Source organism: Chlorocebus sabaeus, chromosome 7, assembly GCF_047675955.1.
Source record: "Chlorocebus sabaeus isolate Y175 chromosome 7, mChlSab1.0.hap1, whole genome shotgun sequence".
NCBI classification, from domain to species: Eukaryota; Metazoa; Chordata; class Mammalia; order Primates; family Cercopithecidae; genus Chlorocebus; species Chlorocebus sabaeus.
Genome location: NC_132910.1, coordinates 38,882,754 through 39,026,932, shown reverse-complemented (window position 1 = coordinate 39,026,932; position 144,179 = coordinate 38,882,754). Strand labels below are relative to the sequence as shown.

The following is a 144,179-nucleotide window of genomic DNA, read 5'->3' as shown; positions in this document are numbered from 1 at the left end:
GATAGAATTTTTAAAAGTGTGGTACATACACGCCATGGAATACTATAGTGTTCAGTATGGAATACGATGCAGGCTTAAAAAAGAATGAGATCACGTCTTTTGTGGGAACGTGAATGGATCTGGAGGCCATTATCCTTAGCAAACTAATACTGTATGTTCTCACTTATAAGTGGAAGCTAAAGCCGGGCGTGGTGGCTCATGCCTGTAATCCCAGCACTTTGGGAGGCCGAGACAGGCGGGTCACGAGGTCGGGAGATCAAGACCATCCTTGCTAACATGATGAAATCCCATCTCTATTAAAAAACACAAAAAATTAGCCGTGCCTGGTGGCGGGTGCCTGTAGTCCCAGCTACTCGGGAGGCTGAGGCAGGAGAATGACGTGAACCCGGGAGGCGGAGCTTGCAGTGAGCTGTGATCGCGCCACTGTACTCCAGCCTGAGCGACAGAGTGAGACTCCGTCTCAAAAAATAATAATAATAATAAGTGGGAGCTAAATGATGAGAACTCATGGACACAAAGTGGGGAACAACAGACACTGGGGCCTACTTGAGAGTGGAGGGTGGGAGGAGGGAGAGGATCAGGAAAAATAACTACTGGGTAGTAGGTTTAGCATCTGGGTGACAAAATAATCTGTACACCAAACCGTCATGACACAAGTTTACCTATATAACAAACCTGCACATGGACTCCCGAACCTAAAAAAGAAGTTTAAAAAAAAAAAAAAAAAAAAAAAAAAAAGATTAGCAAGCAGAAACGCATACACGGGGCACCAAAACTTCACTCCCCACTTAAACCTTGCTCCACACCTTCCGCATCCACATAAAGTGCACTTTGGCTCCCTGGAATTCTTCCAGTTGCCAGAATGCACCGTCTTCTCCCCAGCAGGTAGTTCCTCTTCAGGTCAGGAATGCCAGCACCCTACCTCCTTTCCCTTAGGATACGTTCACACATCCTCGGGCCCAAAGGGGACTTCTTCAAATGAAGTCCCGTCTTGCTGTGCTCTTATAGTGAGGGCCCTTCCCTTCATAGCACTTTTCAGTTTGTGCATCTATCTGAGTAATAAATAAATATCTGTCTCTTCCTCTAAACTGGAAGCTTCCTGAGGACAGAAATCCTTCTCCTTTTGCTCCCCATCATATCTCCAGCAGCCAGCTGTCACACACAGGCACATATGGGCACTTCCTACATACTGGTTGAATAAATGAAGCCTCCCAGCAGTCAAAGGAAAGAGAAAAGCCTAATAAGTTAAAATATTTACAAAGTCAATATATCAAGACAAACAGCTTTTCCTGCATTCTGAGTTTTAAGCAAAATTTCTCCCATGGGTCCTTAAAAATGGAACATTGTATGAATTTGTAGACAACATTTTTATGTTGATATAATAATGCATTTTATTTTTTTAATTTTTTTATTTTTATTTTTATTTTTTGAGAGAGAGTTTCACTCTTTCACCTAGGTTGAAATGCAGTGGCACGATCTCGGCTCACTGCAACCTCCGTCCTCCAGGTTCAAGTGATTCTTCTGCCTCAGCCTCCCAAGTAGCTAGAATTACAGGGGCCTGCCACCACACCCAGCTAATTTTCGTATTTTTAGTGGAGACAGGGTTTCACCATGTTGGCCAGGCTAGTCTCGAACTCCTGACCTCAGGTGATCCACTCTCCTTGGCCTCCTAAAGTGCTAGGATCACAGGCATGAGCCACCACGCCTGGCCTAATAACACATTTTAAAGAGTTGCTTCTTAAAGCTTCACTCAGTACAAAGATTTTGAGGGAGGCCAAATCACAATTCAGTAGAAATAATTCTACAGGACCCAAAGCAACGTGATCCAGGAACACAGTTCTCTCAGGGTTCTGGTTTTATGCAAAGGTAAAAATAATGTGAGAGAAATTGAGCGAGAGGGACTGCACATCCTTCAGGCCCTCCTCCATGAGTATTTCTTCCAGTCAGGATTATGGTCTGATTGGATAGCTGAGAGGTGAAGGTTACAGTCTCTGTGAACACAGAAAGGGCAGATCCACATTCAGTCTTTGATCGTCAGCTGGAAAGAGAATGATAATTCAATTGACCATTGTTCAGGATGGAACTTTCTTCATTCAGCTGGAGAAAGAATGAGTCCTTGGTCTCATTCATTTAGGGATGACTGTGGTTCATACTCCCCTCTTGTGGCCACTTCCAAGTATACTGGCCTGTACCCAGGAGCCCAGTAAGGCAAAAGAGATATCAAATTCTTTTATGTAAGTTATTTAACCTAGGAATCGCTCATTCTTTTTTCCTTCTAGAAGTCAGACCAGTGTTTAAAAATTAGCAGATGTTGAACAGCATGTTAAAACGAGGGTCAAACATATTAAATCTTCATTGGTCAATATTTTAAAATATTTAAAAGGCTCAATATTTGGGCCAAAGAAGGTAGACAAATGATGCAAATGCACGAGAAGCCTGATGGTTCCTTATACATTACCCTTCCTGAAGTGTGTTTGCACTCTCTTAATTTGGTTCCCTTCAAATCTAACACATCCATAGATTTGGAACTTTTGGGGCATTTGGGAAGGAATGATCTGGTGAATGAAGCAATCAATAGAGTTGCAAATGCTCATTTTACAAATATTTAAGTACTTGCCACTGTGGGGAATCAAGGTTATATAAGAAATGATTCCCGACAGGGCACAATGGCTCATGTCTGTAATCCCAGCACTTTGGGAGGCTCAGGTGGGAAGATCACTTGAGCTCAGGAGTTTGAGACCAGCCTGACCAACATAGGAAGACCCCCATCCCTGGAAAAAAGAAATTTTTTTTTAATTAGCTGGATCTGGTGGCTTAAGCCTGTAGACCCAGCTACTTGGAAGGCTGAGGTAGGAGGATTGCTTGAGCCTGGGAGGTCAAGGCTGCAGTGAGCCATAATTGGCCATGGCACCCCAGCCTGGGTGACAGACAGGACAGAGCAAGACCCTGAGGAAGGAAGGAAGGAAGGAAGGAAGGAAGGAAGGAAGGAAGGAAGGAAGGAAGGAAGGAAGGAAGGAAGGAAGGAAGGAAGGAAGGAAGGAAGGAGAGAGAAAGAGAGAGAGAGAAAGAAAGAGAAAGAAAGAGAAAGAGAGAGAGAGAAAGAAAGAAAGAGAAAGAAAGAAAGAAAAGAAACAGGAGTGAAAGAAAGGAAAGAAAAGGAAGGAAGGAAGGAAGGAAAATAGATAAATAGATAGATAGATCACTGCTTGAAAATATTACCTAGTAAGGGATAGGGGACCTCTATACAAATAACTGTATTACACAATGAAAAGTGAAAAACGCCAGAGAAAAAATTAAATGAATATGCTATTCCCCTATGACACAGGACAGAGCCAGAGATGGGAAGTGAGGGACAAAGGGTGATGAGCCACTCCTTCCGAGCCAACTCATCCTATCGCGCTTACTCTGAGCAGAGTGTTCCAAGCACTTTATCAAGAATAATACGTTACTGAAGTTTAGAGAAAGAATAATCTCTTATCAGACAGAGCACAGAAGGCTTCTTGGAAAAGAGACATCTAAAGTTCGACCTTGAAAGATTGGTAAGATTTAATTATGAAAGTTTCCGGCAGAAGAAGCTACCTTAGTCAAAGGATTGAGGCAGAAAATTACAAAGCAAGGAAAGGAGAAAAAGTTAATGTTCACGTAAGTGAAGGGAAGATATTACATAAAGTGGCAGATGGCTTTAACATGCCTGGCTCACGAGTTTAGAATTGACTTGGTAGGCAGTGGGAAGCTATTGAAAACTTTTAAGCAGGAGAGAGGAACATGATGTGAGTTACACTTTGAGAGGGTGAAAATGTTTTAAATAGTGTTTAAGATAGATTGGGTTGGAAAGAGAAGGAAGTCTCTGGAACTCTGCTCAAAACTTAGTGTTCAGTGGCCCAGTCCAGCTCACAGACCTGTTTTATTTGGCACAAGGATTGTTGGTCAATATTTAGTAATCTCATAAAATGTTAGATCTCTGGTTTCTCTCTAAAACAGTAAAATGATCAGACAATGTTGGGCTGCCATTTCCCGGTTATAATAAAGCTACAAGAATTGAGTAGCGGCTGCCACCTTCAGATGGACTACATATTTTCCATTTCCCAAGTCCCAGGCACCCCGTCTTGTCTTCCTAACACAAAGGCCAGCTGCCAGTCATCCCTGCCTGTGTTGGGAGCGTGTCATTTTCTTGCTTCTGGCCCCCTTCATTAATTTCTGTGGTCTCCCTGGCCCTTGAGGGCAATTTGCATTTGTGGATGTGAGTTCAGAAGTAGGGAAAATAGTCAGATGTGAAGTGACTGGGGCTTTCATCAGGGATTTGAGCATAGGAATGAAAAAGGGCATGTGCAGGAGATATTCGTCCTGTGCTTTTACAGATCTCAACCCACTTTAGCACACAACATGAGAAGCGCTAACAACATGGACAAAAAGCTTATCATTATAAAGAGTTTGACTGCATTTCCTCAGAAAAGTAACTGCAAGGTTTTCAAAAAGTTATTCTTCTGTGTTCTTTTATAGATGTTTGTAATGAATGCTGTTATAAATATTATATCGAGTTCTTAGAAAATCATTCATGACTGAGTTTCTCCAGCTATAAATTGTAATTGCCAATCAATTACCCCACAGTAAATTGTGTTTTTTTCAGGCATGAGATGTGTTTCAGTCAGTTGGTGAGGATCATTAGTAAAAGGGCAAAATTGGTTCAGGAGTAGCTAGAATTCTATTCTTTTACATATAAAATATAGATATAGATAATAGTATATAAATAGATATACAGTGTATCTGGAGTATTAAAATTTCATGGTGGGAGGAGACATTTAGGAAAAAGTTCAAAAAGCTCCTTGGGAGAGTGATAATGAAAATAAATTTTTGAGAAATACTGAGCTAGCGAGGACAGGCATTGTGCAAATCATTCATTTTTGTCTCATTTCAAGTTGCCAGCCAGTTAATGCCGATGTAGACTCTAAACAGTCCAAAATTGGCTCTCCTAACATTTGCTAGAGACCAAGCCTCAGCTATATCCCTGACGTTGTACCATCAGACCACGCAAAATCTAACAAACCCATTGCTCCTTCACAAGGGAAATATCAACAAAAATAAAAATACCTTTGCTCAAAACCAACAAGAAAACACAACCACTGGAACAAATTTCCAGAATAGGTTTGCATCATTGCACAAGCAGTACTTCTTAGTCTAAAACATCTTGCTCTGGGAACTGAACACTACAGCCAAGAAACCATCAGACATTTGGAGAAGGGCGGCATTTGGCTAATAACAGCAAAGTGACCTCACCCATGAGAAGGCCCAAGTATAAACTTCTGCCCTGGTGAATAAGACACAGCCTGCAAGTCAAATGCACAGAAATATAAAGTCCAGCTGCACTTCACTTGGACAGGAGATCTGTACACCAGGCGATTTGATACATTGGGCTCTGTGTCTATCCCAAGGTGAGGTCAGAATGAAAAAGTTGCTACATAGCTCCCGCTGCTATTACCCAGCCAACCCAAATTCCCACAAATTCAATGAGGGCTCTGTCTGAGAAAAGACAACGGCATAAAACTCAACGGACTTATGTGAGCAGCTGCTGTGTTTGCATAGCTTGACTAAAGGGATATACTTCACCCGCCTGCCTGAAAATCATCATTCTTCACAGAGAGTATTAGCAGTTCATGTGAAAAGGAGAGGCGGTCTATATCCTATTACAGAGGTTCCATGACACAGTCTTCAACAATATTCAACTTTCTTATTGGCCTTCATCATCATTGTCATTATTATCATATATTGAACCCCAGCACTATGCAAACATCATCTCTTTTCCTCGCAGGTACTCTATTAGACAGGTTTTATTATCATCCTCATTGTACATGAGGATAATGAGTCACACAGAGAGAGGTTAAGTAACTTGTCCAACATCGCACAGCTAGGAAGCATCAGAGCTGGAACTTGAATTCAGGTCTTTCTGACTTATCAATTTTCTGCTATACTTCCTCCAGGGAGAGCAAGGATTTTGAACACACTCTCCTTCCTCACAGGACTTGATTGGTGTAATGTAGCTTGAGGAATAGAAATTATTTCTGGTAGTATTCAGTGGCATCAGTGATTAGCAAAACCCCCCAGGCCTTTTTTTATATGTCTTATGATAGTCCAGCACCTGAGAGGGAGGTAGCATGAAGGATTAAAGGGTTAAGAAAACAACAGGCAGTGAACTTCAACTCCAAATGCCCTTCATTTTAGAACGTACCAATTCTGAATCAAAGCACTGGATACACGTAACTCTTTGGGCTGGAACTCACGCACATGTCTAGCACTCTGGCAATAAATCTGACAGTCCATGTTCACAGCAGATACCATCAGGCTAGATTCTTTTGGATTTTTCTCTAGAGTTTGGAGAGAGTATGGTCCTGCTTCCTTGATTTTAGAGTTTTAGCACCCAAAACTTTGAGAAAATAAACTTCTATTGTCTTAAGTCAAACAATTTATGGTAAGTTGTGACGGCAGCCCTTGGAAACCAATACAGATTTTTGTTCTGAGAATGGGGTACCGCCATAACAAATTCCTAAAAATGTTGAAGTGAATTTGGAATTGGATAATGGTGGTAGTGGGAAGAATTTTTAGATACTTTTTTTTTTCCATTTTTTTGAGACCCGAGTCTGGCTGTGTCACCCACGCTGGAGTTCAGTGGTACAATCTGGGCTCACTGCAACCTCCGCCTCCCAGGCAAGTGATTCTTATGCTTCAGCCTCCCAGGTAGCTGGGATTACAGGCACATGCCACTGAGCCTTTAATAGAGACGGGTTTTCACCATGTTGGCCAGGCTGGTCTCGAACTCCTGAACTCAAATGATCCACCCACCTCAGCCTCCCATTGTACTGGGATTACAGGCATGAGCCACCACTCCTGGCCTAGACATATGGTTTTAAAGAGCCTAGATTGCCTTGAAAAGATTGTTGGGGCTGGGTGCAGTGGCTCATGCCTGTAATCCCAGCATGTCGGGAGTCTGAGGTGGGTGGATCATTTGAGCTCAGGAGTTTGAGACCAGCCTGGCCAACATGGTGAAAACCTGCCTCTATTAAAGGCACAGTGGCTCACGCCTGTAATCCCAGCACTTTGGGAGGCCGCAGCGGGCGGATCACAAGGTCAGGAGATCGAGACCATCCTGGCTAACATGGTGAAACCCTGTCTCTACTAAAAATACACAAAATTAGCCAGGCATGGTGGCGGGTGCCTGTAGTCCCAGCTACTCGGGAGGCTGAGACAGAAGAATGGCATGAACCCGGGAGGCGGAGCTTGTGGTGAGCCGAGTTCGCACCACTGCACTCTAGCCTGGGCGACACAGTGAGACTCCGTTTCAAAAAAAAAAAGAAAAGATTGTTGATAGAGATGTGGACGTTAAAGGAGATTCCAGGAAGGGCTCAGAAAGAAGTAAGGAGAACTGTAGGTAAATCGTCTATCATCTTAGAGAACATGTATAGCGTCACAAATAGAACGTTGGTAGAAATATAAAAGGTGCTTCTGGTGAGGACTCAGAGGAAATGATGAACATGTTATTGGACACTGGCAGGAAGGTGATTCTTGTTATAAAATGGCAGGAACTTGACTGAATTATGTTCTACTGTTGAGTGGAAAGCAGAACTCATAAGTGATGAACTTGGCTATTGAACTGATGAGATTTCCAAACACAGTGTGGAAAATGTGGCCTGGTTTTCTCTTGCTGTTTATAGAAGAAAATGAGAGGAAAGAGATAATTGGAGGAAGAAACTATTACGCAAAATATAACTTGATGACTTTGGAAATTCTCAGCCTATCCAGAATGCAAATGGCGAGAAAGCATGCTCTGGGAAGAACACCAAAAGTTTGGCTAAACAACCTTTTGTTATAGAGATTAGATATGTGAGTGTGACCTATGGATTCAATCAACCTTCTCAGCAGGAGGCCAGAAATACAAGCAGATTTATCCAGGAAAAATCTGTGCAGGACCTTCTTATCTGATGGCTCGGATCCCCATGAATTGCATAGGAAACCAATAATGTTTTTAAGAATGTTATATCAGCAGAAAATCTGCCAACCTGGGCTTCAAGAAACAGAGGCAGGACAAAATGAAGGCTGTAGGACTTTCAAAATTCTATGTGACTGCGAACACATACTATCCGTCAAGGAAAAGAAAAAATGATTCCTGCTGGGCACAGTGGCTCACATGTGTAATCCCAGCACTTTGGGGGTCCAAGGCAGGCAGATTGCTTGAGCCCAGGAGTTTGAGACCAGCCTGGGCAACATGGTGAAGCCCCATCTCTACTAAAAACACAACAATTTGCCAGGTACCATGGGACACACCTGTAGTCTCAGCTACTCCAGAGGCTGAGGTGGGAGGATCACTTGAACCTGGAAAGTGGAGGTTGCAGTAAGCCAAGATCACACCACTGCACTCCAGCCTGGGTGACAGAGTGAGATCCTGCCTCATTAAATAAATAAATAAATAAAAATAAAAACGTGTCCATTGAGGAAAATGATGAGACAAGTCTCAATAATTTTAGAAGATTTATTTACCCAAGTTAAGGATGCACCCGGAAGATAGGTCTACACCTTTCTCTGAAGATGATTTTGAGGGCTCCAAATTTAAAGGGGAAAGGGTGGGATATTGAGAAGCACACAGTTTTCATGTAAGAGGGGTTAGGGAAAAATAGTCATTTATGCCTTTTCCTGACTCCATGAATCTACATTTTTTTTACATAAGATGACATAAACAAAACAGGCAGAGGAAAAACATGGAGAATCTGCATTTTACATCAGATAACACAAACAAAATGGGATCAGGGAACAGTGAGATAAGCATTTGTGTCTGGTGGGCCAGAGCAGACTGCACCTGTAAAGATAAGCTATCAATTTGCATTTCCATGGTAAAGTCATAGGAGCTCACTAGGAATTTCCTTGTGGGCAAAATATGGGAGGGGCATGTAGCTTTTCATCTTGTAGCCATCTTATTTAGGAACCAAACAGGGAGGCAGGTTTGCATGACCCAGTTCCCAGCTTGACTTTTCCCTTTGGCTAAATGAGTTTGAGGTCCCCAAATTTAATTTCCTTTCACACATGAACAAATGACTCCTGTAATAGGCTGAATTGTGTCTCCTCAAAATTCATATGTTGAAATACCTCAGAATGTGACTATATTTAGAGATAGGGCTTTTAAAGTAACTAAGGTAAAGTCAAGTCATAAGACTGGTCCCTAATCCACAATGACTGGTGTCCTTATAGGAAGGGATTAGGATACAGATACACACAGCAGAAGGACCATGCGAAGGCACAGCAAGGTGGTTATCTGCAAGCCAAGGACAGAGGCCTAGGGCGAAACCAACCCTCCTGACACCTTGACCTTGGATTTCCAGCCTCTAGAACTGGGAGGAAAATAAATTTCTGCTGTTTAAGGCACCCAGCCGGTGATACTTTCCTATGCCAGGCCTAGCAAAGTAATACAACTCAGAAGTCAGTTCAGGAACCGGTGGGGTTCCTGCAGGCCCTGAGGGCAGAGCCTCTGTGGGCCAGGGGCAGAGCACTGAGCCACAGAGGATTATTCTCAGGCCTGAAACATGATGGAATTTGGCCTGCTCTGTATTGAACTTGCTTGGAACAAGTGACGCTTGTCCATTTATGTATTCCTTCCATTTTCTCTATTTCAGAATGAAACAGTTTATACTATGCCATTGTATTTGGGGAGAGATAACTAGTTTTCTACTTTCATAGATGACGAATCAGGATAAATCATACTGAGTCTCATACACCCGATTTAGATGATGATATTTGGGACTTTTTGACTTAATGATATTTAAATGAGATTTGGAATTTAGAGTTAATGCTGGAATAGGTTCAGAAATTTGAAATGGGCTAAGAATGAGATGGATGTATTCTGCATATGGAAAAGACATGAATTTTGGGGGACCAGAGAATGGACTATAATGGGCTGAATTGCTCCCCAAAAAGATATATTCAAGTCTCCATCCCTCATACCTGTGAATGTGAGCTTATTTGAAAATACAGTCTTTGCAGATGTAATCAAGTTAACATGAGGTGACACTGGATTATAGTAAACCCTAAATCCAATGACTGGTATCCTCACAAGAGGGCACACAGAGATTCACAGGAGATGCACAGGGAAAGAAGGCCATGAGAAGAGGGAAGCAGAGACTGGTGCGATGCAGCTATGGGCCAAGAAATACCGGGCGTTTCTGGAAGCCACGCACTGAAAGTCAGCAAGAGGCAAGAAAGTATTCTTCCCTATGGCATTTGGATGCAGCAGGTGCCTGCTGACACCTTGATTTCAGACCTTTAGACTCTAGAACTTCAAGAAAATACATTTCTGTTGTTTTAAGCCACCCAGTTTGTGGTAATTTGTTATGACAGCCCAAGAAACTAATGCAAACCTCTTACAGCTCTTTAGAACCGTATGATTGTACTAAGATAATCTAACCCCTTCCATTTCTGTTATCCCAGTTGTCTCAATTATTTGTGTCTTTATAGGGCTGCCTCTTATTTTTGTCCTAATTTTCTCTCCCTTCCCCGCTTTATGTCTTATATCTGCCCCGCCATGCTTTTTTAAAAAACTTTGCTCTGCCCCTTCTATCTTCTTTTCTTCCTTTTTCCTAATACTTTCTTTCTCAACAGAGTCTCCTTCCATTCCTGATGAAAATCTATTTTCTGGTTCTCTTGCCAGAATCATCCTCTGGGTGGGAGGAATATATCTCCCCATCCCACTGAAGTCAGATGTGGTCAAATGACTTACTTTGATCAACGAAATGTAGGCAGAAGTGATATGTATTACACCCAGGCAGAAGCTTCACAAACCAAGCATATTTTGTCATATCTCTTTTTCTTCTGCCAAAGGAATTGGTCCATCAGCCTAGACTCCAGAGTAAAGACATGTAACAGAATTGCAGTAGACCTGCAATAAACATGCGGCATGAATGGAAAAATCGAAACAAAAATTTGTTGTTGTAAGGATCTGATATTTGGGGATTATTTGTTACTACTGCATAACATGTTCTTACACTCCCTAACATTCAATGAGAAAACTTTCCAGATCTCCCTTTTATCTAATGAATAAAGATCAAACTGCTTAGCCTGATATCTAAATCCACTAGTTCTGGCCGGGCGCAGTGGCTCATGCCTGTAATCCCAGCACTTTGGGAGTCTGAGGCAGATCACCTGAGATCAGGAGTTCGAGACCAGCCTGGCCAACATGGTGAAACCCCGTCTCTACTAAAAATACAAAAATTAGCCAGGCATAGTGCCACACTCCCAGCTACTTGGGAGGGTAAGGCAGGAGAATCACTGAAATCTGGGAGGCAGAGGTTGCAGTGAGCCGAGATTGGGCCACTGCAGTCCAGCCTGGGTGACAGAGCAAGACTCTGTCTCAAAAAAATAAAAATAAAAAATAAAGTAAAATAAAATCCACTAGTCCTAATCTATCTTTCTCCTTTTATTTTAACTTACCTTGCTTCAAGTTTATTACTAAAAAAAAAAGCAATTAATTACATTACACATTATATTTAATTTTGCTAAATATAAAATGCACAATGTAATTTTGTGAAATACAATGTGTAATGTATAAATATAATGTGTAATGTGTAAACATAATGTGTAATGTGTAATATAATAATGGCCACATTATATTTAACAAAATATTGTGCACATTTTGCTACTGTCTTACTTGTTAATTGTTCTCTGTGTATCAAGCATCTGCCTAAGACCAAATAGAGGGTATGACTAAACCCATAGAAGGGCTGGCCTGGGACAGGATAGCTAGAATAAACTCTTACAAGAGCCCATAGTTAGAAAATGACCCAGTGGGTTAATAATCAGCACAGAGCTGAGAGATCTGAAATGGTTCAGTGCCAAGTTATGATAGTACTGTGGGGGTGAGGAAATTCCACAGGCAGAGAGCAGTAACTCAGCTGGAATTGAGACCTTAAAATGGGTCCCAGAAGCAAGACCCACAGAGAACTAAATATCAAGGTCTTAAAACATAATGGAAAAAATATTTTAAATGTAATGGGGTATTATGGACTGAATTATTTCCCCCAAAATTCATAAATTGAAGTCCTAACCCCCAATGTCACTATATGTAGAGATAGAGCCTTTAAAGAGATAAATTAAGGTTAAATGAGGACATAAAAGTGAGGATCTAATCCAACAGCACTGGTGTCCTTATAAAAAGAGGCAGAGACAGCAGAAGCACACATGCCCAGGGGAAGGACCGTGTGAGGACACAGTGAGAAAGTGACCATCCACAAGCCAAGGAGGGAGGCCTCAGGAGAAACCAACTCTGCTGGCACATTGATCTTGGACTTCCAGCCTCCAGAACTGTGAGAAAATTAATTTCTGTTGTTTAAGGCACTCGATTTGTGGTATTTTGTTATGTCAGCCCTAGCAAACTAATAAATTGGGTAAGCAAGGAAGAGGGTCCTACAGGCCATGTCCTGGCTAAGACCAGTACAGACACTCTGTTTTCACTGCAGTTTTTTCACTCACCCATACTTACCTCCTTCCTGGGGATCTCCACTATTCCAAGGGAATCATGCGACCTTCTGACAATGAGTATATGCCTTGGCTCTTGGACTCGTAATAGGCAGGAACTACATTTCCTTCATATCACCCAGAGGCTTCTGCTATATGTAACAAAGAGGTTCTGTATATGCTTGAGGATTAATGTGTTCTCTGCTCCTTCCCCTGAATTAGGGGTTATTAACTTCATAAAATCCCTGAGAGGATATTGGCGGGGGGTGGGGTGGGGTATGGGTTTCATAGATGGGTTTTAGGAGCTTGCCCACAGCTTTCATCAGATTCTCAAAGGGAATCCTAAAAGGTGAAAAAAAAAAAGAAAATTCACTTCGATGTTGACATCTGTCACATCCTCTGACCAACACTGATGTTATGTCTCTTCATGCACAGTAACACAATGAGCTTTTTGCCAAAGTTTTCCCAACCCATTTGGACGTCTCATATGTTTTCTAAATCTGATCTATAGCTCCATCTGTTAGGTGAGTATTGTTGCAGGTTTATTGTCCTCAGCGTTCTGAACTGTAAACTATTTTAGAAAGAACAGCTTCAGAAACAATAAGAGTTTGAATATCTGCCAACAAACATTTCCAAATAAAGCTATACTCAAAAGACACTGCGAATTCAAAGGCCTTTTTTTTAATTCATTTTTCTCTCTTGTTAAAAGAAACACACTGGGTCTTTATTAGTCATGTTATAAATTAATAAGACTTCCGATAAAACTTAAAGTCGGCCGGGCGTGGTGGCTCACACCTGTAATCCCAGCACTTTGGGAGGCCGAGGCAGACGGATCACGAGGTCGGGAGCTGGAGACCATACTGGCTAACACGGTGAAGCCCCGTCTCTACTAAAAATACAAAGGATTAGCCGGGTGTAGTGGAGGGCGCCTGTAGTCCCAGCTACTCAGGAGGCTGAGGCAGGAGAAGGGCGTGAACTCGGGAGGCGGAGCTTGCAGTGAGCCAAGATTGCTCCACTGCACCCCAGCCTGGGTGACAGAGTGAGACTCTGTCTCAAAAAAAAAAAGAAAAAACTGAGAGTCAAAATTCTCAAGCTTTGTCACCCACAGATGAACTCTCTAGGTACCTATTTACATTTAAGAGATGAATCCAGTTCGCTTTAAGTAATTATATTTTAGGTTAACACAGAGTTACATAAGAAAATTTATTTTGATCATTTTGCAGAAGCATAAAATATCAATTTTAGCAGAAAAAAAATCTTAGTTGGGTAACTCTTTTTTTCCAGAGCCCTCTAAGTGAAATATTTTTTCTACATTCTTGTGGAATCGATGTAATCACCTGAAATCCATCTTACAAAACCATCTCAAATAAATGGGGAATGCTAGTTAGACTAAGAAGTTAATATTTTGAGTCCCCAAGAAAATTTTTTCTTAGCAATCCTCAGAAATGCTTTTCTTACATATTCTTCAATAGTCTCACTGCTCCTGAGCCCCTCGGGAAACTTGGAAAAATGGTCTGTGTCTTCCACAGTTCTCAGAGCAGCTGTGCACAGACACCAGGGAGAAGCATGGTCAAACACTGCCCACCCTTTATCCTTCCTCGGGGGAGATTGCTCAAGCCCTAGACCCTGGCTAAGGAAAAACATCCTATTGTCTGAGGCAAAAAGACATCAAGTCCTTTCATCCTGTCCTGGGAAAGGCGGTTTGGAACAAGTTATCCTGATTCTAGAGACGTGAGATTGTTCCCAGCTGCACCGCGACTTGTTTTTGGCTCCTAGGCAAAGTGCCCAGTTTCCTCTGCTCCCAAATTTCTCCGACTGCAAAACAAAGATAATTCTTGTTACCTTTTTCTTGCAGTGTTCTGAAAATAAATAGGGCAAATAATTCTAAAGTGTTTGGAGAGATTTGGCTGAGGGCATATTTGCCTAGAATTGTAGGTGGGATTTTTTTTGTTTATTTTGGTTTTATTTTGTTTTTATCAGTGTTTTTGCTTTTGGCCAGACTTTGGCATATATTTAGAAAATCTAAATTAAATTAAATTCTAATGATTCATCTGATGTTAATGGAATACTTACAGTATGCAAAGCACTGTGCTAGGCACCAGGAGAATGCAGAAAGGGCACATCCCCTTCCTTCAAGGGGCTTACAGCTTGCTGAGAAGCAGGTATGATCTATATATATATGTCTATATCATATAATACAGGTATTCTAGATAAGTTACACAAGTGTGGCTGTCAGCCATGGTAGCTGATTTGGAATCCCATCCTGTAAGTTACAGTTGGAGACCCTAGAAAAACCACTCAGCCTTACTAAGCTTTAGTTTCCTCCTATGTAAATGATCATAGCTAACATTTATTGAGTGTCTACCACATGACAGGGGTGTTCTATGCAGTTTATGCATATTAACTAACTTAAAACTCAGAACAATTGCCTGAGATAGATGTTATCATAATTTCCATATGTGTATCCCTGTCTCATAGATAAAAGCACTGATGCTTTAGAGAGGTTATATAACTTGTCCCAGGTCATAGTTAGGAAGTGGTGAAGATAGGATGCAAATCCAAGCTGGCTGGCCTCAAATTCTGCCAATTCAACCACTGTATGACATTACCCCTCAAATGGGAACACAGTAAGACTTGCCATGCGTCGTGGGGATCAACTGATAATAACGCATAAAAAGCTGTTAGCACAGTGCCTGACAGATAATAAATGTGTGATAAATGTAGAAGTAGCAGTAGAAGAGATTAGATACATATACAAATAACCAGAATGCCAGGCCAAAAATAAGTGCGCACCTCCATTCTTTTTCATGGGAAACCTCCTTCTTAGAGACTAACCATTATAACCATGAAGTGAGGAGCTGTGTTGAGCGGAGAACGGCAACATTTCTGAATCAGCATACAAGTGATCTATAAGGAGCAATCAATTTTATATATGTACATTTCCAAAGCTCATTCAAAGAAGGTTAAGATATCTGAAGTACCCTCCTATTAAAATTCAGACTGTCTTTGTTAGAACAATTTCCAGTTGAGCAATGCAAAAATGCATCTGCTACAATTTCTCTTCTTCCCTCCTTTAATCCCTACTCCCCAATTTCCTTTAGGAAGAAACAACAGCATGGAGTTTCTTTTCAAGGTCTTAAAATAAAAAACTCCAAAAAAGGGATGCTGCTTATAAAACCTCTCAGAGTTGTTTGAAAAAGAAAAAAAAAAAAATGCATAAAGAGCCAAGTGCTTATATTCTGGCCAAGTTATGAGGCTCTGAGAACAAGAGCTTGAGGGGAAAACTTAACCCCATCCACGCCACCAGAATTAGCTCTTTCCCTTTTGGTTTGCATGTACTGCCTGTAAAGCCTTTGCAGTGAGAGGCCAGCCTGCTAGGGAAATCCAGGAATCTGCAACAAAAACGATGACAGTCTGAAATACTCTCTGGTGCCAACCTCCAAATTCTCGTCTGTCACTTCAGACCCCCACTAGTTGACAGAGCAGCAGAATTTCAACTCCAGTAGACTTGAATGTGCCTCTGGGCAAAGAAGCAGAGCTAACCAGGAAAGGGATTTAAAGAGTTTTTCTTGGGTATTTGTCAAACTTTTATTCCCTGTCTGTGGGCAGAGGGGATTCAACTTCAATTTTCTGCAGCGGCTCTGGGTCCAGCCCCTTACTTAAAGGTAAGTTTTAATAAATTTATGGCATTATCTAATTGCATTTGTTGAGCTGATTTGCGTGATCTGATAAAGCTGTCAAATATTTTTGCCTAAATAATGCAAAGCCATTTATTTACCAAAAAAAAAACCAAAACTTTTGTGTGATTTACAGAAAAGATACTTAACAGAGAATTTTACAATTTGTATTCATGTTTCCTTGTTTCTTGCGAAATTAAATAACAAGTACTAATAAATGATGGTGATTTTAGTGAAGACCAAGAATAGAAATGTGGAACTGTTAATCGCCTCAGTAGCATTCAGATCTTAGTGAAGCCTGAATCCTAAAATGTGTTTTGTAGAAGTACTTTATTACATACATGAAATAAACTATAAAGAAGGTAGTTTAAAAAAAAAACTTTCAAATCAAATAATTTGTATGTTTTTCATGTTTAAATAATCTAAAGTTATTCAGTCTCCTGCACCTAACAACAATGTAGAAACGGAACTTTTTGCTTTTCCAAAAGGTAGAAGAATTTCTCCTTTTATACTATATTCTTGTTTGATTATTTTTAAGTTACTGTGATTATTTTCCTCTCTTGATTCCCCTTTACAGATTTATAACTAATTGCTTTTTGCCTCCTACTATCATTTGTTAAGATGCTCACACATAGACCTAAAGTTTCTCTAATTCTTGATGATGTCTTATTTACAAAAGCAAAAAGGGGAGAGGAGAATTAAAGAGCTAGCTAAAGAGATTATGATAACTCATGTTATAACGTACTACCGTTTCTGGCTCTCTTTTCTAAAATAAAGCAATAATGTAAGTTGTGCTTTTTCATCCTTCTCAGGTAATAAAGGTCACTCTGCAAGAGAAAAAGAAAAAGAAAAAGAAAAAAAACTCATGCATTTAACTGCAGATCAATACTGTTGAAACAGTACCCCAAGAGGTACTGCAGAAAGAGTATCTCTTTTGCACTGCCTTTAATCTGCAAAGAGGTTAAATATGTCACCTTGGCATTGTATCTGAGCTCTCCTCTGGCCCAGGGCCTAAGCACATTGAATAGAAATGTTCACTCAGTCCAAGTCAGCAGAAATCTTTTTTTTTTTTAATTCCCCCCTTTCTCGTAGACACCAGCTTTTTTCAGTTCACAGCTTACTCAGTTGAACCTGATGGTTATGACTATTGTTAACTATGATTTTTTTTTAATTAAAAACACCATCTTTGGAAAGATTTAAGTTTATATTTCTGTTCATTTAATAAGATCCAGCAAAGCAGAGCACTTTATTTCATCTAGTTATCATCCAATCAACTAGTGCCACTTTCCACATTTTGGAGAAGAATATGCATATGTTATTTATGAACCTCGCCTTTTTCTTTCAAAGAATTTTCACCCAGTCATTGAGCAATTAGAGTACTGGCATTTCCTTCCCAGGTCTTTTGAGAATTAATCCCCAATAGCTTCTCATGGCACAGATTCACATATCAACTAAGTAAAAATAATAGTGATGATAGAAATAAAATGAGTAGTGATGTATCTGGACAACTTCAAAACATTATTTATTTCATTTCCTCTTGACTGTTATTTTTACTCAGTTGACTTAAACACTGCTATTTTACTTAAGTTTAACACCATGTCCAGAACAGGTTGGGAACATTTTTCCACCAAGAAGAGCATAAACAACTTGTTAGAAGACTTGAAGTGGACGTAGCCCTCACTTATCCCTCCAGAATGATCTTCAGTGGAGAAGGAGACCCCCATAAATAAATCTAGTAGAATTTCCCAGTAGGTCTGGCTGCCTGAGAGATGTCCACCAAGGCCAGGGTCTGTTTCTCACAGGATTCACGGGGCATCTTCTGCCAAAGGCTGAGTTAGCAATGATAGCACTACCTGGAGCTAGCCTGGCTTTTGTCTTAGTCATCAAAAGATGGTTAGAACTTTGAAAAACAGAGTGCATGGTCTTGACTGATTATTCCAAAGGTGGGGAGGCAATCTAATAAAGTGAGTAAGACCATGACCTGTGATTTATATCTGACCATATGGACCCAGTTTATATAAGACTATGGTTTATATCCAAGCTTTACCACTAAATAGCTCTGTGACTTTGGGCAAACAATTTAATCTCTTTGTGCCTTAGTCTCTTCATTCATGGAAATGAGATTATAAAATCAGTAGCTACCTCAGAGATTTGTTGTAAGAATTAAGGGAAGAAAAGAGCCATGTCTGGTACATTAAAGCAATCAATCAATCGTGGATAATATGAAAGTACTGGATTAACTATATGTCCCTATTGAAATTCCGTAGAACGGGAACTGACTCTAGATCTTTTCCCAGGGTTTCTTCCTTGTACTTACACATTTTGCTCTATAATAAAATATGAATGCCAGGTCTATGAATCTGAGGCAGCACAGCAGAGTGGACACAGCATGGGCTTCAGAGTCCAATGCATCTGGGCTAGAATCCTGACTCTGCCTCTTACAAGCAGAGTAAGCTTCGGCAGTTACTTCCCACTTGCAGGACTCAGTTTACCCATCTGTTTAGCAAAATGGGGATAATAATACACACAAATGAGGTTGTTGTAGGAATCAAATGTGATGTTTATTAAATGCCAAGTATAGCACTTGGCAGAGAAGTAAACACATAGGAAAGTTGACTGGTTGCTTTTAAGGAATCTCATATATCAGTGAGGCCTCTGTTACATACTAGCAATGATATCTCTGGTAGTAACAATGGAGATCAAGTTTGAATTGGCTTTTTTATCCAAAGAAATGTAAAAGTAAATCTGACACTACTATTTTCCCCTGGTGGGGGGGCCTCAACACGAGGTATTTATTACTACGAGTCTTCACTGCTGCATCAGTTAGTAGCTTCTTAATGGCCGAGTCAAAGGAAACCAAAGGAAGTGTTCTGTGTCAGCTTGCCATTACACAGAGTGAGAAGAAATGCGGCTTTGCTGTCAGTTCTGTTTTATTGGCTTACTTGGACAAGAGGGAAGGCCCTCAACATTTCTTCTTTCTTATCTCTTCTAAAGGCAAGAATAGGGCTTTTGACTTGCTCCGGGGGATATTTTTCCTAACTGAAATTCAAACGAAAAAGTCTTTTTTTTGTTGTTTTTTTGGTCTTTGTTTTGCGTTTTTGTAAACCTCTCCCCTATGTTCCTAGCATTGAAATGTCAGCTGCTTTTTCTGGCTGTGTGTAGCAGGAGCAGGCTGTCGTCATAGCAATGAAAGGGTGCAGAGAGACTCCTGCTTCATGACCCGCTCTGGGAAATAACTCTTAGTCTGCTTTACAATCCTTCTTTAGAAATGAAGTCTCCAGTCCTGGCTTGTTTCCTTCCTATTACACAACCAACTTATGTACACTCATTGCAGTAGCTAAATGTTTCCTTTAAAGATTTAGTGAATAGGTATTTTAAAAATGAACAAGAGAGCTGCTGAAACAGTGACTAGTTTACTGTGGCATACAGGGGAAAAACAACTGGGAAGGCAAAGGAAGAGAAATAGAAATGGCCTCACATGGTACACGTACTGCAGCACACCCTGAAATAAATCTGTTTTTCAAGTTCCCACTGCTTCCTCCCATCTTCACGATGTGCTGTGGTGTAGTGGTTATGGAGGGGGAATTCTGGGGCAGACTGCCTGGACTTGAATCCTGGCACTCATACTTTCCAGTTGTTTTAATCTAATCCATTCTGTGCCTCTGTCTTCTCATCTGTGAAATAGATATAATAACAGTCATAAAATTGTCATGGGAATTGAATGAGATTGAGCATGTAAGGCATTTATTACAGTATCTAACCCATGGTAAAGGTTGGCTGTTAAGCTCAGGAGCCTCAGTTTCCCCCACTTGTGAAATGTGGATAACAGCTAATTCATAAAATCATTGTATTATTTATTTATTTATTTATTTTTGGAGACACAGTCTTGCTCTGTTGCCCAGGCTAGAGTGCAGTGACATGATCTCAGCTCACTGCAACCTCCACTTCCCAGGTTCAAGTGATTCTTGTGCCTCAGTCCCCTAAGTAGCTGAGACTACAGGCATGTGCTACCATGCCTGGCTGATTTTTATTGTTTTAGTAGAGATGGGGTTTTGTCATGTTGGCTAGGCTGGTCTCAAACTCCAGGCCTCAAGTGATCCACCTGCCTCAGCCTCCCAAGGTGCTGGGATTACAGGTGTGAGCCACCATGCCCAGATGATCATTGTATGATTAACTAAAATAATGAATGTACATTCTCAATAAGTAGTGGTTATTACAATTCTTTTCATCATTTTGTTACTGAAACACCAAGGTTCCAGTCTAAGTCCTGCTGCTCACTTCACAGAAAGCCAATCATTGAGACAACAAGTATTGCCAATGAAGAAGGCTTTAATCAGGTGCTGCAGCTGAGGAGATAGGAGCACAGTCTCAAATCCATCTCCCTGACTGACTAAAACTAGGGGTTTACATAGCAGGGGAGAAATGTAACAATGTGTAAGAAAATAAGAACTAGGGAGGGGTATGGAAACAATCAAGGTGAATAAGGGGGTTAGGCATCTGCTGCAGTGGTCTGGTGCGTTTCCATTCTTTGATACTTTTGTAGGAGCCTGAATGTCCTGTCCTGAGGAAGGAACTTAGATAAAACAAATATAAGTTTCACACTTTAAGACCAGGAGGGTCGGTTTCTATGTTTTACAAAAAGATCTGTCTGTGGGACTATTGGGTAAGTTTCAGTTTGATCTAACTCTGACATGAATGGCCTTTTTGAACTTGGAATCTCCCAGTGAGTTAAATATAATGAATAGAGGCCTCAGAATTATCATTGCATAAATGTGAACCATTCAATTTCTAAAGGGGGAAAAAAAGAATTGTGACTTTTTACATTTATAAAGATTCATCTCATCTTGATTAACACTAGAGTAAAAAGTATTAAAACATCTTATCTTTCATTAACTTTTTATTAAGTTTCTGTTTCAGTTCCTCCAGTGTTTTCTAGGTCATGCAATTATGAAAATAAGTTAGCATTTTTATCTTACATCTCAAACAACTAATGTATTCAGTGTTCTATCCCTTGCAAAATGCCAGAGATACAGCAGGGAGCAAAACTAGAGAGGGGCTGAGCTCTTGTGGTGCTTACCATGTGGTTAGGAAAATGGTCATTAATCAAACCATCACAATAATGAAAACTACATAGGCCCAAACATAAGGTGCCCCCAAATACAATACCATCTTCATCTTTCTAGTTAGAACATCCTCAACCAAAGTGTTTGGCCAAACAGAACGTACAAATGGGTAATATATTGTAATGTACACTTGGGATATTTAATCTATGGTTCACATACATATTTAATACGTTATTTTAATTTAAATAGTTTAAACTTATTAACATGACTTTTTACTTTCTCACATTTCATGAAACAATATTGCTAAAACTCTTCATACGCATCTTTAACACCAGGGTGTATGTTCACTGGATCCATGCTGTAATTATCTAATACAGAGCACATCATCAATCCTTCTGCAAGTTGCTAAACATCTGCTTATGCTGCAAATTTGATCCCCAGGCATTAGTCCTCATTCGTGGTCATGATCTCCACACTTTCATTATTTACTAGATTGTTTTTTCCAGTGCTCTTTAAAGGGCTTATTTAAAAACCACTTGAAACTATAACTGTGGCTTTCTAAAATTGTGTGATTCCAACTTGCAATAATGAAGTCATACCTGAGGAATAATGACTAAACCTGTTTTAAATATCTTTATGTATTTTTTCATCTATTTTGTCAAGGTGACCTTTCTAAGAACAAAAATAAGCATTGCTTGGCCGGGCACGGTGGCTCAAGCCTGTAATCCCAGCACTTTGGGAGGCCAAGACGGGCGGATCACGAGGTCAGGAGATCGAGACCATCCTGGCTAACACGGTGAAACCCCATCTCTACTAAAACTACAAACAAATAGCCGGGCGAGGTCGCGGGCGCCTGTAGTCCCAGCTACTCAGGAGGCTGAGGCAGGAGAATGGCATAAACCTGGGAGGCAGAGCTTGCAGTGAGCTGAGATCCGACCACTGCACTCCAGCCTGGGTGACAGAGCAAAACTCCGTCTCAAAAAAAAAAAAAAAAAAAAGGCATTGCTTGAGTTTTTTTTTTTTTTTTTTTTTTTTTTTTTTTGAGACAGAGTCTCATTATGTCACCCAGGCTGGAGTGCAGTTGGGTGCAATCTTGGCTCCCTGCAACTTCTGCCTCCTGGGGTGGAGCAATTCTTCTGCCTCAACCTCCCGAGTGGCTGGGATTACGGGTGTGCACAACCACCCCTGACTAATTTTTTGTATTTTTAGTAGAGACAGGGTTTCACCATGTTGGCTAGGCTGACCTTGAACTCCTGACCTCAGGTGATCACCTACCTCGGCCTCCCAGAGTGCTGGAATTACAGGTGTGAGCCACCGTGCCTGGCCCCTTGAGATGATTTCTAATTGTTTTTTTGAATAGTACTTTGCTGCTCAAAATGAAGAAACTGAGATGGTGGCTGTTAATGTGAGAGACTTTGGAAGCACTTGAATATAAGGCAAATCCCTCCTTTTTACAGCAAGATTTGGGGGAGTGAAAAAAAAAACACACATTTTATTTGAACACATACCATATATAATGATACACTGAAATAAGTGTTATGAGGGCAAAACACCTCTGTTCTAAGAGAGTATATAAGGATCCTGACCTCCACTCAGGGTCAATAATGGCTTTCCTTGATCTGAAGTCTGAATAGAGGTTAACTCTCTGTGTGTGTGTGTGTGTGTGTGTGTGTGTGTGTGTGTGTGTTGAGGGGGGGGAAATGTGTGTGTGTGTGTGTGTGTGTGTTGCGGGGGGGGAACATGTGTATATGTGTGTGTGTGTGTTTGGTGGTGGTGGCTGGGAAGAGTGGGTGCTGGCAAGAGAATTCTGACAGTGTGAACAACTTGTGCAAAGACCCTGGAGCAAGAGGGATTGTGGCCTATTTAAGGAACCAAGAGGCAGCCAGCTCCCAAGAGCAAGGGCAGAGCAGTGGGAGGTGTAAATCTCCATAATACTCCCCATAATTCTCCCTTCCCTGAACACTAAATGTATGTGCCTTCTGCTTGATTCAGGTTTAACGTATATCTTTAACATCTGGACAGATTTTTGGTTAGTCTCAAAGCCCCAACAGGCGTGACCATGTCTATCCGTAGCTCAGACCCATATGGTGGTAGGTTCAATTAGGAAGGATGATGGGCAGTTGAAGGTCAGAGGCCCAGAAAAGTCTTAAGTCATTGACTCTGAGTATATCATATACACTCACAGGGCTGGGACACCTTGATGTCGGATGGTGACTCAGCAGAGAACTCAAAATAGAAGAACGTCTTTTTCATCCTTCAGATGACTTTAGGGCCAAACCATAGAGCTCTCCCCAGAGACTCAGTAATACTTTAAAAGCTCTAAAGCATCAGTGTTAATGCTGGATCAGGTAACAGCACGTATATGTTAGCCAAAATATGACTAAGAGATTTGCTGTCTGATAACAAGTCTTTTAACTATTATGTAAAGACAAGGTGAACAAGACTATTCTGAGTCTGATTATAAAGCACCTATAATAACTGTTTTGTTTACTACATTTCCCAGAAAGGAAATTTTTCCATAGTTGTAATAATTACTAAAAATAGCAGTCTACAGGCTTCCTCTGATATAAACAAATTCAACAGAAGATACCTGGCCTTATTTGGATGCATGGATGTACATACTCCAGGAAATGACAGGCCAAGAGTAATAAGAGAAAGAAAGTAACAAGACAAACCTCTCCTTTTTCTAGTACACATGGTATGTCTTTCTTAGTTCATTAAACTTTAGAAAAGCGATAAATAGATCAAGTTGCCATCATCTGCCTTGAAACCCAAAAACATTGAAACAAGTTCCCTAGGCCCAGAAGGGAAGGAAGAGGACTTGTAAATTTTGCTGAGACTGCCAGAGAAGGAGCTAACCACTGGAGGCTTCAGACTGGAGGGTTCAGAAACCAGGGGATCACTAGGCAACACAAGGAAAATTCAACTAGAAAGACTTGAAGCAATAACTACCAGCACTAAAATTTCCAGGGAGTCACGGATGTGGCCAATATCAATAAAGAGGAATCCTGTTCCTCCTTTCAGAGGTATGGATGACTGCATTTACAGTCTGGTTCAGTGTTCAGACAGCTTATTAATGCTTAAGAGAAAAGGAAAGAGAAGGAAGATAGAAAGAAGAAGTACAGCAAGGCAAGAAGTGCCCAGGGGAGACAGGTATGCTAAGTTGATTTAAGTGGCATGGCAATATAAAGAACTTCAAAAATAAAATTTATCTTTTGAAATTTAAATGTAAGTTAATGTTTTAAAAAACTATAGGAACTGAAAATAAATCAAATACAAATATCTACTTCGACCTAATCTTACTGCAATTTCAATTTCCAGCAAATATCATAGAAACTGAAGTGGAACAAAAAAAGAATGCAAAATAACAAAGAATACAAAACCATAGTACCCAAATTAAAAACATATTCTGGTCTTTTGTGTCAGTTCCCTAATAAATCTAGATGGAGAATTATGTTTTCATGTTTTAGTGTATGCCAAACTTTAGACACCCTCCTCTTTTCTAGGAGATACAAATTTCAGGAGCGATATTTAGCTATTACACACTTAGCTTTTCATCAGAGATGGGGGGTAGCTGACACACACATGGCCCATTCTGCCCATGCCTTTCAGGTCAATCTCTGAGGGCTTGGCTGTGCTATGTTTCCAGCTAGCAGAAAGGAAAGTTAGGCCCCTTTTCCTTGCTTTTCCAGGGACAGAGCTTGTAGAGTGCTGAGAAATCCAATTACAACTTCCTTTCATGGTGAAATCCAATTACAACCTCTCCCATGGTGAAAGCCAAACTTTTTGATACGAAAGGAAACTAAACAAAAGGGCTTCAAGCAGGGGATATGCTTATGCTTTGCCTTCTCACTTAGGCAATTATGCAGAAAGGTTGCAATGACCTTGGCTTGCCTTGCTTAGGAAGAAAAGTCATAATCTACTACCCCCTACTCCCACAAAAAGAAAAAACATTTTCATATCTGATTCCAGGAGTTTGGGGAGTTTTCTCAAGGATCCATTACTCAGGCAAAGCAAATTTTGAGTCAATACTTGCTCCCTCCCACACACTTTTCTTTTCGGCAAGATGACTTTTCTTATTGAACTTGGAATGCCATGTTAAACAATAAATAAATTAGTGAATTATTTAGGCCAATATCCTCCCATAATCTGTTTCCAACAACTTTTTTTTTTTTTTTTTTTTTTGAGACAGAGTCTAGCTCTGTCGCCCAGGCTAGAGTACAGGGTGCGGTGGTGCAATCTCGGCTCACTGCAACCTTCACATACCCAGCTCAAGCGATTCTCCTGCCTCAGCCTCCTAAGTAGCTGGGACTACAGGCGCCTGTCATCACGCCTGGCTAGTTTTTGTATTTGTAGTAGAGATGAGGTTTCACCATGTTGGCTGGCTGGTCTTGAACTTCTGGCCTCAAGTGATCCACCCACCTTGGCCGCCCAAAGTGCTGGGATTACAGGTGTGAGCTACTGTGCCTGGCCTGTTTTTGATACCTTTGTGATATCCGATGCTGTGTGTCACCCTTTCAGCCAAACTGTTTGCTTGAGATTAGTGAGAAACTGCAGTACTGCTTGGAGAGGGGTAATCCTAAATTCCTAAAACCTAGTTGAGATAAATGGAAACAGTTCTCAAAACAGTAATTTATGAAAATAGATATTTTATAAGTACTTGACACAAGTCTATAATTGCTGAGATATTTAATAATAGAATTACTAACCATGTTCTATTCAAATCTCTGTCACTTCTATATAATCACTGTACTCCAATGAATGTGTATAAAATACATATTTGCAGCTTATAGAGAAAAAATTTGCAAATTTTCGGAAGAATCATGCAGTCAACTAATAGGTTTTTAATTGAAGATGAGTGGAGTGGGGAGTGGTAAATGGTTATCCTTTTTCAAAAATTAGGACAAACTTTACCCTAGGTTCAAATAAAAGTGCTATGCCTACCGAGTTAACGAACCCACCATTCAAAGTGGCCCTAAATAGCTCTGAAAGCAAAGCATTTTTACATTATTTGATTCAACTTGAGTTATCTAATTGCCTGTATAATATGATAGGGACCCAGGCCAGACACAATGGCTCATGCCTGTAATCCCAGCACTTTAGGAGGCTGAGTTGGGTGGATCATTTCCAGTCAGGAGTTCAAGACCAGCCTGACCAACATGGTGAAAACCTGTCTCTACCAAAAAATATAAAAATTAGTCAGGCGTGGTTGTGTGCACCTGTAGTCCCAGCTACTCAGGAAGTTGAGGCAGGAGAATTGCTTGAACCCGGGAGGCAAAGGTTGCAGTGAGTGGAGATTGGCCACTGCACTCCAGCCTGGGCAACAGAGCAAGACTTCATCTCAAAAAACAAAAAAAAATAGGGACCCAGTGGGAAGGTACCCTGAGATGTACAAAAATCAGAAGAATTCACCTTTATGATGGGTAAATAAAACATGTAAATGGTTTCATGATGTGTTTGGTCAGATGTTCATGTTGTCTTAGCTCACTGAAATAATTTTTAACTCTCAAGCCATTAGTTCAGTGGATTCTCCCAACCTTTTACTGAGGACCAAACAACTTTGAGCTAATTCTCACTAAATCAAGGGAGTATTCTGTTAGAATTCAGAAGAAACAAAACACAGATTCTTAACCCTAAGTGTCTTCTTTTTCACTCTTTTTCTTCCCTGTTGCCCAACTCCAACTAATGGGTTTTGAGGACTTTATAATGGGAAGCAGGTTAATGTCTTTCTAGAGAAAAAAACTTTTCAATAATTTCCTAAAATATGGGGAGAAGAAAATACTGGAAGATGTTGTTACAAAACAGAAAAATACTTGGTTGAAACCTTGGTACTCATAGTAATCTTGTATTCATTAGCTTTTTGGATAGGCATAGGAGGGGAAGAGAAGTATCAGCATTATCTCACTGATAAAAACAGCTGATGTCTTCTTAACAATCTGAAAATGAAGCCATTGATTTCAAAAGCAAATGTTTTATTATACTCTGAAAAACACTCTGGATTGGATCATTCAAGGTTACGATAACCTGAGATAACTGCAGCCTCAAACTCTGGGGCTCCAGCAATCCTCCTGCCTCAGCCTCCTCAGTAGCTGGGACTACAGGCATAAGCCATTAAGCCCGGCTTGAGGGGAAGAATCTTTTCCCACAGTGGGAGGAGAAGAATTAACAGCTGTGGACCAGCTGTGGGCAAGCTGTGCCTTTTCCTTGCTTAAAGACATCTTCTTAGCGTTTTCTCTCTGAAGGCATAAATAAGCTTCCAGGTTTTCACGCTATTTTCAAAGAACTTTTCAAACTCTAACCTTAAAATCCATTAGAGTTTATTACATCTGCTTCTTTCAGAAAAGGTAGATAATAAGTAACTTTGCACCACTGAAGTAAGCAAGCAATTGTTTCCCATATTAAATGTGTTGGCCCTCACCAAGGTACATGAGAAGCTTGGACCATGATCTGAATCCTAAAGGGACTTCTGCTGCGACTGAATGCTTGCATTAGTGGTTCACACAAGAACTAAATGCTCATCAAAGTACACCATTATTCCCCAGAAGGTCCCAACACCATGAGAATGAGGCTACTTGGAAATGTTCTTTGGTATTATTTGTTGTTTTTCTTAATCCTGGAAGAGAACTACCACCCCAATGAATAATTCTTGGTCCATTCACAGAGCTGAAAGCACTTGAAATTCCTCTCCCAACTAGCAGAATGTAACAACTGACTTACTCTGTTAGCAAAAGAGGGACAATTTCCACTGAATCCAAAGGAGTTTAATATTATACTGGTAGAGTTTAACTAATAAGGGAAATTCAAATAAGAGCAGTCAGAGGAGAAAGCCAAGAACGAGGCATTCAGGGGAAAGAAATGACAGGGGTAGTAGAGAGACAAATAAATTAAGGGGTAGGGAGAAGAGTTAAAGGCAGAAAAAGAAGAGGATTAAACTATCTGAATATTTCAGGGGCTAGGCTTTAAAAGGTGTATTGTCATACTATTAACAACATGAAGTCAATCATTCAGATATTATTAAGTTACTGCAATATCACAAATGCCAGGATTTCAAATGAGCCATCCTAAGAGCAGATTCAGGGTTTGTGAAGCCAAGAGTTTATACGTATGTTTGGGACCTTCGTTTTTAAAAATATAAAAGTCAAAATCAAGTTTAGAACTTTGTATGGAGCCTGCACAAGTGAGGGGTCCTGAAACTGAAGCTTCCTAGTTTTATGGCACGTCTATCCTGGCCATATTCAAATGTCTATACCCCAAATATAACAAAAAGTGGAGGAAAATAAATAAATGTAAATATGAGAAAATCCTGCGTTCTCTTTCTCTGAGAAAGAGAAAATAGTAGCACAGATACCATAGCAGGACTTGAGCAAAGAAAAATAAATATGGCCAATATAATTTCTCCTGCTATAACACAGGGCAGGAGTGGTGGACCCTTTCTGAAGGACTGGCAAGTATCTGAGAAAAAGAACAGGGAACTGTCTCCTTGGATGGATCCATCCCATCTAGAGCTCTGGAATGAGACACAGTGAGATTAGTGAGTGGTACGATAAGATGAGAAACTCTGAAAGGCATGATTAAGAGGTGGTGAAAGGTGGCTGTTGCACAAGCTTGGGTAAGATAAGCCTAGGGGATCCTCTAAATATAATTAAAGTAATCCCTCAATTACACATTATAGAAAAGGAGGAATTGACTAACTTTGCCTGAGCAAGAAAGAAACAGACCTTTAAGAATGTGTCTGAAAAGCCATCCCTCTGGGTGCCTTTTGGCTTCCATGCTCCTCACTGCTGACTGGGCACAGTGGCAAAGAGGGATGTTCAGGAAGCACTCACTGAACGGTAGTTCCGTGAAATGGAGGTGAGGGTCACAGATGGGAGTGCATGGGTGGTACACAGGTGAAGTGCTTAGCATCGAACCTGGCATATAGTAAAATCTCAGGAAATGTATATGCCATTGTATGAGCTACTATTAAATGGTCTAAAATAAAAATGTACTTTTTCACTAAAATAATACTTTGATGACCATAGGTGATTCTACTACTAATGAGTACACTTGAGTGCTATTCCACACAAAAATATTTAATGCTTATAGCCAATTATATATTGCCACTTACAAACTTAGTAACTCAAAACAACTGTTTCATAAGGTCTCAAGATCTGATAGGTCAGAAATTTGGGCAGGCCTCTCAGAGGCACTCAGCTAGGAGAGGAGCTGATCCGGAGTGGCCCAAGATCTCTCCACTCATATGTCCTGCGCATTTGCAAAGACAGATGCAAAGCTGGGATTGGTAGAATGGTTGAAGTGTCTTCTGTGACATGACAGTTTCAGAAAATTGCTCAACGCTCCCAAAATGAGTTTTCCAGGAGATGCAGGTAAAAGTTCCAAGGTCTCCTATGACCTCGCCTCAGAAGTCCCAGAACCTCATTTCTATCTCAATCAATTGGCCAAGTCACTAAACCCAATCCAGACTCAAGGGAAGGAGAATTAGACTCCACCTCTAAATAGGAGAAATAGCAAAGAATTTATAGCAATCTCTACCACAATATTTATACCTATTAAATAAGAAATGTAAGAAATTGTCTCAAGGCAACTACCCAAGAGAGTTAGAATAGAGTTGACATTTGTGGGCGTTTGGCTCTTAATGGGATACCTATTTCTGCCATGACAAATGATTCCTCTGGAGATTTGTTTTAATGGTACATGGGTCAGCCAATAGAAAAACTCTAGGCATTTGAAATTCAAATGCTGGATGTTCTGTATAAAATGCTGTCTAGCTATCATCTTTTAAAATTCCAGCTGAGGTTCTCCTGAAAGTTTTGTAATAACACACCCTGTTCCTAACAGAAGGAAAGGGCTCTCCTTCCAGTTACCCATCATCCCTCATCTTTAACCTCTCTAAATCCGTGAAAAGAAATAGTGGGATGAAGGAAAGAAAGAAATAACCTAAGGACTCTAGTAAAGGGATGAATTAAAGTGTCTGAATTATTCATTATTGGGGTTATTAAGCCATTTTCTGCCTTATGAGTGTTTCAAAGATATGATAACATCTTTCATTTCAGTTTTACAGTTGATGAAATTACCAAATAACTGTAGGATCACATTTGAATCTCAAAACAACTCCAGAAGACAGATAAGAAAATGTATTATTATTTTTCCTCTTTTGTAGATGAAGAAACCAGTGACTTGACCAAAGTCTCTTAGCTGGTAAAAGGCAGTTCAACTCTGGAACTTAGATCTTCCAGTTCCATACCAACTGTCCTTTAAACTATGCGGCTGCCTTTGAATAAGCTCATGCATTTGAGCAAAATAATATTTATTTAGTTTCACATCAATACTGCATATTTAAGTCTTTGAGAATAATAACTCCGTGTGTTCCAAAATTTGTCTCATTTTTTGCATTTTTCATCTGGAGTTTTATTTTCTATTTCTGCAAAAATAATCTGTATTTTGTAGTCAGTGCACACCAAACTCGAATGTCTCAAAATAAATGACTTTTTACTCATCCAAGAATAAATGGTATTCATCATACTTAGCAAGGACATCATGGTTTTGATTTTTCAAAGTACTTTGCAAGCGTCAGCTAATTAAGCCTCCCTGAGTCTTCAATATGACAGTTGTTTTCAAAATCTCTCTCATTTCCCAGGAAAGTTCTCCATTCTGTCTTACTTATACAAATCAGCACATTTGCTCAGTTCTTAAAATAAGAAGCTAAAGGCCATGAAATTATTTTTGATCAATATGTGGCAAATACAATTAGCTCAGTGAGACAAAAATGCCCAGTGACTAGTCTGAAGGACAACGTGGAACACGACGGAAGAACACAAGGCGTTTTATAGGCTAGATACTGGATTGTCCCACAGGGTCCTTCAAAAATAAAACATAGGCATCTTCTTTATAATTGAAACTTGAAGGGGTTTCCTGCTTGGATCATTCTAAATGACATGACCATACTCTGCATTTAAATTTTGTTTTCAATTACAGGATGGAAAAAACTCTTAAAAAATAGTTCCATCTTTGGACTCAGTAATAATCAGGGACCATGCAGTAAATGTTGGCTCTCAAAAAGCCTGCACAAGTGGCCATCTGAGGTTATATGACAATCCCTAGACTTGTTCTATGCCTTAAAATGTCTTCCATACAGCCACGCCATGATTCTCAGCATTCGATAGCTCCTTTTGGGTTAAGAACAATGTGAACATACTCTTACCTGAGAATAGAAAGATATTAACTCAGTAATAATTTTTTGTTGTTGTTTTTAGATAGAGTCTCACTCTATTGCCCACGCTGGAGTGTAGTGGCTCAATCTTGGCTCACTTCAACCTCCGCTTCCCGGGTTCAAGCAATTCTCCTGCCTCAGCCTCCCGAGTAGCTGGGATTACAGGCGCCTGCCATCACATCCAGATAATTTTTGTGTTTTCAGTAGAGACAGGATTTCACCATGTTGGCCAGGCTGGTCTCAAACTCCTGACCTCAAGTGATCTGCCCGCCTCAGCCTCCCAAAGTGGTGGGATTGCAGGCATGAGCCACCATTCCCAGCCCTAATTCTGGAATATTCTTATTTCCTCGGTATGGTTTAGATGCATGCAAGAAACAAAGATTTACAAGTATAGAATATAGGATAGGTGAGTTTGTGTTTAATGAGTGAACTAAAAGTAAATATGTTCTGGAACTAGCTCCTGGGAAGCTTGAAATCCCCTAGGGGAGGAAGATACGGAAAAGGGGAGGAGAAACACTAAGGTTCTTTTCCCTTATATCACACTTAATACAAGACATATGTAGTTAATACAAGATATAAATGACTCTAATGATGTTACCAATGAGAGGCAGCAGGCAGAACAATGGAAATAATAATCACTTGCATGTGTAAGGTACTTCAGAGTTTGCAAAGAGCTTCCTCACCTCAGTGGCTACCTTTGACATTGGAAGGAACTGTTATTCCCATCCTATAGATGAAGTTTGGAGAGAGAAAGTAATTTGTTCAAGGTAGTATTTAGAACTTGGCAAAGCCAGGGCCAGAACTTCTGGCTTCTAGTCTGTAGCCTATTCACTGGTCTGTTTGGGGAGAATATTGGTCACTGAGTCCAAAGCTCAGCATTTCTAATTCTTGCTCACCTCTTAAGCCTTGTACATTCAGCCAAATAATTTAGACTCTTCAAGCTTCTGTTTCTTTACATTTAAAAATTATATCCCTCCTTTCTTTATTGAATCAAATGAGAGAGTATATAAGAAAACACTTCATAAACTGTGAAATGCTAAATAAATATAAGGAAGGTATAACTAAATCCATCTTAATACGTTAATATTCCTTGGAACCCTGCCTCAAGACACCCTTACAGTTAAACTTTCCTCCCTTTTGTGTTAAAGAATAAAGAGTTCCTCCTTCTCTTTGGAGTTAAAACCTTTCGCATGTGATTTAATAGTAGAACAGTAAATATGTATCCAGGACTTACTAAGATGGTATCGTCTCACTTAATCTTCATACCATTTTATAGACAATGAACTGAAGCCCCCAAAAGCTACACAATTTGCTCAATTATGCAAATTAAGTATCAGAGCCTATGACATCCTATTTCAGAACTTATGCCTTTAATTGTTATGAAATATTTTCTTGCTAATGGTTTTGGCAACTGATCTGTTTTTCCTTGTTGTGGTTATCAGTTGCTGTAAAACAGTATGCCCTCACATTAAATGGCTTAAAATTACATCCCTTTATTTGCTCATATTTATCCAATCTGGATTGGGCTCGACTGCATGATTCTTCTGCTGATTTTGTCTGGAGTTAATTCATTTGGCTTCAGTGAGCTAGGAGCACATCTGGGGCTGAACCATCCAGGAGGGTCTGTTATCCTGCAAGGTTCTGGCCACGTGGTCTCTCATCATTCAGTAGTCTGGTTCAAGCTTTTGTACAGCACAGCTGATAGCTTCTACCAAGAGGAAAAACTCCAATGTGCAAAGGTTTACCAAGTTTCTGCTGGCATCGTATTTGCTAATGTCACATTGGTCAAAGCAATGTTAAGGCCCACGTCATAGGAAAATGAAGCTCAGAAGTTGAGGTTTACTGGGGGTCATCATTGTTTACCATATCTCCTCTCTTACCCTTTATCTTCAATTTTTCCTTATTTACCTGTCCTTTCCCTTCAGCATAGAAGGGAAATCTGGGGCCGGGCACGGTGGCTCATGCCTGTAATCCCAGTAATTTTAGGGGGCTGAGGCAGGTGGATCACCTGAGGTCAGGAGTTTGAGACCAGCCTGACCAACATGGTAAAACCCCATCTCTACTAAAAATACAAAAAATTAGCTGGGTTTGGTGGCGCATGCCTGTAATCCCAGCTACTCAGGAGGCTGAGGCACGAGAATCGCTTGAACCCGGGAGGCGGAGGTTGCAGTGAGCCTGGATCATGCCACTGCACTCCAGCCTGGAAAACAGAGTGAGACTCTGTCTCAAAAAAAAAATAAAGACAGAGGAAAGGAAAGGAAAGAAGGGAAGGGAAGGGAATGGAAGGAGGGAAGGGAAGGGAAGGAGGGAAGGAGGAAGAAGGGAAGGGAAGGAAAGAAGGGAAGGGAAGAAGGGAAGGGAAGGGAACGGAAGGGAAGGGAAGGGAATCTGAATGATCACATTCAACTACAAATATAAATTTCCTGTAACTGCACATTCCCTTAAAGCTACTACCTTACTCTCCTTTGCACAGCCAATCATTTTTAGAGTGGTCTACACTCACTGTTCTCACTTCATCACTGCCTGTTCACTCTCCAATCACTGCAGGCTGGCATCCAGCGACACCACGGCAACAAAACGGCTCTCCCTGAGCTCCTCGATAACCTCTGCACTTCCAGAGGCAATGGATAATTTCCTGACTTTGTTTGCTTTGAACTCTCTGTGACATTTAACACTTCCCTTTACTCATGTGACTCTTGTTTCTCTCACTGTTTGTATCTTTAGCTCTTCCCATCCTCTGATGGTGCCTAATGATCTTCACTCCCCAGGGTTCTGGCTCCAGCTCTCTGCTCAACTGGTTGAATAACTGCTCATGCTACAGCATCCAAACTACATCTGTAACCCCAAACTCCATGCTTGCCTCCAGACCTATTTACCCAAGTATCTACTAGATATCTCTACTCAAATTCAACAAGCCCAAAACTAATTCACTATCTTTCTTCTAAAACCAAACCTTCCTCCTATAATCCTTCACCTTGGTAATTAATACCATTTACTAAGTTGCTCAAATTAGAAATGTGATAACTCAAGACTTTTCCTTCTCATATTCCTACAATATCTAATTTGTCATTAAGTTTTATCTGTTTTTTTTTTTTTTTTAATTATTTCTTAGAACTATCCAGTTGTGTTTTGGTAAATGAACAACCCATTCTCTGAGAGAGGGAGAGGTGGATGACACTTGATGATTTTCATGGTGTGATTGATCCTCTCACCACAAATGATTTTGATGCAGGATATTTTCTTGACCCCTTCATGGAACTCACAGCAGGGTTTCCTTGTTTACTCAGCCTGCCCTGCTCAATCCCTTGCAGGAAGGATCCCGCAAGCGAATGAGTGCAGGAACCTGAGCAAGCGAGGGCAGGAATTAGCCACTTTGGCACCAGCAGGAGCAAACTCCTTGTGGGCCCCTCACCAGCGTCCAGGTGTGGGCACCTGCCACCCCAAGCCCAGAGGGCATGTAACCATACTCTTTTAGCTCCACCGTCCGCAGACAGCAGTGTGTTATCAGCTCAGGGAGCCCTTTGCCTCATTACTTCAGCAAGGGCAAAGGACCAGTGCGACCGCCTTTTTGGGTACCTGCAAGTAGTGTGTCCGAGTTCTTGTCCAGTGCCCAAGAGGAATGAGGTCACACAGATGAATTGAAGGATGGTTAATGTGGAGATTTGTTTTTGTTTTTTTTTCAGTGATGAAAGCGGCTCTCAGTGGACAGGGGAGCTGGAAAGGGAACGGAAAGGGAAGATCCCTCTCCTCTGAATCAAGCCACCTCTCTCCTATGTCCAGGAGCTTCTTCCCGACATCTAGCTGCTTCTTCCCTCTGCTGGATGAGTTCTGGGGTCTTTATAGGCACAGGATGGGGACAGGGCAGGCCATAGGTAGTTTTGGAAAAGGCAATATTCTATTGGTAAAAAGACGTTATTCAGAAAGAACCAATCAGGAGAGAATGGAAGTCTTCACTTTGGGCTGTGGGTTTCAGGCTTTTCGGCTTGAAGGTGGGATTTTGCCAGGGACCCGCCCCTGTATGCCTACAGTTTCTCTGCCTCCTGTTGCTATTAATTTTAAGCTACTAATGTGACACCACTGAACAGAATCAGGAAGAGACATGCAGAACACGTATGGCATTTCCACCAACAGATATAATAGATGTAAAAAACCTCGAAAGAGTAGATAATAGTAAAATAATTATGAAGTGATGAGTTTTTACTATTTACTTTCTTTGTTTTTAATATAATTAATTTAATTATACAGATATATAATTTAATTTTTAATTGATGGCTTTAACAACCAACTCAAAAAATTCTTGAAATGTAACAAACAGCTCTCATAAATCAGTACAGCCTGGATCTATCCCTCTTTTCTCCACTCCCAAGACCACAGTCAAAATGTAAGGCTCTGACCACCTCACCTTGATGTTACAATTGTCTCTCACAGGTCATGCTACTGGTCTGTCCTCTACACAGCTGTCACACATGCAAATCTGGTTATATCATCACCCCTGTCCACAAATGTGTGCACACACACAGAGACATACACACATGCATGCACACACATACACACTTACAATAATTATTTGGGTCCCTATAGCTTTATGGCTGGAATTTTTAATTTTTTTAATGCACTATGACTTTTACAATATGGCTATCTGCTTGCTCTTGAGCCTTGTCTACCGCATCCCACTTCCCCTATTGACAGTCTAGAGACCCAAATATTAACATCCTGGAGACTCGATGCTTCTGCAACTTCACCCATGCTGCTGCCTGCCACCCTGTAGAGTACACTTCTCATCCTTCACACAGCTAACTACTGTTTATTAGTTTTCAAACCTCAGATCAAGAATTACCTTCTCTGGACGTCATCTCTATGCAGTAGTTAAGAACACTGTAGTTAAGAACACAGACCTGAAATCAAGCAGAATTGTTAAATATCTGCTCTGCCACTTCTTAGCTGTGTAAACTTGAACAAGTTACTTGATCTTTATGCCTGAGTTTCCTTACTAGTGAAATGATTACAATAATGTGCTTACCTTATAGAATTGTTCAGAAGATTTAAAGAATATGTGTGTGCAAAGCTCTTAGAATAGTGCCTGGAACTTAAGCACTTAGGACATAGTAAAGTTAGCTATTATTAACTACCTAACTTAAAAATGCTTCCAATCTCTCTTTCCATTGCATTATGTATGTAATCATCACATTACACTATATGATTTTATATAAATATGTTATATATTTATAGATACATTATTAGTATATAGATACATATATAGATACGTGTATATAATACATATGTAGACACATGTATATAAGTATATAGATACATATATAGTATACATATAACCCTCAACCTGTGGGATCTGACACTATCTCCAGGTACACATATACAGTATATACATATATGTATACTACATATGTATATATGTATCGTATCTATGTACTTATATACATGTATCTATACATGTATACATTTATCTATATACATATATACATTATATACATATATGTATCTATACACACATATATATGTTTCATGTATGGTTCCTGTCTCATAACTCCCATAGACCTTGTTATAATGTTATAATGTTGGTGCACTTTAGGCCTCATAAGTGGACCTCAGAATAACAGGATCTCTCTCTCTAATCTTCTATTTTTTTACCTGCTACTTTCTCTCCCCAAGCCAGGACTCTAATCTTCCCCTACCTTTACCTACCTTGTGAGATTGTAGGTCATAAGACCCCCATTTCAGAAAGGGTTCTGCTCCATATTCTGGAGGAAGGAATGTTGCACGGAGAGGCCAAGAAGAGACCCAGCACAGTGACTCATGCCTGTAATCTCAGCACTTTGGGAGGCCAAGGTGGGAGAATCGTTTGAACCCAGGCGTTCAAGACCAGCCTGGGCAACATAGGGAGATCCTGTCTCTACAGGAAAAAAAAAAAAAAAAAAATTGAATTACCCAAGTGTGAAGTGTGGAGGCAATCGCCTGTAACCCCAACTACTTGGGAGGTTGAGGTGGGAGCACGCTTGGGCCCAGGAGGTCGAAATCACACCACTGCACTCCGGCCTCACAGTCAGAGTGAGACCCACCTCAAAGGAAAAAAAAAAAAAACAGGCCAAAAAGAATCTGAACAGATGGGCCTTGCTGGGTTTCCCTACTCAGCCTTTGAGGACTAAAGCATACCCTTTTTGTCTAAACACATTTCTATGTGGTTGTCAATGGTGCCTATCCTTTTATGAACTCTCCATAAAAGGCCCAAAGGGACAAGGTTTGAAGAAATGACAAGATAACTGAACCTGTGGAGGTTCCTAGAGGGTGTGTTCTGGGGAGGGCTTGGAATCTCTGTGCCCCTTCCCCCATACCTCGCCCTTTGCATCTCTTCATTTGTATCCTTTGTAATATCCTTTATTATAAACCAGTAAACCCAAGTGGGTGTTTCCCTGAGTTCTGTGACCCACTCTAGCAAATTAATAGAACCCAAAGAGGGAGTCATGGAAGCCCAACTTGAAACCAGTCAGTCCGAAGTTCTGGAGGCCTGATCTTGTGACTGGTATCTGGGAAAGGGAAGATGTCTTGTGAGACTGAGCCCTCAACCTGTGGGATCTGATGCTATCTCCAGTTACACAGGGTCAGAATTCATTTGGAAGACACTCAGCTGGTGCCTGCTGCAGAGTTGATTGCTTGCATGTTGATGACGAAAGGTCACAGAAGTCTTCTGTGTTGATGGTAGTGTGGTGTGAGACCAGAGGAAAAGCAATTTGAGATTTTCCACATGCAGAAACTCTTAAGACAGAAACTATATGTCCCTGTACTTAGGCAGTGTCTAGTAAGCACTCAATGAATGAATTTAAAGAAATGAATGAGTGATGCATGCTCTCACCAACTGGACATTCTTTCCTTTTGATTCATTCAGCTACATTTAGATTTAGGGAAATGAAGGGAACTTGTGAGATCATGCGGACAGATTAAAAGATAAATATTTTCTCAAATTTAATTAGCTGTGCATGTTGCTGCAACAAACAAAGTCAAAAAGAAATGAGCCATATGATGCACAACACTTTTGTTAATTCTTGCTTCCCCTTTAAGTTGTACCATTTGTAAGAAAATAGGGTAGCGTTCCATGTGCCTAATTCCATTGTCATGTGTGGTGAATGTCAGAAACACTCCTGGCATTAAAAGGAGCCTAAATGTGTGGCCAGAATGGACTTTAATGTTCTACTGGACAATTTTTCTGACCTCACAGCAAAACTTAAATTACATTATTTTCTGAGAATCTAAGTTGTTTATTCAATAATCACAACTTAACTTATCTGGAAGATGAGAGAAAAAAGAATTAAAATTTATTGAGCATCTCCTAGGTATCAGGCAGATTTACAGGTATCATTTCTTCTAACTCTCACAAAACTGAATTTGATGTTTTATTAGTCAAGGTTCTCCAGAGAAACAGAATCAATAGGAGATAGGTAGGTAGGTAGGTAGATAGATATAGATAATGAGGACTTAGTTCACATTACTGGAGCCAGTCCCAAGATCTGCAGTCAGCAAATTGGAAAACCAGGAGAGCCAATTGTATAGTTCCCATTCAAGTCTGAAGACCTGAGAACCAATGATGTGAGTTCTAGTCCAAGTCTGAAGTCCTAAGAATTGGAGGGCTGATGGTGTTAAGTCCCAGTCCAATGGCAGAATATCAATGTCCCAACTCAAACAGATAGGCAGAGAGAGAGAAGGAATTCTTCCTTCCCCTGCCTTTTTGTTCTGTTCAGGTCCCCAATGGATTGAATTATGCCCACTCACATTGGGTACAGCAATCTGCTTTATTCTATCTACCAATTCAAATGCTAATTTCTTCAGAACACACCCTCAGAGACACACGCAGGAATAATGTCTAAGTAGATATCTGGGCATCCCATGGTCTAGTCACGCTGACATATAAAATTAACCATGGCAGATGTTATCCCCATTTTTAGGTGGGGAATCTGAGGCTTAGAGGGCTAAGTAACTTGCCAAAGATCTTATAGATGGCAAATGTTGCTCCAGACTTCAAATGCATGTCTCTCTAATCTGAAAGCACCATTCTGCTTCCACTAAACCAATGGGTCTCAATCAGGGCGATTTTGCCCCCCATGGAACATTTGGCAATGTCTGGAGACATTTTTGGTTGTCCCTAGCTGGTGGGGGATGGGGGCTCGCTACTGATATCTAATGGGCAGAGACCAGGAATGCTGCTATGCATCCTACAATGCACAGGACAGCCTCCCGCAACAAAGAATCATCAAGCCAAAATGTTAATAGTGCCAAGGTAAAGAAATCCTGCACTAAATCATACTATTTTGTATTTCTATAGTTTTCAAAAACAGTAGAATAGTAATAACATACTGATCTAAAACATAAGGCTAGGCACAGTGGCTCGTCTCTGTAATCCCAGCACTTTGGGAAGCTGAGGTAGGAGGAATGCTTGAGGTCAGAGGTTTGAGACCAGCCTGGGCAACATGGCAAGACCCCATCTCTACAAAAAAATACAAACAATTAGCCGAGCATAGTAGTGTGCACCTATGTCCCCAGCTACTTCAGAGTCTAAGGCAGGAGGATGACCTGAGCCCAGGAGTCGGAGGCTGCAGTGAGCTATGATTGCAATTACACTCCAGCCTGAGCAACAGAGCTAGACCCTGTCTCAAAAATAAAAATAAATAAAATAAAATATAAGTGACTATAGTTCCACAAATCTAATAAATATTTATGGAATAAATGAATAAATAAGTAAATGTTGATTTTAAAATGTAGAGGAAAGAAACTGCATTTTTCAATGATTATTTACAATTAGCCTTTACTAACAGGATAGAATGTTTTAAATTATCATCGATAATAGAGTCTATATGTTTACTTTAAGCATGAATTACTGTATATAAAATATTTTATTTTAATACAATAAAAATCATGGAATATATGTTAGTGGGTTTAGTAGTTTAAAGGGAAAAGATAGCAGCAATTTAGGGTTCATAAAATTAATGGAATTATTTTCAATTTTAGAATCCTGAAATATTAGGGCTAGAGGATCATCTATGTCTCACTCTTCATGGTTCATCACTTGAGAAAACTGTATCTAAGAAAGGGCAAGTGACTTTCCCAAGGTCTCCTGGCAGTCAGGGGCACTGCTAGAGACAGAATCCAGCTCTCCTGACAGTTTAATGCTTTTCTCGTTGTAAGGTGTTTTTGAATGTATTAGAGTTTGGGGCAGTGGGGAGAGGTTGTTCCATGTTTTTACTTAAATACATTTTTCTTTCATTGAAAATTGAATTCCTATACTTTTTACCTTGTTTAGACCATAAGATATTTTATTTAAAGAAACTTTTGATATCAAGTAATCCAACCAACCTTCTAAGATAAGCCTTTTCCTTCAACACAGGGAAGTGCATTTTGCCAAGTACGTACCATCTTACTACTTAAAATGTTTGGAACTTTTTCTTTAAAAACTCAAACTCAAAGTGAAATCTCAATTCGTCCCAGTGGTGTTTTTTGTTTGTTTGTTTGTTTGGGGATTTTTTTAGTTTTTGCCCCCCTTCCTTACACCTTTTCTGTAAGAGGTAAAATGGAGAATTTTCAAAATAGCTAGAAAAAAGGTGGACTAGGAGCCAGGAAATCTAGCTTCAATCCCAGCTCCCCTTCTACAGAGCCTGGTGACCTCCAGCATGTCACACTGCAGGCTTTCTAGGCCTGTTCTTCATCTGCCACATCCTGGGGTTGTTGTAAATATCAAATAAGGTAATATCCCATTTGTAAATTTATTTGGTAAACCCAAAGCACTATGACAATAGAAATTTCAAGTATATTTTATATGCCACTACCCTTTCTAAATAAAGTAAACATGCATTCCATTGTTAATATTCTAAATTTCTCCTTGTTATATGGAGTCATTTTCAGAGGGATCATTTAGAGGAATTATACTTGAGTCTCCAAGTACATGTCATTTTCATTAAAACTGGGAATTGATTAGTCCAGACTAGTTTATTTAAGGTTATAAACGATTTAAGTTTCTCCCCACACCACTGATTCAACCCTCCCACTCCCTACCCCACCACACACACACACACACACACACACACACACACACACACATACACACAATCCCAAACCACTTTCTATGTGCAGCTTTACTCTCCATTCTTCCAACTCACTGTTGCCTGGTACAGGTGGCCCACCCTGTGTTATTTGAATAGTGAGATAGGTAAAAATGTGTTCTTGTTCCTAACATGATGAGGAAGCCTATGCTATAGCCCCGTTTTCTTCAATAGCTACTGTGGGAGGCCGAGGCAGGTGGATCACTTGAGGCCGGGAGTTCAAGACCAGCCTGGACAACATGGTGAAACCCCCGTCTCTACTAAAAATACAAAAATTAGCCAGTCATGGTGGCACATGCCAGTAATTCCAGCTACTTGGGAGGCTGAGGCATGAGAATCACTTGAGTCTGGGAAACAGAGGTTATAGTGAACCGAGATTGCACCATTGAACTCCAGCTTGGGCAACAGAGTGAGACTCTGTCTCAAAAAAAAGTGGGGGGGAACCTTCACTTGCTGAGTTAGAACCAAAGACTCATAGGAATTCCTATGTGCCACACCAAAAATGATGATGATAATGATGAAGGAAAATAAGGGGAATATGAAGAAAATATGAAATGGAAGTCATCTGTTGTTAAATGAAGATGAAACATATACATATGTTGCCACTCCCTGCTAAAATTCCAGAATAATGATAGGAAAAGAATAGTAATAATATAGACTCACAGTGACTAAAATAAAAGAAGAGGAGACAAAGAAGAAGATAAGTGTCAACACATCTTTAGAAGATGGAAGACTGACTTAGAACAGGGAAAGCTTAAACCTAAGAGTCTGCAGAGAAGGATGCCATAGACAAAGAAGGAAGCCATTCACACCGAAGAACCCATGCAAGTTTCCAGAACTGGAGGCACCAGGTGATTTGAAAGGCAAGGTGAGGATAGAGGCTGAAATCTGGAGTATTGGTTGAAAGCCTATCAGATTAACTCTTAGATTCAAGATCCTTCCTCCTGCCTGCACAGGCAGAGGACTTCCATGTTTCAACACAAGCAGGAAAAAGCTTATCCTCTGGCTCTGCACTCAGGGTAAGCACCATGTCAGGTGGCAGGTGGAGCCATACAGAAACCTAGGGCTAAGTGAAAAATCAGTGTGTGCACTGAGACAACTCCAGTCTCTTCACTCATCTCATAGAATGCTAGCAACCAGGTTTATATTTGCTTCCCAAGGTAAGAGGTAGGAATTTCTCCTCTAGAGAAAAGAAAATCTCCCTAAAATATCTGAGAATGACCTTTGGGGTGCCCCATCGAGACTGTCAGATTCCTGCTCCTTGGAACCCTCCAATGCTCCATGGAACTGTTCTTGGGAGCCCTCCAAGCCCTGTCCATAAAGTTCTAATTGGCTTTCTAGTGACTCACTGCTAAGTATTAATGGACAGCCAAATACGTCAAATATTAGAGAAAAGCTTTCAACATGAAAAACAAAGATCAAAACAAACTAACTGGGAAAAAAAAGGAACAGGAAGGAAACAGAAAATGCAGGATGCAGAGGAAATTTTCAGAATATTTGATTAATATCCTCAAGGAGACAAGAACATATGTCACACTAATAAAGAACAGGACAATATTAAAAAGAGAAGCCAACAGGAAATAAAAAATTAACAGTATATAAGCATATTCTCACTCATGTGAAAGCGAAAAAAGTTGATGTCATAGAAGTAAGAAGTAGAACAGAGGATACTTGAGGCTGGGAAGGGTGAGGGGAAGAAAGGAATAGGGAGATATTTGCTAAAGGTCATAAAACTATAGCTAATAGGAGGAATAAGTTCTAGTGCTCTATACCACTATAGGATATTATATATTTCAATAGCTAGAAAGAGGACACTCTTCCCAATACAAAGAAGTAATAACTGTTTGAAGTGATGGATATGCTAATTATCCTTATCTGATCACTATACATTATATGTAGTGAAACATCACTATGTACCTCATGAATATGTATAATTATTATTTGTCAATTTAAAAATAAAATTTAAAAAGAAAATGAAGTATATGAATATAATTTTTTAATCAATAAGAGAGGCCAGGCACAGTGGCTCATCCCCGTAATCCTAGCACTTTGAGGGGCTGAGGTGGGCAGATCACTTTGAGCTCAGGAGTTTGAGACCAGCCTGGGCAACATGGTGAAACCCTATCTCTAGGGGAAAAAAAAAAAAAAAAATCAGTGGGAGAGATGGAAGGTAAAATTGAGAAAGTTTCCCAGAATGATGGACACACTATTGAAGAGAAGAGCAAAAATGATTTGAAATCGGAGAATCAATCCCAGAATTCTGACATTTAACTAATATAAATTCCAGAAAGAAAAGACAAAAAATAGAAGGGCAAAAATCATTAAAGAACTAACACATGAAATGCTCCCCAGAACAGAAATACATAAATTTCCAAATTCAAAGGGCCTAATGAGTTTCTAAAGTAAATGTAAAAGTATCCAAACTAAGGCAGAGATAGTAATATTTCAGAAGACTGGGGCCAAATGTGAAAATGTAAAAGCACCTATAAAGAAGAAAAAAAATACTGTGTTTGTAAAAACGTTGGGGGAAAATCTCACGTCAGAGTTCTTACTAGCAACACTGGAAATTATAAGAAAATAGACCAATGCTTTAAAAAAAATTCTGAGAAAAAAAATTCCAATCTAGAATTCTATATCTAGTCAAACTATGTACCAAGTAAAGGGTAAAATACAGATATTTTTCTAATATGCAGTACCTTAAAAATTCTGTCTCCTGTGTATATTTCTCAAGAAACTTATGGAATATGTGCTTCATCAAAATGAGGGAGAAAACTAAGAAAGAAAAATACATGGGACCTAGGCAGCAAGAAATCAAACAGAAGAAAAAAGACAAAGGGGATTACCAGGGTGTGGTGACCCCAAGTATGAACCCCAGGAGAAAAGCCGCACAGCAGCCTGGAATACACCAGTCCAAAGGAAACAAGAAATCTGAGACTCTAGGAGTGCGACTTCCAAGAGGGGAAATGAACACGAGGGATTTCCTTAAGGGGTTGTTAATGTTGCTATGTTGTTGTTATTGTTGTTACCATATTAAGAGGAAATTTTTAATTTTGTTGGAAAATTCAGGAAGAATAAGTGACGGGTGCACAAAAAAGTATGTAAAAAGCTTTAAAAGGAAGGCAATTTCTAAATCAAAACCAAAATATTGTTCAAGAAAAGAAATGTCAGTGTGGTTCAACACATGAAACTACTACTTGGTTCAGCTGTGAAGAATATTTACCTTGTCATGAATGTTAAATAAAAATTTAAACAAGAATTGTGATAAAATTATTTTAGGAAGAGAAGTGTGTGCGTGTGTGTTGTGCGCGCGCACGTGCATGTGTGTGAAGTGATAGTTGTTGCAATATTAAATCTCTAGAGTAATATTTAATATATTTTAAAATATCCGTTTAAGCATATTGTGTAGAAATATTGGGATAAGTAGCAGAAGAAACTGCTTAGTTTCTTTATAAACCTCAAAGTCTTATTTAAAACTGTGAATGTGTTTATGATTGCAAAAAATAATTTAAAGGAGTCATCTAGTATGTCTGGGAGATCCATAAAACCTCTATTAAATACTAAAAACTGTAGCCCTAATCCCAGTTAGAGATCAGACCACCAGACTCAGGGATACCCTGCAAAAAAATGTAGGCTGCCCACTACTTTCAAGAACCACAATAATATAACTGGTGTGTGGGAAAAGCCTTAGACCCAGAGTTCATCTGGAGACGACTCACTTAACCTCTCTGAGCCTCACTTGTCTCATTTCTAAACTTAAAGAGTTCGTTTGGAACTAACTAAACTCAAATGTAAGGCAAATAACAAAAGTGAGAGATCTAGCACAAACGCCAGCATCCCTTACAGAGGGTAGTCTCAACGCAGATGCAGCCAACTGTTGTCATCAAGGCCTCTTGTTGCTAAGAGGTTAGATGGTTCAAGAGAAACTGGAAATTTGGATTTTGACATGAAACCTCTGGAATTTAAAATACTGGTTTAAAATACACAGTGCCTACCAAACCAAACCTATCTGAAGGCCACCCCCAACTCACAGATTGCCAGTAGAGACCTCTGTATGAGATGAACATAAATGCCCTCTAGGCCTGTGACTCTGTGGCAGTGCAGTGTTGTATGACTAAAAATCTTCACTGAATGAATGTGTTTCTTTACCACTAAACAGGCGGTGTGTTTTTACTCAAACTTGACATACCACGTTACTTCATTTTGTGATTTTTTTTTCATTATAAATACTCACAAATCTTAAGACCTGAGATCTGCACAGCGTCTTTACTCAAAGAAGTACAGTCACAAACAGAGATATGTTCTGCCAAACATGGCCTGACCAAAAAATCAGGGAGTAATTTTCATAGGTACACAACTGAGTAAGAACTGCCATCAATCTGTGTTTTCAGACATATTAATCCACAAAGATAGAAATCACTTTTATATGCCAAGGACAATATCAAGCTCAGTATTTGCTAAGATTATCTTTCAGTTTTTCATGAGGAAACTTTTCCCTGCCACTGATAATTATCTTCTTGGTTCACAGATCTGGAAAGCATGAAGACTGGGCTTTTTTTCCTGTGTATCTTGGGAACTGCAGCTGCAATCCCGGTAAATTTCCTTTCTTCTGTTATTACATCTCTTTCTCCTAGTATTTAATTTAGAAATCCTCCATTTAAAAGAAAATGTTATTATATTATGGTTTGAAATTCTCTTTTTTATTTTAATTATATTCTTTATTGCCCAAGTAATAAACAAGTAATTGGAAAACTCAAGGTACTTAAAAAAAATTTTTTTTTGAACTATCAGGTTCTATAAGACAAATAAATATGCAGCAGAAAGTGTGGGCTATCCGTTTATTAGCCATAGAATATGTCCAAATACCCAAGACACAGGAAGAAATAAATTCTCCCAGGGAAGTTCATCACATTGTTATTATAAACCTAAGACTTTAGACCGGGCGCAGTGGCTCACGCCTGTAATCCCAGCACTTTGGAAGACCAACGTAAGCGGATCACCTGAGGTTAGGAGTTCAAGACCAGCCTGGCCAACATGGCAAAACCCTGTCTCTACTTAAAAAAAATACAAAAATTAGCCACGTGTGGTGGTGGGCACCTGTAATCCCAGCTACTCGGGAGGCTGAGGCAAGGAGAATCAATTAAACCCAGGAGGCGGAGGTTGCAGTGAGCTAAGATCACTCCACTGCACTCCAGCCTGGGCAACAGAGCGAGACTCTGTCAAAAAAAAAAAAAAAAAAAAATACCTAAGGTGCATATCCACAGTCTCCAGCAGCATTTTCTTCAAGATCAAATAGATGCTTGCTGAGAAAAATTTTGAGAGTCTATAATGAAAACAGGAACCAATGGGTTAGGCAGGAAACGATACAGTAATCATAAACAAGCTCCTAATTCATCCTTGGGAGGCTGTCCAAGCAAGTATGCTGAAAGTAGGCAGGACTAGAATATTCTCTTCTTCGTGGTCAGATATACTGGCCCCATTTGCACAGCAATAAAGCAGCTGAACACATATCAGATCATTTGAAACCACATCAGTGGACTGAAAAAACAAACTGAAAGTTAAAAAGCAAATGAAACCATGGCATGGATGACCACCGGAGACGTTCCGCAAATGATCCATGGAATCCTTCATTAAACCAAAGGATTGTGCCATTTTTTTTCTTTTTCACCAAATGGAGGAATCAGCCTCTTTTAAATAGACAAAGCAATTTCTCAATTGTCCCTTTCCTCCCTTCCTCTCTAGGTCTAAAATTCTGTCCTTGCTTTTTGGATAAGTTGTTAGCTAGCTCCTGGTTGACAAATGTGTCAGCAAAAACAAACTCCATGGCATCCAGACCAAGCTGTTCTTGGAAGACAGAGTTTATGACCACTATCAGGAATCATGCTTAAGCAGTGTGGAGCTACTCCAGCTGAAATTACACATTACACCCTGAAATTACAAAATCGGGACAAATTAATGTTCAACACTGAAAGGAGTTCCCACAAAACCACTGTTTTCTCCTGAAAATGTGCTTTGTCCTTGCAGCTGTTGCTATTATGTAAATATACATAAAAAAGTGTCTTTGGGCCACGCATTGTGGCTCCTACCTGTAATCCCAGCACTTTGGGAGGTCAAGGCCAGAGGGTCATTTGAGCCCAGGAGTTCAAGACCAGCCTGGGTAACATAGTGAGGCCTTGTCTCTACAAAAAAAAAAAAAAAAAAAAAAATTGGCCAGGTGCCATGGCATGTGCCTGTAGTCCCAGCTACTTGGGAGGCACAGGACGGAGGATCCCTCGAGCCAGGGGAGTCGAGGCTGCAGTGAGCCAAGATTGCACCACAGCACTCCAGCCTGGGTGACAGAGCAAGACTCTGTCTCAAAAAACAAAAAAAGTTTGAACCAAACGTCTGAATGACATACTTGTATTTAGACACATTCCAGATGTTTCCTTTCTGGGACAATTTGATATCATGTAAACCTAGCCAAACACTAGAAAGCTAAGTATCTTCTCATAGAACTGACCTATTAAAAATTTGTATCATTTTCCCTGCCTGCCTGAATTCTCCAGATGTAAATGGATTCTGTGTAGTTGGGAGATTCCAAATAGATTTCCAGAGGGCATGTTAAATAAATAGAAATATGCTCATAATGATAAAACGTAATTTCAATTGCAGAATATTTCTGAAAGTAAAAGAGCTGCCATTTTTTGTGTGCATTTCTTCCTGCTTGGGCAGTAGGTGGATGGAGGGGCAGAGAGAGTGACCAGTTCTCCACTAATAAGCCTAAAATCTCCCCCATCCACTGCCTTCTATGATGGTCCCTGTTGGCAGCTTAACCAAAGTGGCCACCATTCTTTTTCCTTTTCCCCCTTCTTTAAGGCTTCTTTATAAACTTTTTCAAATTAATTACCCATCTTAGGTGAAAAGGAGATACGAAGCAAAAGAGCAAACCAAACCTAAAGGAATCCTGTACATTGGCCAGAAGCTGTGGTTCGCCTCTGTAATCCCAGCACTTTGGGAGGCCGAGGTGGGCAGATCACTTGAGGCCAGGAGTTCAAGACCAGTCTGGCCAACATGGTGAAACCCTGTCTCTACTAAAAAAAAATAAATAAATAAACACAAAAATTAGCAGGGCATGGTAGCAGTCACCTGCAATCCCAGCTACTCAGGAGGCTGAGGCATGAGAATTGCTTGAACCCAGCAGGTGGAGGTTACAGTGAGCTGAGATCACGCCACTGTACTTCAGCCTGGGCAACAGAGCAAGACTCTGTCTCAAAAAAAATTAAAAATTAAAAAATAAATCCTGTATTCTATGGCTTTCTTTATATTACACAGTCAGTGCTATAGGACCTGCTAATGGAATAAAAATAAGTTAATCCAAATAGAATCCCAGTTTCATGCTTACACCTGGATATGCTATCTGAGTGTCCAGAGTATCTCTTTAATAAAGATCTACAGTAAATATCTGCCTCAGATACTGGGCAGTTTATATTACTACCACGGTGTGAGGTTAGCACTAGCAATAGTAGTTTTCAGTTGGGCAACTCCTTAAAATTTATAAAATATTTTTTATACATAACCTTATTTTGGTATTTCTGCTCACTTGATATTTCTTGCCACCTTGAGAGACGGCAGGGTAGAAATTAATGACCTTGACCGGGCGTGGTGGTTCATGCCTGTAATCTCAGCACTTTGGGAGGCCAAGACAGGAAGACTGCTTGAGTTCAGAAGTTCAAGGCCAGCCTGGGCAACATAGTGAAACTCATCTCCACAAAAAATACAAAAATCACCCAGGCATGGTGGTGCCTGTAGTCCCAGCTACTGGGGAGGCTGAAGTGGAAGGGTGGCTTCAGCCTGGGAAGCGGAGCTTGCAGTGAGCGGAGACTGCACCACTGAACTCCACCCTGGGCAAGAGGCTGGAGTTAATTAATTAATAAGTTAATATGAGTAATTAATTTTATTAATATTTTTAAATTAATAAAAAATATTAGCCACCTGTCAAACCACAGATAGAAAGTAAATAGCAGAGGCAAGACTTGAATGGAGGACTCTTACCTCCAAGTTCAGTTGTTCAACTGCCCCATCATGCATCACTGCCCAGCTCTTTATCTAAGTCTCCAATCTTGCTAGAAATAGGACCATCCCTCTAATAGAAATTAATAGTCCAGACATGTCCTTTTCTACTAGGCTTAGTGCCCTGTCTCACACAGTCTTTGAATTAATTCTAAATTTTTTTTTTTTTTTTTTTGAGATGGAGTTTCCCTCTTGTTGCCCAGGCTGGAGTGCGATGGCATGATCTCAGTTCACTGCAACCTCCGCCTCCAGGGTTCAAGCGATTCTCCTGCCTCAGCCACCCGAGTAGCTGCGATTACAGGCACCCACCACCATGCCCAGCTAATTTTTTTTTTTTTTTTTTTTTTTTTTTTTTTTTTTGAGACGGAGTCTCGCTCTGTCGCCCAGGTTGGAGTGCTGTGGCCGGATCTCAGCTCACTGCAAGCTCCGCCTCCCGGGTTCACGCCATTCTCCTGCCTCAGCCTCCCGAGTAGCTGGGACTACAGGCGCCCGCCACGGCGCCCGGCTAGTTTTTTGTATTTTTTTAGTAGAGACGGGGTTTCACCATGCTAGCCAGGATGGTCTCGATCTCCTGACCTTGTGATCCACCCGTCTCGGCCTCCCAAAGTGCTGGGATTACAGGCTTGAGCCACCGCGCCCGGCCATTTTTTGTATTTTTAATAGAGACAGGGTTTCACCATGTTGTCCAGGTTGGTCTTGAACTCCTGCCCTTGACCTCAGGTGATTTGCCTGCCTCAGCCTCCCAAAGAGCCAGGATTATAGGCGTGAGCCACTGCGACCAGCCCTTAAATTGTTTTTTATTAAGATTTCCTGATCAATGTTAAGGCTAATGGTGTTGAGAAATCAAACAAATATTGATTAAAAGTTTATAAATTTTTTGGCTAATTATTAGTGAGTACTTAAATTAGGAAAATGTACAATACTATATCCTATGGTTAATTTTATTTGACTTCAACTTTCCACTAAACAACACTTTCCAAAATTGTAAAGTATAAATGCTTTGCAAAAGTTTAAAAAACACAGAAAACAATTTCAAAACTCAAAGTTACCATTATTGAAATGCATTTTGCTTTATTTCCACCTAGTCTCTGCATAAATAACTTTTTCTTAAACACAATTGAGATTCTGCTTCCACTTAACATTCTGTTCTAGGCATTTGCTTATATCCTCAAAAACGCTGGAGAATATTTTTAAATTGTTGGTATGAATGAAGTATATTGCTACTAATAATGATGACAACAAGAGTAACTAGCAAATTTTTAAATTAGCATCCAGACATGAATAACGAAAACCAGTTTTTAATTTTTTCAGACAAATGCAAGATTATTATCTGATCATGCCAAACCAACTGCTGAAACGGTAGCACCCGACAACACTGCAATCCCCAATTTAAGGGCTGAAGATGCAGAAAATGAAAAAGAAACAGCAGTATCCCCAGAAGACCATTCCCACCGTAAGGTAAAAGTAACATGATTTATATTCATATAATTTTTTAATTCTCCAAAGGTCGTAGTTTCAAAGCATGGTGAAAGAGATTATGTCATTTATGTCTCAGTTTAATTTTTTTAAAACATGATGATCACCTCAACTGCCTCCAATCACTAGAAGAATCATGAGGATTAATGAGTTTTACTACTTGGGCTGAGCTGCTGTATACTTGTTTCATTTTATAAAATCCAAATTCAGTTTAAACCTGTGGCTGCAGAGTGTGAGGTATATTATAAACATGTTTACATGATAGTGTGTGAAGAAAAAGAATAATGAATATTAAACATTAACTTATGCATAAATATGGTTATATTATCATTTGTTTGAAGAATGAACTTTTTTTTCTTTTAAGGCTGAAAAATCATCAGTACTAAAGTCAAAAGAGGAAAGCCACGAACAGTCGGCAGAACAGGGCAAGAGTTCTAGCCAAGAGCTGGGACTGAAGGACCAAGAGGACAGAGATGGTGACTTCAGTGTGAATTTGGAGTATGCACCAACTGAAGGTATATTGGACATAAAAGAAGATATGAGTGAGCCTCAGGAGAAAAAACCCTCAGAGAACACTGACTTTTTGGCTCCTGGTGTTAGTTCCTTCATAGATTCTAACCAACAAGAAAGTATCACAAAGAGAGAGGAAAACCAAGAACAACCTAGAAATTATTCACATCATCAGTTGAACAGGAGCAGTAAACATAGCCAAGACCTAAGGGATCAAGGAAACCAAGAGCAGGATCCAAATATTTCCAATGGAGAAGAGGAAGAAGAAAAAGAGCCAGGTGAAGTTGGTACCCACAATGATAACCAAGAAGGAAAGACAGAATTGCCCAGGGAGGATGCTAACAGCAAGCAGGAGGAAGACAATACCCAATCTGATGATATTTTGGAAGAGTCTGATCAACCAACTCAAGTAAGCAAGATGCAGGAGGATGAATTTGAGCAGGGTGACCAAGAACAAGAAGATGATAACTCCAATGCAGAAATGGAAGAGGAAAATGCATCGAACATCAATAAGCACATTCAAGAAACTGAATGGCCGAGTCAAGAGGGTAAAACTGGCCTGGAAGCTATCAGCAACCACAAAGAGACAGATGAAAAGACTGTTTCTGAAGCTTTGCTCATGGAACCTACTGACGATGGTACCACCATGCCCAGAAATCATGGAGCTGATGATGATGGTGGTGATGATGGCGATGATGGCCCCAGACACAGTGCAGGTGATGACTACTTCATCCCAAGCCAGGCCTTTCTGGAGGCCGAGAGAGCTCAATCCATTGCCTATCACCTCAAAATTGAGGAGCAAAGGGAAAAAGCACATGAAAATGAAAATATAGATACCAGTGAGCCTGGAGAGCACCAAGAGGTAAGATTATTTTAAATGGTCCTTGTTCAATAAAGCCAGCATTATCAATAAACAGTCATGACCTTTCTGTGTGCTCTCACACTGTCCTATATGGACGTCTACTAGTACATTACTAAAATATATTACAATTATTTCTTTTCAGGTCCATTTCTATCATTAGGCTGAGAATGCCTGTTTTATTTGGGTTCCCATAGAAGCAGATCTTGGATTTGAGTGTTGTTTATTTAAGAAGCACAGGGAACAAAGATAGAGTAACACAAGAAGGAAAGGAAGCTAATAAAAGGAACATTATTCAAGCCATGTAAAGACACTTTCTCAGAATTATTCCATTTGGTGACTGAAGGAGCTAGGGCACTTCTTTTGGCTAAGGATTGCTAGGGGGGTATTGATTTCTCAGCATATCCAGTCTGTCCCTTGAGTGAGTCAGGTCAATTTCCATGATTTTTCAGGCACAGAAATGCAGATATTGGCCATTGAAAGTCCCTGGAACTAGCTGAAATGATAAATTATGACAGATCTGAAGGATGGGAGACACTGAGAGCTGCTGTTCTAATGCCTTGAAAGCAGATGCCATATTGTTTTCGAGTTGAATCACCAGTGTCCAACAAAATGCCTCTGACATAACAAAAGAGCCAACAATGTTTGTTGAATTAGTTATAAAGATTAAGGCCCTACTTTATTAAGCAAACACATACCAAAATGATAATCTGGAAACTACAGTAGGATCGGGGCAGAGAGGAAGTATATTTGGAGCTTTCGTTCAAAATCCTGGCAGCCACCCACCAGTAGGACTTGGCACAGATTTTGGTGCACAAAGTCAATGGTAACCTCAATTACTGAGAACTCTGCTGCCACTCTAACATAGGAGTTTTCTTACACCGTAAAAGCCTGCTAAGAAAGCTTTACCAACAAATTCAGAGAGATTTCCAATGTAACTCTGGCTTAACTAAAAAATCACAAGATAATACTGCATTTCTAGTGTTTTCTCAAATCCAAAGAGGAGACTCCAAGTCTTATTGAGTAATCCCTAGAGATACCGCACTATGTCTTGTTGATAAAGATAGAAATGGGTCCTGTTCTCCAAGGGTTCCTGTCTACCTCCACAGTTGTGACTGATTTCCCTTTCTTTTTTCTTTTTCTCTTTTTTATTTTATTTTTTTTGAGGCAGAGTCTTACTCCTTTACCCAGGCTGGAGTGCAGTGGTACAATCTCGGCTCACTGCAACTTCTGCTTCCCAGGTTCAAGCTATTATCCTGTCTCAGCCTCCCAAGTAGGTGGAACTATAGGCGCCTGCCACCATGCCCAGATAATTTTTGTATTTTTAGTAGAGATGGGATTTCATCTTGTTGGTCAGGCTGGTCACAAACTCCTGACCTCAGGTGATCCACCCACCTCAGCTTCCCAAAGTGCTGGGATTATAGGCTCCATTTCTTTCCTTTTTTTCTGTTTTGTTTTGTTTTTAGAGATGAAGTCTTGCTCTGTCTCCTAGGCTGGAGTGCAGTGGTGCAATCACAGCTTCCTGCAGCCTCAATCTCCTGGGCTCTAGTAGTCCTCCCACCTTAGCCTCCTGAGTAACTGGGACCACAGGCACGCACCATCACGCCCAGCTGGTTTTCTTTTTTCTTTTTTTTTTTTTTTTTTTTTTTGGTAGAGATGGAGTTTCCCTATGTTGCCCAGCTGGTCTTAAACTCCTGGGCTTGAAGTGACCCTTCCACTCTGGCCTCCCAAAGTGCTGGGATTACACACATGAGCCACCACACCCAGCCTGGTTTCCCTTTCTGAGATTTGAAATGATTTGAGCATGAAAAATACTCTGTGAAAGTATGCACAGTGGGAATATAAATTAAGTAATGGCCTCCTCTTAGTAGATTTTAACTTTTGCTCTTGTTATTCTAAAGGCCAAGAAAGCAGAGAACTCATCAAATGATGAGGAAACGTCAAGTGAAGGCAACATGAGGGTGCATGGTGTGGGTGAGTATGCACGAAGCAAGCTGTTTGTGACTATATCAAGGAAGAAATGGAATCTGCCACTTTGGGCTTGTCCCTCCATCCTTTGTGACTACTGCACAGAATTTTTTCTCTCCCCAACCCTCCCCAAGGAAATGCTCCCATAAATTGTTGACATTTTCTTGTACATACTTCATATACAACTATGGGTAAATGTGTTTACAAACTGGAAGCCCTGTTTAGATATTAGTGAAAAGGCTAGAGTTCTTCTTCCTTAAATCCTTTTGCTTCTGAAAAGAATTAATTCTAACTTATTTATTCTCAAATCTGTAACTTGCTTGTGAATTTATATCCCATACATGATAAAGGACCTAATTCCTCCCCCATCACAAACATTTTGAATTTCAGACTTATTTCACTTCTGACCAGTTTGCACAACATTGCACTAAGAACTTCAGACTATGACCATCTCAGGCATAGAAGAGCTGTCTGTTCTTTGCACATCTCCAATCCAAACTGCTGCAAAAGGAAATCTAGATTATCATGTAAAATAGTCTGTAAAATTATCATGTAAAATAGAAGGTTCCATCTGGAAATTAACACATCAATTAAAGAGGATTCCAATGTCTTCTCACTTCCAAATTTGCAAATTTCAAGGACTTCAAAATTTCCCCCTCGTTAGTGAAAATGAAACTAGTTGAGTAAATTTGTATTTACATACTCAATTTAACTTTGTCCATGTTTCCTGTCTAATCTTTTCTGTTAGATTCTTGCATGAGCTTCCAGTGTAAAAGAGGCCACATCTGTAAATTAGACCAACAGGGAAAACCTCACTGTGTCTGCCAGGATCCAGTGACTTGTCCTCCAACAAAACTCCTTGACCAAGTAAGTATTCTGCAAAACAGTCTTTAAGTGGCTCCAAAAGGTTAGTGACTGAAATAAAAATATTTGCAATTGAAATATTTGCTTAAAAAAGGTACATAGGTTATCATCTAATATTTGGAACATCTGCAGTTTTCAGTCTACTGAGCTTACCTAGAGCTAAATTGTCATCACCGTTGGTACAGTTTAGTTGATTTTTTTGATGCCAAATGGAACAATTATGATTTTAATAGTCTCACCTACCTGACCACATCTTGACACAGCACTGTGAACAGCATACGAGCTTTAAGGAGCAGAGTGTCTTCCAGTGAGCATCTGGCTCTATCAGCTTTTACTCCTGCTTATCTTCCATAGGTTTGTGGCACTGACAATCAGACCTATGCCAGTTCCTGTCATCTATTCGCTACTAAATGCAAACTGGAGGGGACCAAAAAGGGGCATCAACTCCAGCTGGATTATTTTGGAGCCTGCAAATGTAAGATTATGACCCTTCTGTCAACCATGATCTCTGAGAGGGTTTGGGGTGAATCTGGACATGCCTGAATTATCTAAATGCAAACAGGGAAAAGCTAATGTAGTTCTGAACACAAAAATCATCAACTGGGGAAACTTTAAAAATAAGAACTCTCTGGCCTTAACCATAGGAGATTCTGATTTAACTGAACTAGGTTGGAACCCTGACATTTTTTATTATTATTATTATTTGTTTTTAAAGTAACCTAGACAATTCTAATGTGCAGCCAGGGCTCAGAACCACTATGATAATGTTATCCGCTTAATCATAGAGTTGAATCACTGGAATTTTGCTACATTATTTGCCCTCTTCCCAATTTAAGTTAAGCCTTTGCCAAGAAGTTTTCCAACAACACATTCTTCCAAAAGTTTTTTAAGGCTGTCTTCCTTCCCCAGGATGCTCTCAATTGTGTTTGGCTCCCCTTACCACTAAGTGATTCTCCACATTAGCAATGCTCACTAATATTTCTGGGTCTCCTCCTCTTCCAGACACAGGAGAGGATGAAATATGTCAGCCTCCTGGACGTTAGGTATGACCACATATCTTGCTTTGTCCAATGAAATGTGAAAAAAAAAAAATCATCTGTGTGAGTTCTGGGCAGAAGCATTGAAGAGCTGGGGTATGGCTCTCCATCCTCTGCTCCTTTGCCACCACAAACTCTCTTTGAGTTAGTGGCCTCAAAAAATGGCAACGTCATTGGTGGCTGGCAAGATGGCCAAATAGGGACTGCTCTGATCTGCAGCTTCCAGTGAGATCAACACAGGAGGGTGATTTCTGCATTTCCAACTGAGGTACCCGGCTCATTGGGACTTGTTAGACAGTGGGTGCAGCTCACGGAGGGGGAGCCAAAGCAGGGTGGGGTGTTGCCTCACCCAGGAAGTGCAAGGGGTCAGGGAACTCCCTCCCCTAGCCAAGGGAAGATGTGAGGGACTGTGCTGTGAAGGACGGTGCATTCCGGCCCAGATACTACGCTTTTCCCACAGTCTTCGCAATCCACAGACCAGGAGATTCCCTAGGGTGCCAACACCACCAGGACACTGGGTTTCAAACACAACCCTGGGCCACCGTTTGGGCAGACACCGAGCTAGCTGCAGGAGTTTTTTTTTCATACCCCAGTGGCACCTGGAATGCCAGCAAGACAGAACTGTTCACTTCCCTGGAAATGTGACTGAAGCCAGGGCGCCAAATGGTCTAGCTCAGTGAATCCTACCCCCATGGAGCCCAGCAAGCTAAGATTCACTGGCTTGAAATTCTCGCTCCTAGCACGGCAGTCTGAAATAGACCTGGGAGGCTTGAGTTTGGTTGAGGGAGGGGCATCTGCCATTACTGAGGCTTGAGTTGTTGGTTTTCCCCTCACAGTGTAAACAAAGCCGCTAGGAAGTTCGGACTGGGTGGAGCCCACCACAGCACCGTAAAGCCACTGTAGCTAGACCACCTCTCTAGATTCTTCCTCTCTGGGAAGGGCATCTCTGAAAGTAAGGCAGCAGCCCCAGTCAGGGGCTTATGGATAAAGTTCCCATCTCCTTGGGACAGAGCACCTGGGGGAAGGGGTGACTGTGGGCGCAGCTTCAGCACACTTAAAGGTTCCTGCCTGCCCACTCTGAAGAGAGCAGCAGATCTCCCAGCACAGCACTTGAGCTTTGCTAAGGGACAGACTGCCTCCTCAGGTGGATCCCTGACCACCGTGCCTCCTGACTGGGAGAAACCTCCAAGCAGGGGTCAACAGACATCTCATACAGGAGCACTCCAGCTGGCATCTGGCAGGTACCCCTCTGGGATGAAACTTCCAGAGGAAGGAACAGGCAGCAATGTTTGCTGTCCTGCAGCCTCTGCTGGTGATATCCAGGCAAACAAGGTCTAGAATGGACCTCGAGTGAACTCCAGTAGACCTGCAGCAGAGGGGCCTGTTAGAAGGAAAACTAATGAACAGAAAAGAATAGCATCAACCTCAACAAAAAACATATCTACACAAATATCCCATCTGAAAGTCACTAACATCAAAGACCAAAGGCAGAAAATCCACGAAGATGAGGAAAAACCAGCACAAAAACCCTGCAAATTCCAAAAATGGGAATGCCTCTTCTCCTCCAAAGGATCACAACTCCTTGCCAGCATGGGAACAAAAGTGGATGGAGAATTAGTTTGAGGAATTGACAGAAGTAGACTTCAGAACGTGGGTAATAACAAACTCCTCTGAGCTAAAGGAGCATGTTATAACCCAATGCAAGGAAGCTAAGAACCTTGAAAAAAGTTTAGAGGAATTGCTAACTAGAATAACTAATTTAGAGAATAACATAAATGACCTGATGGAGCTGGAAAATACAGCACGAGAACTTTGTGAAGCATACACAAGTATCAATAGCCAAATCAATTAAGCAGAAGAAAGGATATCAGAAATTGAAGATCAACTTAATGAAATAAAGCATGAAGACAAGATTAGAGGAAAAAGAATGAAAAGGAACGAACAAAGCCTCCAAGAAATATGGGACTATGGGAAAAGATCAAACCTACATTTGATTGGTGTACCTGAAAGTAATGAGAAGAATGGAACCAAGTTGGAAAACCCTCTTCAGGATATTATCCAGGAGAACTTCCCCAACCTAGCAAGACAGACCAACATTGAAATTCAGGAAATACAGAGAACACCACAAAGATAATCCTCAAGAAGAGCAACTCCAAGACACATAATCGTCAGATTCACCAAGGTTGAAATGAAGGAAAAAATGTTAAGGGCAGCTAGACAGAAAGGTCAGAATACCCACAAAGGGAAGCCCATCAGACTAACAGTGGAACTCTCTGCAGAAACCCTACAAGCAAGAAGAGAGTGGGGGCCAATATTCAACATGTTTAAAGAATTTCCAACCTAGAATTTCATAACCAAACTAAGCTTCATAAGTGAAGGAGAAATAAAATCCTTTACAGATAAGCAAATGCTGAGAGATTTTTTCACCACCAGGCCTGCTTTACAACCGCTCCTGAAGGAACCACTGAATATGAAGAGGGAAAACCAGTACCAGCCACTGCAAAAACATACCAAATTGTAAAGACCATTGACACTATGAAGAAATTGCATCAACTAACGGGCAAAATAACCAGCTAGCATCATAATGACAGGATCAAATTCACACATAACAATATTAATTTTAAATGTAAACGGGCTAAATGCTCCAATTAAAAGACACAGACTGGCAAATTGGATAAAGAGTCAAAAGTGCTGTATTAAGGAGACCCAGCTCATGTGCAAAGACACACATTTGCTCAAAGTAAAAGGATGGAGGACTATTTACCAAGAATTGGAAAGCAAAAAAAAAAAAAAAAAAGCAGGAGTTGTAATCCTAGCTTCTGGTAGAACAGGCTTTGAACCAACAAAGACCAAAAAAGACAAAGAAGGGCATTACATAATGGTAAAGGGATCAATGCAACAAGAAGAGCTAACTATCCTAAATATATATGCACCCAATATAGGAGCACCCAGATACACAAAGCAAGTTCTTAGAGACCTTAGACTCCCACACAATAATAGTGGGAGACTTTAATACTCCACTGTAAAATATTAGACAGATCAACAAGACAGAAATTAACAAGTATATTCAGGACTTGAACTTAGCTCTGGACTAAGCGGACCTAATAGACATCTACAGAACTCTCCACCCCAAATCAACAGAATATACATTCTTCTCAGTACCACATTGTACTTATTCTAAAATTAACCAAATAATTGAAAGTAAAAACTCCTCAGCAAATGCAAAAGAATAGAAATCATAACAGTCTCTCAGACCACACTGCAATCAAATTAGAACTCAGGATTAAGAAACTCACTCAAAACCACACAACTACATGTTAACTGAACAACCTGCTCCTGAATGACTACTGGGTAAATAACCAAATTAAGGCAGAAATAAGGAAGTTCCTTGAAACTAATGAGAATGAGGATATAATGTGCCAGAATCTCTGGGACACAGTTAAAGCAGCGTTTAGAGGGAAATTTATACCACTAAATGCCCATAGGAGAAAGCAGGAAAGATCTAAAATTGACACCCTAGCATCACAATTAAAACAACTAGAGAAGCAAGAGCAAACAAATTCAAAAGCTAGCAGAAGACAAGAAATAACAAAGATCAGAGCATAACTGAAGGAGATAGAGACACGAAAAACCCTTCAAAAAATCAATGAATCTAGGAGCTGGTTTTTTGAAAAGATTAACAAAATGGATAGACTGCTAGCCAGACTAATACAGAAGAAAAGAGAGAAGAATCAAATAGATACAATAAAAAATGATAAAGGGGATATCACCACTGATCCCACAGAAATACAAACTACCATCAGAAAATACTATAAACACCTCCACACAAATAAACTAGAAAATTTAGAAGAAATAGATAAATTACTGGACACATATACCCTCCCAAGACTAAACCAGGAAGAAGGTGAATCCCTGAATAGACCAATAACAAGTTCTGAAATTGAGGTAGTAATTAATAGTCTACCAATCAAAAAAAGCCAAGGGTCAGAAAGATTCACAGCTGAATTCTACCAGAGGTACAAAGAGGAGCTGGTACCATTCCTTCTGAAAATATTCCAAACAATAGAAAAACAGGGAATCCTCCCTATTTCATTTTATGAGGCCAGCATCATCCTGATACCAAAACCTGACAGTGACACAACGAAAAAAGAAAATTTCAGGCCAATATCCCTGATGAACATTGATGCGAAAATCCTCAATAAAATATTGACAAACCAAATCCAGGAGCACATAAAAAAGCTTATCTACCACAATCAAGTTACCTTCATCCCTGGGATGCAAGGATGGTTCAACATATGCAAATCAATAAATGTAATCCATCACATAAACAGAACTAATGACAAAAACCACACAATTATCTCAATAGATGCAGAAAAGGTCTTCAACAAAATTCAACACCCCTTCATGCTAAAAACTCTCAATAAACTAGGTATTGATGGAATATATCTCAAAATAATAACAGCTATTTATGACAAACCCATAGCCAATATCATACTGAATGGGCGAAGCTGGAAGCATTCCCTTTAAAAACCAGCACAAGACAAGGATGCCCTCTCTCACCACTCCTATTCAACATAGTATTGGAAGTTTTGGCCAGGGCAGTGAGGCAAGAGAAAGAAATCAAGGGTATTCAAATAGGAAGAGAGGAAGTTGAATTATCTCTGTTTGCAGATGACATAATTGTATATTTAGAAAACCCCATCATCTCAGGCCAAAATCTCCTCAAGCTGATAAGCGACTTCAGAAAAGTCTCAGGATACAAAATCAATGTGCAAAAATCACAAGCATTCCTATATACCAGTAATAGACAAGCAGAGAGCCAAATCATAAGTGAACGCCCATTCACAATTGCTACAAAGAGAATAAAATACCTAGGAATACAACTTACAATGGATGTGAAGGACCTCTTCAAGGAGAACTACAAAGCACTGCTGAAGGAAATAAGAGAGGACACAAACAAATGGAAAAATATCCATGAGCATGGATAGGAAGAATCCATATCGTGAAAATGGTTCTACTGACCAAAGTAATTTATAGATTCAATCCTATCCCCATCAAGCTATCACTGACTTTCTTCACAGAATTAGAAAAAACTACTTTAAAGTTCATATGGAACCAAAAAAGAGCCTATATATCCCAGACAATCCTAAGCAAAAAGAACAAAGCTGGAGGCATCACACTACCTAACTTAAAACTATACTACAAGGCTACAGTAACCAAAACAGCATGGTACTGATATCAAAACAGATATATAGACCAATGGAACAGAACAGAGGCCTCAGAAATAACGCCACACATCTACAAACATTTGATATTTGACAAACCTGACAAAAACAAGCAATGGGGAAAGGATTCCCTATTTAATAAATGGTGTTGGGAAAACAGGCTAGCCATATGCAGAAAACTGAAACCGGGCCCCTTCCATACACTTCATACAAAAATTAACTCAAGATGGATTAAAGACTTAAACATAAAACCTAAAACCATAAAAACCCTAGAAGAAAACTTAGGCAATACCATTCAGGACATAGGCGTGGGCAAAGACTTCATGACTAAAATACCAAAAGCAATGACAACAAAAGCCAAAATTGACTAATGGGATCTAACTAAACTAAAGAGCTTCTGCACAGCAAAAGAAACTATCATCAGAGTAAACAGGCAACCTACAGAATGGGAGAAAATTTTTGCAATCTTCCATCTAACTAAGGGCTTATATCCAGAATCTACAAGGAACTAATATAAATTTACAAGAAAAAAACAACCACATCAAAAAGTGGGTGAAGGATATGAACAGACACTTTTCAAAAGAAGACATTTATGTGGCCAACAAACATATGAAAAAAAGTTCACCATCAGTGGTCATTAGAGAAATGCAAATCAAAACCACAACGAGATACCATCTCATGCCAGTTAGAATGGCAATCATTAAAAAGTCAGGAAACAACAGATACTGGAGAGGATGTGGAGAAATAGGAACACTTTTATACTGTTGGTGGGAGTAAATTAGTTCAACCATTGTGGAAGACAGTGTGGCAATTCCTCAAGGATCTAGAACTAGAAATACCATTTGATACAGCAATCCCATTACTGGGTATATACCCAAAGGATTATAAATCATTCTACTATAAAGACGCATTCATACATATGTTTATTACAGCACTGTTCACAATAGCAAAGACTTGAAACCAACCCAAATGCCCATCAATGATAGACTGGATAAAGAAAATGTGACACATATACACCATGGAATACTATGCAGCCATAAAAAAGGATGAGTTCATGTCCTTTGCAGGGACATGCATGAAGCTGGAAACCATCGTTCTCAGCAAACTAACACAGGAACAGAAAACCAAACACCACATGTTCTCACTCATAAGTAGGAGCTGAACCATGAGAACACATGGACACAGGGAGGGGAACATCATACACCAGGGCCTGTCAGGGGCTGGGGGACTAGGGGAGGGATAGCATTAGGAGAAATACCTAATGTAGATGATGGGTTGACAGGTGCAGCAAACCACCATGGCACGTGTATACTTACGTAACAAACCTGCACGTTCTGCACATGTATCTCATAACTTAAAGTATAATTAAAAAAAAAAAAAAATGGCAGTCATCCTGAGCTCTGGGGAGACTGCAATGAGCAGAGAGCCCTCCTGCCAACTTGTATTGGACTTGTAGCAGGATTGCAAAATTGACTTTTGTTTCTTTAAGTCACTGAGATTTAGCATTATTTCTTACCATAGTATCAGCTAATATCTACCTTTTCCTCTATTCAATAGCACTTGTGCCCTCCACCTACAAATTTCAACTCTGATTCTACAGCAGTGGTTCTGGGGCCTAGCTGCACATCCAAATAGATTTTGGAGTGTTAAAAACATCCTGATGCCCAAACTTCGCACCAGACCAGTCACATAGAATTTACTTGATTGGAAGCTGGCATTTGGTATGTTTTTTAAAACCCGAGGCAATTCTGTTGTGCTGCTGCCAGGGCTAAGGACCACTGTCATAATAATGGGGCCCTGAGAAAGCTCTGTCAGTTGCCAGATGTTGTTAAGCTTCCTATTATGAGGACTTGCCATAGTACACGAATAAGCCCAAAGATTAAAGTACATTTTCTGCTTGTAACAGCTATTCCTACTTGTACGGACTTTGAAGTGACTCAGTTTCCTCTACGGATGAGAGACTGGCTCAAGAATATCCTCATGCAGCTTTATGAAGCCAACTCTGAACACGCTGGCTATCTAAATGAGAAGCAGAGAAATAAAGTAAGTTATCCACAGATTAGCTTCCTCAATGTCTGTCTACAGGGCATGAGGAAGAAAGACATGGTGGGGGGCTACCTATCTCTGCATACTGGCAAAAGCCTACTATGCTTTTCCATGCCTGGTTAGCCCATGTGGCTTAACAGAATAATAGATGTCGCCATTCATGCCGCAAGGTTTCGGACACCACCAAACCGCCCCATTCTTCCCAATCGTCAGTGGCCTGAATTAGGGCTCTTCAATTCATACCTAGAGCAAGCTCTGGTTGAGCACAGTTAATACAAATTTAGCATTGATATAGTCAGTCAAACATCTTATTTAAATCTAAGCATTTGTTTTGCTCTCATAGGCCAGACATAGATGTATGATATAAAGTAAATCCATTACTCAAAATATCAGTAATATATTAAGATTAAAAAGCATTGATTCCAGAAGCTTCCAGAGAAAATTCATTCACCAGATAGTTACTGAGTGCATCCTGGGTGCCAGAAATTGACCTAAATACTGGAGATACAGCAATGAAAAGAAAATCTCTGCCTTCATGAGTTTACATTCTGGGTGAAGAGACAGACTCTAAATAAATAAGTATGTATGTGTGTGTGTATGTAATGTATGTGTATGCATATACATATGCATATATATGTATATACGCATATATGCAATTATACATATATTCATATATGTATAATTTGTATATATACATGTATACGGATATATGCATATGTGTATATATGCATATATGTGTATATATGTATATACGCATATATGTGTATATACATATGTGCATATATGCAATTGTATGTAGCAAAATGAGCATTTATGCAAATATAACCAAATCAACAAATATATGTATAAGTATGTCAGTTGGGATTAAACATGGTGCGAAAATAAAACAGGAAGGAGGGTGTGCATTAACTGTGTCAGATGCTGTTTATAGGTTGTGAGTTGAGGACTGAGAATTGGCCAGAGATTTAGCATGTCAAGGTCATAGTTGACCTTGATAGGAGCTGTTCCTGGGGTGGGAGCATGTTTCAGGAAGGAAGCTCCGGTGGAAAGAGTTCAACAGAGACTAGGAGGAAGGATGTGGATGCAGCAAGTATAGACAATCCTTTCAAGGAGTTTTGCTATAAAGAGATAAAGAGAAATGGGGTGGCAGCTGGAGAGGAAAGTGAGTTCAAGAGTCCCCCCTAGCAGTGGGAGATGGTAGAGGATGTTTGTATGCCTCTGGAAATAACCCAGTCAAGACGGAAATATTAGTGAGGAGCAGAGAATGCACACAACTGCCAGAGGGCATTCTTCAATACGTGTCCCAGCCAGATGAGATGGGCTGGACTTAGATTAGGAGCACAGGAAGGTTACAGGTAGGAAAGCTGTGGTTCTGGGAGCAGGTGGAGGTTCTGTTTGCTTCCAATTACTCCGTGAAATAAGAGGCAACATCACAAGCTGAGAGTTTCACATGCACTGCTCAAGAATAATTTCTAGCCTCCGTCTTGAATACATCGTCACAGAGAGCCTTGAGGATATTAGCTATGAAACAGGGAAATTTCAATGGGGCTGGCCAAGCAGTAACACACCAGTGTGAAAGCGAGACTGAGTGGGCACTGGATGGATGATCTAGAAGACTAAGAATGGACTCTGCCATCAGGGGAAGGGGCAGCACTTTTCATTAACTAATCAAAAATTTTCCCTCAGTCAATTCAGCCCTTTTCATTAAAACCTCATAGTTTTTTTTTTTTTTTTTTTTTTAAAGTAGTGAACATTAATTACTTGTTAAAAGAAAGAGGCAAAAAATACTTAAAATATTTAAAAGTTTAAAAAAGATTTAAATTTCTTCTAAAAACCAGAGGTTTCTTACATCAGGTGCTATTCTGTGTAGGCATGAGAAAGGCCTGTAGTACTGATTGGAAGGAATTTCATTTGGTTGCACCTGATGTCCTGAGCTTGTTTTCCTCTATCGTGTTACTGTCACTCTTCAAGTAAAGTTTAGCAAGTGATGAGTCCATTACATTTGTCTGATTCTCTGACAGTCTGCTGCCTTCTTAACCCCAGGTCAAGAAAATTTACCTGGATGAAAAGAGGCTCTTGGCTGGGGACCATCCAATTGACCTTCTCTTAAGGGACTTTAAGAAAAACTACCACATGTATGTGTATCCTGTGCACTGGCAGTTTAGTGAACTTGACCAACACCCTATGGATAGGTAAGAACTCTTTACCTTTCCATTTCTAGATTTATCTCTCTGATAAAATACCTACATATCTATGCAGAAGGAAAATCTAGATTTAGGACATTTCCCAGTTCCATTTTAGGAACTGAAATGCCTGGTTAGGAGTCTAAACACAAAGCTGCTGTGTATGACATACCCTAGAACTTAAAGTATAATAATTTTTAAAAAGTCTGCAACTTGATAGAGCTTATGTTGATAAAGTTTATGTTTTATAATTTTATATTTTAATTCCATTTGTCAGTGAACTTTTTGAAGTCCCCTTGTCACAATTATCAAAGCTATGTAATATTCATTTAAAAAAAAAAAAAAAAAAAAGCTGCTGCGAAGATAGCAGAATATGGCTACACCACAGCTCCTAAGTTTACATGTTAAGGTCCAGCTTCCCACAGAGACTCCTCCGACTTTCTCATTCTTGATCCTAAATTCCCAAGACTGGCCCAACGTGGGTCAAGTGACTACATCTAAAACAATCAGGTATGGTCAGTGGATGAGAACCAGGTTGTACCAACATGATTGCTGGGTACACCCCTGTAGATTTAGGGTAGGAAAAGGACAGTTCCTGTGAAGAAAGAAACCTCGTGAATCGACATCCCAAAAGCTGTCAACCTTACCCACAAATCGTTTATTTCATTGGCAGTTTTTATCGGTATTCTATTTATTTCACATATACAGCAACCTTATGGGAGAAGAATGTCCTTGGTGAGCCTGAGAGTTAAATCTTCATGCACAAGCTACTCAGTTAATAGGATGCCATGTATTTCATTGCAGAGTCCTGACACATTCCGAACTTGCTCCTCTGCGAGCATCTCTGGTGCCCATGGAACACTGCATAACCCGTTTCTTTGAGGAGTGTGACCCCAACAAGGATAAACATATCACCCTGAAGGAGTGGGGCCACTGCTTTGGAATTAAAGAAGGTAAATTCATCACCAGCCAAAGAAGAGGGATATCTTCTTCCCCAGACAAGCCCTAAGCCCCCGCATGCTTCATAGAGAGGTCCTGCCACATTTTCAAATTGGAAGCTAGAAACAAAAAGGTAGCAGCTTCCCAGATAGGACTCCCTTGGTGCACGTGCTGTCATTACAAAGTCACTTCTTACTACCTTTATAGCACTGTTTTCAAAGGATAGCAAGGGTGAACATGCACTGAGGTCTCAACAGTCAGTTAAGCCTAAAAAGACATGTGAATCCAGAGTTGGGTCAAATCTCAGCAGGATTTGTGTCTTTCCTTATTTAATATCCTACCTTAACCTGGGCCTTGGGCCCAACTTTTCAAAATTACGCATAAAGAATAAAAAAGCAAGCCCATTTCTGACAATGGAAGATGTCAGAACATCTCAGAATCTATTAACAACACACTGAAGACTGGATTTTACATCACAAGTAGTGCCAGGATAATCCTTTAACCCAAAACTCATCCATGGCTTCATCCTCAATGAATGGGAACTGAGCATTCTTTCTTTACTCCTGCAGTGGAGAAGATTAAATTTAGACACTTGTTTTGCTGGGTTATGTCTTAATATGTTTCCTTTTCTTTCCTTAAGTTAGACTTGACTTTTATGAGCAGGTATGTTTTCAATAATTAAGATATGAAAGGCTGGGCACGGTGGCTCATGCCTGTAATCCCAGCACTTTGGGAGGCCGAGGTGTGTGGATCACCTGAGGTCAGGAATTAGAGACTAGCATGGCCAACATGGTGAAACTCTGCTTCTACCAAAAATACAAAAAGTAGGTGGGCTTGGTGGCACGTGCCTGTAATCCCAGCTACTCGGGAGGCTGAGGCAGGAGAATTGCTTGAACCCGGGAGGCAGAGGTTGCAGTGAGCCAAGATCGCACCACTGCACTCCAGCCTGGGCGACAGACAGAGTGAGACTTGGTCTCAAAAAAAAAGAAAGATATTCAAACAATGAGTATTCAAATCTACTTGCAATTCTCACCACACACAAAAAAAATGATAGTATGTGAGGTAATACATTCGTTAATAAGATCAATTTAGCCATTCCACAATGTATATATATTTTAAAAGGTCATGTTTTACATGATAAATACATACCGTGTTTATTTGTCAGTTAAAATAAATAAATAAGAAAAATACCATTCACAGAACATAAATTAACAGTGAACATCAACTCTCTGAAACAGAGATTTCATTCATGTTTCCAATATACCATCGGGATAAACATGCAGCTAGGCCAATAAAGAAAGTCAGTTCATCAAACGTTGGAAGTTCCCAAAAAGAAATAACTTGTGCAAACTTCATTTTTAAAATATTCCCCATATATATGTAGAATGCCTTGAAATTAGAGAGGAAGAGGTGAAAGTATGAGAATTTATAGGTAAGCAGAGAGGGTCAGTCCTTCTCCTTGCAATATCATTCTGTGAAATAAACATTCTGTGAAAGGATGTATATTTTTGTAAGTACCTAGTTCTGTGTTTTAGTTGTCTATGCTGCATAGTGAATCACATCACAACTTAACAGGTTAAATTCTTTCTCACGGTTTCCAAGGGTCGGGAATCTCACAGTAACTAACCTGGGTGGCTCTGGATTAGGATCTCTCATTAGGTTGTGGTCAGGGGGTCATGTAGTGCGGCAGGTATCTGATGGCTTGACTGTGGCTAAGGGTCTACTTCTACGCTCACTCCCATGGTTCTTTGCAGGAGCCTTCAGTATCCCATCATGTAGGCCTCTCGTCCACAGGGCTGCCCACAGCATGGTGTCTGGTTTCCTCCAGAGTGAGTGACCAGGCAGAAAGAGAAAGCCAAGACTGAGGCCCCAATGTCTTTTGTAACCTAACCTCAGAAGTTATATATCATGACTTCTGCCTCATTTTATTGGTCACACTGACCAATCCTGCTACAGCAGGAGGAGGAGAAGGAGACCACACGGGGTTGGGTGTCAGTTGTCTTTCTAACATCTATGATACACGCAGAGTACTTATAAAAATTCAAATATATCCCTCTGTCCTGCCCTGCCCCACCATTATCTAGAGGGGAAAACTCGGCTGGAATAGGATGTATTTATGGATGCCTGTTTATATGACATGTGATTTTAAACAACTGATAAAAAGGCAAATTTAAACAGGCCATTTTACTTAAGAAAACCAGTTGCATCTCATTCTTCCTTTTGCAAAGCTTCTGGCAGCTCTTCAGTGTGTAAGCTCACCCAGGCTCCGCTGGGCGGTTGTCTGGGAGGAGCAGGAAGGACTTAAAGTCCAGTCATTTACAAAGCTGTTAATGATCTTGTTTGTGCACTGTGGTTTGGCTATCATTGCCTTATTTTGAAGAAAGGAAAAAATTATCACATAATAAACCAATAAAGCAGATATTAAATATTCAGTCAGAACACGTAAACAAGTTATTGCTTTGGAATGTAGCTAAAGAAAAAAAAAATTATTTGTAAGTATACCCTTCTTTCCTTCAAGGCTGAGAAATCCACAGAAGGAGAAGATAGAGTTTAGCCAATGTTTTCCTGAATTTTAACTGCCTGTGATAGATGTGCCCATATATTCCTCACATAGCTGTTATTAACTAGCTATGTGAATTAGGGCATGTCGCTTATTCATGTCCTCAGTGAGTCTCATTTTCCTTATCTGTAAAAATGGGGTTCAAGTAACAGGTGCAGGAGTCCTCATTTATTTTGCGCCCATGCATACCATGCATTGACACATATCCATGCTAATCGTCAGAAAACATTCCAAGTGAGACTAACAGGGTAAACAACTCAGATGAACGCCAAGTTCCCCAAAGGCATTTAAAGACATTATCCTAAGAGTTCTGGGGGATCACCAAAGTGTTTCAAACAAGTCAGTGATTTCCCTGGGTTTGTATTAAGAAGGATTCCCCTGGTTACATTGTGGCAGGGCCAAAGAACTGTTGAGAGAATATTGTGGTAAACCCAGGCAAGAGCTGATGAGAACTTGAACTAGGGGAGTGATCAAAAGTGGGGGGGGGGGGGGGGAGAGAGAAGTAAACATATTCAAGATATATTTTAAAATGTAAGCATACTGAAATGTGTATCATGTGGAAATAAGACAATATTTGATAGGAAATATGTGGGAGCAGAGAGCAGAGAGGTGAGAGACTGAAAAGAGAAGTACAATGCCTAGGTCCCTAGCTTAGAGCAGGCAGGGTAAACAGAGGTAAATAGAGGCACCTTCCACTGAGAAAACACGAGAACAGAAGTGGATTTGGAGTAAATGACAAATTCCATTTTAGATACTTTGAATCCTAAAGTATTAGGTTTGAATCCTAAGTGTTAGTTTCATGCAAAAGTAATTATGGTTTGGCCATTATCTCTACCACTCCATCAAAACTACCATTATCCCTACCATGCCCAACACTGATGGGCACCTACATTGATTTTATGTCTTTGCTATTGTGAATAGTGCTGCAATGAGCATGTGAGTTCATGTGTCTTTTTGGTAAAATTATTTTTTTATAAATATACCCAGTAATGGGATTGCTGGGTTGAATAGCAGTTCTGTTTTAAGTTCTTTGAGAAATCTCCAAACGGCTTTCCACAGTGGTTCAACTAATTTACATTACCAGCGTCTAAGCATTCCTTTTTCTCTGCAGCTTCACCAGCATGTTGTTTTTAGACTTTTTAATTATAGCCATTCTGACTGCTGTGAACTAGAATCTCATTGTGAGATGGTTTTGATTTAAATTTTCCTGTTTATTAGTAACGTGGAACTTTATAAATATTTGTTGGCTGCTTATATATCAAGACAGGGTTTTGGAACTGAAATGCATATTTGAGGATTATAAGCATACAGAGAATAATTGACACCAGGGAAGGGAATTAATTCTCCCAAGGAAAACGCATTGACTTACATGAAAAGGGGTCTAGGATTGAACACCATGCTCAGAAACAATATCTGGATGATGGATGGGGAAGAAGAAAGAATTCAGTAAGGACATTAAAGTTTCTCCTGAAATGAAGGAAGAAAACCAGAATAGTGCCATGCAAAGGAGGTGTTTCAAAGAGGAGGAAGAGATTGGCAGTGCCAAATGTGACTGAGATGTCAAAGAAGATGAAAGAAATAAAGATATCCTGGGTGGCCTTGGTTAGAGTAGTTTTGGTGGAATGGTAGAGATGGAAGTTACGTTCTATAGGTTCAGAAGAAAAGGGAGATGAGAAAGGGTAAGGAGTGAAAGTTTGAGTGCAGCAAAGACCTAGAAAAGATACAGAGTAAGGGGAGCATTTTTTAGATTAAAAGAGATGTGAGCACTCCTTTCATTTATTCATTCATTTGCTCAAGAAATCTTTACAGATGGTCTACGTAAATGCAGGCACTGTTCTAGAGGCTAAATATAAAACATATTTAAATGCTAATGGAAGGGTCTAGTAAAAAAAAGGAAAGGTAGAAGAAAGACGTACGAAAAACAAAGAGGAAAGTAAAAGGAGAATCTTGTGAAAGTCAGAAGAGATCTTGAGCATAGGTAGAGAAATTAGCCTTAACGTCAAGAAAAAGGACAATCTCTTACCTGAGCAACAGAAAGAAGACAAAGGCTATGGGTGCAAATATAAGTAAATGTGTATGTAATGAAGCTATTATCTCCATTTTACATATGAAGCCAGTACTCAAAAAAAGTATATCAAAGTCCATAATCTTTCCCATTCTCTGGGCTAGATAAAGATTATTAGCAGGAAAATTACCTAGTGCCCACACAGAGTAGTATAATAGTTTGTTAGGGCGGGCCATGTTGGTAAGGAGTGATCTTATATCTGCTAGAGGATGCTGTCTTCTTCCACAAGTATGGCAACAATTTCTTTGACAAGCTACTCAGTTAAAACCTGGATTTACCTAGCACTACACTTCTATTTATTTCCATTATATTTCAGCTCGCCTTCTAGATTAGTATACTTGGCACTTCTTGGCTGGACCTCCCCTTAACCTGCTCTTCCTCTATCAGTGGTTCTCAACCCTGCAGCCAAATTACCTGCAGTTTTCTAAATGTCTACATGCCATTAGTCCACCCCTAGGGATTCGGATTCTAGAGTCCAGAGATGAGGCCTAAAAATATATTTTTAAAAGTTCATGAGTGATGTTGATGCCCTACCAGAGTTGAGGATCACCATTATACTGCCTTATTAGATGGTTTCTCTAATCCCCCAACTCTAATATTGTTTGTGCTACTACTCTGGCTACTTTCTAAAAGTGTTGTTTTGCTTCTTGTTTTTTACAGAAGACATAGATGAAAATCTCTTGTTTTGAATGAAGATTTTAAAGAACTCAACTTTCCAGCATCCTCCTCTGTTCTAACGACTTCAGAAATATATGCAGCTGTAATACTTGTAGATTTATATTTAGCAAAATGTTTGCATGTATGACAAGACAATGAGAGTAATTGCTTGATAACAACCTATGCGCCAGGTATTTAACATTAACTTTGGAAACAAAAATGTAAAATTAAGTAAAATCAACATACGCAAAATACTGTACATTGTGAACAGAAGTTTAATTCATAGTAATTTCACTCTCTGCATCAACTTATAATTAATGATAAAACTATTAATGATAAAAATAATGCATTTGTATTGTTCATAATATCATATGCACTTCAAGAAAATGGAATGCTACTCTTTTGTGGTTTACGTGTATTATTTTCAGTATCTTAATACCCTAATAAACAGTCCATAAAAATCCAAATGCTTAGTCAAGTGTATTTCCAGTTATAATTTATACAATCAAATGTGAAAGATCAACCCAAGACTCACACTTCATGTCAAATTATAATTGTGCTTCCTAAACCCTACTACTTTAAGTGTGTGTGTGTGGGGGCGTGTGTGTGTGTGCGTGTGTGTGTGCGGTTGAGAAAAAGTGTGAGACATCTCTTACAGGAAACAATACTCAGTGGTAAGAGCTGCTCATTAATGTCCTTCATCATTATATAAGGTTAAACAGAATAAAAATAAATTCAAGTGCTTTTTTTTACCAAATTTGATTTAAAATGTAGAACAAGCTGGGTGCAGAGGCTCACAACTATAATCTCAACACTTTGGGAGACCAAGGTGGGTGGATTCCTTGAGCTCAGGAGTTCAAGACCAGCCTAGGCAACATGGAGAGACCCTGTCTCTATGAAAACTTTAAAAAATAGCCAGGCGTGGTGGCATGCACTTGTCCCAGCTACTTGGCAGACTGGGGTGGGAGAATTGCTTGAGACCAGTAGGTCAAGGCTGCAGTGAGCTGATATTGTGCCACTGCACTCCAGCCTTGGTGACATGACAAGGCCCTGTCTCAAAAAATAAATAAATGAAAATAAAATGTGAAGATTATGCACTGCTTGATCCAACTAATTCCAACTTTTTGTGCAGCTGAGTATGTGTGCTGGGGAAGATGGCAGCCCTGCAAAAATTTCTACATATTCATTGCCTCAAAATAAAGAAAATGTAAGGGTAAAACAGGAAGAGGGCCATAAAGCGTCTTGATGTCCAATGTAGAAAGAGATTAAATATTATTAATGTAAACTGATAGCAAAAAAACCTGTTATAAGCAAAAATTTGTGTTTTTATTTGGGCTTTTCTTTGGTAGCTATTACAGTAAAAGCTAGATCACAAAAATATGACATCATAATATAGTTTTCCAAGTTCTGAAGTAAGGCAATAAAAGAACATGTCACCCACTTTATTTGACTATTTGAAAGAAAATGTTTTTTCACATATTTTTCTAGCTGAAATGAAAGATATCAATACAATTATCTTTTAGTATTTTTTCAAATAATCAAAAATTTGTTGTTGTTATTACAAACCTTATCTGTGATAGTCACTGAGAGAACATGCCCCTAGGAATTTTATCTGAAAGATACTTACAGAATAGTTTATTTTCTGTCAGAATAATCTTCTTTGAGTATTTCAAAATTTTATTCATTATCTCTTTTCATAGCTCAATAAATTACTTATTCTTTTGTGAGACAGAGTCTTGCTCTGTCACCCAGGCTGGAGTGCAGTGGTACAATCTCAGCGCACTGCAACCTCCGCCTCCCAGGTTCAAGCAGTTCTCCTGCCTCAACCTCCTGAGTAGCTGGTATTACAGGCGCGTGCCACCACACCCGGCTTATTTTTGTACTTTTAGTAGAGACGGGGTTTCACCATGTTGGTCTGGCTGGTCTCGAACTCCTGACCTCGTGATCCGCCCACCTCAGCCTCGCAAAGTGCTGGGATTACAAGCATGAGCCACCGCACCTGGCCAATTACCTTATTCTTAACTAGAACTATATCATACTATGTCCTTTCTAAATAAGATCAATTTGATTAATCAAAATCTAATTAAGTATTATTTGTAATTTTTTCCAACTACAGAAATAATTTTAGAAACAATTCCAAATTTTTCCAAATTTCAGAACGTTTTTACATGAAGCTAAAAAGGTTTTAACTAGTTACAAACTAGGTTGTTGGGAACAGTGAAGTTGTATTCAGAGGTATTAATTAGGCCTAAATTATCTTTTGCCCTCAGACAACTTTCAAAAATATTTTAGAATAGTGAAAAGCGACTTTAACACCAAGGTAAGGACACCACCTCAATATCTACTAAAAAAATTTATTTGAAAATAATATTCATTTTGAAATGAAAAATATTGAATACTAGAAATGTTCAAACCTTAAATTTATGTATCATTTAAGGCTCTCACATGTACAGCTAGCTCATTTATTATAGAGGCACATTAATATTCTTGGTGGTCACAATTTTTAATTGTGGGTTGTCTGTGATAAAGACATACTCTAATCCTATCCTAGGAGATGAAGTTATTTTCTCAGTAATCAGTCTGTAAGTCTGCCTCTGTGTAATTGAGATATTTGGGAAGTTGGAGCTCCTGGTGTGAACACAATTATTCAGTTTAGCTTTGAATTTTGTGACTCATATTGCCCGTAACCATAAAGGCATTAGTAACATGGCTTAAATACTAGATGGGCATAGAGATTCTAGATGATCACACTGCTCCTTGAATTTGCTGCTCCAAGAGCCACTGAAGCAAAGGTAATTGAAGAGATATATAGTATAATTTGGACTGATTCTATTGCACTAGATAAAAGAATGTAACATATTCTTGTATGGGGTAATTTAACAATTTCCAATAGGTCCACTTCTAAAAAGAAGAAAGAAATCTTTTAAAGTGTTTGAATCCAGAATGAATAAAAATACAAAGAAAAAACATGAAAAAGGAAAAGAAGGGAAATAAGTTGCCTAAATTCAAGCAAAGTAGCACTAAGATAAATCAGAGTTGAGTTTTAAATCTACGTAACAGTTGAAGTGTGATTTATATATGCAGATATAGATATAACTTGCCTCAAATGCTGGAGATAAGTCTTGGTAAGAATATGATGAAGTTGTTTTTCTTTCAAAATCCAGTTCCAGAGTAGTGATTTGGTTTGGAACTCACAAGGTAAGTTAATTTGAATTAAACGTGATTTTTAAAACATAAAAATGCCTCCTTTCAGAACCAACAGACCAATAAAAGGTCAGTTGATTTGCTTTATTGAATCTGCATTTACTCATATTGTGCTGATTTTCTACCAACCCATTACATCTTACAAAATTTTTCCCATACAATTTCCTTCCCGAGAACTATAACTGGCAATAACAGCAACCAGACTATATGAAGGCCTGGTAAGTCTCACAGAGGTACAAGCTTCAGGTGGATTTATTTGTGTATTACATGGAAACTTTCCTCTCATTTTAGCCAGTAGTGATCAATTCCTAATAATAAGCATGATGCAACACTGGTGTTTAAAGATTTGTGAGTAGAATTGAGCACAGTGGCTCATACCTGTAATCCCAGCACTTTGGAAGGCTGTGGTGGGAAGGTTGCTTGAGGCCAGAAGTTCAAGACCGGCCTTGCAACAGGGGGGCGACATAGCGAGACCCCGTCTCTAAGGAAATTTTTAAAAAACTAGCCAGGTGTGGTGGCACACACCTGTAGTCCTAGCTCCTTGGGAGACTGAGGCAGAAGGATCACTTGAGCCCAGCAGTTCGAGGGTACAGGAGGCTATGATTGTGCCACTGCACTCCAGCATGGGTGACAGAGCAAGACCCTGTCTCGAAAAAAAAAAAAAAAAAAGAAAGAAAGATTTGTGTGTAAAGATCACAAACTCAACTTCAGGGACCAAACATGCGCAGTGTACAGGCTGAACTGTAACTTTATAAGAAAGTAGAATGTAATGGGCTATTTTGGGAGCTAAACAGTGCATGTCTTGTCTAAGGAATTCAAAGCTTTGAAAAATACTCTTGTAGGTTTACAAAACCGATATTTGGAGGCAGGATTTATCTTGACCACTATTTCAACACCTCTAACTAATCTACCTATTTACAATGGGAATAGGACTTAAATAGAAAAAAACTCAAAATGATCTTCTGCCCCTTCAATTCCAGGTTTGACCTTTAGAATGAAATTTCTCATCTTGGCTGGCCTTTTGAGCACTGCCATTGCTCTGCCCATCCCCGTGAGTACACCCTCCTCAGTTGCTGACTCAATTTCAGATTTAGAGTCATCGCATTTCTGGGCTAGAAAGCGGGTCTTATCTTTTCATTTCACAAAAGAGGAAAGTGGAATCCAGGAAAGTCATAGAACTAGGAGTTCACCATTCTTTGTCAGCCCAAGACTCTGCCCAGGACAAATCTCAGCTCCATATGCCATGTGCTAGCTGTGTGACCTTGAACTAACCCACGGTTTCCTTGTCTATGAAATGAGTCCTAGGAACACCTCAGAGTTGCATGGAGATAATTTTTTTAATGCATCTAAAGCAGAGAAGGGTCCTATCTGAAAGACAGGATGTTGTGAATAAACTCAGTGATATAGAACAAATACTCTGCAGTGACCCAAGTCTAAATCAAGCAGTTTGAATTTTCATTTGTAATGCCTTTGCCCCAAACCGTCTCATGTTTTCTTAAAAGGCTGTTACGTGGAAACGCTCTGACACCAGAGGACTACCTACTTCATTGTAGATTTGATTTTAAAGAAGGAAATATTTAAGATAACTTACATCGATTGCTGAATGATGAATGTAGTAACAACTTATGCCTGAATAATATTTAAGGGATCATACAGACACACCTTTAAAAGTCCAATTTCTGAAAACTAGGTTTGGATAAAAAGCTACATTCACCTATAGTGCCCTTGATAACAAACGTAATTTGTTTCTTTAGACTGCAATCCTTTTTGCCAACGCTGACAAGTATCGTGGTCTAAAATTCAAACAATTTGTATTGCCTGTTTCTTTATGCTGATGTGAAATGTTGCAGTACACATATTTCATTAATTCTAACACGTACTCTGATATTTTAGCAGCTCTGAAATTCAGCTGTGTCTTACAAACATAATGTGATAAAGTGTCATGGCAGCTTAACAGCAGTGCTTTTCTTTTTTGGTAATTTATGAAATAATGGTGCTTTTGACAACGATAGCCTCTAAGAATATATGAAATACTGTAATCCCAGAACATCATTAATTCACCTATATAGACATTTTGTCATCAAAATGACTATATACAAATGAGATCCACTGAGTCTAATCTGTGTTTACTAGTCTAAACATGAGGGCACCCAGTAGGCAAGAAACTCCCCTGCACACTTTGTAACAAAGGAGCTTTTGAAGAAGTGAGGGAGCTTTCAAAATCTGTGTTTGGGATGCAGAACTTAAATGTACATTTCCACACTCCTTTCACTTTGAATTTGTAACTACTGAGAACTAAATCAAGAACACTACTCCTTCAAAGATTTACAAAAGGAGATATTCAGGTAATATGGAATTAATCTTAAGAAATGTAAATAAAAGTATTCTTTGGATATAAATTTAAAAGCAAAAAGCACTTGGTCTTCCAAATCATTGTACAAAATTAAACATTTTCCTATTAGATATCCAACTGCTTTTTATTTCAGAAGTGAAGTTACATTACTGATGGGTATAACGCTCCATAGTAGCTTATTATCTATTCTCCTTTAGAACAAAACCTCTCTTTAGTGAATAATGTATTGCCATATCCTGCTTTACCTTGTTGCTCTGATTGTTTTGCAAGCTTGAACAATATGCTGAAAGTTCCAGTGAACAGGTAAACTTCTAGTTGTATTTTTAAATAATGCATTCATCATTTTAAAAGTTTGCCATTGTCTGAAATGCCTTTCTGTTTCTTTTTACAGAGATTTATCTTCTACCCACCACAAGTACCACCATTTTTCCCGCAGGTCCCATTTCCCCTACCTCCACAACCGCCCCTGGTAAGCATGGGTTTGGGGAATCGGAAATAGCTGAAAGGATTTATTAGTTGGATGGTGGTTATGAAACTTTCCAAATTTTGAAAATGAGACTTTAGAGAGTCCCCAGGAATCAGCTATTCAAACTTCTCTCCCGTATAGCTTACAATGGAATGTGACAAGGGGCTAGCAGGTTTCCCTCCAAATCTTCAGTGCCCTCTCCCAGTGTTTCTCTGCACTTACTATTAAAAAGGTGTTTGTGCTGAATTACTTTGACTGTTAGGAGCTTATTCTTTATGAGGAGAATACTTCTTCTCTAATATCCATTCTTTTGCTTTTTCTCATTCACCTTGTTGCTTTCTTTCTCTAAAAAGATTTTTTTCCCACCTGTCTATAACTTTTTCCTAGTTATTTTGCTTTTCTATTTGGACCCTCTTCAATCTCTCCTAATATCTGGATTCTTAAAACTTTTCAATAAAGTTTGGAACAATGCTATATACACAATAGAGTTGCCTGTATTCTGTATATAACACTTTTGTAAGTAGACTTCATTATAGAGTCAACGGTGAGTGCTTGAGATACAAACAGTGTAAGTTCAGATCTGATGAGGAAGAGAGATTTATAAAGGGAAACTACAATGTAATTTGATAAGTATTTTGAGACACAAATACAAAGCTATGGATCAAAGACTTCAGAGAAGACAGTACCTGAACCAGGTCTTAAAGGAAGACAAATGGATGAAACATTTCAGGCAGAGGAACAGCAAGTGCATGGGTGCAGACTTGAAAAGCACAAGGCAGTTTGGGGGTAGAAAATTATTTTAGTCTAAAATAATGATGCTGCAACACAGATTGGGGCCTTGTTAAATTTGGATAAGTATTTAAGTAATTATTCTTTTTCTTTAAAAATCACATACATTTTAAAACTTCACATACCCCTTATTTACAGACAAGGGCCTCACTATGTTACCCAGGCTGGTCTCAAACTCCTGGGCTCAAGTGAACCTCCCACCTCCCACAGGCTCCCCAGTAGCTGGGATTACAGGTGTATACCACCATGCCCAGCTCACAAACAACTGCATCTTGCTTAATATCGTCTGATCCCCTAAATATTTTTAAATATACAAACATGATTTTGCATAACTTTTTATATCTAAATACAATAAACACCTTCCCTTTGCTTGCATTTAATTTCAAACTGTGTTTCTCTCAACTTCTAGAAATTTGTCACTAAACTTAGTCCTCAACAGAACATTTATTCTCCTTTAATGTTTTTACTTGTTCTGGTTGAATCCTAGCTGTTAAATTCTAAATATTATACTTGCACTTATTTTGGTTCTAGTCAGGACTAGGTGCATTGTTTCCCTGTTGTTTGCTAAAATTTGTTAAGTTTTTTGTTTTTGTTTTTATTTTATGACACAGTCTCGCTCTGTTGCCCAGGCTGGAGTACAGTGGTGCAATCTCAGCTCACTACAACCTCCGCCTCCTGAGTTCAAGCAATTCTCCTGCCTCAGCAGCCTCCCATGTAGCCACCATGCCTGGCTAATTTCTCTATTTTTAGTACAGATGGGTTTCACCATGTTGGTCAGGCTGAGCAAACTCACTCCCGACCCCAAGTGATCTGCCCACCTCGGCCTCCGAAAGTGCTAGGCATAAGTGACTGCGCCCGGCAAGATTTATTTTAAACTGATGCAAAATCCTGGAGTCTTGGTTTATAATTAGAACTTAGGAATCACTGTTAACATTTAAATTTAAATTTATTTAAATCTATGACAATTAAAAGAATCACTATTCTGTGAAATGGAAACTCTTCCTACCACCAGATGGCAGACCAGTATCTTAAAAGCAAGCAAAGAAAGTAACCTTACTGTAGGGAAAGTAGTAGATTTGCAAAAACTATCAACACGTACATAAGACAGATTCCTGGGCTTTAAGTTAGACAAATAAAGAAAAACACCCATACCTTTTGAAAGAAAAAATTATATTGAACCCACTAGTTTCTAATCTCCACCAAATAGAAGGTGAGCTCTCTAAGTGTCATTTATTGCTATCCCTAAATCCCAGATATAGAATAATTGCTCAGTAAATATTGTAGGGATGGATGGATAGATGGATGGAAGGACGAGTGAATGTACGAATCACTGAGAAAAAGCAAGAGAAAGTGTTCACAGTTTCGTTCACAATTTACTTTTTTTCTTTTTGTAGACTTCTATTCCTTTTCCTTACAATCCAAATCAGGTAGTTATACTTAAAGCTTCCTTAGGAAATACTTAAACTAAGACAAAAAAAACCTTGAAAATTCTTTAGATTTAATTGCAGAGAAATTTGATACCAATAACTACGGGCTAACATTCTCTTTGGGGGACCATTAGTTATTGATATTACAAATTTCACATATCCTTGAAAACTGAACTACCTAAGGGACCTGAAACTTTCCTTATTTGTGTAGAATAAACTCAGGGACCAACCAGTAGAAAAAGCATTTAATTTGAAGTTAAAGGATCTGGAGATGTAAGCTCCATGTCTGCCCTTTAATACTTTGGAATTTTCGTTAACTCCTTGGACCCTTATCCTCTTCTAGAATATAAAACAGTGACAACAGATGATTTACAAAGTCCATTTCACCACTAAAATTTTATGCTCACATTTGTCATTAGTGGTGGTAAAATGCATTCTTATTGAAATGTAATCTATCCTAGAAGCATTTGAAATAGATTTAAGGTTAGTCATGGTAAAAAGGAATTGCTTAAATTTTACTTTTGAAAAGATTTTACTGAATTCATGATAAACACCTAAGATGAGGCTGATTCAGTAACATACAAAAAAGTTATGTATATTTCAGCATGTTAACTCCAAGTAATAATATTCCTATTATGATTTTCTGTTTCTGAGACTGAGCCTCGCTCTGTCACCCAAGCTGGAGTGCAGTGGTGCAATTGCAGCTTACTACAACCTTCACCTCCCAGGTACAAGCGATTCTCCAGCCTCAGCCTCCTGAGTAGCTGGGACTACAGGGACGCACTACCACGCTGGGCTAATTTTTTTCTGTAGAGATGGGGTTTCATCACGTTGCCCAGGCTGGTCTTGCACTCCTGGACTCAAGTGATCCGCCTGCCTTGGCCTCCCAAAGTGCTGTATTACAGGAGTCAGCCACCATGCCCAGCACACTTATTACAATTATAGGAAGTAATATTATTAAAGTTTTCTTTCAGAAAGAGGTGATCCCAAAATACAATCTTTTTCAAACCCAATAAGCATAGGTTTAATAATCTTTCCAAGAAGTCCCAGCTATGTTTGGAGCCCACAACAGAAAATATGGACTATATGTTTCCAGAGATAGGTTTGGGGGGGTACTTAAAATATTAGTGAATTTTAATCTTAGTAATTGAACTTCAGAAATGATGAGAATTCTAAAAAGTATGCTTTCATTTACCAAGCTAATATAAAATATATAAGACACAAAAGTAGATGAAATGCTGAATTACAATTCCTTATTTAACTGTTTCCTTTATTCTAGGTCCTCACACCTAATGATCTTATCGCGGTAAATACATTCTGCCCTGTTATTCTATAAAGTCCATATAAATACTACATTCAGCCCCTGTCAATGGTCCTAATTAAGGTAGGGAGCAGGGAAAGGCACCCTAACAGAACAAATACTACCTGAAGGCATTGTTCGTGCCTAAGATCTGTCACAGTTGGGACAGTGTTTAGCTTAAATATTACTGCATACATTCTGAGACCGACAGCTCAACAAGTAAAGAGATTAACCTTTTAGACAGAGTAGTCAATTTCTTGAGCAAGCTGCCAGAATCTTAAAACAGGACCACGTGGACGCTACAAAGCAATTTTCCAGTAAAACTGCTTGTGTAAGCAAGTTCTCAAAACAAAGTATTCATAGTTGTCCTAAAATTTTAGTTCAAGTATCATTCACACAGGGAATCTGAATCATTTATGAAAGATGGGACTTGTATGGAAGTGTACACAGAGGGTTTCTTAACCATTCAAATAAATTTTCTAACTTTCAAATATGGTGAATACCATTACAAAGTTGTAGAAAGAAGAAAATATTTCTGTGAATTAAAGGTATTTAAATCTAGATATTGGGTCATTTTAAAATCTTGTATCACATAAATAATACACTAAGCAATAAAATGGAATTTTTCAATAAAATAGATTTTCATATACAAAGTATATTAACTTGCATATGTAATAAGTTAAATGTAGGTTTAAAAATAAACCTATTGACAGCACTGTTCATTGATTTTTCTTCCTTCACAGTTACTCATTGCTATTTTGAATCAACTAGGGGTAAGGCTCTATTTTTATACTATAATAAACTACATATTTACTTAAGACATCTTACTAAATTTTTATTATTTTTATTTTTTTACTTTTAGAACTTCTTTGGGGTAAGATTTTATTTCCATGACTACATTGATAAAAGTAAGTTACATTCAATGCCAGGAAAGGTAAGAAAAACTCTTTGTAACTATAAAAATATACGCGAGTCAACCCCAACTAATCTACCAAACTAGAACTCATGAGTTATAAACTCGTTTCCTCCAAAATCTTTACATCAAAATTTTTGCCAGTATAAAAAGGTATTTTTTAATAATGTCCATGATATTTCACAAAATTTAAGTTTACAGGCATATATGCAATATGAAATTTCAACAACAAAGTTTGCTTCAGGCTTTTTTCTTTTTTTGAGAAGGAGTCTTGCTCTGTCACCCAGGCTGGAGTGCAGCAGCGCGATCTCGGCTCACTGCAACCTCCACCTCCCAGGCTCAAGCGATTCTCCTGCCTCAGCCTTCCTAGTAGCTGGGATTACAAGCATGTGCCACCACACCCATCTAATTTTTACATTTTTAGTAGAGACGGGGTTTTACCATGTTGGCCAGGCTGGTCTCGAACTCCTGACCTCAAGAGATCCGCCTGCCTTGGCCTCCCAAAGTCCTGGGATTACAGGCATGAGCCACTGTGCCCAGCCTTTCAGGCTTATTTTTGTCTTATAGGCAATTCATAGTAAATAATGAGAAAAGCCTACTGTAAAACTGCCACACCTAGAAGTGGACTGATCTCAAGGCAAGGTAACACATCTTAACAAAAAGCATTAACTTGCTTGATACAAAGGTTACAAAATTTGACTTCTACTTTGACTTTCACTGAAGTTTGCTTTCAAGTAAAATACATACCAAAAAAAAGAAAAAGAAAAGAAAAATGTGGAGACCAAAAAGGCATAATCCCTTTTGTTGTTTTAATATTTTTAAGAAACAGGATCTTGCTATGTTGTCCTGGCTGGACTGCAGTGGCTATTCCAGACCCAATCATAGTGTACTACAGCCTTGGAGAAAGAAACTGGATTTCCACCCAACTGCTTCTCTCCTAACAAGTTTCACTGCCCTGAAGTGCTTATTTAGTACCTTTTACCATTTCAAACACGTTTATCAGGCTATCTGCGGCCAAGTGGGAGAGATTAAGCTCTACGCTATCAACAGTTAAGGATTCAACTTATCAGCATTTAACGGTTCCACATTATTTTCCACCTCCAACATACACGATTATACCAATATTAACACATCAGCAATACAATAAGCATAAAATGGGAGGCATGGGTGAAGAAGGAATTGTGGTGAAAATATCTTCATATGATAAATTATAACTATAATCTGTATGATCTATTTTGACAGAAATAATTCTCCCACTACTATGCCAGAAGTTACATATGGTTAGTAAAATCTCCAAATTCTTTCAAGCATTTATATCCTTTTAAATATTTTTATCATAAGAGTTTAATTGCCTCTGATTCTGTCCACAACAGTAAATTAATATGATGAAAATAGGTGTAAACAAGACCAATTAATTACAAATGCTTTCTTCAAAGGATGTATTTTAAAGTCAGTTTATTAAAACTCTGGAAATATTTTAGAAAAAAACCACCACCAGAAGTCCTAGGCATAAGAAAACACACTGTTAAATAAGAGTAGCCTCTCCAAGTGCTCAGAATTTTCAAGTTCTCCCTTTAGCCACCAAATATTTAGTTTTTAAAGTAGTTATGATCTTAAGGAAGCTTTGCATATCCTTCTATTTGAGTTTGAAATGCTTTCAAAAGCTCAAGAACACCTGCTGACAAAACAAATACTGACTGTGGCCCTTTATCCTTAGGTTATCATCAAATAAACTATCTTTGGGCCAAAATTACACAAACAACTTCAACAATGCTTGCCAAATCAGGTGTGCCCTCACATTTCAAGTCACAAATCACAACTGCAATACTATGAATAACATGAGTACTGTTTCTGTTACACATAATCTTCCAAGCTGCATACTTAAACAATAAATCATAAAAGACTCTTAACCTTAGTAGGGAATACAATAGACAGAATAGGTTTGCAAACCAGTCAGACTGTGATTCAAATCCCAACTCTACTAGCAAATAAAACCATGGGCAACCTTTCTAAATATCAATGTATTCATTTGTCAAATGGGAATACTACTACCTAACAGGGTGTGGTGAGAATTAAGTAATATAATACAGATACTCAGTAAATGGCATATATTATTTATTTTACTAAATGTCTCTAAAATAAAAAGCATTCATTTTACATAAGACATAAGGAAAATAAATATGAGGGGAATATTACCTAGTGATACAGCAGAAAGATCTCCCTCTAGGAGTATCTGAAACTAACATTTTAATTTTTTTCCCTATTATAGATGGTGCTGGATATTTACAGTTATCAGAAGATTATCTACTTCTATCTTATCTATAGTTGATGGCAGTTTTATAATTTTGCATACTTTGTACCTGTTCCAGTGAAACTCCAAAAAACCATAAAGAATTTATCTAGACCATGGGCTTTAGTCATACTTTAAATAAACCTTTAATCTAACCAAATGTCTTTATTAATGGCAGTTCAAATGTATCAAAACTATTAAACAGGCTGGGCATGGTGGCTCACACCTGTAATCCCAACACTTTGGGAGGCTGAGGTGGGAGGAGCTCTTGAGCCCAGGAGTCCAAGACCAGCCTGGGCAACATAGGGAAATCCCAGTCTCTACAAAAAAAAATTTTTAATTAGCCGGGTGTCGTGGTGCATACATGTGGTCCCAACTAATTGGGAGGCTGAGGTGGGAGGATTGCTTGGGCCCAGGAGGTTGAGGCTGCAGTGAGCCATAACAGCACCGCTGCACTCCAGTGGTGCTATCATAGGCAACAGAGTGAGACCCTGTCACAACATACTATGAAACACAAGTAAATGCCAACATTTTCAGAAAATTGCTCAAACTGTTAAAAGAGCTTTTGTAAGTAGCTTCAATTTTGGAGAACTTATATTGAGTGACAGTAAGCAGCAGTTTCTTCCTGCCAAATGGTGAAAGTAGAAGCCGACTCTTCCATGCAGGAAGACCATCTAACCTCTTGAGCAGGTCATCCTCATCAAGTATTGATCCCTTATTACTCACCGTAGGGACCAGGATTTTACAGATATTTAGAAGTTAATACATACATATGCCCTATTTACAACTATTCCAGAAGGGCTCGAGGTATCCTGAAATCAAACATTCTAATGCTTCTCAGGAAAATGTACAGTCATAACTGAGGGGAAAAAAGCCTCCTGTCAGTTCAATTCAGGTTTACCACCGAAAGTTCTGACATCAAATAAACAAAACAAAAAACAGAAAAACACTTTGTTTTACCTTAACCCTCTCTAGCTACAGAGTAGGCCTAATATCTTTTTCAAACATCTGAAGGAAAGAAAACAATCATGTCTCTCTCCCCTAAAGCTTTTCTTGAGATGCTCCAGTTGTAGCCCAACCCTACATAGGTTGACAGGAGCTCCTATCACAGGGCTTTCCAAAGGAGATCCTTAGCCAGAATGAGATAAACATGTCCACTAAGACAAGGCACTACTACTTTTCTTTCCTCTTCCTTGCTTCCAAAAACCCCCAAAGCACCAACCCCCTCCTTTCCTCTGGGATTTATAACATTAACCATGCTTTTCTCAAAAACCTATTTCAATCTTCAACATTTCTTTCCTCATAAACAACACTAACTCACAGAGACCTCTACCTCTGTTCCTGTTTTTACGGAACCAAAATACTTACTTATTATATATTGATCACATATTAAGATATTTTGGATATAATGGATTAAATTATTACAAACCATTTTACTTGTTTCTTCTTATTTTTAATGCGACTACCAAGAAGTTTACAATTCACAGATGGCTACCATTTTCCTTTGTGTTTGTTTTGTTGTTAAGTACAGGGGTACGTGTGCAGGCTAGTTACATAGGTAAACTTGTGTCATGAGGGCTTGTTGTACAGATTATTTCATCACCCAGGTATTAAGCCTAGTACCCATTAGTTATTTTTACTGATGCTCTCCCTCCTCCCACCCTCCAGTAGGCCTCAGAATGTTGTTCCCTTGTCCATGTGTTCCCACCATTTAGCTCACTTACAAGAGAACATGCAGTGTTTGGTTTTCTGTTCCTGCATCAGTTTGCTAAGGATAATGGCCTCCAGCTCCACCCATGTCTTTTCAGAGGACATGATCTTATTCTTTTTTATGGCTGCATAGTATTCCATGGTGTATACATACCAAATTGTCTTTATCCAGTCTATCACTGATGAGCATTTAGGTTGATTTCATGTCTTTGCTATTGTGAATAGTGCAGCAGTGAACATATGCGTGAATATGTCTTTATAACAGAACAATTTATATTCTTTCGGGTACATACCCAGTAATGGGACTGCTGGGTCAACTATCTTTAAATCTTGGAGGACTCTCTACATTGTCTTCCACAATGGTTGGACCAATTTACACTCCCACTAACAGTGTATAAGCATTCCTTTTTCTCTCAACCTCACCAGCATCAGTAATTTTTTGTCCTGTCTGATTTCAATTCTTTTCTGAACATCCATTTTTAACTGACTTATAACATACAGTAGTTTCACTAGAGTGAAATGAACATGTTGATTTAAATACTAACTTCCTGGACTTTTTTTAATTCAGAATTTTTGAAAATGAGAATATCAGCTCTTGTTCACTGATCTTGACCTCTATTAACTAGTGGCTGAAATTTCCTCTTAAAACTAAAGATTCTAAAGTCAAGAAAACATAGTTTCCATTTTCAAAATTAGCTTCAACAAGATCATGTGAAGCAAATAATTTAAAGAAAAAGCAGATGAAACATTAAACTGTACATCCAATGGTGGTACTCCGCCTAAAGGAGTTCGATGCGGCAGGAACACCCTTCAGGCCTCAGAAGATGGGGAGCGGGAGGAAAGGCATTGACAGACAAGAACTAGATGGAAAAGAGAAGTTATAGCTGACCAAGAATTTATCTTTATTCTGATTATGATTCTTCAAAGAGCATTAGTTGTTTACATTTCATTTAAGTCATGCTTAAATACATACCAAATATGACTACATATATTCCTTTTGACCAAAAAGCTGAAAATGTTGTGTTCTAGTTCATCTTACTCATTTTATTCTGATGTGAAACACTCTAAATCCAAATCGTTTTGAAAGTAAATAGGCCAAGTGGCCTACCCTACCCTTTTTATAGTACAAATTCTGTGATACTGCCTTTTTCAGTATACGCTCCTCTGTGGGCCTTTGCTTACACGGAGACCATCAGCTACAACCCATGGCAGTCAGCTTCAGAGTCCTCGCTCCAGTGTGCATCTCGTTTCTCAGCCACAAGTTTGATGAACTGAAAATGACTGGCATAAAGCTTCAGTTTATCACTGATGTCCACCCATTTCACTTTTCCAGCATCATCTCCAGCTTCTAGCGTAAGATTATCCATTATCTCACCTGGTTGCCAAAGAAAAACCATCACCAAGAAGAATTCATTTCTGTTTTAGCATATCTATATCGTCAAGTATTCTTACTTAAAATAATCTTAAATCATCATTGTACTAGCTGGCCAAGTGAATTAAAAACTAGACTATTCCAGCCCTGGTCAGCAGAATGAATAAAAGGAAAAAAAAACGAGACTATTCCAAAATGCCCAAATTTTAACCAAGTCCCTAAATTTTAGACAAACACACAATACAAAGACTTCTCTCTAAAAAGATTATCCTTAAAAAAGAGACTATATTATACGAATATGAAACCTTACATCAAAATCAATCCAAGATGGATTAGAGATTTAAACGTAAAAAAAAAACACAAATTATTGGTGACTCCTTTTATAGTCTTAAGTGGAGTTTTCTAAGCATAACACCAAACCAAAAACCATAAAGTATGTTTAAGTACTTAAGACATTTTAATAAATACAAGTATTTATAAATAGATTTATTAAAGTATTTTAAATTAGGCCGGACACGGTGGCTCACACCTGAAATACAGTACTTTGGGAGGCTGAGGCAGGTGGATCACCTAAGGTCAGGAGTTCAAGACCAGCCTGGCCAACATGGTGAAACCCCACCTCTACTAAAAATACAAACATTAGCCAGGTGTGGTGGTACATGCCTGTAGTCCCAGCTTACTTGGGAGGCTGAGGCAGGAGAATTGTTTGAATCCATGAGGCAGAGGTTGCAGTGAGTCAAGATCATACCACTGCACTCCAGCCTGGTGACAGGGTAAGACACCATCTCAAAATAAAAAAAAGAAAAAGAAAAAAATATTAAATTTAAATTATCAAAAAAAATAAAAATAAGTGTTCCCAATCACAGTTGGGAATATAAATGGCATATTTCTGTAGGCAATTTGGCAATGTTTATCAAGAGCTTTTAAAAAGTAAGTTTTCTTTGACAAGCATTCATTCTGTAAATATCAGAGTACATCTTGTGTACCAGACTCTGTACTAGGCACTGAAGATACAATAAGCAATCCAGTAACTCTACTTTGAAGAATTTATTCTAATGAAATAGAGACAAGCCTATTAAAGTATTCAAGGCAACATTACTTAAATATTTTATTTTATTTTTATTTATTTATTTTTAGACGGAGTCTTGCTCTTGTTGACCAGGCTGAAGTGCAGTGGTGCAATCACGGCTCACTGCAACCTCCACCTCCTGAGTTCAAGCGATTCTCCTGCCTCAGCCTCCCGAGTACCTGGTATTACAGGCACTCGCCACCATGCCTGGCTAATTTTTTTTGTATTCTTGGTAGAGAGCACACTGCCACACCAAAAACTGGAGAGACAGGCAAATACAGAGACTCACAACTGACGAGGGAGAGAAGCCTACCACTGGAGTCAGCGCCTGGTAGGAACACTTAAAGGGTAACGAACTGCTGAAAGCTGACCTTTGGACTAGCTTGAAAGATAAAATCTCCTAGGGGCTCAGCCACACCAGTATGAAGGGTGGGCTCCATGTTAGTGAGTTTTACCTCCAAGAAAGCCACTGGGTGAAGACTGGAGAAAAATCCTCTCTCCCTTCCAACATGGAGAGGAGAAAGGTAACCATTCTGAAATATACCCAGATCACTCTGCCCTCAAGGAAAACTATTTTACCAAGCCCTAAGCAACCTGAGGGAAAGGAAATATCCAACTCCACAATTTACCACCATATCTATCAATAGGGCTGTTTAATAAAAGGTGAAGAGAGCTGAAAGGGCATGCTTCAGATCTTATTTAAGAAGTCTCCAGGGAAACCCAAAACTATAGGAAATTTTAGCCTCTGACACATACAACTACAGCAAACAACAAACACAGCCTAACTCCTAGCCAGATAAACATAAAACCTCACACTAAAGAACTATTTGCCTTAGTTCCCTTTACAAGATATATCGTGGTCAATTTTCAAAAAAGCACTACAGCCGGGCGCAGTGGCTCATGCCTGTAATCCCAGCACTTTGGGAGGCCAAGGTGGGTGGATCACCTGAAGTAAGGAGTTCAAGACCAGCCAGGCCAACATGGTGAAACCCCATCTCCACTAAAAATACAAAAATTAGCCGGGCATGGTGGTGCATGCCTGTAGTACCAGCTATTTGGGAGTCTGAGGCAGGAGAATCGCCTGAACCCGAGAGGCAGAGGTTGCAGTGAGTTGAGATCATGCCACTGCACTCCAGCGTGGGCAACAGAGCAAGACTCCATCTCGGAGTAAAAAAAAAAAAAAAAAAAAAAAAAAAGGGCACTAAAAGCATGCTAAAAGGCAAAAAACATAGCCTAAAGAAACAAAGCAAATATTAGAACCAAACTCAAATATGGCACAGATTTTGGAATTATCAAAACATAATTTTTTAAGTTTAAAGAGAGAAAAGGGGTAAAAACAGCAAACAACCTATGAACTCTATAATCAACCTCTGAAGGATCAGTTACTGTTTTTAATTCCAAAAGTAAGTAGTTAACAAATTTATCAGTACTAAAGTTGTACAGATCTGCTTCTAATTTACATCTGCATATTTCTTCTAATATACCTAAGTGGAAATACAGAAGCAATGGAAAATGGCCCCAGGAGTTTCCTCCAAGTTCAACAAGCAAAAGCACAGGACATAGAAATGACAGATCTTCTAGTCCTAGCCCATTTTGTAAGTGAAAAAACTGAGTCCAAGAGGACAAGTGATTTATACAAGGTTACACAGCTCAGAAAGAACCATGAGTGGAACATTCATTTCATTTCTCTAGCATGATGCACCCACTTTTACACTACAAATAAACACAAATTAAATTTAGCAATAAAATATGTTTCAAGGGAACCATTCAATGTGTACATTAAGATCAAATTAATTTTTAAGACAGCAGATTTTTCCTTTCTCTTTCTGTAATAACAGGTTTGACTCTCCTCATAAAATTTTAAATTCCATGGACCAGAAAGAACATTCATGTAAATTTTCTCAGCACTTGGAATTTTTTGTTATTGCTTTGTGTTTTAATAATCCAAGATTATTATAAAAATATTTCAAATAGTAAGATATAAATCCCATTTCCTTCATCACTGCCATACTTCCTACCCAAATCCCAGTTGCTTTCGTTTTTGTTTTGCAAAAAAAATGAATCATACTCAATAAATAATCTGACATATTTAAAGCATACCATTTTACCCATAATTTCAACCTTAATTTCAAATGTTACCAATGGATTAAAGAAAATTTAATCACTGGTGATAACAGTTTTGAAGATTTCTCCTACGTATTCCTTTAATACCAACAATTTTGCTTTCATATAACTACAATCCTACAATCAACAGTTAATTGGTTTAAGATGCTAAAATAGCCCAGATTTAATCATGCCTTAGTGGGCTACTGGCTTAAACTGATCCTTTAATCCCAGTCAGTTTAATAAATATAAAGTTACCTGTTTCGTCATGGTAGTTCACAGCTTCTGTCTCCATCCATGCATTATCGGTGTTTCGAGGATCATCAACATATCCCTTATATATCTATTTTCAAAAGAAAACAGATTTTTTTAAAAGTCCAAGATGTAATGAGTACAGCAGAGCACGTTACCTTCACTAGCATCAGAAATGTAAATATCCTGTTGCACAACAACATGAACATATTGAATGCTACTGAGCTGTACATTCAACAGTTTAAATGGCAAATTTTATGTTGTGTGTTTCTATCAAAATTTTATTTAAGAAATGTAAGTATCAGCCAGGCATGGTGGCTCACGTCTATAATCTCAGCACTTTGGGAGTCTGAGGCACGTGGATCACCTGAGGTCAGGAGTTTGAGACCAGCCTGACCAACAAGGTGAAACCCTGTCTCTACTAAAAATACAAAAAAATTGCCAGGCACGGTGGTAGATGCCTGTAGTCCCAGCTACTCGGAAGGCTGAAACAGGAGAACTGCTTGAACCCAGGAGGTGGAGGTAGCAGTGAGCCAAAATCGCGCCATTGCACTCCAGCCTGGGCAACAGAGCGAGACTTTGTCTCAAAAAAAACAGAAAGAAAAAAAGAAATGTATCTATCATAAAATTTTTAATGCAGTACTTTATGTGCTTGTTTCAAATTTCCCACAGAACAATATTCTCTTTTGAGGCAGCTTTAAAAAACATGAAACCCTCAGGACAGGCGCAGGGCTCATGCCTGTAATCCCAGCACTTTGGGAGGTACAGGCAGCCAGATCACAAGGTCAAGAGATCAAGACCATACTGGCCAACATGGTGAAACCTCATCTCTACTAAAAACACAAAAATTAGCTGGGCATGGTGGCACACACCTGTAGTCCCAGCTACTCGGGAGGCTGAGGCAGGAGAATCACGTGAACCTGGGAGGCAGAGGTTGCAGTGAGCTGAGATCACGTCACTGCACTCCAGCCTAGCGACAGAGCAAGACACCGTCTCAAAATAAATAAATACATCATGAAACTGTCAACACTTCAAACTCTAATTTCAGAAAGTAAGAACAGTCAGATTTGGGCAATATGATTTTTTAAGAGAATCCATGATTTAAGTATTTTTCTGTGATTATGGTTTCTGAAATACAAAGGTAAACTCTTCTAGTTAAACAAAGGAGATCTATAAGTAAAACTAAAGATTACTACTTAAGCTATTAATATATTAAAATATTTGGATCTAGTCATCTAGCACAAATGTAACCCAAAAAAATCTGGACAACATAAATAATTAAATCCCAATTCTGAAAAACAAGCAATCCAAATAAAAAAATGACATAAAAAAGGCCAGGCGCGGTAGCTCACGCCTGTAATCCCAGCACTTTGGGAGGACGAGGCAGGCAGATCACCTGAGGTCAGGAGTTCAAGACCTGCCTGGCCAACATGGTGAAACCCTGTCTCTACTAAAAATATAAAAATTAGCTAGGCATGGTGGCACGTGCCTGTAATCCCAGCTACTTGGAAGGCTGAGGCAAGAGAATCATTTCAACCCAGGAGGCGGAGGTTGCAGTGAGCCAAGATTGCACTACAGCCTGGGGACAAGAGTGAGACTTCATCTCAAAAAACAAAAAAAGAAAAAAAGAAACAACAACACAAAAGAAAAAAAATTTATTATTTTCTTATTATTAGTGTGCATATACCTTGTAAGGTATTTTTTTAAAAGCACAGAAGGCCAGGCTCACTCCTATAATCCCAGCACTTTGGGAGGTCGAGGTGGGGGGATCACTTGAGCCCAGGAGTTCAAGACCAGCCTGGGCAACATGGTAAAACCCCATCTCTGCAAAACAAAAAACAAAAAATTAGCCCAGTGCGGTGGTGTTTGCCTGTGGTCCCAGCTACCCAGAAGACTGACGTGGGAGGATCACATGAGCTCAAGAGGTTGAGACTGCAGTGAGCCGTAACACCACTGCACTCCAGCCTGAACAACAGAGCAAGACCCTGTCTCAAATAAAAATCAAAAGAATAGAGGGTATACGGACAAAACAAAAATGAGACTTAAATGATTATCAACCAGAAAAATCTCTGTATGACATAATTTAAAATGTAAATGTTCTTTCAGCGAGAGCTGAATTCATGCACATACAAAAAGCTTTCTGTTGGATGCGTACTCAATGTGAAAGAAAATAGTTTACAGGCCAGGCATGTTGGCTCACGCCTGTAATCCCAGCACTTTGGGAGGCCAAAGAGGGCAGACAACTTGAAGTCAGGAGTTCAAGGGCAACCTGGCCAACATGGTGAAATACTACATGGTGTCTCTACTACAAATACAAAAATTAGCTGGGCATGGGGGTGGGTGCCTGTAATCCCAACTATTCCAGAAGCTGAGGCAGGAGAATTGCTTGAACCTGGGAGGTGGAGGTTGCAGTAAGCCAGGATCATGCCACTGCACTCCAGACTGGGTGACAGAGTCCATCTGTCACCCAGTCTGGTGACATCTGTTGCCCAGGCTGGTCTTGAACTCCTGGGCTCAAGTGATCCCCCCACCTCGACCTCCCAAAGTGCTGGGATTATAGGAGTAAGCCTGGCCTTCTGTGCTTTTGAGACTCCATCTCAAAAGAAAAAAGAAAAACTAAGAAAAAAAACGTTGTTATAATAAATGAGATAAATGAACTAAATATAGATCATTTTAGCCTATATAAAGGTGGGCTATAAAACTTTAAATAGAAACCTATTTACAGTGAAGATCTGTAATTCGTTTTTGTGAATATATTTTAAATATACAAGTATTCCACTTTATTTAGAGAAGGACATACAGATTTCCAGGTCAACTTTTAAGTCACTTTCAACAATCCACAGAACTAAATCCCTCCCAGAAACACTATTTCTTACCAGTAGGTGGTCTTGGCTGAAGAGTTTGTGCAACTTTTCCTCTATTTCTCTCTTTTCAGCGCTGGTTTTCTGTAAGGAGTTGAGAGCTTCCTCACCAAATTCTCTTTTCAGTGTGGCACTAATCTTTTCTCCTGGATCCACCATCCCCTAAGAGTCACATTAAAAAATTTGAAAAATGGGATCAGCTTTGATTTGTTCAACAAATATTTATTGAGTGGTAGAGTGAACATTATTCAATCTGCCTATAATAGTGATCCCCATTTCTCTGTGATACGCTGTTCTCTAAACCATCTGTTGCTAGTAGAAGAAGCCAATAAGGATACCTCATGTATTTGGCCACAGTGATTGGTCCAAGGTTAGCCTATGGCAAACTGAGCCAATCAAACCAATTTCCTGGTACTTGCCAAACTCAAACTAAGGAAAAAGGACTGGAGGCAAGAAATAATACAGCACATTGATTCTTCCCCCATTGTTCATTCCATTCCAGCCACACTGATCTTCTCAATGTTCCCAGGACCTGCCTAACATGCTGCCCACTCAGCGCCTTTGCACCTGCTATTATCTCTATCCAAGATGCTGTTCTCTAGTTATCTGCATGGTTCACTAATTCATTTCCCTTCAGATAGTTACCTAATATGCACCTCCTCGGGGAGGTCTTCTCTAATTGCCCTGTCTAAAACTGCAAACTCTCAAACACTTCCTAGTCCTCTAACTTGCTTTTGTTTTTTCTTAATACTTATTGTTAGATGGGATATATTTAACTTATGTATCTTATATTATCTGTCTCTCCAACTGGAATGTGAGCACCAAAAGATAGAGATATTTGTTTATGTTGTTCTGTTGTATCCTCAATATCTAAAATATTAGCTGACAAAAGGAAGATACTAAAAATACAGTGATTAGATGAGTAACTGTCAAAATGATATCAATGACAGGAGTTTCCTGGTAAGAATTTCAAATAACAATAAAAATATAAGATTCTATGATGCAATCATTATTACATTATTGCTTTCAACCTAAGTGAAGTTTGACGATTTGGCTCATAGAAGTTAGCCTAAAGTTTGCTGAGCGCAGTAGCTCATGCCTATAATCCCAGCACTTTGGGAGGCCAGGGCGGGTGAATCACGAGGTCAGGAGTTCAAGACCAGCCTGGCCAAGATGGTGAAACCCCATCTCTGCTAAAAATACAAAAATTAGCCAGGTGTAGTGGTAGTCGCCTATAAACACAGCTACGAGGGAGGCTGAGGCAGGGAATTGCTTGAACCCAGGAAGCGGATGTTGCAGTGAGCTGAGATCATGCCACTGCACTCCAGCCGAGCAATGGACTAGATGGACTCCGTCTCAAAAAGAAGAAAAAAACAGAAATTAACCTAAACTTTTATCAGAGTCAGTTGAGATCCTTATTTCCATTCCATTTTTATTCTACAAAGAAAAAAACATTCTTGCAGATAACTGTATGTTTATAAAGAGTCATCCTCATATCAAACTATCTCCATTTCACAATATGGTATAAAATATAAAACCCTCTACCACACACATAAACATTTTAAACGGCCACTTCAGGCCGGGCGTGGTGACTCACACCTGTAATCCCAGCACTTTGGGAGGCCCTGAGGCAGGCAGATTGCTTGAGGCCAGGAGTTCGAGACCAGCCAGGCCAACATAGTGAAACTTGTCTCTACTAAAATTACAAAACTTAGCCAGGCATGGTGGCGCATGCTTGTAATCCCAGTTACAGTGGGAGGCTGAGGCATAAGAACTGCATGAACCCGGGAGGCAGAGGTTGCAATGAGCCAAGATCGCACCAATGCACTCCAGCCTGGATGACAGAGTGAGAGACTCTGTCTCAAAATAAATAAATAAAAAATAAATGGCCACTTCAAATATATCACTGCCATAAATTCAAACTACAAGTCAACAAAAGTATACTCATTATATACATTATAGAAATTATTTAAACTACAAGGAACAGTAAATAACAAAAGTTAATTTTTTTAATGTTGTCACAAGTTATCAGAATTCAACCAAAAAGTGCTTAAAAATACTACTTTGGGCTTGGAGTAGAGGTTAAATTCTGAAATGGGATCCAACATAATGAATGCCTATTTATATGTGATCTCTAATAATCCTGTGAAGTAGATCTCTTTATTTTAAAGATGAGGGCCTGAACTCCCAATCACCCAGCTGCAAGTGGAATGGCCAGAACACAGACCTACATCTAATATCAAAGCCCAAGTTATTTCCCAAGGGTGTCAGAATTAGACGCAGATTCTAACAGTCTTGGATTATCCTAAACTTGTTGCTGACAATGACACTTCATCCAGGGATGAAAAACAAAAGAACTACTAATTCAAGTGGGAAGGAATAGAGGAAAACGGAATAGAAAAGATCCACAAACAATAACCATGTAGTAAGTAGAGCAAGTAAAAAGAACTTAAACACTAATTTAATTTCAATGCTTACCCCTGGGATTGCCCATTCTCCACAGTCTTTCCTTTTTATTGCAACAAACTGTAAGATGTGTTTCCCAGAAACAGGATGCATGATTTTATTTCCACTGCTATCCTTTTTCCATCTGTGAATAGTAATGTAAAATCCTAACTATTTACAACAAAAACTAAGGTTCTATCTCAAATCTGAGAAAAAGTTACAAGGACACTTTTCTTTAAAACAGAGTATATACAAATTTATCTCAAATCAGCTAGTTTTATTTAAAACTATTGATTTTTATAGGAAATATTCTATATTCATCACTGTTACAAACCAGGACAAATGTCTACATTACATAAAAGATACATTATCTGTAACGAAAATTCAGGATACAAACAATTTTTACTACTTAAAGTACTAACTAAACAAGTAGCAGCAGAATACAATTTAAAGAAAAGGTTATCGAAGTTTTTTTAAAAATAAGTTTACATATCTTTCTTTTAAAAATACTGGTAGTTGCCAGGTGCAGTGGCTCACACTTGTAATCCCAACACTTTAGGAGAATTGCTTGAGCTCAGGAGTTCGAGACCAGCCTGGGCAACAAGGGAAGACCTCATCTCTACAAAAAATTAAAAAATCAGCTGGTGCGGTGGCATGCACCTATAGTCCTAGCTAGTTGGCAGAAGGGTCACTTGTACCCAGAGTTTGAGGTTGCACTGAGCTAAGATCGTGCCACTACACTCCAGCTTGGGTGACAGACAGAGAAAATTACTGGTAGTGAAAAAGGCATGGTAAGATTTGTTTTTGGCAGGGTGTGGTGAGTCACGCCTGAAATCCCAGCACTTTGGGAGGCCAAGGTGGGCAGATCACCTGAGGTCAACAGTTCAAGACCAGCCTGGCCAACACGGTGAAACCCTGTTTCTACAAAAATTCAAAAATTAGCCAGGCATGATAGTGAGTGCCTGTAGTACCAGCTACTCAGGGGGCTGAGGCAGGAGAATGACTTGAACCCAGGAGGCAGAGGTTGCAGTGAGCAAAGATCGTGCCATTCCACTCCAGCCTGGGTGACAGAGTGAGACTCCACCTCAAAAAAAAAAACAAAAAAACTTTGCTTTTAACAGTTCACCCTGTGCTAAGAGAAAAGCAGATTATATGACCCAGTTAAGTTGTCGTCAAAAGCAGTACTTCTCAATTTTTTTTTTTTTTATTTAAAGAGACAGGGTCTTGCTCTGTCACCAAGGCTGGAGTACAGTGGTGCAATCATAGTTCACTGTAATCTTAAACTCCTGGGCTCAAGCAATCATTCTGTCTCAGCCTCCTGCATAGCTAGGACTACAGGCATGAGCCACCACACGCAGCTAATTTTTTTTTGTTTTTCAGTAGAGATGGGGTCTCCTGCTAGGTTACCCAGCTGGTCTTGAACTCCTGGCCTCAAGCCATCCTCCCACCTCAGCCTCCCAAAGTGCTGTGATTACAGGTGTAAGCCACCACACCTGGCCCTGCTTCTCAATCTTTATGCCCTCTAATTTGATAAACAAACAAAAAAACTCTATCCTTTTATTTTACATTTTAAATTGAATTGATTATAGGTTTTGTAAAAAGTATCAAGGCAATGTTAGTTTCAGAATACACTTTTTCTAATCACACTCTCTTTGCCAGAGATGTTGATACTAATAAATCTCCCCTTCCCCTTCCTCACCTCCATATCAACCTCCAGTCCAATTTTAGGAATTGTCCTAATGATCTCTTAGTCAAAAAAAAATCTTCCAATGCTAAACCAAAAAAGAAGGTCTATGATCTAATCATTACTCTAGATGAAACCCAATAAAATATTAGTGTGGATATGAGCTTCCAAATTTCCTTATATAGTAGCTGACTACCATATCTAATTTCCTTATATAGTAGCTGACTACCATATCTACCACATTTAATTCCTCCCAAGAAAGAGCTCACAGTCTAGCAGTGGCTCTAAATTAGAAGGGTGATAGTTTGATGAGTATATTAAATAGAAATGAAATAATAATTAGTACAAGAGGGCATATCTGTTTTTAAAATGCCAGAAAGGGGAATACATGAGTGAGAAACAAAGTCATAAAATAAAATAATGTGTTCAAGAAACTGAATGTCCATACGGGGTCTAGCACCATGGGCATCAGTGAGGGAAAAGATAGGCCAGGAAAGTGGGCCATAATGGGCTTATACGATGGTTCATCTAATTCATCTACTTAGAGAGCCAGAGAATGTTTTTAAGCAGGGTAAAGCCATAACCAATCTGAATTTTAGAAAGCTCACTCACTTTGACAAAAGCATGTATGTTGGTCTGCAGGAAAGCAAGACTGGACTCAAGAAGATCAGCTGGGAGGCCACTACTATGACCCAGGTAAAAGATGATGACAGGACAGAAGGCAGAGACAGTGAGAAAGAAGAGAGGATGGATTTTATTATTTTCTAAAAGTCATTTAGATAGCATTTATTATATATATAAAACACTGTTCCAAGTGCTTTCATATATTTATCTATTTAAGCCTCAAAACAACCCTGTAAAACAGTCATTTTATTATCTTTATTTTACAGATATGGAAAATGAGGGACAGAAAAGTTAGGTAACTTCCCTAAGACTGCAGTGTTAACAAGGGTGTAAACAGAACTTTGAACCTGGGCAATCTGGTTCCAGAATCTGTGTTCTTAATTACCATACTATCTACTTAAACTGAACAAGCAGAATGTTTACACTAATTAGGTAAGCGGAAAGATGACCGGGCGCGGTGGTGCACGCCTGTAATCCCAGCACTTTGGGAGGCTGAGGCAGGCAGATCACGAGGTCAAAAGATCAACACCATCCTGGCCAACATGATGAAACCTTCTCTACTAAATACAAAAATTAGCTGGGCGGTGTGGTGTGCACCTGTAGTCCCAGCTACTTTGGAGCCTGAAGCAGGAGAATCACTTGGAGGTTGTAGTGAGCCAAGATAGCACCACTACACTCCAGCCTGGGTGACAGAGCTAGAATCTGTCTCCAAAAAAAAAAAAAAGGAAAGATAAGAAGGTGAATGATGGTTCTGTTCACTCATAAACATTTACTGGCACCTACTACACATCACATGCAAGGAGATGGGAAAACAAAGACTCAATACAGCCACTGCTCTTCAGCCAACCAGTTGTGACTATGGAACAAGGATTAGAAACAGAATAGAGAGAGATGCTGGCCAGGTGTGGTGGCTGCTGCCTGTAATCCTAGCACTCTGGGAAGCCAAGGTGGGAGGATTGCTTGAACTCAGGAGTTCGAGACCAGCCAGGGTAACATAGCAAGACCACATCTCCAAAAAAAAAAAAAAAAAAAAAAAAAAAAAAAAAAAGAGGCTGCTGGGGAGAAGGCAGGACCAGAGAGATGAGCAGCTTGCATATGTTCTCAGATTTTATTCTGAAGGGACAAACGTATGGATTTTAAGCACAGTAGCTTCTTGCTATGTTAGTATTAAATACATTATCACCAATTTTAAAACAAAATTTCTTGATCTAACAGAACACATCATTTTAATTGATGAACCTAATGAACACTTACTGAATATCAATGATATTTCTATGCCCTATTGCTATTCCCTCCCCAGTTGTGGTAGTATGCACCTTCCTGTCATTAACCAAAAGGGAACAGAAAATGATAGTCATCAATTATTTGACCTGAATTTATTTAAAATAATATATTAACACTTCCCAACTCATTTTGACTCTAGAGGATCTGAAGAAACTTTTGAAAATTGTACCTGGACAATCTCTAGGAGAGATGCCTGGGAATCTGAAAATTTAACACCCGCCCTGGAGCTTCTGAACTAAAAAGTTTATGAAATCCTGAACAATGCTGTTTTGAATCATGAAGTGCATACTTGAAAGAAAGGGGGATAGAATCTTTGCTCTGAAAGTGCCTGGGTGATTCTCCAGTAGAAGGAATATACCCTAAAATAATGATAAAAAGTACAGTATAGTAAAGACTCACTAGTGGTGTAACAGAAAAAGCACAGTATTTAAAGCCACTTACCCCTGATTCAGATGTCAGATCTGTAACATTTAGGCAAGTCACTTAACCCCAGTGAGTCTCTATTTTCAAACTCTCAAAACAGATATATCAATACCTACTTGGAGGGGCTTCTGTGAAAAACAAATAGAAAAACTAATGATAGCACTGATAGGATGCCTGGAATAGACTAGTCTAAAAGTAGAATACTTTTAACAATTCATCTAAGGCCTAATCCTTCTTTCAATATCTTTCATTCTTCTCTCTTCCATTTCTGCTGCCTCTCATCTATTTAGAGGAACTCATCAATTTATTAATTAATGCATTATTATGTATTATTAATTAATCATTATTGAGATAACAAAGAACATCAACCTAAGAGTACAGCTGAAAGCCAGACACTGTCATTTGTGGGCTCTCTTATAGCCTTGGACCATCTCTAAGCCTTCAGTTCTCTTATCTGTATGACAGAGTTAAGCTCAAAAAGTCTACCATTTCAAAACAACTTGACACACAATCACCATGTATACTCCCAGCCACTATTTGGTCCAGCATAGATAAAGATAAGCTAACTAGATTCTAACTTGCAAGACTCAGACTCCCTTTTCTGCTTCTTGTCCGCTTACTAGCATTACATTCCTGTTTCAAACGTTTCAGACCTTCCTGTTTTTAGCCAGCTTCACCAAAGTCAGAAACTAACACTGCCATTGATATTTTTTTATTAACTCTTTCCATCTCACTTAAACCACAGAGGTTCTAACAGTACATGGATGGAGAGGTAAGTTGATCAGTAGTTAAGTAAGTAGGTAGGTGAATGGGTGGGTAGGTGGATGGATGATGGAGGGAAGATAAAATTGGGGATTGGGTAAAGATTCTTTTTGGCAGGAGAATCGAGAGGGCAAGTAAGAACGTAAGACCGGGTGAGTACGGGTGCCTCTTCCAGTAACTTGAAAATAAAAAAATATATAGAGAGTTAAACTCTCAGATCAAAGAAAAACAGAATCTCCATGAAGAAAGGCCCCCAAAATATCAAAACTAGGAAAGTAACAATATTGAAGATATTTGGACTATTTAAAGAAAGAACATGACAATTCCATGTGGCGAGACAGATGGTCAGCAAAGAAATTCTATAAGTAAAAAAATAAAAATTAAAAGGATAACAAATATGACAGTATTTCAGATATATTAGAAAGATGATTCCTGTGGAGATAGCTAAGCTCATCTAAACATTAGATTCACTGACCTTCTTAATTCTGATTCATGCTCATCAAGAGACCTGAATATGATTTGGTTTACCAGATGGGTCTGCCTCGGGAAGAGAATGCCTCTCCCCTGTTCTGAAACCTTCAGTGGCTCCAGTCCATACTACCAATTTTGGCATTTAAAATTCTTCACAATAAAACTGCACAAAAATTAACTTTTAGTTTCATTTTTCACCCACTACTCTCCTACAAGAATATTCTGTTTCAACCAAGCCGGTCTCTACTCAGATATTACTACAAACTCTTTTCTTAGGCTTCCTGCTATCTCCCTACCCAAGGTTCAAGTTCAGCTCAAATCTACCTGCTTTATAATGCCTTTCTTGAGTGCTCTAGTTTACCACAGCCATGCCCCACATCCAATCTTCTAAAGCATCCTGAATCACCCATACTATTTGATCATATTTAACATGTTTTCTTACTTCATATTTTCCATCTTGCAAATAAAGCCATACCTCTTCAGTCACAGAGAACCAACTTAGGATTCTTAGATTTTTTTTGTATCTACTAAAGTGCCTACTCAATGCTGAGAACAAATAGATGTTCAATAAATAGATGCATAAATAGAATTAACCTTCTTTATATAATGCCTAACCTACTCATATAACAGCTTTATACTTATATCACATCACTATTGTATATAAAATCCCTTAAAAATATCAATTATATATACATCTGCATGCATATTTATATAATATACATATGCTGGCATGTGTGTGTGTGTGTGTACAGTCATGTGCCATATAATGATGTTTTGGTCACTAACAGACCACATATGCAATGGTGGTCCCATAAGATTATGATGGAGCTGAAACATTCCTATCACCTAATGATGTCATAAGCCATTGTTAATATCCTCACCCAATGCATTACTCATATGCTTGTGGTGATGCTGATGTAGACAAACCTACTGCACTGCCAGTCATAAGAGTACAATCACATACAGTACATAATACTTGATAATAAGTGACTATGTTACTGGCTTATGTATTTACTATACTGTACGTTTTATCATTATTTTAGAGTATATTCCTTCTACTTATAAAAAAAGTTAACTGTAAAACAGCCTCAGGCAGGTCCTTCAGGAGATATTCAAGAGGAAGGCATTATTATCATTGGAGATGACAGCTCCATGCATATTACTGCCCCTGACAACTTTCCAGTGGGACAAGATATGGAGGTGGAAAACAGTGATATTGATGATCCTGACCTTATATAGCCCTAGGCTAATGTGAGTATTTGTATCTTAGTTTTTAACAAAAAGTTTAAAAACAAACAAACAAAAAAACTTTTTTTAATTAAAAAAAGTTCACAGAATAAGGATATAACAAAAAAACTATTTTTGTACAGTTGCACAATGTGTTTTAAGCTGTTACAAAAAAGCCAAAAAGGTTTTAAAAATGTTTAAGTTTATAAAGTAAGGAAGTTACAGTAAGTTAATTTATTCTTCACAAAAGGAAAATGTTTTTTATAAATTTGGTGTAGCCTAAGTATGCAGTGTTTATAAACTCCACAGTAGTGGACAGCAATGTTTTAGGCTTTCATGTTCACTCACCACTCACTCTGACTCACCCAGATCAACTTCCAGTCCTAAGAGCTCCATTCAGGGTAAGTCCCTGAAACATGTGCATGGTTTTTTATCTTTTATATTGTATTTTCACCTACTTTCCCTATGTTTAGATATATATACACTTACAACTGTGTTACAGTTGCCTACAGTATTCAGTACAGTAACATGCTGTACAGGCTTGTAGCCTAAGAGTAATAGGCTATAGCATATAGCATAGGTGTATACTACTTACTTGATTATACCTACACAACCTAGGCTTATGTAAATAATACTCTATGATGTTCGCACAACAAAATCACCTAACAATGCATTTCTCAGAACGTGTCCTCATTGTTAAGCAATGCATGACTGTATATACACATATATACACAAACACATACATATGCATATACACACAGGTATACATATATACACACAGCTACAGTCTGCATTTTTTCTATCACTTAGCTCTTTGCTACTTATATGCTTTTTTATTGGCTCTTACCTGGTTATAATGGGATCTGCAGCATGATTTGGGCCCCATCGCCCCAAAAGCCCCCGGCCAACCAGTCCAGTCCGTCCTGCAGGATTTCTGGAAAAACAAAAGCATAAAATCAATTGAATGTTTTCATCTTTTTAACCTGATTTGATATAACCCAAAAGAAGGGAACACAAGCAGTAAGACGGAACTAATAAGTCCTTACAAATCCAACGGTACTACCACATATCTGGTGCTGAGGTTATGTATGCCATTACAATGCTATTTAATTTTTCTTTTGTGCATGTGATATGCTTTGAACTTGAACCAGGAAGAGGTTCTCATACCCAAAGTGGTTCTACAATGTGATGATTTGTTTCAGTTTTCATCTATACTCCTAAATTCAAACTAGAACCTTCCTGCATTCTTTTGGAACACCCACATCTCTCTTCACTTTCTCATTATTCTCATTTCCTACTCTACTCTCCTACAACCCTTCCCATTAAAGTTGTTCCTGTTACATTAAGTCCATTTTTCCTCAATGGTTTCTGGATTTTTATCATCATCAATAATATATATTTGTAGTATACAATAAGGTATTAGTATTACTATTTCACAGATTTCAAGTATACTAAAATACAATTTTATAAAAATGCCAACTATTTAACCTGATGCCACAATCCAGTGTTAAAAATTTGTCAGATAAACCCATCAATATTCATGCCTGTGTCATTTTATTTCAGTAAATATCCTTTAAATGTTTAACTTTCACTATGTACTACTAAAAAAATGTTCTAACATGTAATTCTACCTAAGGGTACATATCTTTTGCCCTCCCACTATATGAAAGTAAATAAACAACTTGCCAAAATATCCCTTTCTGCCATTTTTTTATTCTTTCTTCCCAGTGACTGTTATTAAAATTGAATGAATTTTTATATTGTTTTTGTATAGACTCAGAAATATTTCAACAAGACTTGCAAATAGCAACAGAAAGAAAAGACACGACAGCTGACAATAATTCTTTCCAAATTAACAGGAGGAAGGGCAGAGTGGCCAGCAACCATATATATACACACACATATATATACACACACATTTTTTTTTTTTTTTTTTTGAGACGGAGTCTCACTCTGTCGCCCAGGCTGGAGTGCAGCGGCATGATCTCAGCTCACTGAAACCTCCGTCTCCTGGGTTCAAACAATTCTCCTGCCTCAGTCTCCTGAGTAGCTGGGATTACAGGCATGCGCCACCATGCCTGGCTAATTTTTGAATTTTTAGTAGAGACATGGTTTCACCATGTTGATCAGGCTGCTCTTGAACTCCTGACCTCATGATACACCCGCCTCAGCCTCCCAAAGTGCTGGGATTACAGGCGTGAGCCACCGTGCCCGGCCTGCAACCATATTTTATTCCATGTAACCACACATCCCTGAACACAAGTGATCAGGGCCACCATTAATAGACAGGTTAGTTTGGACAGATGACCAAGACTGTAACTTGTAAACAGGAAACTGGAATGGACACGCAGATTATATTAAAACCTGAAAAGCACAGATGGTTATTTGCAAAGAGAGAGTAATAAGCCAGCAATATAGACAAAAGTATAAATGAGGCAGAGAGAGAGTCCTGATGAATTTCGAATTCCATGTTTTCCTAAAGTCAGCTGCATTTTTGCTTTGAGCTCCTTGAGACATTCCTATAGCCTTAAAATAAATTTTACTTTTGCTCAGGCAAGCTAAAGTTAGTTTCTATTAGTCAAAGAGACTTGATTAAAAGAACAATCTATCTTGCATTTCCATCTATGTATCTTACCTATCTTTTCATAGATTTTATCTTTTTGTAATTTTATCTATAAAAGAACCTAAGGAATCAGTCAAATGCAAGGAGAATTTGACTTAAAAAGACTCAATAACATAGAAAGATGTGTAAGTTATCACCAAAGAAAGAACTTAGCAAAACTGAAGGACCAGGTTGAGATGAGAGGAGTACTACCATTTCCTTGTCTTAAAGGAACCAAGAATACAAAGTGTAACATTTTTATAAGGTGATAACCATGATTTCAAATCTGTGATCCTTCTTTGGTTTTATTTGGTACATGCTAATTTTTACATTTCTTTCTAACATTTTAATATGATTTGGCTCTGTGACTCCACTCAAATCTCACCTCAAATTTTAATTCTCGTAAGTTGAGGGCAGAAGAGGGAGGTGATTGGATCATGGGGGGTAGTTTCTCCATGCTGTTCTCATGATAGTGAGTGAGTTCTCATGAGATCTGATGGTTTTTTTTGGTTTTGTTTTGTTTTGTTTGAGATGGAGTCTTGCTCTGTTGCCCAGGCTGGAGTGCAGCAGCATGATCTTGGCTCATTCCAACCTCTGCTTCCTGGGTTCAAGCAATTCTCTTGCCTCAGCCTCCCAAATAGCTGGAATTACAGGCGCCCACCACCATGCCCAGCTAATTTTTGCATTTTTAGTAGAGACAGGATTTCGCCATATTGGCCAGGCTGGTCTCGAACTCCTGATCTCACGTGATTCATCCACCTTGGCCTCCCAAAGTGCTGGGATTACAGGTGTGAGCCACCGTGCCTGGCCAATCTGATGGTTTTATAAGGGGCTTTTCCCCCTTTACTTGTTCACTCTCTGTCACCTGCTGCCATGGAAGATGTACCTTTGCTTCTCTCTTGCCTTCTGCCATGACAGTAAGTTTCCTGAGGCCTCCCCAGCCATGCAGAACTGTAAGTCAATTAAACTTCTTTCCCTTATTAATTACCCAGTCTTGGGTATGTCTTTTTTTTTTTTTTTTTTTTTTTTTGAGATGGAGTCTCGCTCTGTCGCCTAGGCTGGAGGGCAGTGGCACAGTCTCAGCTCACTGCAACCTCCACCTCCCAGGTTCAAGCAATTCTCCTCCCTCAGCCTCCTGAGTAGCTGGGATTACAGGTGCTCACCACGTCCGGCTAAATTTTGTATCTTTAGTAGAGATGGGGTTTCTCCATGTTGGTCAGGCTGGTCTTGAACTCCTGACCTCAGGTGATCTCCCCACCTCGGCCTCCCAAAGTGCTGGGATTACAGGCGTGAGCTACTGCACCCAGCCAGGTATGTCTTTATAGCAGTGTGAGAACAGGCTAATACATTTTTATAACATCTTCTTAAGGAAAATGGATAATTTTTTAGTTGTACAGAAAAATCATTTTTTAAAAAATATAGAAAGACCCTTGATGTTAAATTATTGGGTTATCTTTATTTTTACTCTTACAGGTTTGGATAAATTCCTACTTTAAGATACTATACCATTTAATAAATATCTGCTGAACAACTTTCCTTTCTATTAATGTATTCAATTAATTATTTCTATTTTCAAGATAAAATTACAAAAAGATGCATTCAAACGCTGCCTCTGCCACTTGCTCGCTGTATACAAATTGCTTACACTCTTTCCTTCAATTAAAAATTCAACTAAAAATATCCACCAACAGGGTTATTGTGCAGATTTAATTAGATCACATATATAAACAAATTTGTACAACATCTGGGTCGTACAAGGATTTGATAAATATGAACTGTCTTTTCTACGTTTTGGTGACTCATTATTGCAAGATGCTCTACTCCCAGGACCTACCTTGGTCTTCCATTTTCAATCTCATACAGGCCATTCTTGCTCTTTCTCTCAACAAGCCCATCCTTTTCGTTAAACTTGGGAGAAAAATTACTTTCACTGTAATGAGAATACCAATGTAAAATAAGAAATAATCATTCAAAACTACCAACAGCTTAATAATGCAAGTCAATCTGTTATCCATAGGAAGTATTTCTGAAACAGTAAATTTTTAAGGGTTAGTTTTTTTTCCCACAAATCCATCTTATTCTTTCAAAACAATTTTTAAGGGAAAAAAAAAGTTTTAACCAAAACACCATACATTACAAAGATATATATTATTATTAAACTTATTAACCCCTCTGGGAAGGACTACCAGCAGAAGAGCTAGAGCTCCTACCACATGCTACAGAAAGGTGTATTAGCAAGAAGCAATTGTTGGTGGGCACATTATGAAAACTATTGGTTCCCATGTAATTCCAAAAATAAGATTCCTTCTGATGATGTTTCTACTATTTCAAAATAATTTAAATTTCTTCAAATGCACACTGATTAATATTTTTATCAAAGAAAACCCACGAAGCAGTGAATTTGCCCCACAAGCTGCATAATAAATATGATGTAAATTAAAAACAGACATACTATGCTGGAAATGTTCTAGATTTTGATCTGGGCAGTGGTTACAGAGCTTTGTAAATGTAAAACTTTACTGAGCTGCACACCTTCACATGTAAGAAATGTGCACTTTACAGCTGGGCACGGTGGCTCACGCCTGTAAGCCCAGCACTTTGGGAGGCCGAGGTGGGCAGATCACGAGGTCAGGAGATCGAGACCATCCTGGCTAACACAGTGAAACCCCATCTCTAATAAAAAAAATACAAAAAAAATAAAGAAATGTGCACTTTAATACATTTATATCATGCCACAACAAAAAAAATTTTATGTTTTATTTATTTCTTTTTTTTTTGAAATGGAGTCTTTTTTCTGTCGCCCAGGCTGCAGTGCAATAGCACTATCTTGGTTCACTGCAATCTCCACCACCCAGGTTCAAGTGAATCTCCTGCCTCAGCCTGCCGAGTAGCTGGGACTACAGGAACATGCCACCATACCTGGCTAGTTTTTTATATTTTTAAATATAAATATATTTTATAAATAGAATATGTATTTTATATATATAAATAAAATATATTTTATATTTTTAAAATATAAAAAATTAACCGGGTGTAGTGGCACGCTCCTGTAGTCCCAGCTACTTGGCAGGCTGAGGGTTTCATCATGTTGGCCAAGCTGGTCTCAAACTCCTGACCTCAACTGATCCGCCCACCTCAGCCTCCCAAACTGCTGGGATCACAGGCGCGAGCCACTGTGCCCGGCCCAACAAAAAATTTTGTAAACAGACATAACTAAACTACTCTCCTCACCACTATAAAATCCCTGCCATAATTGCACTGACAGTGAATAAAGAGTTATGTAGCACTGGATAGTTCATGGGCAGTTCTGACACAGATTTCACTTTTTTCTTGCTTTAAAGCCAGTGAGTGAGCAAAGAAATATCCGTGGTTTGGGGAATAATTTCCAACTTCAACGATCCATACATTTTCTTAAGACTTCTAACCAATCTGCCATCTAACATGCAAATAAAAAGAATTAAATGATAAAAACCATGAAATTATAAAATCAGAGTTACAATGCCTTTGGGACTCTAGAGAGTCACCCCTTAAAAAAATCACCAGGCGTGCTGGCTCACGCCTGTAACACCAGCACTTTGGCAAGCCAAGGCAGAAGGATCACTTGAGCTCAGGAGTTCGAGACCAGACTGGACAACAATACTGTGAGAACTCATCTCTGCTAGAAATTTAAAAGTTAGCCAGGCATGGTGGCACACACCTGTAGTCCCAGCTGCTCTGGAGGCTGAAGTGGGAGGATCACTTGAGCCCAGGAGATCAAGGCTGCAGTGAGCTATGATCACACCACTGCACTCCATCCTGGGTTAGAAAAGGAACATAAAGGGGTGGGAAAAATGGGGAGATGTTGGTCAAAGGGTATAAAGTTTCAGTTATGCAAAATGAGTAAGTTCTAGAGATCTAATTTACAGTGTGGTGACTACAGTTAATAATACTGTTCTTGTCCAGCCTGGACAAAACAGTGAGACCCCATCTCTACTTAAAAAAATAGTAAAATAAAATTAGCCAAGTATGGTGGAATATGACCATAGTCCTAGCTACTCAGGTGGCTAGGACAAGAGAATCACCTGAGCCCCAGAGTTGAAGGTTAGAGCAAGCTATGATCACATCACTGTACTCCAGCCTGGGTGAAGTACAGTCTCAAAAATAGAGAGAGCACCAGTCTCAAAAATAGTAATAATACAGTATTGTATACTTGAAACTTGCTGAGAGTAGATCTCAACTGTTCTCACTACACACACAAAAAAGGTAGCCATGTAAGATTATTTTAAATGGCTTGATTGTGGTAATCACTTCAAAATGTATATGCATGTCAAAATATCAGATTGTACACCTTATATATATTTGTCAATCATACATCAATAAAGCTGGAAAAAATAAAAGAAACATAAACACAAAATGTTAATCAATGTGGCACTTCTATGAATTTAGTGAGAGCCCTTTCTCTCTCATTCTTCCCCTCTCTCTCCCCTTTATCCATCCCTCTTCTATTTTTTCACACTGGTTTATCATCATCCTGTTCTTAGTAACCCGGAAAATTTTCCGAAAAATATTTTCACAAGTCTAGTTATATTGGAAAATAACCACAAAAGATATTCTATTGATAACCCAAACAGAACACATGAAAACAAGTACCATCAGCTGTTATTTCAAAACAAATAAAATAGTACCAGCTGTTATTTCATAACACATGGCTGATGCTATTTGTTATTTCAAATCAAAACAGATTTAACTATTTGGAATTATCCTCCTAAAACCCCCAAAAGAATTTAAAAAATGAACTGTTTATCTTTGGCAAGAATTCAAGCAAATGTGGAAACTAAGTTATAACACAGCTAAGCATAGATTGAAATTATTTTCAGGTGTCAAAAAGATACTTTACAAATAAAACCATTAACTTCTCTAAAAGTCTTACTCCCAGCTAATGCTGTCATATTTGCTCACCTGATCTGAGGATCTGCCCACCTGGGTCCAGCCAAGACAGAGACTGCAGTGTATTCCACAGGGTTATAGTCCTGCCACTCAACAAGCCAGCCCACCTTCTCATTAGGAACCTGGCTTCGTTCAACTTTTGAACCTGGGTAAGGAGACGTCCGAGCCTTATTGTGGGAATTCTCTTTGGAACCATTAGAACCAGACATGACGTTGGTATTAAGATGAAACCAACAAGATGAAAACGAGTTTCTGGGGGAGAAAAAGAAAAAACATTTTACATAAATACCAAAAATATATTAATTAAAGAACCTAGGCCGGGCGTGGCGGCTTATGCCTGTAATCCCAGCACTTTGGGAGGCCGAGGTGGATCACCTGAGGTTAGGAGTTCAAGACCAGCCTGACCAACATGGTGAAATGCCATCTCTTCTAAAAAGACAAAATTAGCCAGGCATGGTGGCATATGCCTGTAATCCCAGCTACTTGGGAGGCTGAGGCAAGAGAATCGCTTGAACCCAGAAGGCAGAGGTTGCAGTGAGCCAACATCGCGCCATTGCACTCCAACCTGGGCAACAAGAGCAAAAACTCCATCTCAAAAAAAAAAAAGAAAAAGAACCTAATTCAAAGACCCAAAAACATACTTTCCAATTTCAAAAACCTTTAAGTATCAGAAAATTCAAATACGATGCATATTAGTCTAAAAGTCCAACATCTATGAGAGATTATTTTCAAATATACATTTTTTTAACATATAGCTAAATCTTATTAGTTGGAACCCACTCACTGAATTTATTTTAGGCAAAAAAAAAAAAAAAAAAAGACACAAGCTTACTTGTGTGTTATCTGTTGTAGAAGGGGAAGTTTGTTATGAAAACTCAAACCATAAAAACAAATGTAGGCCCGGCATGGTGGCTCACATCTGTAATCCCAGCACTTTGGGAGGCCGAGGTGGGCAGACCACTTGAGGTCAGGAGTTCGAGACCAGCCTGCTCAACATGGTGAAACCCCGTCTCTACTAAAAAATACAAAAATTACCCAAGTGTGGTGGTGCGCACCTGTAATCCCAGCTACTGGGGAGGCTGGGGCAGGAGAATCGCTTGAACCCAGGAGGTAGAGGTTGCAGTGAGCCGAGATTGTGCCACTGCACTCCAGCCTGGGCGACAGAGCGAGACTCCATCTCAAAAAAAAAAAAGTATAAAAGAAAATCATTTAAAGTCTATGTGAAGGAATGCATTTTAAAAAAATCATCTATAGTCTAATATACACGTAAAATGTATGGCAAAAATGGTTCAAAGGAAAAATGGGAAAATAGAAATTAAATACTGAAAAATTCTTACACTGAAAACAAACTAATGTAATATAATCTGAAGGTAGACTGCGGTAAATATACAAATTGTAACCTTTAGAGTAAAATTTAAATAAAATATACAGGCATGAAATAATTGGAGAACATATGCAAAAGAAAAACCAACCAACCTTCACCCTAACCACACAGCATATACAAAAACTTTTTCGTATCTTATCTTGCCTAAAAAGTTAAATGGCTTCTCATTATCCTTAAAATAAAATACGAATTCTTGATAACCTTAAATTAGGACATCTAAAGTAGGAAAGGAGATTCTGAGGACATGGTAAAATTATGATAGCTCCTTTCCCCTGCTCTCACAATACCAGTCAGTTTGACCTTCTTAAGACAAATGATTGATGGGGCAAACATCCACTTGACCAAGGTTGTGGAATAAGTCAACTGCATGTGCCTCCTGATCTCATACAGTGAGAAGTACACAACAATCATTTGAGGTATTTCTGCCAAAAATATATGACGTGAATCTGGACATTAGGAAACACAGGACAGACCCGGGTTAAGAGACATCTTACAGAATAAAGGTGTGTACTCTCTAAATTGGTAAGGTCATGAAAGATAGAGAAAAATGCAGGAACTCTTCCAGATAGATCAAGACTAAAAAGACATGACAATTAGAAGCAATCAATGATCCTGGATGGGCTGATAACCATAAAAGAAAAAGTAAACATTGCAGGATAGGTAGTAAAGTTTGAATGAGGTTGTATACATAAATTTAAAAGGCGAATTTTTTTAAAGTATCTATTTACTCCCAACAAAGAAAAACCCAGGACCAGATGTCTTTACTGATAAATTCTACCAAACATTTAAAGAAGAATCAACACCAATATTCCCTCAACTCTTCCAAAAACCTGAAGAGGAAATAAACACTTCCAAACTCACTCTATGAGGCCAGCATTATCCTGATACTAAAGCTCGACAAAGACACTATAAAAAAAAAACTACAAACGAGAATCTTTGATTAATACTGATGTGAAAATCCTCAACAAAATAATAACAAACAGAATTCAACAGCACATGAAAAGGATTATACACCATGACCAAGGGAGACACTCCTGGAATGCAATGATGGTTCCACATAATGAAAATCAATCAACATAATGTACCATATTAACAAAACTTTTTTAAAAAACACAATCCTCTTGATTGATGCAGAAAAATTATCTAACAAAATTCAACACCCTTTCATGATTTAAAAATATTCAACAAACTAGCAATAGAAGGAAATTACCTTAACATAATAGAGGCCATATATGAAAAGCCCACAGCTAATGGTGTAAAGGTGAAATACTGAAAGTTTTTCCTCTAAGATCAGGAACAAGACAAGGATGTTCACTTTAATATAATACTGGAAGTTCTAGCCAGAGCAATTAGGAAAGAAAAAGAAGTTCTGGCCAGAACAATTAGGAAATGAAAAAAAGGAAAAGGTATCCAAATTGGAAAGGAAGAAGTAAAACTGGTTGAGCATTCCTAATCCAAAAATCCAAAATCAGAAATTTTTTGATTGCTGATATGATGCCACAGATAGAAAATTCCACACCTCGCTTCATGTTGATGGGTCACACCAAAATTGTTTCAGGCACAAGTTTAAAATATTGTATAAAATTATCTCCGGGCTACCTGTTTAAAGTATATATGAAACATATATGAATTTCGTGTTTAGACTTGAGTCCCATCTCCAAGACATCTCATCATGTGTATGTAAATATTCCAAAACCTGAAATCCAAAACGCTCTGGTCCCAAGCATTTTAGATAAGGGATACTCAACCTGTATTTACACATCGCATGATATTTTATGTAGAAAACCCAAGATAATTTACGAAAAAACTGTTAGAACTAATAAATGAATTCAGCAAAGTTGCAAGGTATGAAATCAACACACAAAAATGGTTACATTAAAAAACACTAACAGGCTGGGTACGCTGGCTCATGCCTGTAATCCCAGCACTCTGGAAGGCAGAGGTGAGTTTGAGACCAGTCCAGCCAACATGGTGAAACCCTGTCTCTACTAAAAATACAAAAATTAGCCGGGTGTGTGGTGCATGCCTGTAATCCCAGCTACTCAAGAAGCTGAGGCAGGAGAATCACTTGAACGCTGGAGGCAGATGTTGCAGTAAGTTGAGATCGAGACTCTATCTCAAAAACAAACAAACAAAGCACTAATAATTAACAATCCAAAAGGAATATTAAGAAAACAATTCTACTTACAATAGCATCAAAAAGAATAAAATACTTAGGAATAAACTTAAGGAAGCAAAACTTTTATACACTGAACACTACAAAATATTGCTAAAAGAAGTTAAAGACACCAACAAATAAAAAGACATCCTGTGTTCATTGACTGGAAGAAAATATTGTTAAGATGTCAATACTACTCAGTTATCTACAGATTCAATGCAATCTCTGCCAAAATCCCAATGATGTTTTTCCAGAAACAGAAAACTCTACCTTAAAATTTATATGGAATCTCAAGGAACCCCAAATAGCCAAGACAATCTTGAAAGGGAAAAACAAAGTTCAAGGTCTCACACTGACTACACAGCTATAGCAATCACAACACTGAGATACTGGCATACAGACAGACATACAGACTAATGGAATAGAAGTAGAACCCAGAAATAAATCCTCATAATAATTTTTGACAAAGGTACCAAGACCATTTCAACAGGCAAAGGGCAGTCTTTTCAACAAATGGTGCTAGGAAAATTGGATATTCACATGTAAAAGTAGTATGAAGTTTGACTCTTACCTTACACCATACAAAAATATTAACTAAAAATGGGTCAAAGACCTACACATAAGACCTAAAATGATCAAAATCTTAGAGGAACACATGCTGACAAAATTTCATGACACTGGATTTGGCAATGATTTTCTGGATATGACACCAAAAGTACAAGCAACAAGAGAAAAAATAGGTAAGTTGGACTACATATTACATCAAAATGAAAAACTTCTGGGTATCAAAAGACACAATCAAGAGTGAAAAAGCAACCCATGGAACAGGAGAAGATACTTGTGAATCACATGTCTGATAAGGGGTTGGTTATATGCAGAATACAGAAAGAACTCCTACACACAACAACAATAAAACCCAATTAAAAAATGGGCAAAGGACTCCAATAGACATTTCTCCAAAAAAGATATACAAATGGCCAATAAGCACATGGAAAGATGATCAATATCACTAATTATTAGACAAAAGCAAGTCAAAACCTCAATGAGGTACTGCCTCAGACTCATTAGAATTACCACTATCAAAAAAACAATACAGAAAATAAGTATTGGCAAGGATGTGGAGAAATTTACTTGCTAATAAAAACACTGACATCAAACAATTTGTATTTCCATAAGGTATTGCTGAAAAAAGATTCAGTAAAGTGCTATAATACAATACTATTTTTATAAAGCAAGGACATAAAAAATAAGTAAATACATACATTTTGGTGCATGTATATAATGTATTAGTTTTCTATTGAGGCCATAACAAATCACCACAAATTCAACGACTTAATACAAATTCATTCTCTTACAGTTTTGTAGGTTAGAAGTCCAACAAAGGTCTCACTGGGCTAAAGGCAATTTACCAGCAGGGCTGCATTCCTTTCTGGAGACTCAAGAGTTAAAAATTCATTCGCCTCCCTTTCCCAGCTTCCAGAGGGAATCCCTATTCCATCTGCATTCTGTGGCTCATGGCCCCCTTCCATCATCTTCAAAGCCAGCAACATAGAATCTCTCTCTGACCATTCATTAGTAGTCATATCTTTGATCACGGCCAGGTCATTTTTTAAGGACTCTCAATTACATCAGGCGCGCCTTCCAGGATGCTCTCCCCATCTCAAAGTCCTTAACCTTCATCACATCTGCACTCTCTTTTGCTATGTAAGGCAACATATACATAGGTTCTAGGTATTAGGATGCATACATACTTGGGGGGCCATTATTCTGCTTACCACAAATGTCTATACTATTTATTACATAAGCATATATAGAAGATTCCACATAATCAGGTTCTTAACATAAGCTAGGAAATAAAGGGCTGATGTGAATAGATGCAGAAGCAAACAGGAAGAGGGAAAAGAAAGGAAGGAGAACAAAAAGGAAAGGGAGGGGGAAAGGGGAGTAGAGGAGAGAAGAAAAAGAGGATGGGGGGAAAGAAGAGAGAGTGGCAAAGATGGGAAGGAAAAGGGGAGAGAGAAAAGGAGAAAAGGAAAGGGAGTTGCAAGAAAGGATAAGCAAAAAAGAGAAAAACAGATTTAAAAAAAAAAGGATAAGAAATAAAACGGAAGAAAAAGGAGAAAAGGAAACAAGGAAAAAAAGAGAAGGAAAAAAGACTCCCAAACATACCAAATAAAGTGAGGTATGCCTGATCAAATTTATGCAATTAGGGAAAATTACATAATTATATATTTATACAAAAAGAAACTTATCAGTGGGGCATGCTGGCTCACGTCTGTAATCCCAACACTTTGGGAGGCCAAGGCAGGAGGACTGCTTGAAGCTGGAAGTTCAAGACCACCCTAGGTGAGATAGTGAGACCCTTATCTCTACAAAAAATTTTAAAAGTTAGCCAGGCATGCTGGTACGTGCCTGTAGTTGCTGCTACTCAGGAAGCTGTGACAGGAGGATCTCCTGAGTCCAGGAGGTCAAGGCTGCAGTGAACCGTGATCACGCCACTGCACTCCAGCCTGGGCAACATAATGAGATCCTGACTCATTAAAAAAATAAGAAACCCTTTTTTTTTTTTTTAATTAAAATTCTTAACCCGACTTACAAGAACTGCCTACTAGACTTCCTCCTGGTCCCTCTTCAGTGTATACAGTGTATATATGTACCTACCATTAGGTATCATACACAAGAGTTTCACTGCCCTAAAGGCAGTGAATTTTATGTGTACAATTCCGTAACAGTTGATGTGTGTCATTATACATTTGTCCAAACCATAAAGTACGAGACCAAGAGTAAACCCTGACATAAACTACAGGACTTTGGGTGACAAAGCGTCAATGTAGGTTCGATTGTAACAAACGTATGGCTCCGTGGCTCTGTGGGGATGTTGACAATGTGGGAGGCTAAAGTCCTCTGTGCTACCCCAATTCATCCAACTCCTGATCTTTTTACTGTCTCCACAGTTACGCCTTCAAGAATGCCACATAGTTGGAATCATACAGCCTTCCTTCAGTTAATAATATGCATTTAAGATTCCTCCATGTCTTTTCATGGCTTGATAGCTCATTTCTTCTTAGCACTAAATAGTATCCCATTGGCTGGATGTACTGCAGTTTATTTACCCATTCGCCTATTGAAGAACATCTTGGCTGCTTCTAAGTTTTGGTAGTTATGAATAAAACTGCTATAAACATTTGTGTGCAGGTTTTTGTGTGGACATAAATTTTCAGTCCATTTGGGTAAATACCAGAGCGTGACTGCTGCATTATAAGTGTTGAGTTCTGTAAGAAACTGCCAAACTGTCAGTTGGATTTTTAACTGGTTTCATTCTTTCCTATTTTTGTGCGTCTACAGTTTTATGTACTATTCAAGCTATTCTCTTTCATCACATTTAAAGACTCTGAAACAATTACTATTTCATTTCACACTCACTTTACATCTGTAAAGTGTTGAAAACACCCCAAAATCAGGAAACCCTAACCAATAAAGAAGTGAATATCCCCAGATGGGCTGAAAACTAGTGTAAGGTGAGCGAATATCTGATTTGTGACTAACTATTAAAAGTGGTAGGTTCATTCACTTCCATGCTGTGACGACTGTCTTGCTTCAGCTGCCATAGTTTAGGAAATGTACATAATGAATATTCTGAAAATAAAGAGTCCCTCACTCACCTTAAACCCATACTCAATAAAAAATGAATACATATATGAAACACATTTATCAAAATTAGCAAATAGACTTCAGGTGTTTTAAAAAGCAAAATTTTAACATATGGAACCCTAATCTCTAACTGAACTCTATTACAGAATGAGTTATGTTTCACGGTTTGGGAGTAGGGCAAGAAAAAAGTTAGGGCCATTAATTAAATACCCAACAGTAAACACTAATCCTGTTCCACTCCATCCCACCCAAGTACTAAAAATGTTTAAATAACTTAAGGCTCTTTGTTCCCTGATTTAGCAATAAAATGTTTATGGAATTCCACCAACCTACCTACTTGACAAGACAGACTTACACACTGGATTATTTACTTTTCTAAAACAAATTTAATTGTGCAAGAAAAAGAGCAAAAATTCAGACTATACATCTTATCACATCAAGAAGTGTTAACACTGCTATCTAAATATGCTATTTAAATGTGATACACTGTAAGGTAACAGAAAAAAGAATACTTGTAATATACACACACGCAGCCTAGACCTTTGTATTGTATTACTGAACAAGTGCAAGAAATATATTTGGCCTAGCAAATGGAAACTAAGTAATTGACAAAGTTCATTTACATGGCAAAAACCAGTTCTTCAGACTGGTAAACTTTAAAAAATGCAATACTGACATGGTGCTTTGAAATAAAGAAAATCTGCAACAATCATATTGTCATAACCACAGACAAATACAGACAGTGATTGCTATGTGCAAGACGCTGTTCTAAGCACCGTAAATTAACTCACTTGATCCTCACAACTGAGTTCAGTTACTTTTTTTTTTCTTAACCTTTTTTTTTTTTTGCGACAGGGCCTCACTCTGTTACCCAGGCTGGCATGCATTGGTACAATCATGGCTCACTGCAGTCTCGACCTCCCAGGCTCAAGCAATCCTCCTGCCTCAGTCTCCTGAGTAGCTGGGACTACAGGCACGTGCTATCACACCTGGCTTTTTTTTCTTTTTTTCTTTTTTTCTTTTGGTTTCGTTTTGTCTTTTTGTTGAGGGAGCGGTTTGGTAAATCAGGTAGGCTCAGAGACTCCCAATTTTGTTTATTTTTTGTAGCAATGGGGTCTCACTGTATGTTGCCCAGGCTGGTCTTGAACTCCTAGGCTCAAGCAATGTTCCTGCCTCGGACTTCCAAAGTGCCGAGATTACAGGTGTGAGCCTCCACACCAGGCCATATTATCTTTTTTCCTTTTTTTTTTTTTTTTTTTTAAGAAATAAGAACATTAAGGCCAGGTGCAGTGGCTCACACCTATAATCCCAGCACTTTGGGAGGCTGAGGCAGGAGGATCGCAAGGTCAGGAATTCGAGAACAGCCTGGCCAACATAGTGAAACCCAGTCTTTACTAAAAATACAAAAAAATTAGCCAGGCATGGTAGCAGTCACCTGTAATCCTAGCTACTCAGGAGGCTGAAGCAGGAGAATCGCTTGAACCTGGGAGGCGAAAGTTGCAGAGAGCCAAGATTGTGCCACTGCACATCAGCCAAGGGTGACGGTGCGAGACTCCATCTCAAAAAAAAAAAAAAAAAAAAAAAAGGAAATAAGAACATTAAGAACCAGAGAGGTAAATAAGTTTACCAAGGTCACACAATTGAGTAGAAATCAGGATCCAAACCTAGGCAAACTGTCTTAGAATTCCAGGCTCTTAACACTATACTTTACTATCTCTATTTCATTTTTAGTTCATTCATGTGTTTTATGTATTCACAGGAATAAAACAATGTTCTACACATGTGACCCCAACAGATCCTTCCAGAAGATTTATATGTTGTGCTATTTAAAAGCATTCACCACATCTTTGTAATATAATACCTTTTTTCTAGAAAACTTACACTTGATGACTGGGAGCAGTGTCTCACACCTATAATCCTAGCTCTTTAGGAGGCCAAGGCAGGAGGATCACTGGAGCCCAATAGTTTGAGACCAGCCTGGGCAACATAGGGAGACCCACCTCTACAAAAATAAGTAAATAAATTTTTAATTAGCCAGGCACGGTGGCGCGCACCAGTAGTACCAGATACTCAGGATGCTGAGTTGGGATAATCATTTGAGCCCAGGAGGTTGAGACTGTAGTGAGTCATGATCACACTACTGCACTCCAGCCTAGGTGACAGAGCAAGAAAAAAAGAAAATGAACATTTGAAACCTTCTAGTAATCACAAAAACTAAGTGCAAAACTGTCACTTTCTGGGTTTTTCCAAATTATCAAAGACTGGTAAAATTCCTTTTTTTTTTTTTTTTTTTTTAAAGACAGGATCTCGGCCAGGCATGGGGGCTCACACCTGTAATCCCCGGCACTTTGGGAGGCAGAGGCGGAGAGATTACCTGAGGTCAGGAGTTCGAAATCAACCTAGCCAACATAGTGAAACCCCGTCTCTACTAAAAATATAAAACTTAGCCAGGCATGGTGACAGGCGCCTGTAAACCCAGCTACTCGGGAGGCTGGGGCAGGAGAATCGCTTGAACCTGGGAGGTGGAGGTTGCAGTGAGTGGAGATCGCGCCACTGCACTCCAGCCTGGGTGACAAGAGTGAGACTCCATCTCAAAAACAAAAAACAAAGGAAAAGAACATTAGGGACAGGGTCTTGCTCTGTCACTCCGGCTGGAATGCAGAGATGCAATCTCAGCTTACCACAGCCTCAAACTCAACTCCTGAGCTCAAGCAAGCCTACTGATCACTTAGTAGTCTCTGAGCCTACTCTGCTCCTATGATAGTGAGAACTACACATGCATGCCACCAGGCCCAGTTAATTTTCTTTCTTTTTTTTTTTTTTTTTTAGAGACAAGGGTCTTGCTAAGTTGCCTAGACTGGTCTCAAACTCCTGGCCTCACATGACCCTCCTGCCTCAGCCTCCCAAAGCACTGGGATTACAGGTGTTAACAACCATGGTGCCTGGCTGTAAAACTTTTGTTTTTCTTAAGACATTGTATCACTCTGTCACCCAGAATGGAATGCAGTGGCATGATCTCAGCTCACCGCAACCTCCTACCTCCCCGGCTCAAGCTATTCTGCCATATTAGTTACCAGGTACGTGGCACATTTGTTAACTGTTGGCTTTTTCTTTAAAGCCAGTACAGTCTCTGGTTCTGGATATACCTGCCTCATCTAGGGTTCCCAGAGTTATAAAAACGAAGAATAATTGCCAAGCAAGTTTACACTGTTCTGCTGGCATCTAACAAAAAAAGCATTCGAGATTTCCAGAAAGCACATACATGTATTCCTTCCTTCCTCAAATCCCACTGGAAGAAAATAAAGATAAAGGAAAATAAAATCCATACCAGGAGAAGGAATAAATGCCACCAGTGAATGACAGATGTTAACCAACTTCAGGAAAATGAAAAGTAGTTGGAATATTGACCTTCAAACCAGAGTATGACAAAGTAAATTTAAGAATATGCACCAAGGACAGGCGTGGTGGCTCACGACTGTAATCCCAGCAATTTGGGAGGCTAAGACGGGCAGATCACGGGGTCCGGAGTTCAAGACCAGATCAGCCTATCCAAGGTAGTGAAATCCCGTCTCTACTAAAAAATACAAAACAATTAGCTGGGCGTGGTGGCGCGCGCCTTTAGTCCCAGCTACTTAAGAGGTTGAGGCAGAAGAATCCCTTGAACCCAGGAGGCGGAGGTTACAGTGAGCCGAGATCGCGCCACTGCGCTCCAGCCTGGGCGACAGAGTGAAACTCCGTCCAAAAAAAAAAAAAAAAAAAAAAACCACCAAAGGATTAGGGGGAGATGCTATTCCTACAAGCTGAGCCGAGTTAGAAGTTTCAAGCTTGAAGTCAGTGGGCCCAAAGGTCATAAATTGGCACCGGGACAAAAACCATGGAAATCACTCAGTCCTCCTCCCTCCCCACTCTCCAAGCAAAAACTCCAAAATAGTTATGTTTGTCTCCAAGATAAAGTCAAAAGTTTTTTAGAAATGAAGGGGTAGGACCCCTACTGTGAATACTGCTGTTAAGAGTACACAGCAGAAACTTAGGCTTAATAATTTTACAGTTCACACTGAGGAAACAAAGTTAAACAGCTATACTCAGCGGAGAAGCTGCTCCTCCACTACTGTAAAGCCTGAAGCAAAAGACAGGTTCCCACCCTATCCGTCTGGTACCTGCTCACATGCCCTCAACTGAAACCTTTCTATCTAGGCGACCTGGTACAAAAAGCCAAAAGTCAATTAGCGACTCGTGTACTGAAAACAAGACCTATTATTCACATTAACCAAAATATAGACAGATAACCAGTGCCCATCAGACGTTGGAGAAAAAGCAACAGAAGGAAACAGGCCCAAAAAGACACAGAACTATTGACCAACAGTAAACAGATTCAGGAAACAGATTTTTTTTTTCTAATTATCATCTTTGTAGATTCAAGAGACTTTTAATATCTATAAGTAAGAAAAGGCTGCTGCACCTAGGACCCTGTGTTTACTAACTCAAAGAATAAAAACTGGAGAAGGAAAGAACAGAAGGAGGTAGTCTAAGACACCATAAATCCATAAATTTATCCACAATAGACAAATTAAAAAAAAAAAAAAGGAGGTAGATAGCAAATATATTATCTACCCTGGAAAGGGGGTGGGGGAATAGTAATTTCACTTTTCATTTTACATCATTTTCAAGCTGTTTTAACTATGTATATATATATTAATTCTAATAACAATGTTTTAAGTATTAACCATAAAAAAAAATGGCACGGGACACCACCACCCCAAACAAGTGCTATTTAAACTCTCTCGTGATACTAACAATGATTTACGGAGGATGGCAAATTTCAAAATAAGAGATCAAAAAGGGTCCCTGCCACTCGTTTTCCTCAAAAGCTAGATAAAACATTTTAGAGCCTTTTTGAAAACTTGCATATGACTAGAAAAACCCGGCAGACAAAGCAAAGCCTACAGAATACGCCGGAAATAAAGCTGGTTCCCACCCCAACTCAGGGTCTAGGGTAAATGAGCCGGCAGTAGGAGGGTGCAATACCTGAACGCAGGGATGCCGCGGCAGCCAGGGGACCTGACAGTCACAGAGGCCAAGGCCACAGAGAGAGACACTGCAGCTAAAGCCCTTCCCAGGAGGCGTCCGGCCATCAGCGCCCCGAGGGCGGCTTCGCGATGCCAGGTTGCTCTTAGTTGGTGCCTCCGCCTCCCCACAACCCACAGCTCCGAGTCCCGGCCCCCCGTATCTAGTGGGCACTAGGACCCGGCTGCCGTTGGGTTCCCGAACGGGAGTAGCTGTGCCTACCTATAAATCACAAATCAAGAACCCTCCCACGCTAGAGTCCGGTTTTACCCAGTGCATCGAGAAAAATCCAGACCAGCACGTGACGCACAGCGCCAACTGCCGGAGGAACCGCAACCAATGACGTCGTAACTTTCTGGCTGCGTAATGGCGCTTTACGGCCGCGCCGCAAAGCAAAGGTCGTGCGTTGCCGGCTTCGTAGCGCCTTCGGTCTCCGACTTCCCAGACTTCCCAGTCTGCGCAGGCGTACTTGGAGCCGAAGGGAAATACCAAGAAAGTACCGGAGGAAAGGAAACGTCTAACAGACGAGGAACTGGAAGGGGAATAAGTGGGAAAGAAGCAAAGGGGTTTGAGAGAGACTTGTTGCCCTGGGTTTTGTTTGTTTGTTTGTTTGCTTGCTTTTTGAGACAAGAGGCTGGCTCTTGTCGCCCCGGCTGGAGTGCAGGGGCGCGATGTCAGCTCGTTTCCGCCCCAACCTCCTGGGCTTAGGCGAGTCTCCTGTCTCAGCCCCCGACGTCGTTGGGACTACAGGCACACACCGCCATACCTGGCTAATTTTTGTATGTTTTGTAGAGACAGATTTTTGCCGTGTTGCCCAGGCTGGTCTCCAACTCTCAAGCTCAAACAATCCAAGTGCCCTGGCCTCCTCACAGGCGTGAGTCAATGCGCCTGGCCCTGCCTTGGTTTTTTAAGGCAGTAAGTTGTTGCGGAACCACGTTAAATATCTTAGCCATATTTTAAATAGTATTTGGTTATGGGAATGAAACCGTCTTTGCAAAATTATAACTGATTTGGGAGGCCGAGGCGGGATCACCTGCGGTCAGGAGTTCAAGACCAGCCTGGCCAACGTGGTGAAACCGCCTCTCTACTAAAAAATACAAAACTTAGCTGGGCATGGTGGCGCACGCCTGTAGTCCCAGCTACTCAGGAGGCTGAAGCAGGAGAATCGCTTGTACCCGGGAGGCAGAGGTTGCAGTGAGCCCAGGTCACACCACTGCACTCCAGCCTGGGCGACCAGAGAAATTATATCTAAAAAAACAAAAACAAAAAAAACCACTCTGCTCCCTGAATGTTCAGGGAGACTGATTTGGGTAATAATAAAACTCCGGTCTCCCACACAGCCGGCTCTGCCTGAATTACTTTTTCTTTATTGCAATTCCCCTGTCTTGGTGAATCAGCTCTGTCTAGGTAGGGGGAATGGTGAACCCCTTGGGCGGTTACAGCAAGAGGAGATAGTGCAGAGACTCAGCCCTCCTATCTTGAAGCATTTCTCGGTTTTTTGTTTTTGCTTTCTTAACCAAGTTGTCTGCTCCAATTGCTGGATTTCATTCACAAGGCTTTGCCAGGACCAGGTGTGGGCCTTGGAAACTCGTGGAGGAGAAAAGCTATGAAAATAGGCACACAACCTGGAGGAGGAGCAGAGAGCAATACCCTTAATACTGGAGAAGAACCTCGAGAGGCAAAAATTAGCCAAACGGACAGACTGAAAGTTGGAAACCCAGATTGTCCAAAGCAGCTTGTAATCAGGCTTACTTCATTTATATTAGCTTATTGATGTGGCAAATACTTGACTTTTGCTTACATGAGCCGCTGTTTCTGTGCGGTTCCAATACACCGAGGTTACAAAACTGACCATCTTAAGAGCCAGATTAATCAAATTTTGACAACCATTGTTCTGAAAACTGCAGAACTCTTGACAGGTATTGACTGTTCAAACCTTTACACTGTCAACCTAGTTGTGTCTCAGATGCTGAGGCACGAAATAGAATTTAAAGCATTTGCTTTAGCTAAAGTGAGGACAGCTGCCCAGAAGACCCAGACCCAAGTAACCTTGAATGTGAGCTCCTGTCCGCCTTCGTTACAATCAGGTTTTTAAAGGCAAAAAGGGGACAGGGAGTTGACTGATACAAAGTTGTAAAGAATTACTGGTTTGTAGAAATAGCATTGATTAGTGAATGGCTATATATTAAGCTATAGGGTGTGAGTTACAGTGTCCAGTGTGCCATTGATAGGTTAACTGGTAGCTACTTGTGGCTATAGCAAGCAGTTTAAAGAGATGAATACATAACAAAGTGGGGAGTAGGATGTAATTGCTGTCTCATTTTAATGTCTCTCTGGGCCTGATAATTTTAAAGGATTCGCCTTCCTCATATAAAAGTGCTTTTCTCAGCACTGAGAGACTTGATTATACTCTAGCATAGCTTCCAGTAGCTTAAGGCCTTGTCTCTAGGCTGGTCCCAGACCCCATTAAAATGCTTCCCTGAAATCAAAACTCAATGCCTGGAGAATTTACTGTTTGTTCCAGCCAAAACTTGGTGATAGGCAGATAGGTCACTGAACCCCTTCTTAGGGCAGTTACCTTAGAAATCTTGTTTCTCTACCCTTCGTGATGTAAGTCTACCACCCAAAACAGTTTCCTCAAAGACTTGGGAGCCATCTCTTTGAAATGCAAATATTCAGGGAGATAATTCACCCTAGCTCCTGATCCCTATAGGAGGCAGGTACCTTGCTTTAGCTAGCACCACTGCCTCCTATCATAAAGATGGAAGTTTGTTTCTCCTCTGGATACAAGCCAGTTAACAAACCCAAATGGCGTAGTCACATCAATCAACAAACCACCGCCCCCTCCGCCGCCCACCACCCCCCAAAACTTAAGATCCTTTTGTGCCTTTCTCTGTTGCATATCTCAGCCTTTTGTTTCAGGAAAGTGTGGGGTTTGTTCATATTACACTCTCTTCCCTATTGGACTGGCATTACTGAATAAAGTCTGTCCTTACTGCTTTAACTAGTATCCAGCTTTGTTTATCTTGACTGCTATCTCAGGTTGAGAAGTAGTATTATTGAAATGTGCATTTTAAAGATAAATATCTGTACTTGGCTTCCTCTGGTCAGATAAACTTTGCTCTCAAAGTTGTTAATCACTGCTTAAGTTGGAAATGTATTAGACCGGCTCTGTTCATCAAGTTCAGCGTTTCCAAAGTCTGCTGACAAATTAGTCAAGAGAGAGGACAGGAGAAAAGCAGTGAGTTACAAAGTCAACAAGCAAAGAAAGGGAGCAACAGAAAGTAGTTCTCACAGGAAGCTCCTCAGACCCTAGTCTTCTAACTCCACATTCCTGAAGGGGAGGCTAGCGTGAACTTAGTTTGATGAACCACACGACTGTGCAAACAAAACCAATTCCATGGCACTGAAACCAAATCACAGTTAGCTGGGACAGCCAGATCTCCTGGGTTCCTCCCTTTGGGGACGCATACTCCCATGTCTGCTAGGGTGTAGTGAGTGCATGTTCTGCAACCTGCTCTTGGGTAAAAAAAAAAAAAAAAAAAAAAGAAAGAAATCTCGTTATCAAATTACCCACATCCTAAATTAGTTAAACAGATGTCTTCAGAATTTAAGTAAGGAGAAGTAAGGACTTTTTAAAAATTTATGAAGCATATACCAACTTCAAGGACATCTTAACAATAGTTGGTGAGACAGGCCAATGACACTGAGAAATGAGAATTTTTAAATAGGAAACTGACATATGTGATCATTGGAATTGATGGGTATGCTAAAAGTAAGAGTAATTCAGAATCTCAACTATTTCCCTGATATAGTTTGGATATTTGTCCCCTGAAATCTCATGTTGAAATGTATTCCCCAGTGTTGGAGGTGGGGTCTGGTGGGAGGTGTTTGGGCCATGAGGGTGGATCCCTCATGGCTTGGTGCTGTCCTTGTCATAGTGAGTTCATGTGAGATCTGGTTATTTAAAGATGTATGACACCTCCCCCACCTCTTTCAGGCTCCCACTCTCACCAAAATGTTAGCTCCCCTTTGCCTTCCACCATGATTGTAAGCTTTCTCAGGCCTCACCAGGAGCCAAGCAGATGCCCAGCACCATGCTTCCTGTACAGCCTGTAGAACTGTGAGCCAAGCAAACCTCTTTTCTATCAGGGGAACCCACCCCCAATATTTCAACATAGGTTCTTTCTATTTTCCATAACTGTCGGCCAGCTGAGAAATAAAGAGAAAGAGTACAAAGAGAGGAATTTTACAGCTGGACCACCAGGGACGACATCACATATCGGTAGGACCATGATGCCCACCTGAGCAACAAAACCGGCAAGTTTTTATTAAGGATTTCAGAAGGGGAGGGGGTATATGAACAGGGAGTAGGTCACAAAGATCACATGCTTCAAAGGGCAAAAGACAGAACAAAGATCACATGCTTCTGAGGAAACAGGACAAGGGCAAAATCAGAACTCTTGGGTAAGGGTCTATGTTCAGCAGTGCAAGTATTGTCTTCATAAACATCTTAACAGAAAACAGGATTCAAGAGCAGAGAACCGGTCTGACCAAAACTTTACTAGGATGAAGTTTCCCAATTCTAGTAAACCTGAGGGTACTGCAGGAGACCAGGTCGTATCTCAGTCCTTCTCTCAACCACATAGGACAGACATTCCCAGAGCAGCTGTTTATAGACTGCCCCCGAGGAATGCATTCCTTTCCCAGGGTCTTAATATTGATATTCCTTGCTAGGAAAAGAATTTAGCAATATCTCTCCTACTTGCATGTCCATTTATAGGCTCTCTGCAAGAAGAAAAATATGGCTCTTTTTGCCCGACCCCACAGGCAGTCAGACCTTATGGTTGTCTTCCCTTGTTCCCTAAAAATTGCTGTTATTCTGTTCTTTTTCAAGGTGCACTGATTTCATATTGTTCAAACACACGTTTTACAATCAATTTGTACAGTTAACACAATGATCACAGTGGTCCTGAGGTGACATACATCCTCAGCTTATGATGATAACAGGATTAAGAGATTAAAGACAGGCATAAGAATTATAAAAGTGTTATTTGGGAACAGATAAATGTCCATATTAAAATGAAATTTTCACAACTTGTGTTCCTTTGCTGCAGCTCCAGCCGGTCCCTCTGTTCGGGGTCCCTGACTTCCTGCAACACTTTTCTTTATAAATTACGCAGTCTCAAGTATTTATTTCTTTTCTTCTTTTTTTTTTTTTTTTGAGATGGAGTCTTGCTCTGTTGCCAGGCTGGAGTGCAGTGGCGTGATCTCGGCTCACTGCAACCTCCACCTCTGGGGTTCAAGCGATTCTCCTGCCTCAGCCTCCTGAGTAGCTGGGACTACTCAGCCCATGCCACCAAGCCTAGCTAATTTTTTGTATTTTTAGTAGAGACAGAGTTTCACCATGTTGGCCAGGATGATCTCAATCTCTTGACTTCATGATCTGCCCACCTTGGCCTCCCAAAGTGCTGGGATTACATGCATGAGCCACCATGCCCGCCCTCAAGTATTTCTTTATAGCAATGCAAGAATGGTCTAATGTATTCTCTCTTTTTTTTTTTTTTTTCTCTTCCATTCATTTAGTCATTGTAAACAAACATTCTCTGAAAAGGAATTTGGAGGGAAGAGACTTTATTCCAGTGGACAGTTTGCAAACCAGGGAAACATGGCCTTTGGTGTAAAACAAAAGTGTGCTCCAGAGAACAGAGAGAGGGTTTGGATTTTATAACCAAAATTGCCACCCAGATTACTAATTAGGTCTGTTTATACAAATGAGGGATTCAAACTAGCTTAGTTCTGATTGATTGACACAGCTGAGCTCCTGTTTGTTGGTTCGGGTGAGTTTCGTAAATCCCAAAGTTCGATAGAGGTGTGAGTTTTCAGTGAACTCAGAGTACGTGTGTGACCCTTAGTAAGCAAATGGCCACTTGGCTCTGTTTAAAATTTGTTAGCCACATGGGATCCATCTTAAAGGATTGCCTCTTTCAGGTTTGCATTTATTCACATTATACCATAATGACAAATAATACTATTTACCAAGCACACCACCCCAGGTGCCAGGAATACAGTTGTGAACAAGATGGACAAGGTCCTACTCTCATGAAGCTTACTTTATAGGAGAGGGAAATAAACGTTAATAAGTGAACCAATAAACTAGGAATTCCAGATTAGGAAAAGTGCTGTGAAGGAAATAGATAACTTGCTGAGGGACAGAATAGTTGAGGGAGAAGTGACTACTTTAGATTGCAGGGGGAGGATGTCTTTTCTGATGAGGTCACATTTGTGCAGAGACCTAAGGACATGAAGCTGCCAGTCATTGAAAAAGCTGGGAAAAGAGCATTCAAGGCAGGTAAGACTGTACATTGAAAAAACAGATCTGAGGTAGGAAAGAAATAAGAATAATCAAGGAGGCCGGGCACAGTGGCTCACTCCTGTAATCCCATCGCTTTGGGAGGCCAAGGCAAGTGGATCATCTGAGGTCAGGAGTTCAAGACTGGCCTGACCAACATGGTGAAATCATGTCTCTACTAAAAATACAAAAATTAGCCGAGCATGGTGGTAGCCGCCTGTAATCCCAGCTACTCAGGAGGCTGAGGCAGAAGAATCGCTTGAACCCGGGAGGCGGAGGTAGCAATGAGCCAAGATCATGCCATTGCACTCCAGCCTGGGCGCCAGAGCAAGACTTTATCTCAAAAAAATGAAATAAAATAAAATAGCCAAGGAATAGAAAGACCAATAAACTAAAGCATAGTAAACTAGGGGCATAATAATCTGTATTTAGGCCAGTATGGTGGACACTGCTGGCTGCTTCCCAATACCCGTTAATTCTTTCTTCCACATTATGTGTAGAAATAGGCCTAGTTTTAACTTCTACCTCCCTAATTCTCTCTGCAGTAGCTCATTTCATAAGCACCATTTACCCTTTACCATTTCGCCTCCTTCCTTTATTCCAGCTTGAAAGGAGGACATAATTCCTAGAGAAGGAGGAGCTATCCTGAGAACAATACTAACAAAAACCACACAGTATGGATGGCAGAGTAGGGTGCAAGAAGGAGCCTGTCTTTTATGACTTCCTCAAGTAGATGCACTGGCCCTAGACAGCTGGCTTCTGGACTAATCAAGAAAATAAACCCTATCATTATGATTGTGTTAATTTTACGTAAAAATCCTGACTCAAGACTTAAACATCTAAGGCCTTACACACCATTCTGAGGAATTGGGATCTTATCCCAAGTGCAATGATAAGCCGTTAAAACTCCACCAAATTTTATTGTTCACAACATAGAGAAGTAGATGTTATAAACATTGAAACTGGATAAACAGCAGCATTCAAGTGGGCATTGTGTGGGATCAGGGTACTGGATTCTTCATACTTGCTTATTTTATTTTATTTTTTTTAGATACAGAGTCTCGCTCTGTTGCCAAGGCTGGAGTGCAGTGGTATGATCTTGGCTCACTGCAACCTCTGCCTCCCAGGTCCAGGCGATTCTCCTGCCTCAGCCTCCTGAGTAGCTGGGATTACAGACGCACACCACCATGCCTGGCTAATTTTTGTATTTTTAGTAGAGACAAGGTTTCACTATGTTGGCCAGGCTGGTCTCGAACTCATGACCTCAAGTGATCCACCTGCCTCAAACTCCCAAAATGCTGGGATTACAGGTGTGACCACCACACCCAACTAATACTTGGTTCTACTACCATCATCTCCCTCTTATTTCCCACAATTCACTGGGTCAGAAGTAGCTTCCTTCCCTCTCTCTCTTTCCTTATGGAAAAAAACATTTTTTCATATCTTCTGTTTTTTCAGTTAAAGAAACCCTTCACACTCACCAGTCCTGCTTCTTGATAAGTTAATGCATGCAGAAGGATTTTTTAAAACCCCTTCTCACTTGACAAAGCCTGGCTTTCAAGATTAATCCTGTGCTGGAGACTCAAAAATCCCATTTGACAGTTGCTTCTTTGTTCCAATTCATATGTATTTTTCCCCCTAAAGCATGAAAACCATTATTTCAAGGGATGGAGTGCCTCAGGGCAATAAGACATTCAAATATAAAAACATCTAAAAATATTTCAAAAATATTATGCTCATGGGGTTTTTTTTTTTAATTTTGTCTATGTAGTTTGGGCACATTCACTTCTCTAGGCCTGTTTCCCTACCTATAAAATGAGGAGATATGGTAATCAACATCATAGAGCTATGAGAGTTAAAGAAGATAAATTTTATAAAATGTCAAAAAAAATTGTAATTATTATTTTTTTCAAGCATTTACAATGTGATACCTACAATTGGCTATATACTTTACACATATCACCACGTTTAGAGCTGACAATTACCCCTAGGAGGGCTGGTCTGATTGCCTCTACTTTAGAGATGAGGATTCAGACTTGGAGAAGTTAAATAACTTGCTCAACTTCACACAGCCTATCTAATAATTTCTAGAGTCAGATGTATTAGTTTTCTATGGCTGCTATAACAAATTACCACAAATTAGTAGTTGAAAATAACAGAAATTTATTCTCTCACAGTTCTGGAGACTGGAAGTCCAAAATCAGTTTTGTTGTACCAAAATGAAAGTGTCTACTGGACCATGCTCTCACTGGAGGCTCCAGTGGAGAATCCATTCTTTGCCTCTTAGAGCTTCTGGTGGCTGCTAACATTCCATGGCTTGTGGCCACATCAGTCCAATCTCTGCTTCTGTGGTCACATTGCCTTCCCCTTTCCTGTTTGAATCAAATTTCCCTCTCCCTGTCTTATTATTATTATTATTATTATTACTATTATGATTATTGTCTGAAACAGTCTTTCTCTGTTGTACAAGCTGGAGTGCAGTGGCACGATCTCAGCTCACTGCAACCTCCACCTCCCAGGTTCAAGCGATTCCCCTGCCTCAGCCTCCCAAGTAACTGGAATTACAGGCATGCACCACCACGTCCAGCTAATTTTTGTATTTTTAATAGAGATGGGGTTTCACCATGTTGGCCAGACTGGTGTTGAACTCCTGACCTCAGCTGATCCACCTGCTTTGACATCCCAAAGTGCTGGTATTACAGGTATGAGCCACTGCACCCAGCCTCTCCCACTCTTTTGTAAGGACACTTGTGATTTCATTTAGTGCCCACCAGGATAATCTCACCATCTCAAAATTCTTATCTACATCTGCAAAGACCCTTTTTTCATGTTAGGTAACATTTATGGGTTCCAAGGATTAAGACCTGATATCTTTCATTATTCAGTTTGCTACATAAGGAATCAAATGTAGGTCTATATGACTATAAGCTTAAATTTCAACCATGCATTTGTCCACTTCATAGTTACTAAATTCCTGATACATAGAAGCACTGTGGCAGATACTGTGGCTACGATGTGAAGCAAAACCAATCACCATTGGTTGATTTGGGCTGCCCTTACGAGCCAACAAGTTCGCTGGGGAGATAGATATTGGTAAAAATAATTATGCAAATGAAGGCCAAATTGCAACTATGATACATGTTACGATAGGAGGTACATGGTGCTGTAGGAATTTGGTCAAGTCTGGGAAAGCTCCACATACTAAGAATTACTTGAGATGAGATCTGAAGGAAGAATGGGGTCACTAGACATAAAACGAAGAACAAGCAAAAATCCTTATGTAGTCCTGCTAGCACAAGGTCTGACACATGTAAGTTCTCATAAAATCAGTTTCCTTCTTCCCACTCTCCTCTCTTCCTTAAAGAATCTACTGGAGCAACTATAGTCTTATTGTAACAGACATAGAACTACTCCCATGGGGCTGTAGAACCACACAGGTTTCCCTAAGTGTCTTCCTAACTCATGCTCTGTGCTATAGTCCATGTAACATCTGTCTTCACAGGTCATAGTTCATCAGCGTAAATTTTGATAAATCTTTAATATACCTTGCTCCATCAAGACAGGAACCAAAAATTAAATACTTAGTTTGTAAAAAAAAAAAAAAAAAAAAAAAGCAAGCATTTTGTCAATATACCGTGTTCCAAAATGGGATTGAGACATTGTCAAGACATTTGAAAAATCCCAACAAACCATCCATTAACCAAACTTTTTGTTTTTGTTTTTTTTTGAGACAGAGTCTTGCTCTGCTGCCCAGGCTGGAGTGCAGTGTCACGATCTTGGCTCACTGCAACCTCCACCTCCCTAGTTCAAGCAATTTCCCTGCCTCAGCCTCCCTAGTAGCTAGGATTACAGGCTTTCGCTACCATGCCTGGCTAATTTTTTTGTATGTTTTGTAGGCACGGGTTTCTCCATGTTGGTCAGACTGGTCTCTAACTCCAGACCTCAGATGATCCACCCGCCTCGGCCTCCCAAAATGCTGGAATTACAGGCGTGAGCCACCGCACCCAGCCAACATTTATTTTTTTAAAAAAGATCTTGTCAATTCTATCTCACATTGTTTATTAGGCAACAGAAAGTTGTTCAAAGACAGTTGTTGCAAATGTTACCATGTGTTACATGAAAGAAATTTCAGAAAATGTGCTTTTGCAGTTGAAAGTAAGTATTTTTCAATGCTTTCATGGACTTTTTTTGTTTGTTTGTTTGAAGCCAGTCAAATTTAGCTGGGGGGAGGGTAGAGTTGTACACCAACTTTAGTGACACTAATGTTAATAAGTTCTGATAACTCACTACTGCTGGACCAGCCTAGCTGACCTTTGCCATGTAAAGGAAATAAAATTATCTGATTTAACAGCTAATTGAAAAACAAAATATGGAATAGTTTTCCTTTTTTGTCTTAGATCTTATTCAATGTTATTTCTTAACCTTCTCAGATATTTCTTTTTTCTTTTTTTTTTTTTTTTTTGAGACTGAGTCTCACTCTGTCACCCAGGCTGGATTGCAGTAGTACAATTTCGGCTCACTGCAACCTCCAGCTCTCAGGTTCAAGTGATTCTCCTGCCTCAGGCTCCCAAGCAGCTGGGATTACGGGCATGTGCCACCACATCCGGCTAATTTTTGTATTTTTAGTAGAGACAGGGTTTCCCTGTGTTGGCCAGGTTTGTTTTGAACTCCTGACCTCAAGTGATCTGCCTGCCTTGACCTCCCAAAGTACTGGGATTACAAGTGTAAGCCACCACACCCGGCCTAAATGTTCTATTTCTTAACCTGATGATGGGTACATAAATGTCCATTTTATTATTCTGTAAATCATACATTGTTGTGTTTATGATTTATTTCACAATTTAAAAAAGATCACTCCACCTATTCCCCTTGCTCAAATTCCATGCTCATTAAAGAGCATTCTGGTGATGCTCTGACTCCTATTGTAACTGTGCCTCCAGTAAGGGAATGGATATTGGACCATTTGGCATATACAATTCTTTTTTTTAGAGTAATAAACTGGTGTGAAAGTTTTATTTTAGAAAAAAATACTAATGAAACAATGAATGCTTAGTTCATTTAATGACTGCGTTCTTATAAATGAAATTAAATTGGTCTCTCAATATGTTCTCTTAGAGCCAATATCTCTTCTGCAAGTAACCAAATTCATACTCAGAATCAGGACTTTCTGGATGCTTCCATTTCATCCCATATTGCAGCTTCAATTTTTGAAACGTCATATTCCCTTATCATATCAAATTCAAGTCACAGCTGTCTCTACTTCTAAGTTGCTTTCATTTGTTCTTCGGTGAAACAGATCAAATATTATTCCTTAAATATTAAAATTTGGACAGTCCCAGTATTTGGACGAGAGCTGAGGCTTCATTTTCACTTTCAGCTTATTAACAGGAACTTCTTGGCTAGGCTGTTGTGCTACTGGCTTCATATTCACATCAACAGTGCTATATTCAGGAAGGGCATCTCGTAACTACAGCAAGTTATCATCCAGCCATCTCTCTAATTTGACCACTTGAATCTCCTGGATTTGAAGATTATAAAGTTCAAAGCAAATCTTAACACCTTGTCCTTTGATAATGTTCCTAAGGATAAAAGTAGCCCCAAGTCCTTTTCCTGATCTCTGGATGCAAATCCCCAGAAACTGGCTGAGTTTTTTCACTGGCATATGAGTTAGCTATAGTAACACAAAGAATACTTCCAAAATAGAACTCTGGAATGTGGAGTACTTTTCTCCTTTCTAACATAACTTTTCTTCCTTTTTGAAATTTCAGAGAATTTGTTCTTTTCCTTGGAGGAATGAATTAGGGACTCAAGAACTGCAAGCAACAGAGGCCAACCCCCAGCCTGGAGACTCTGGCCTGGGCTTCTTGCAACCCCATGCCCCGCCACAATGCAGGCCACCATGCTAGCTTGCTCACGTTGAGACTACTAGTCTCCATGTTTTAAATTAGTCATTTTTCTTCCTTTTGGTGAGTTCTGTAAGGTTCAATAAGTAACCTCTGATCAATATTTATTGCTGGAGAAAGAACTGAAAACTGTGAGTTTGCATCAAACAAACACTACTGTGTATAGTAGCAGTGCTGCAAGAAGTAGGACAAGAGCTATCTGGACATTCATCCACAGAGAGTTTGATTGATTTGGTGGCTGGGAGGTGAGGGCATTCCTTGTGATTGCTTCTGTTTATGCCAATGGAGACAAAGTGGTCAGCTGATGGTGAGGGAAGAAAAGGGAGTATAGACAGTTTGAGGAGAGAGGACAATGTGTGATATAGCCTCTTTTAGACAGTGGGAAAGGAAACATCGTAGGAAATTTCCTCCCAGGGAATATTTAACGATCCTTTGAGATTTGTATATGTGAATTCAATCAGCATGGTTGAGGCTGTTTTTTGTTTTGTTTCAGGAATGCTCAGCTTCGTGGTGCAAACACAAAGTAGAAGAGAGCGGGGCTTAACTAGGGGTTAGAGCATTGCTAGGAGAGTCCAATAGTGGGATCAAGCATCAGGAGAATGATTCTAATGAAGGGCCATGGGTTCTAAGCTGAATACGGGGAGAAGGGAGGAACTGAGTCAGGTAATCTGTAGTGGAAAGTGGAAGTCAGTTGATTGGAAGACACTAGTCAAGCAGTTGCTCTAGTGCACTCAAGTGAGTGGGCTGGAAGGCTAGTAAGGGAGGGGTGGGGTGTGAGAGAGGGGGAGGTTCCAAGCTGAGATTGGGATGCTGTGCAGAACCAAGGATATCAAGGTCATTAATATAGCCACAAGAATGAGAGATAAAGACAACTCAGTAAAAGCCAAGTCAAACAAGCAATTTTTGGCCTTATCTAGTCTTTTCTCAGCACATTGGTCTCCAATATGTAACTATTTTACCGTTGCATGGTAACAGGAGACTTGGCAGTTCTCAGAGGACTTATCTTCCTGTTTATGAAAGAGCGATGAACTCAGAGGTTATCACTGGTAGGTAGATGGTTAACACACAGTAAATAGACCTATAATTTAGATAGGAGTGATCATAGGACAAAGCATTCTGGGAGTGTTATAAAACTCCAGGGAAATCAAGAAGCTAAATGTGACTTGGAAGGCTGCAAACAATAAAGGTGGCAAAAAAGGAGTAGGTTGAGTGGTGTTGACTCATGATGAAGGAAACTCAGTAGTAGGAAGGAGGAACTGGATTAAGCAAATTCAACCTAATTCTTCGGGGTTATAAGACAAGGACAAATAAACCTGCATACCCTCTTATTTACTCCTTTATCTCCACAAAAGGGAATATTTTCACTTGAAGTAAATCAAGCTATAGTGAATATCCACAGTAGCCTTGAAGAGGAAAGCAAGGATAACAAAACAAAGGTGGATAGTATACGAAAGCTTCAGAACCTCTTTCTCCCAGTAGGTTTAACATGAGGCACCAAATAACAGAAAACTGCAAATAAATTAGGGGGAAGCAGCACTGAGTTCAGGTGCAGAGTTTAATTTCAATCTCTTTCAAATTCCAGATTAAACATTGTATAGTTTGGACATTGTATATAGCAAAATTCTTAGATAAGATATTCAGGTTTAAATTCTAGTCTCACTTATGAGGCAGAAAAAAAATGTATCTGTATATACCTAGTCCAATGCTAGTTTGACAATTTTATGATCTGATTCATAAATTTACTTTAGAGTATAAGCTTAGATAATTTTCTAATGAGGTGTTTCCTTATTGGTCACTGAATTTATAGATCATAGTTTTCTGAAACTTCCCACTACTTGTTGGGAAAAAGCTGGTGTTGGGGAAAAAACTGAGGCAGGGCTTGCATGTCTGACATAATGTCCTCTGGAATGTGTCTAGACTTGCTGGCTTCTTGCTTCTAACCCTCCTAGGCTCCTAAATTGATTGTATTCCCATTATCTCAAGTAGCAGATGTTCCATATAAATCCTAAACCATCACAGCTGTAGATCATGCACCTGCCCTTTTGACCCCCACATTCTCACGACCTGTTTCTTTGTTGGATTCCCAATAAATAGCTTGGGCTCCCAGAGCTCAGGGCGTTTGCAGCCTCCATAATCATGATGGCCCCCTGGTCCCACTTTTCTTCTCAAACTTTTTCTCAATCCTTTGACTCTGCCGGACTTTGTCGCCCCCACGATCTGGTGTTGGGACTGATCACCCCAATATTGCTGGCAGCCCAAAATGGGGCAATAAAGACACTGGTGAAGAAACACTAGAACTTGTGAAAGCAGAGGATGCATCATCAAAGGACACGCAAGGACGTCTAAAAGAAGCTTGGCAGAAAAGCTGAGCACTTGGAAGAACCAGGGTAACAACGGGACAAAGTGAAAGCAGACATTCTGCTTATTTAAATTTCTTAAGGCATTTATTACGAAGAGGAGGAGTGAAAGTTAGTAGTCAGAATTTGTTGTCAACCTTTAATGCAGTAAAGCAGTTTTGCCCATAGTTCCTGGAACAAGGGACTATGGAGCTGAATGAATGGGAGATAATTGGCAGAGATTTTTTTAAAAGTGTATAAAGATGGAGCAAAAATTCCAGTCTTGGTTTGGTCAATGTGGGTGCTAATAAAAGCAGCTCTTGAACCATTTCAAACAGATGATGAGGCAGATTCAGATGAGGAAAGAGGAGGATGAGTGTAAAAACCTATCTTCAGATTCTGAATGTGAGGAACAAACAGGAAACAGAGGAAATTAAAGAAAAGAAAGGGAAACTAAAAAAAGTATGTTTTACTAGACTGTCGGCTCTACCTGCTGAATTAAGTGAAAGGCCACCTCCTCTCTCTCCCCTTAATGGGTGAGAAGATGAATTAGCTAGAAAACTTACTGCTTCTGTAGTTGTAACATTAAAATCTGGAGCAATTGGTGGTGCTATACAAAATTCTATTCAAAAGGCTACAGCCGAGGGAGACCTTGAAGCATGGCAATTTCCCTTAACTGTAATCCAGCAGGAAGGACAGAATATGGCTAATCGGACCACCTTTCCTTTTAAGCTGTTAAAGGAATTCGAGCAAGCCATTAGTCAATATGGGCCAAACTCTCCTTTTGTGCAAACTTTATTAAAAAACGTTTCTCTCGATAATAGATTAATACCGTATGATTGGGATACTTTAGCAAAATCTGTTCTCACTTCATCTCAGTACTTGCAGTTTAAAACCTGGTGGGCTGATGAAGCTCAAACTCAGGCAAGGGAAAATACACAAGCACAACCACCTGTGCCTGTTTCCTTTGGGAGTCGGAGCTAATTGGGGTTGATTAGAAAATCAAGCAATAATGGAGGATGTTGCCATTGTTCAGCTGCACTCTGTGTACTTACAGGCACAGGAAAGGATAAATGTTACAGGGGAAAAATATCCTTCTTTCAGTTCTATCCAACAAGGACCTAAAGAATCATATATTGATTTTATTGGTTGGCTGCAAGAGGCTGTGTATAAAGCCATAACTGATAAAACAGCTCAAGATGTTGTAATACAGCTTCTTACATATGACAATGCTAATACAGAGTGTCAAACTGCTATTAGACCCCTGAGAAGGAAGGCTCATTTAGCTGAACATATTAAGGCTTGCGATGGCATTGGGGGTAACTTACATAAGACTACTTTTTTAGTTCAGGCTATGGCTGGATTAAGAGTCAGAATATGCCCTGTTTCTTAGGCTCTTGCTTTAATTGTGGGCAACTGGGACACACACAAAAGGAATGTAGGAAAGGAAATCAAAAGGCAAGAGCTACCAACAAACAGAAAAGTCCTGGTGAATACCCCATTGTGAAAAAGGCCATCACTAGGCAAGTCAGTGTCATTCTAAAATTAGCAAAGATGGACAACCTCTCTCGGAAAACAGGAAGAGGGGCCCACCTCGAGCCCCTCAACAAACCGAGACATACCCAGTACAGTCACTGCCCTTACAAATGTACAATTGTCCCCCGACACAGCAGGCAGTGCTGTTATAGACCTCTGCAGCACAATTCCTATCTCCTTACTTTCCTGGGGAGCCACCAAAACAGGTCCCCACAGGAGTTAGGGGACCCTTACCCACAGGAACAGTTGGTCTATTACTTGGAAAGTCTAGTCTAAATTTGAAAGGTGTCACTTGCATATGGGAATAATTGATTCTGATTATATCAGAGAAATTCAACTAGTTCCTCAACGCTATGGTCTGCTTTCCCAGGAGAAAGAATTGCTCAGTTGTTGCTGTTACCTTACATAAAATTAGGAAGCAGCACAATGAAGAGAACAGGAGGCTTTGGTAGAACTAATGCAACAGGAAACGCTGTATATTGGGTTAATCAAGTGTCTGACAAAAGACCTATTTTCACAGTAACTCTTCAGGGAAAAGATTTTGAAGGACTAGTAGATACTGGAGCTGATGTCTCTATTATTGCTATAAATCAATTGCCCTGGCACTGGCCTAAGCAAAAGGCATCCTTTGGTATTGTTGGAGTAGGAGCTGCCTCGGAAGTTTTTCAAAGTTCCTTGATTTTACCATGTCAAGGGCCAGATGGTCAGGAAGGGACAATTCAGCCTATCATTATACCTATTCCTCTCAATTTATGGGGTAGAGACTTACTGCAATAATGGGAGGCTGAAATATCTATTCCTATGGATCAATATAGTAGTAACAGTAGACAAATGATGATAAATATGGTATATTGCCCAGGAAAAGGCCTAGGGAAAGATAAAAATGGCCAATCAGAACCTTTAGAATTAAAAGGACAAACAGATCGGACCAGATTGGGGTGTCATTTTTAGAAGCGGCCATTGTCGAGCCTCCAGCTCCCATTCCTCTTGTTTGGCTAACTGCCAAACCAGTTTGGGTGGAGCAGTGGCCGCTGAAACAGGAAAAACTGAAGGCCTTAAAAGAGCTGGTGCAGGAACAATTGCAAAAGGGTCATATAGAACCTACTTTCTCCCCTTGGAATTCTCTTGTATTTGTCATTAAGAAAAAATCAGGGGCCGGGCACGGTGGCTCAAGCCTGTAATCCCAGCACTTTGGGAGGCTGAGACGGGTGGATCACGAGGTCAGGAGATCGAGGCCATCCTGGCTAACACGGTGAAACCCCGTCTCTACTAAAAAATACAAAAAACTAGCCGAGCGAGGTGGCGGGCGCCTGTAGTGCCAGCTACTCCGGAGGCTGAGGCAGGAGAATGGCGTGAACCCGGGAGGCGGAGCTTGCAGTGAGCTGAGATCCGGCCACTGCACTCCAGCCCGGGCGACAGAGCGAGACTCCATCTCAAAAAAAAAAAAAAAAGAAAAAATCAGGGAAATGGAGAATGTTAACAGATTTAAGGGCTGTTCATGCTGTAATTCAACCCATGGGTGCACTACAACCAGGGTTACCCTCCCCAACAATGATCCCAAAATACTGGCCTCTCATAGTGATAGATCTAAAGGATTGCTTTTTTTTTTAAATACCATTCCATTAGCTGCCCAAGATTATGAAAAATTTGCTTTTACTATTCCCACCATAAATAATAAAGAACCAGCAGACAGATACCATTGGAAAGTACTACCACAAGGCATGCTAAATAGGCCGACTATTTGCCAAACTTATGTCAGGAAAGCTATTAAGCCAGTTAGAGAACAGTTTAAAAAATGTTATATCATCCATTACAGGGATGATATTTTGTGTGCAGCTGAAACTAGGGAAGAATTGATGTTGCGCTACAAACAGTTAGAAAAGCCTGTAAATGTGGCAGGGTTGATTATAGCCCCCAGTAAAATCCAAACTTCTACACCTTTTCAATATCTAGGAATGAAGGTAGAGTGAAATCCTATTAAGCCTCAAAAGATTCAAATTCAAAGAGATAATTTAGAAACCCTAAAAGATTTCCAAAAATTACTAGGTGACATTAATTGGATTCATCCAACTTTACACATTCCTACCTATGCTATGTCTCACCTCTTTTCTACCTTACAAGGTGATTCTAACCTTAACAAGAAACGTTCCTTGTCCAAAGAGGCATTGGAGGAACTTCAATTAATTGAGGAAAAAATCAACAAGCACACGTAGAACAGATTAATCCAATGCAACCATTACAGTTTTTAGTTTTTCCTATTAAGCATTTGCCTACAGGAGTTATAGTTCAACAGGATGATCTGGTTGAGTGGTTTTTCTGCCTCACAATACAACCAAAATGTTCACTCTGTACCTGGATCAAATTGCTGTGCTAGTAGGACAAGCAAGCCTGCACACAACAAAGCTAATGGGATATGATCCAAATCAGATTATAGTTCTGTTAACTAAACAACAAATTCAACAAATCTATGTTAATTCCCAAGAATGGCAAGTTAATTTGGTAGGTTTTGTTGGCATTCTTGATAATCATTATCCTAAATCTAAGATATTTCAGTTTCTAAAATTAACATCCTGGATATTGCCTTCTATTACTCAAAAAGCCCCTATTAAAGGGGCCCTTACTGTTTTTACTGATGGATCTAGTAATGGGAAAGCCTCATTTGTGGGACCTCAACAAGTTTTGCAAACTGACTTTACTTCTGCTCAAAGGGCTGAACTTATGGCTGTGATAACAGTGTTAAAAAACTTTTAAACAGCCAGTAAACATTGTTTCTGATTCAGCCTACATAGTGCAAACCACACAAAATATTGAATGTGCCTTAATTCAAAATGTGACTGATGAACAACTTAATTCTTTATTTCATTCTTTACAGCAAGCACTACAACAAAGGCATTCACCTTTCTATATCACTCATATGAAAGTACATACTAACCTCCTTGGCCCTTTAACTAAACTTAATCAAAGGGTGGATGCATCGGGGTCCGCAGCTTTTGCTGATGCACAAACATTTCATTCTTTTTTTTTTTTTTTTTTTTTTTTTTTGAGACGGAGTCTCGCTCTGTCGCCCAGGCTGGAGTGCAGTGGCGCAATCTCGGCTCACTGCAAGCTCCGCCTCCCGGGTTCACGCCATTCTCCTACCTCAGCCTCCCGAGTAGCTGGGACTACAGGCGCCCGCCACTGCGCCCCGCTAATTTTTTTCTATTTTTTAGTAGAGACGGGGTTTCACCATGGTCTCGATCTCCTGACCTTGTGATCCGCCCGCCTCGGCCTCCCAAAGTGCTGGGATTACAGCACAAACATTTCATTCTTTAACCCATCTTAATGCTTCAGGCCTTAGAAAAAGATACGGTGCATCAAGGAAAGAAGCTAAAGAAATTGTGCAACACTGTTCTATCTGCCAAGTCCTGCATTTGCCACATCAAGGAAGAGGAGTTAACCCTAGGAGTTATCTCCAAATTCCATCTGGCAGACGGATGTAACACATATTCCCACTTTTGGAAAATTGTCCTTTGTTCATGTTTCAGTAGATTCCTATTCACATTTTATCTGGGCCACATGTCAAACAGGGGAGGTTACAGCTCGTTAAAAGACATCTTTTACCTTGCTTTTCTGTTATGGAAATCCCAGAAAAAATAAAAGCTGATAACGGCCCAGGATACTGTAGTAAAGCCATGGCTACATTCTTTCAACAATGGAATATTGCCCATACTATGGGTATTCCATATAACTCACAAGGATAGGCAATAGTGAAAAGAGCTAATTGTACTTTAAAAACTCAAATACAAAAGCGGAAGGCAGGAGACCAGGAATATAAAACATCACATATGCAATTGCATCTAGCTATATTAACATTAAATTTTACAAAAAGATCAACCCATAACTGCAGTGGAACAACTTCTGACAGGACAAAAGGAAAATAAAAAGGCTGGACAAGATATATGATGGAGGGATACACATACAAAGAACTGGGAAAAAGGAAAGATGATTACACGGGGAAGAGGATTTGCTTGTGTCTCTCCAGGTGACAATCAGGTGCCTGTGTGGGTGCCCGCCAAACATCTGAAGATCTATCATGAGCCACAGCATCTAGTGGACCCACCTGTACAGTGTGCAAATTGAAGGTCTGAAAAGCCTTGATTTGCTTTCCTTGTGTCTTCTGTTAGAAGGGGCCTGTTTCTCATTATCAGTGGCCTCCCGGCTACAGCCACAGAAGTTTTTGCTTCTGTTTCAGTAGATTAAATAATGTGGGGGTGAGGGTATGCTTGTTTTTTGCAGGAGATGAATGAACCGTGTGGATGCCCCCAAGATGTGTATGACCATGGAATGGGAGACTGGAGGGACCCATGGATCCCAACCATGGACTAGGTTCCCCCAGTAGGAGCCATGAGCCAGTTGAATCTGAATGCGAAGATGGAATGAAGACTGACCAGAGTCACGATGCTTAATGAACCAGTGCTTTCTGACTCAGCTCCTCCCTACCCTGAATACAAGAGACCCTAATAGTTAGGCAGGAATATCATTGCCCCTATTCAGCATGAAGAAGTTACAGAAGATGGACCTTCATCTTTCTGCAACCCCTAGGATTAAGGGTCCTCTTGTAAAAGGGAAAGGGGAGATATGTGGGATGCATTCAAACCACAGAGACTCCAGTTTGAATGAGAGCTAAGAAACATGAAGCTGGATCACCAACCGGCAATTAAGGGCTGCACAGCCTGCAATTGCCTTGCTCAATTAAAAGAGGCCACCTTTTATGCTAGTAATAATGATAACTAGTAATAATGATAGTAATAATGATACCTTCTCTTTTACAAAAAGGAGAAGTGGGGCATGTTGGGGAAAAAAAACTGAGGCAGGGCTTGCATGTCTGACATGATGTCCTCTGGAATGTGTCTAGACTTGCTGGCTCCTTGCTTCTAGCCCTCCTAGGCTTCTAGATCGATTGTATTCCCATTGTCTCAAGTAGCAGAAGATGTTCCATATCAATGTTAAACCATCACAGCTGTAGATCATGTGCCTGCCCTTTTGACCCCCACATTCTCATGACCTCTTTCTTTGTTGGATTCCCAATAAATAGCCTGGGCTCCCAGAGGTCGGGGCCTTCGCAACCTCCACAATCATGATGGCCCCCTCATTCCACTTCCTTTTTCAAACTGTCTTTTTCTCAACCCTTTGATTCTGCCAGACTTCATCACCCCATGACCAGGTGTTGGGTCTGATCACCCCAACACTACTGTGGCTGAATACTTCAAAATTATTAACTTTCGTAA

At 39.6% G+C, this 144,179-nt stretch overlaps 2 protein-coding genes and 1 pseudogene across 4 annotated transcripts; 1 reads left to right on the top strand and 2 right to left on the bottom strand.

The window, feature by feature from the left end:
• The first annotated feature begins 15,756 nt into the window (after positions 1-15,756).
• On the top strand, positions 15,757-72,438 carry SPARCL1 (SPARC like 1). The gene is made up of 11 exons (XM_007999194.3): positions 15,757-16,151; positions 46,062-46,126; positions 50,894-51,040; positions 51,423-52,430; positions 54,329-54,401; positions 55,144-55,262; positions 55,614-55,734; positions 63,428-63,564; positions 65,611-65,759; positions 66,555-66,703; positions 71,975-72,438. Exons 2-11 carry the CDS (start codon positions 46,073-46,075, stop codon positions 72,001-72,003), a joined length of 1,986 nt encoding a protein of 661 aa, XP_007997385.3. The 5' UTR covers positions 15,757-16,151; positions 46,062-46,072; the 3' UTR covers positions 72,004-72,438.
• Positions 72,439-87,301: 14,863 nt separating this feature from the next.
• On the bottom strand, positions 87,302-123,175 carry NUDT9 (nudix hydrolase 9). Of its 3 annotated transcripts, none has more exons than XM_007999190.3 (8): positions 122,747-123,175; positions 110,541-110,780; positions 107,437-107,532; positions 103,848-103,934; positions 96,559-96,670; positions 94,096-94,242; positions 91,226-91,310; positions 87,302-87,798 (listed from the first exon to the last, which is right to left on the bottom strand). In XM_007999190.3, exons 1-8 carry the CDS (start codon positions 122,851-122,853, stop codon positions 87,620-87,622), a joined length of 1,053 nt encoding a protein of 350 aa, XP_007997381.1. In that variant the 5' UTR covers positions 122,854-123,175; the 3' UTR covers positions 87,302-87,619. The 3 variants fall into 3 exon arrangements, with proteins under 3 accessions (XP_007997381.1, XP_007997383.1, XP_007997382.1); XM_007999192.3 differs by having other exon boundaries at positions 123,056-123,150; XM_007999191.3 differs by having other exon boundaries at positions 123,008-123,118.
• An 11,119-nt stretch (positions 123,176-134,294) lies between these two features.
• On the bottom strand, positions 134,295-134,944 carry LOC103235933 (large ribosomal subunit protein bL19m pseudogene; annotated as a pseudogene).
• Between the last annotated feature and the right edge of the window lie 9,235 nt (positions 134,945-144,179).

Excerpts from the sequence above, each read along its gene's own strand:
- NUDT9 (XM_007999190.3), bottom strand. The coding sequence starts at position 122,853 with ATGGCCGGACGCCTCCTGGGAAGGGCTTTAGCTGCAGTGTCTCTCTCT. Across the intron at positions 110,781-122,746 it reads CGCGGCATCCCTGCGTTCAG|AAACTCGTTTTCATCTTGTT; the intron begins GTATTGCACCCT and ends TTTCTCCCCCAG. Across the intron at positions 103,935-107,436 it reads ATTGAAAATGGAAGACCAAG|AAATCCTGCAGGACGGACTG; the intron begins GTAGGTCCTGGG and ends TTGTTTTTCCAG.
- SPARCL1 (XM_007999194.3), top strand. The coding sequence starts at position 46,073 with ATGAAGACTGGGCTTTTTTTCCTGTGTATCTTGGGAACTGCAGCTGCA. Across the intron at positions 52,431-54,328 it reads AGCCTGGAGAGCACCAAGAG|GCCAAGAAAGCAGAGAACTC; the intron begins GTAAGATTATTT and ends GTTATTCTAAAG. Across the intron at positions 65,760-66,554 it reads GACCAACACCCTATGGATAG|AGTCCTGACACATTCCGAAC; the intron begins GTAAGAACTCTT and ends ATTTCATTGCAG.